General features: G+C 48.1%; 5 protein-coding genes across 5 annotated transcripts; 2 read left to right on the top strand and 3 right to left on the bottom strand.

The window, feature by feature from the left end:
- Positions 1-28,482: 28,482 nt before the first annotated feature.
- LOC120990679 lies at positions 28,483-73,238 on the top strand. The gene is made up of 3 exons (XM_040419589.1): positions 28,483-28,761; positions 30,426-30,809; positions 72,801-73,238. The coding sequence occupies exons 1-3, from the start codon at positions 28,483-28,485 to the stop codon at positions 73,113-73,115; spliced, it is 978 nt and encodes a 325-aa protein (XP_040275523.1). The 3' UTR covers positions 73,116-73,238.
- Positions 31,409-32,068, bottom strand: LOC120986741 (histone H2A type 1). The gene has a single exon (XM_040415454.1). The coding sequence runs from the start codon at positions 31,807-31,809 to the stop codon at positions 31,417-31,419; it is 393 nt and encodes a 130-aa protein (XP_040271388.1). The 5' UTR covers positions 31,810-32,068; the 3' UTR covers positions 31,409-31,416.
- Positions 73,239-76,186: 2,948 nt separating the features above from the next.
- Positions 76,187-76,579, bottom strand: LOC120990690 (histone H2A type 1-like). Its single transcript, XM_040419600.1, has one exon. The coding sequence runs from the start codon at positions 76,577-76,579 to the stop codon at positions 76,187-76,189; it is 393 nt and encodes a 130-aa protein (XP_040275534.1).
- A 3,925-nt stretch (positions 76,580-80,504) lies between these two features.
- LOC120987295 (histone H4) lies at positions 80,505-80,816 on the top strand. The gene has a single exon (XM_040415873.1). The coding sequence runs from the start codon at positions 80,505-80,507 to the stop codon at positions 80,814-80,816; it is 312 nt and encodes a 103-aa protein (XP_040271807.1).
- A 672-nt stretch (positions 80,817-81,488) lies between these two features.
- LOC120990701 (histone H2B 1.1) lies at positions 81,489-81,869 on the bottom strand. The gene has a single exon (XM_040419609.1). The coding sequence runs from the start codon at positions 81,867-81,869 to the stop codon at positions 81,489-81,491; it is 381 nt and encodes a 126-aa protein (XP_040275543.1).
- Positions 81,870-144,179: the final 62,310 nt, after the last annotated feature.

Here is a 144,179-nt window from a genome sequence, read left to right on the forward strand (position 1 = left end):
GGAGGATGTCAGCCGGGGGGTATACGTTTCCTCCATACGAACATCGCAATTTGTGTTGCCAGCGGTTGTTGTTTTTGGCGTTAAGACGGAGACTATTTCTTTCTTTCTAGACAGTGGAGCAGGAGTAAATTTGATAGATGCCCATTTTGCCCGCACTATGGGTTTGTCTCTCTGTACTTTACAGAGACCCATTCCCATATTCGCTATTGATTCTGCTCCTCTGTCTCAGAGAAACCTCACGCACATTGTCCATAATTTACACCTTCGGGTAGGGGACCATCATAACGAGATGCTTTCATGTTATGTTCTGGAGGGGCTTCACACTCCTGTGGTGTTGGGCCTTCCCTGGTTGGTAGCGCACAATCCAGTGGTGGATTGGCAGGCCAGGGAGATATTGGAGTGGAGTGAGCAGTGCAGAGAAACTTGCTTAAATAGCAATTGCTTAGTCGCCTCCATAGCTACCCTACCTACATTTGTTTCGGACTTTGAGGACATTTGTTCTGAAAAGGGTTGCCAGAAGTTACCACCTCACCGTCCTTATGATTGCCCGGTTAACCTGATTCCCGGTGCAAAATTACCCAAGACCAGGTTATATAATCTTTCGGGTCCGGAGAGACAAGCCATGAAAGATTATATCTCCGAGAGCTTGGCTAAGGGACACATCAGACCCTCTTCTTCACCCGTGGCTGCAGGGTTTTTCTTCGTTAAAAAGAAAGATGGGGGTCTGCGTCCTTGCCTAGATTTTCGCGAATTAAACCGGATAACCATCCGAGACCCTTACCCTCTTCCTCTCATTCCTGACCTGTTTAATCAGATTGTGGGTGCTAGGTGGTTCTCCAAACTTGATCTTAGGGGGGCCTACAATCTGCACAAGATAAAAAAAGGCTCCAGAACCAGAAGGACATAGTGAAAAAATCCCGGTCTTTATTTTCGTCACCAAGATACAGGTGCATACAGCAAACAGTGACACTGGATCCCACTTTATCCCCACGATCTACGCGTTTCAAACAATGTTGTTCTTAGTCATGATCTGAGGTGTCTGGCGTGTACCGGGCTGAAATAAGGCTCACCTCCAAAGTATCCACCCACAGGGAGGGATCTCAGAATCCAGGGCGAACAAAAAATCAGTCCGGTCAACGCAAGACACCTGTGCAAACAAATTCACCTGTGACATAAAAAAAGTTTGTATACCCCACAGTGCTACAAAGTATAATACAAGGTATATATAATACAAAATATAAAATTATGTAGTTATTCTCCTCTAGAAAAAGAGTATATTAGTTTATAAAGTATAATTTATGACTGAAGAACCTTACATGGTGTAGATACACTGATATTGCTCACTGAAAGTGAACAAGTAAATAATAAAACAGAACAAGAATAAACACAGAATAAATATGAGAACAAAGTTGACATACATCAAAACTGGCAGTTTTCTATGGTCCGGGCCTACAATCTGATTCGTATCATGAAGGGGATGAGTGGAAGACAGCTTTTAACACCCCTGAGGGGCATTATGAAAATCTAGTTATGCCTTTCGGTCTGACCAATGCTCCTGCCGTCTTCCAACATTTCGTTAATGACATTTTTTGTCATCTTATCGGCAGGTTTGTGGTAATATACCTAGATGATATTTTAATTTATTCGTCTGATCCGAAAACACATGAGGTGCATGTCAGGCAAGTACTGCAGGTCCTATGGACGAATAAATTATATGCTAAAATTGAAAAGTGTGTCTTCGCCGTTCAGGAAATACAGTTCCTAGGGTATTTATTATCTGCTTCAGGTTTCCGTATGGATCCTAGGAAGGTCCAGGCAATTTTAGATTGGGATCTTCCTGAGAACCTCAAAGCACTGCAACTAGGGATGAGCGAACCCGAACTGTATAGTTCGGGTTCGTACCGAATTTTGGGGTGTCCGTGACACGGACCCGAACATTTTCGTAAAAGTCCGGGTTCGGGTTCGGTGTTCGGCGCTTTCTTGGCGCTTTTTGAAAGGCTGCAAAGCAGCCAATCAACAAGCGTCATACTACTTGCCCCAAGAGGCCATCACAGCCATGCCTACTATTGGCATGGCTGTGATTGGCCAGTGCAGCATGTGACCCAGCCTCTATATAAGCTTGGGTCACGTAGCGCCGCACGTCACTCTGCTGATACAAGTGTAGGGAGAGGTTGCTGCTGCGACGTTAGGGCGAGATTAGGCAGATTAACTCCTCCAAAAGACTTCATTCAGTGATTGATCTCCAGCTGTGGATCATTGAAGTGCTAATATCGACTTGCTCACTTTTTTGAGGCTGCCCAGAGCGTTTTTATATCACTTTTTTCTGGGGTGATCGGCGGCCATTTTGTGGCTTGTGGTGCGCCAGCACGAGCTATCACCAAGTGTATTTAACCATCGATAGTGTGGTTATTTTTTGCTATATCCTACATCAGCTGCAGGCTGAGCCTGTGTCACCGAAGTGCATTTAACCATCAACAGTCTGCTTATTTTTTGGCCATATCCTACATCTGGTGCAGGCTGAGCCTGTGTCACCCAAGTGCATTTAACCATCAACAGTGTGGTTATTTTTTGGCCATATACTACATCAGCTGCAGGCTGAGCCTGTGTCACCCAAGTGCATTTAACCATCAACAGTCTGCTTATTTTTTGGCCATATCCTACATCTGGTGCAGGCTGAGCCTGTGTCACCCAAGTGCATATAACCATCAACAGTGTGGTTATTTTTTGGCCATATACTACATCAGGTGCAGGCTGAGCCTGTGTCATGGTCTTACCTTCTTGCTGTTCTCCTTCGTTTGACATGTGCTGGCGGCCATCTTGGTTTCTGGGTTTCTTGTAGCCTTCCACCCTGCGGCTCCTCCTTCCCACTGGGAGGAGCTGGATGCCTAGCTCATATATATAGGAGGTCTGTGGCTTCAGTTCCTTGCTTGGTCCTCTTGTGTTCACATGCTTCTAAGACTGCTGCTGCTTCTGGTTCCTGATCCTGGCTTCGTCTGACTACCCTGCTGGTTCCTGATCCTGGCTTCGTCTGACTACCCTTCTGGTTCCTGACCTCTGGCTTCGCAAAGACTCTGCTCGGTTTCACCATCCGTTTGGACTTTTGCTTTACAGCTTTATTTTCAATAAAGCCTTCTTATTTTCTCTTATCTCTTGTTGTACGTCTGGTTCATGGTTCCGTGACATTAGGACCAAGCCATGAATTCTGACGGTACAGGGCCATCCTCGCTACCCACGCTGGTTGCCAGACTTGATCAGCAGGATCACCTGTTGGGTCGGTTCGCTGTGGCGTTGCAAACCCTGCTTGAACGCACGGCTCATTTCGCTCCCGTTGCCGATGGGTCGGTTGTCGCTCCTGGGCTCGCTCCTACTGCCGCTCCGGTTGTTGCGCCAGAGTCTACCCCGACACCTGTTGTTGCGCCTGCGGTGTTTCGGGGTATGACCGGTTCTGCCCCTCTTCCACAGCGCTTTGGGGGAGAGCCAACTCAGTGCCGAGGTTTCCTTAACCAGGTGGGCATTTATTTCGAGTTGCTGCCACATGCCTTTCCTACTGAGAGATCAAAGGTGGGCTTCTTGATCTCGCTGCTCTCGGACAAGGCCTTGGCCTGGGCCAGTCCTTTATGGGAGAACAACAATCCGGTGGTTGCCGAGTTTTCCGGTTTTGTTGCTTCTCTTCGGAAGGTATTCGATGTGCCGGCTCGTGCTGCCTCTGCTGCGAAGCTCCTTATGTCCATCAGACAGGGTTCACGATCCGTAGCTGAATACGCCATTGAGTTTCGTACCCTGGCAGCAGAGGTGGGCTGGAATAATGAGGCTCTGGTCGCTGCTTTCTCTCATGGTCTCTCGGATGCCTTGAAGGATGAGGTTGCAGCTAAGGACCTACCAGTTGAGCTCGAGTCTCTGATTTCTTTCCTGATTTTGATTGACACCAGACTCAGGGAGAGACCTTCCTTTAAGGAGAACCTGCGGAGGTCTTCTAACAGATTGGTGCCTACGTTTGCTGTCCCACCCGTGCCTCCCTCTCCTCCCACGCCTCCTGGGGATGACTTGTCTGGGGGTGAACCCATGCAGCTGGGGTTTGCTCGCCTGTCCGAGGGGGAGAGGGCACTCCGGAGACGCGAGGGCCGATGCATGTACTGTGGTCTCGGTGGGCATTTTCGGTTGGCATGTCCGAACCGTCCGGGAAAACGCTCGTACCTGAGATCCTGTCGGGGGCAGATCTTGGGTGGAGTCTCCTCGTCCCCGGTTTCCCGTGTTGACAAACCACTGATCACTGTTGTCCTCTCCTGGGTCGGGGGCTCGGTGACGACCCAGGCGTTGGTGGACTCTGGTGCTGGTGGTTTGTTCATTGATAGTGTGTTCGCTGCCGCCAATTCCATTCCTCTGCAGGCTCGAGGTTCCCCACTGGCTCTTGAGGCGATAGACGGCAGACCCCTTCTGCCGCCACACGTGACTCATGAGACCCTTCCAGTGGGGATAGCCATTGGTGCCGTTCACAGAGAGTCGGTCTGCCTCCAGGTTATTTCGTCTCCACACTACTCGGTGGTCTTGGGGTACCCCTGGCTCCAGAAGCATAATCCGACTTTCGATTGGAGATCGGTCGAGATCCTCTCGTGGTCACCGCAGTGTGGGGCTAGTTGCATCCATGGGTCTGTCAAGTTGCTGTGTACTTCCTCGGACTCTCTGTTGCCTCCTGAATACGAGGAGTACCGGGATGTATTCGATAAGGTGCGCGCGGTTGCCCTACCTCCGCACCGCCCATACGATTGTGCCATAGAGTTACAATCTGGTGCCGTTCCTCCTCGTGGCAAAGTCTATCCACTGTCGGTAGCGGAGAATGAGGCCATGGAGGAGTACGTGAGGGAGGCGCTTTCACGCGGACACATTCGCAAATCTTCGTCCCCGGCAGGGGCTGGATTTTTCTTTGTGAAAAAGAAGGGCGGTGAGTTGAGGCCTTGCATCGATTACAGGGGTCTCAATCGCATCACGATCAAGAACGCTTACCCGATACCCTTGATTTCCGAGCTGTTCGATCGCCTTAAAGGGGCCACGGTCTTTACCAAACTCGACCTGAGGGCGGCATATAACCTGGTAAGGATCAAGGCGGGCGATGAGTGGAAGACCGCGTTTAACACCAGGACCGGTCATTATGAATCCTTGGTTATGCCCTTTGGGTTGTGCAATGCGCCCGCAGTCTTTCAGGAATTCATCAACGATGTTTTCCGTGACCTGTTGCAGCAGTGTGTGGTGGTCTATTTGGATGACATCTTGGTATATTCTGAATCCATGGAGGCCCACATTCTGGATGTCAGACGAGTGTTGCAACGGTTACGAGAGAACAAGCTGTTCGGTAAGCTTGAGAAATGCGAATTTCACCGATCCCAGGTAACCTTCTTAGGTTACATCATTTCCGCTGAGGGGTTCTCCATGGATCCTGAGAAGGTTTCGGCTGTCTTACAGTGGCCCCAGCCCAGTGGTCTTCGTTCCCTGCAGCGCTTTTTGGGCTTCGCCAATTATTATCGGAAGTTCATCAGGGACTTTTCCATGCTGGCCAAGCCTCTCACGGATCTGACCAGGAAGGGCAGTAATTCCCAGGTCTGGCCGCTCGAGGCCATCCGAGCTTTTGAGGCCCTAAAGTCCGCCTTTGTGTCGGCTCCGATTCTGTCGCATCCCAACCCTGGGTTGCCCTTTGTCCTCGAGGTGGACGCGTCTGAGACGGGAGTAGGCGCCGCTTCCTTGTGGGTTTTACTCCCGGAAACTGTCTTCCGCGGAGTGCAACTATCAGATTGGTGACAGGGAGTTATTGGCCATCGTGCAGGCCCTTAAAGAATGGAGGCACTTGCTCGAGGGTTCGGTGGTTCCGGTTCTCATCCTGACGGACCACAAGAATCTGACCTACCTTTCTGAGGCCAAGAGATTGACACCACGTCAGGCCAGATGGGCTCTGTTCTTGTCACGTTTTAATTACGTGGTCTCCTACCTACCCGGTTCCAAGAACATCAGGGCGGATGCCTTATCACGGCAGTACTCCGAGCTGTCCAGGGAGGAGTCGATTCCGACTTCGGTCATACCTCCGAATCAGATCCTGGCCGCCATTCGCACCAGCCTGACCTCTCCCCTGGGTGAGCAGATTTTGGCGGCTCAATCTGGTGCTCCCTCTGGGAGACCCAACGGCAGATGTTTTGTGCCTGAGGAGTTGCGCACTCGGTTGTTGCGAACCTACCATAACTCCAAGACCGCGGGGCATCCTGGAAAGAATCAGCTGTCCTGGGCTGTTTCACGTCTGTTCTGGTGGCCTTCCCTACGTTCCGACATCGCCGCATATGTAGCGGCATGCTCCGTTTGTGCCCAGAGTAAGTCCCCTCGGCACCTTCCGTTGGGCCTTCTGCAACCCATAGCCACCGGGGAGCGCCCATGGTCACACCTGGGGATGGATTTCATTGTGGACCTCCCTGCATCCCGAGGCCATACGGTCATTCTCATGATTGTGGATCGGTTTTCCAAAATGTGCCACTGTGTTCCTCTCAAGAAGTTACCCTCTGCACAAGAGTTGGCCACGATTTTTGCCAGGGAGGTCTTCCGGTTGCACGGTTTGCCCAAGGAGATTGTGTCGGATCGGGGGAGTCAGTTTGTGTCCAGGTTCTGGCGCGCCTTTTGCTCCCAGTTGGGGATTCATCTCTCCTTCTCCTCGGCCTACCACCCTCAGTCCAATGGGGCCGCAGAACGATCCAATCAGGCCTTGGAGCAATTCCTTCGTTGCTATGTCTCCGACCACCAAGACAATTGGGTTGACCTCCTGCCTTGGGCTGAGTTTGCCAGGAACACGGCGGTGAACTCTTCCTCTGGGACGTCTCCCTTCATGGCCAATTATGGGTTCCAACCTGCCGTGTTACCGGAGGTATTCTCTCCCCAGGATATTCCGGCTGTGGAGGATCACCTTTCCGTCCTACGTGCTTCTTGGGTACAGATCCAGAAGTCCCTTGAGGTCTCTGCGCAGCGCCAGAGACTCCAGGCTGATCGCAGACGAGCGCCTGCTCCTTCCTACCAGGTCGGAGACCGTGTATGGTTGTCCACCCGCAACCTCAACCTTCGAGTGCCCACTCCCAAGCTGGCGCCTCGCTTTGTTGGTCCCTTCCGAGTGCTTCGCAGGGTAAACCCGGTAGCCTATGCCCTTGCGCTTCCTCCCAGCATGCGGATCTCCAACGTGTTTCATGTCTCCCTGTTGAAGCCACTGGTGTGTAATCGTTTCACTTCCTCGGTTCCTCGGCCTCGTCCGGTCCAAGTGGGCAATCGTGAGGAATATGAGGTGAGCAATATCCTGGACTCACGCCTGGTCCGCGGTCGGTTGCAGTTTTTGGTCCATTGGCGTGGTTATGGTCCAGAGGAGCGTTCCTGGGTTCCATCCGCAGATGTCCATGCTCCTGCCTTGCTCCGAGCCTTCCACGCACGCTTCCCTCAGAAACCGTTTTGTGCTCCGCGGAGGAGGGGCCCTTGAGGGGGAGGTACTGTCATGGTCTTACCTTCTTGCTGTTCTCCTTCATTTGACATGTGCTGGCGGCCATCTTGGTTTCTGGGTTTCTTGTAGCCTTCCACCCTGCGGCTCCTCCTTCCCACTGGGAGGAGCTGGATGCCTAGCTCATATATATAGGAGGTCTGTGGCTTCAGTTCCTTGCTTGGTCCTCTTGTGTTCACATGCTTCTAAGACTGCTGCTGCTTCTGGTTCCTGATCCTGGCTTCGTCTGACTACCCTGCTGGTTCCTGATCCTGGCTTCGTCTGACTACCCTTCTGGTTCCTGACCTCTGGCTTCGCAAAGACTCTGCTCGGTTTCACCATCCGTTTGGACTTTTGCTTTACAGCTTTATTTTCAATAAAGCCTTCTTATTTTCTCTTATCTCTTGTTGTACGTCTGGTTCATGGTTCCGTGACAGCCTGTGTCACCCAAGTGCATTTAACCATCAATAGTGTGGTTATTTTTTGGCCATATACTACATCAGGTGCAGGCTGAGCCTGTGTCACCCAAGTGCATTTAACCATCAACAGTGAGGTTATTTTTTGGCCATATATTACATCAGGGGCAAGTTGAGCCTGTGTCACCCAAGTGCATTTAACCATCAACAGTGTGGTTATTTTTTGGCCATATATTACATCAGGGGCAAGTTGAGCCTGTCACCCAGCGCCTAAAAAATAGACCTGACATTTCTATTCAACCAAATCTGTACTGTTTTAGCTGGTCAAGTTATTTGTAGTGACCGTAAAAGCACAGTTTTTGTTCTGGGTTGAAAAACTATTCCCAAATTTGACATTCTCAAAATTGTGGTGAACGGGAACAATGAGGAAAACATCTAATAAGGGACGCGGACGTGGACATGGTCGTGGTGGTGTTAGTGGACCCTCTGGTGCTGGGAGAGGACGTGGCCGTTCTGCCACAGCCACACGTCCTAGTGTACCAACTACCTCAGGTCCCAGTAGCCAGCAGAATTTACAGCGATATTTGGTGGGGCCCAATGCCGTTCTAAGGATGGTAAGGCCTGAGCAGGTACAGGCATTAGTCAATTGGTTGGCCGACAGTGGATCCAGCACGTTCACATTATCTCCCACCCAGTCTTCTGCAGAAAGCGCACAGATGGCGCATGAAAACCAAGCCCATCGGTCTGTCACATCACCCCCATGCATATCAGGGAAACTGTCTGAGCCTCAAGTTATGCAGCAGTCTCTTATGCTGTTTGAAGACTCTGCTGCCAGGGTTTCCCAAGGGCATCCACCTAGCCCTTCCCCAGGGGTGAAAGAGATAGAATGCACTAACGCACAACCACTTATGTTTCCTGATGATGAGGACATGGGAATACCACCTCAGCATGTCTCTGATGATGACGAAACACAGGTGCCAACTGCTGCGTCTTTCTGCAGTGTGCAGACTGAACAGGAGGTCAGGGATCAAGACTGGGTGGAAGACGATGCAGGGGACGATGAGGTCCTAGACCCCACATGGAATGAAGGTCGTGCCACTGACTTTCACAGTTCTGAGGAAGAGGCAGTGGTGAGACCGAGCCAACAGCGTAGCAAAAGAGGGAGCAGTGGGCAAAATCAGAACACCCGCCGCCAAGAGACTCCGCCTGCTACTGACCGCCGCCATCTGGGACCGAGCACCCCAAAGGCAGCTTCAAGGAGTTCCCTGGCATGGCACTTCTTCAAACAATGTGCTGACGACAAAACCCGAGTGGTTTGCACGCTGTGCCATCAGAGCCTGAAGCGAGGCATTAACGTTCTGAACCTTAGCACAACCTGCATGACCAGGCACCTGCATGCAAAGCATGAACTGCAGTGGAGTAAACACCTTAAAAACAAGGAAGTCACTCAGGCTCCCCCTGCTACCTCTTCTGCTGCTGCCGTCTCGGCCTCTTCTGCTGCTGCCGCCTCGGCCTCTTCTGCTGCTGCCGCCTCGGCCTCTTCTGCTGCCGCCGCCTCGGCCTCTTCTGCTGCTGCCGCCTCGGCCTCTTCTGCTGCTGCCGCCGCCTCGGCCTCTTCCTCCGCCTCTGGAGGAACGTTGGCACCTGCCGCCCAGCAAACATGGGATGTACCACCAACACCACCACCTGCGTCACCAAGCATCTCAACCATGTCACACGGCAGCGTTCAGCTCTCCATCTCACAAACATTTGAGAGAAAGCGTAAATTCCCACCTAGCCACCCTCGATCCCTGGCCCTGAATGCCAGCATTTCTAAACTACTGGCCTATGAAATGCTGTCATTTAGGCTGGTGGACACACACAGCTTCAAACAGCTCATGTCACTTGCTGTCCCACAGTATGTTGTTCCCAGCCGCCACTACTTCTCCAAGAGAGCCGTGCCTTCCCTGCACAACCAAGTGTCCGATAAAATCAAGTGTGCACTGCGCAACGCCATCTGTGGCAAGGTCCACCTAACCACAGATACGTGGACCAGTAAGCGTGGCCAGGGACGCTATATCTCCCTAATTGCACACTGGGTAAATGTAGTGGCGGCTGGGCCCCAGGCGGAGAGCTGTTTGGCGCACGTCCTTCCGCCGCTAAGGATCGCAGGGCAACATTCTTTGCCTCCTGTCTCCTCCTCCTCCTACTCAGCTTCCTCCTCCTCTTCTTCCACCTGCTCATCCAGTCAGCCACACACCTTCACCACCAACTTCAGCACAGCCCGGGGTAAACGTCAGCAGGCCGTTCTGAAACTCATATGTTTGGGGTACAGGCCCCACACCGCACAGGAGTTGTGGGGGGGTATAGAACAACAGACCGACGAGTGGTTGCTGCCGGTGAGCCTCAAGCCCGGCCTGGTGGTGTGCGATAATGGGCGAAATCTCGTTGCAGCTCTGGGACTAGCCGGTTTGACGCACATCCCTTGCCTGGCGCATGTGCTGAATTTGGTGTTGCAGAAGTTCATTCGCAACTACCCCGACATGTCAGAGCTGCTGCATGAAGTGCGGGCCGTCTGTTCGCGCTTCCGGCGTTCACACCCTGCTGCTGCTCGCCTGTCTGCGCTACAGCGTAACTTCGGCCTTCCCGCTCACCGCCTCATATGCGACGTGCCCACCAGGTGGAACTCCACCTTGCACATGCTGGCCAGACTGTGCGAGCAGCAGCAGGCCATAGAGGAGTTTCAGCTGCAGCACGCACGGGTCAGTCGCACTGCGGATCAGCCCCACTTCACCACCAATGACTGGGCCTCCATGCGAGACCTGTGTGCCCTGTTGCGCTGTTTCGAGTACTCCACCAACATGGCCAGTGGCGATGACGCCGTTATCAGCGTTACAATACCACTTCTATGTCTCCTTGAGAAAACACTTAGGGCGATGATGGAAGAGGAGGTGGCCCAGGAGGAGGAAGAGGAGGAAGAGGGGTCATTTTTAGCACTTTCAGGCCAGTCTCTTCGAAGTGACTCAGAGGGAGGTTTTTTGCAACACCAGAGGCCAGGTACAAATGTGGCCACACAGGGCCCACTACAGGAGGACGAGGAGGACGAGGATGAGGAGGAGGTGGAGGAGGATGAGGATGAAGCATGTTCACAGCGGGGTGGCACCCAAAGCAGCTCGGGCCCATCACTGGTGCGTGGCTGGGGGGAAACGCAGGACGATGACGATACGCCTCCCACAGAGGACAGCTTGTCCTTACCTCTGGGCAGCCTGGCACACATGAGCGACTACATGCTGCAGTGCCTGCGCAACGACAGCAGAGTTGACCACATTTTAACGTGTGCGGACTACTGGGTTGCCACCCTGCTGGATCCCCGGTACAAAGACAATGTGCCCACCTTACTTCCTACACTGGAGCGTGATAGGAAGATGCGCGAGTACAAGCGCACGTTGGTAGACGCGCTACTGAGAGCATTCCCAAATGTCACAGGGGAACCAGTGGAAGGCCAAGGCGAAGGCAGAGGAGGAGCAAGAGGTCGCCAACGCAGCTGTGTCACGGCCAGCTCCTCTGAGGGCAGGGTTAGCATGGCAGAGATGTGGAAAAGTTTTGTCACCACGCCACAGCTAACTGCACCACCACCTGATACGGAACGTGTTAGCAGGAGGCAACATTTCACTAACATGGTGGAACAGTACCTGTGCACACCCCTCCACGTACTGACTGATGGTTCGGCCCCATTCAACTTCTGGGTCTCCAAATTGTCCACGTGGCCAGAGCTAGCCTTTTATGCCTTGGAGGTGCTGGCCTGCCCGGCGGCCAGCGTTTTGTCTGAACGTGTATTCAGCACGGCAGGGGGCGTCATTACAGACAAACGCAGCCGCCTGTTTACAGCCAATGTGGACAAGCTGACGTTCATAAAAATGAACCAGGCATGGATCCCACAGGACCTGTCCATCCCTTGTGCAGATTAGATATTAACTACCTCCCTTAACAATATATTATTCTACTCCAGGGCACTTCCTCATTCAATACTATTTTTATTTTCATTTTACCATTATATTGCGGGGCAACCCAAAGTTGAATGAAGCTCTCCTCTGTCTGGGTGCCGGGGCCTAAATGTGTGACAGTGGCCTGTTCCAGTGGTGGGTGACGTGAAGCCTGATTCTCTGCTATGACATGAAGCCTGATTCTCTGCTATGGGACCTCTCTCCTCTGTTGGGTGCCGGGGCCTAAAAATATCTGACAATGGCCTGTTCCAGTGGTGGGTGACGTGAAGCCTGATTCTCTGCTATGACATGAAGACTGATTCTCTGCTGACATGAAGCCTGAATCTCTGTTACGGGACCTCTCTCCTCTGCCTGGGTCCCGGGGCCTAAATATGTGACAGTGGCCTGTTTCAGTGGTGTGTGACGTGAAGCCTGATTCTCTGCTATGACATGAAGACTGATTCTGCGCTGACATAAGGCCAGATTCTCTGTTACGGGACCGCTCTCCTCTGCCTGGGTGCCTGGGCCTAAATAGGTGACAGTGGCATGTTCCAGTGGTGGGTGACATGAAGCCTGATTCTCTGCTATGACATGAAGACAGATTCTGCGCTGACATAAGGTTAGATTCTCTGTTACGGGACCTCTCTCCTCTGTCTGGGTGCCTGGGCCTAAATGTGTGACAGTGGCCTGTTCCAGTGGTGGGTGACGTGAAGCCTGATTCTCTGCTATGACATGAAGACTGATTCTGTGCTGACATAAGGCCAGATTCTCTGTTACGGGACCTCTCTCCTCTGCCTGGGTGCCTGGGCCTAAATGTGTGACAGTGGCCTGTTCCAGTGGTGGGTGACGTGAAGCCTGATTCTCTGCTATGACATGAAGACTGATTCTGTGCTGACATAAGGCCAGATTCTCTGTTACGGGACCTCTCTCCTCTGCCTGGGTGCCTGGGCCTAAATGTGTGACAGTGGCCTGTTCCAGTGGTGGGTGACGTGAAGCCTGATTCTCTGCTATGACATGAAGACTGATTCTGTGCTGACATAAGGCCAGATTCTCTGTTACGGGACCGCTCTCCTCTGCCTGGGTGCCTGGGCCTAAATAGGTGACAGTGGCATGTTCCAGTGGTGGGTGACATGAAGCCTGATTCTCTGCTATGACATGAAGACAGATTCTGCGCTGACATAAGGTTAGATTCTCTGTTACGGGACCTCTCTCCTCTGTCTGGGTGCCTGGGCCTAAATGTGTGACAGTGGCCTGTTCCAGTGGTGGGTGACGTGAAGCCTGATTCTCTGCTATGACATGAAGACTGATTCTGTGCTGACATAAGGCCAGATTCTCTGTTACGGGACCTCTCTCCTCTGCCTGGGTGCCTGGGCCTAAATGTGTGACAGTGGCCTGTTCCAGTGGTGGGTGACGTGAAGCCTGATTCTCTGCTATGACATGAAGACTGATTCTGTGCTGACATAAGGCCAGATTCTCTGTTACGGGACCTCTCTCCTCTGCCTGGGTGCCTGGGCCTAAATGTGTGACAGTGGCCTGTTCCAGTGGTGGGTGACGTGAAGCCTGATTCTCTGCTATGACATGAAGACAGATTCTGTGCTGACATGAAGACAGATTCTCTGCTATGGCATGAAGAGACTGATTCTCTGCTGACATGAAGCCAGATTCTCTGCTATGGCATGAAGAGACTGATTCTCTGCTGACATGAAGCCAGATTCTCTGCTATGAGACCTCTGTCCAATTGATATTGGTTAATTTTTATTTTTTTAATTTTTATTTTAATTCATTTCCCTATCCACATTTGTTTGCAGGGGATTTACCTACATGTTGCTGCTTTTTGCTGCCCTCTAGCTCTTTTCTGGGCTGTTTTACAGCCTTTTTAGTGCCGAAAAGTTTGGGTCCCCATTGACTTCAATGGGGTTCGGGACGAAGTTCGGGTCGGGTTCGGATTCCGAACCCGAACATTTCCGGGAAGTTCGGCCGAACTTCTCGAACCCGTACATCCAGGTGTTCACTCAACTCTATTCATGAGTAATCTGGCAGTTGGAAATGCGCACATTGTAAAGATGGCCTCTATGAAGGAATGAGGGAAATGAAGGTGACATAAAACGTGTCCCATATAGGTCCCGTCCACCCTGCCGAAGGCCTCCTCAGCGTCTGTCCCCAGCAGAACCAGTGGATGTTTCTTCTGAGACACTATCTGAAGTAGGGACAGCACTCTCCTCGTATTGTCCTTCCCCTCTCTACCCGCCACAAACCCGACCTGTTCTGGTGAAATTAAGGATGGCGCTCGGGATCCCATCCTGCTTGCTAACAGACATAACAAGGATATAAGTCTGTAGCTGCCGCAGTTTGCAGGATCTTTCCCTTCCTTATAGATCAGAGTAATATAAGCTTCCAGTGATTGCTTTGGGATTGGGACGCCGGACAGATAAGCGCTGAACGTGTCTGTCAGTCGTGGGAGAAAAACTGAGAGGAAGGATCTGTAATAGGAGCATGGGAAGCCATCTGGGCCTGGAGCTATACCCAACGGGCAGTTCAGCATGGTGGACCGGACCTCATCTATGGAGAAAGGTCCTAACAGCTCAGCGTGCGATGCCACCAGGATAGAGGGTAGAGTGATGCCTGAAAGACATTTGGTAATGGCTGGGATTCTGTCTTGTGTCTGGTTGTTCTGCTCCGTGGAGTGGATTTGGTTTAGTGAGGTATAAAACTCGATAAATTCTCGTTCAATCACAGCTGGGTCCGCCGAAAGATGGCCGGAGTATGTTTGTGGTCGAGGCTACGGAAAATAGGATATGCTAGCTGAGGGGGGAAGAAGCTTAGTAAGGGAAACTAACTGATGGCTGGTGGTGTGCCCTTAGCCATGAGCGCGGGTAGGCCTATAAGGGGGCAAAAAACCAAACGTGGGGAAAAAAAAAAATATATATTTTTTTTTTTTTATTGTAATTCAGAGAGCATGCAAGCTCAAAGGGCCAGATGACAAAATGCTTTTGATATCTCAGCATGAGGATTAGGAATGTACCGGGAAAAACAGGAGGACTTCCAACGACCCATTTTCTTAATGACTACAGTTGAGCAGACACCTGGATGTTCGGGTTCGGCCGAACTTGATAAAAAGAGTTCGGGTTCGGGTCCCGAACTTGACCCCGAACCTGAACCCCATTGAAGTCAATGGGGACCCGAACTTTTGGCCACTAAAATGGCTCTAAAATAGTCCTGGAAAGGGCTAGAGGGCTGCAAAAGGCATCAAAATGTGCTTAAGAGCATGGCAAGTGTTCTGCAAACAAATGTGGATAGGGAAATGACCTAAAATAACATAAAATACAGAAAAATTAAAAATAACTATATGGATCTAGGAGTAGGAGGTTGAGGAGGCGGTGGATGGGTGGATGTGGTGGTGTAGGTTGACGTGGCGGTGTAGGTGGAAGCGGCGGTGAAGGAGGAATAGCTAGCCAACACTGATTTGTGTTATTTTTTATTTTTAAATTGGGACATATAACAAAATAAAACAAAGAATAAGTGCACTTGAGGAGAAGAATGGATGGTTGAGGCCGGTATAAATGTCTATTCTGCACAAGGTACGGACAAGTCCTGTGGGATCCAGGCCTGGTTCGTTATAATAAACCTCAGCTTGTCCACATTGGCTGCGGCCTGTGATAACGCTCTCTGCTAAACACACGTTCACACTGTACACTGGCTGCAGGGCAGCACCTCCAAGGCTGACAAAGCTTCTCCACATGTCGGCCATGCTAACCCTGCCTTCTCAGGTGCTGGCGGTGCCCCAGCTGCGTGGGCGACCTCTTCCTCCTCCTCTGCCTTCGCCTTGTGCTTCCACTGTGCCCAGGGCCGTAGATAATTTTTTTTCCTGGGGGGGTTCAGCTTTCTCAAATTACACTAGTGCGGGGCTGGCAGGCGGCGGAGCACAGGGGTGTGGTTAGGGTCCGGCACACCCCGTGCGCACGCCTATGCTGCCCAGGGGCTGCGGTGCTTCATGGGCGCCACAGTCTCTTCATTAGGCCATATGACATCTTCAGACTAAAAAAAAATACCCCAAATTGGGTCCTAAACTGAGAAATTTGGTCGCCAAATTTAAAATACATATAATTGTAATAAAAAAGACATGGAGGAGAATACAGCACCACATACCTCTTACATCCAGGGACATCTCCTGTCATGTAGACCTTCTCTTTCCTCTTCTCCTTCATTTGACCCAGACCACCATGGCAAATTCTTTCAGCCGCATCTCGTCTCTACAGTTTGTAACACAGACACGTTAGATTTCTCAATTTTTCCATCAACCTCCTCATCCTGGTGTCCCCACAGTGTCATCCTGCTGCCACCCCCAATACTGTGCCCGTTGTGCCCCCCAATGCCCCAGGAACTATACTGCTGAAAAAATAGTGACCCTAATAGACATAATTGGGGTAATTTATCAAACTGGTGTAAAGTAGAACTGAATTTCCAAAAGAACTGTCAAATATGAATAGTGGAATCTGATTGGCTGCTATGGGCGACTGAGCCAGTTCTGCGTTACACCAGTCTGATAAATTACCCCAAATGTTCCTATAGTGTCTACAGCAGCTATAACGTCCCCTAGAGACCCCCAGTAATAATACCACCCTCTATTGTGCTCCAGGCAATAATCCCTGTATAGTGTCCCCAGAAATAATAGAATTGCCCCTACAGTGCCTCCCCAATAGCAACACCCCCATATAGTAATTTCCCCCACACTGCCCCCACATAGTAATCCCCCCATAGTAATTTGCCCCCACACAGTAATTTCCCCACACTGTCCCCACATAGCATTTACCCCCACACTGCCCCCACACAATAGTTTCCCCCACACTTCCCCATCTAGTAATTTGCCCCCACATAGTAATCCCCCCATAGTAATTTGCCCCCACACAGTAATTTGCCCCAAACTGCCCCCATATATTAGTTTGCCCCCACATAGTAATTTCCCAACACTGTCCCCACATAGCAATTACCCCCACACTGCCCCCACACAATAGTTTCCCCCACATGCCCCCATCTAGTAATTTTCCCCCACATAGCAATTACCCCCACACTGCCCCCACACAATAGTTTCCCCCACACTGCCCCCATCTAGTAATTTGCCCCCACATAGTAGTCCACTCTAATAGTGGAGCAGAAAAGAGCTCCTGGGAATATCCGAGTGTGGGGTCACTGGTTTGGCCGGCCTCTCCATGGTGGGAGGAAGGATGATCTGAGCGAGGAGTTGGCTGACCAGACTCTTGGCTACAGAGACTGGACTTGGTGGAAGAGAGGGTGATGCTTAACGACTGGAAGCATTATCTTCAGCAAGCCAACCGACCACCTGTTGGCACTGGTCTGACTTGGACAGTGTTGTCCTGCGCCGCCTAGCTTAGTTGGACATGAAGCTGGGTACGTTTTTTTTTTTTTAATTAACAATTTTTATTGTTTTATCAAGTAGTTAAAGATAGCCATACATTGAGTGATATCATGTGAAATCATACAAATAATAGTTACACATGAAGGCAATAGATATGTAACATGATCAGTGTAAACCGGAGTGCGTGGGAAAAATAGTGCATATAGACAGTAACACAACCATAACAAGAGTTAGACATGGGGATCTTCGGAGGGATTGCGTCAGTGAGAGTACGACCTATGTGAAAGCATGGTTCCTGCAGCACAGGTGAGACAGAATGGAGTAGAGAGGGGGGTCATGAGAAGTTTCTATATCTTCTCCAGGGTGACCATATCTGGAGGAAGGGAGACCTAGTCCCTAATTCCCAGTGAGAGATTTCCTCAAATCTGGAGATCTGGTCGACCTTATTTACCCAGTGATCTATCTTAGGGGTTTCAGAGGAGAGCCAGTGGGAGGGCAAAAGCAATCTGGCTGCTGCCAGTAGTAGAGAGAAGAGAGGAACCTTATGTGAGCTTATTCCTCCTACCCCCAGAGTAAGCAGGACCAGGTCCGGGGTGCAGGGAGAAGAGGTCAGGGCAAATCTGATTGCTAGCTTTTCCTATTTCAGACCACCAGGCCTTGATAGGTTCTTAAGACCACCAGATGTGGAAGTAGGTAGCCTTTTCTTTGAGGAATCTCCAACAAACATCTGGAGATCCTGGTCTATAAAGACAGGTCTTGTCTGGGGTCCTGTACCAGCGGAGTAGAATTGTGTGACGGTTTTCTTGGATGCGGATGCATCTAGAGATCTTATGTGCTGTTTTAGAAAACGAGAAGGTCCGCTTTAAATCCCTCTCCCATAGACCTATTGCAGCGGGTTTTGGACAAGAAGGAGACGTCTTAAGTGACTTGTATATTGTTGATATTGTTTTGGGAGGGGGTAGCAGATTGACGATCAGCCTCTCAGACCAGCTAGCTTCTCTCGGGGGAGGGGTATTTTTTATAAGAAGAAGTGCCTTTGACCTTAGAAAGTGCATAAGCATATGATTTTGAGTGGGTAGTCCCAACTTCATGTGAAGCTCAGCTTCAGGAAGCATACAGCCATCTGAATCCAAAATGTCGGATAGGGGGAGCTTGGAGTACCTTAAGGGGATAGGACAGCTTTCTCTTAACTCTTTAGGGGCTAGAGCTGAAACATCTTTAACGAGTAAGAGAGGAGCGGGTAGTGCCAAAGCCCCACCGCTGGCCGAGAACCACCCCCCAACCTTTAATGTGTTACCAATCATGGGGTTGGGTATTAGGCTAGGTGACGGAGGTGGTCTGTCAGCCGGCAGGAGGGCTCGGGCAGGGGTGTGAAGAAAGGCATTCTCCAGGGGAAGCCATGTTTTATGGGAGGGGCTTCTAACCCAGGCCACACCCCTGGAGAGTTGGATAGCTTTCATGTAAGTTTCAGGGTCAGGCAATACCTCCGTGAGCTCTAGATTTAGTAAGCGTGTCAAATGAGATAGGTGAGCTTCTCCCTGCCATATAGATCTGCGCATCATCTTACTCAGGGCGATAGAAGAGTTTTTGGGGATCTCAATAGGGAGTACTTGCATCAGATAGGTTAGTCTTGGAATTACCACCAGAGACATGAGGATGTTCTTCCTCCCAAACCAGGAAAGGTATGGAAAGTCCAAGGAGTCCAGCTGGGCGGCCATTGAGAGTAGAAGTGTAGTGTACGGGGACTGTAATGCCCGTCACTACAAAAGGGTACTTGCTGTGCTGTCGTGTCCCCTTATTTATGGGGAGGTTGGTTATAACATGTAATTAAATGTAATGCTATGTATTTCCCTGTTACTGTGAAACTTGCATGTACAGGCCTGCTAGGGGTGTCATTCCAGCTCTTAGTCATTAGAGGGAGCTAGGGAGCCCTAGTTTATATAAGGCCCAGTCAGGGAAGGGAAAGTCAGTCTAAGGAGTCTGAGGTTCATAGTCTAGTCTAAAGTCAGTCTACAGGAGTTGGAGTTTAGACTATGTCAGAGACAAGTCCAGGCCTGCAGCCTGCGGACCAGGAGAGGGTATTGTAGTCCCTGTAACCGGGTTCCAAATCCAAGGAGAAGGTTCCCCTCCTGAATCTATATATGCAGAAGCAGGAAGACCACTGTTAAACAGCCTGGGAAGTCAGAAGTTTCCAGAAGCTGAGAGGGAGACAGAGGCAAGCTCAGGAAAGCAAGAGGTACTCAAGACAACAGAGGAGGTACTTGTTAGAGATAAAGCCAAGGATATATGCCAGAGCTAGGGCATTGGACCTTGGAGAAGAGTTTCTATGTTCCAGGATCAGACAGGAATAGAGTGCAAGCTGCCTGTACTGCAAGTCCTGTGTTTAACACTCTGAAGTCACCTTTCTATATACATATATATATTGCCTGCATCAACCGTATTGACAAATCGACTGTATGCAAAGGAACTGCGCTTCCGTTAATGTCCCTATATGAAAACTACTAAAGTTGGAGTTCTGTTTTAACATCACATGGTTCCTCAGTTATTCCTGCTATCAGCAAACGGCGTGCCACCGTTTAATTGGCACTGGCGTCACGAACATTTCTCATCAACACCTGCCCTTGCAGAGAGTCAGCCGTACCAGGTTAGTGTCTATTGCACTACAACACCCAGGAACATTTCTAAACACAACTTGAGTACGCTGCACCTCTCTTTTGGCGTCACGAACAGGATACGCACGCTTTCTAGTACAAGAAGCGTGAACTTTGTGCCTTATACAGTTGCCCTGTGACCAAAGTGACAAATCGCCTGTTTTATTCAAGTGGACTTTGTGGACTGAAAAACATACCCAAAGTGTACCTAAAACCTCCAAAAAGCGCTGTGCAGTGTTGCGCTGTCAAGAGGAAGAAAATCGCCACATTGGAGTGTGGTTTTATGGACTTTTCATCATCCTGCTTGCTGTCAGTGAATAGACAGCGTTTCTACCCAAAGATGGCCGCTGAGGCTACTGAAATAGCTGCTGCGTCACCTTCATCCCGAAAAGGCGGGAAAAATTGGCGCCTTTTTGAGGAAATAGCGGGAAGGAGTTCAAGGTCAGGCGCCACTGCTTATCTGGACATTTGCATGTCGGCCAGCATGGACTCCGCCTTCCATATACTGGAATACCTGGGGGGCGGCCTCCCAGTGCAATGGGAGGAGCTGGCTGATTTAATTGACGCGACCCTATCGCTCTCCAGAGAAGGATCGAGCATGTTGGAGAGTGAACAGAGCTTTGCTGCGACGTCCGCGCCTGAGATCCCAAAAATGAATGATATTGGTGTAGAGCCAGAGGAGGCTCCACCGGCCTACTCTCCGGGACCGGAGAAACCCGCCTGCTCGCCACGGGAGAAAGAACCAGAGCCCTGCTATGGCTCTTGGAGAGACTTCTTTCAGCCCTCTTTCAAGTGGTCTTCGTTGATGGCAGAGATCCGGGAGGCCGCTATAAAGCGGAATACAAAGACTAAAATCTATTATGAGGAATTGACCAAGTCTATCCATGAACGACACACCAACACCCAACCCCGCCTGGAAAGGAGAAAGGGGTTGGTGGTGTCCTTTGATAAAACCCGTGGCTACGGGTTCATCCAAGATTATCTGACTGGCAGAGACTTATATGTTAACAGAAGATCTGTCAAAAGAGACTACCTCCCTTCCTATCAGCACAGCCTCCGCGAGGGAGAGGAAGTGGAGTTCACCCCTGCCGAGAGCCTGAGAAGCCCTTATGCAACTGCCGTGACCCGTCCCAAGCGAGAACCTGAGGACTGGGAGGCAGAAGAAGAAGACTACTCTGGCTGCGAGCGGGAACCGGAACGCTCTCCAGAGCCGGCCCATCACGCCTTCCAGGAGCGGAGCTCCTTCATTGGGCCTAACGTCTTCTGGCAGCCAACCGTGTTGGAAAAATGGGTGAGCCCCTATCCTTCCCCCGAGCTGCCCCGTCGGGAGAAGACTATACAAGATATGGAAAACTTAAAAGGACTTCGCAATACCTTTGAGAACATCCGGAGGGGTCGGAGACCCGATGCACCACCAGAACCTGCAGCGGCCGAGTCCGCGCCATCGTTGACTGTACCTGCGCCGGCGGCGTAAGCAGATGACAGCGACTCCGACGCGGAGAGCATCGGTGAACAGATTGTCCGGCTGGAGGAGAAGTTGCGGGAGCTGCGCAAGATCGCGACCGCCAGGATCCGGACGCCGCCGAAGAAGGACGAGGTAAGGGTGCCTGTCACCACCCGTAGACCACCTTCTGCTACCACCGCTCCGTCGGTACCCCAAAGAAGACCCACTGTTGCTGTGAATTGCTGCACAGAGCCCACCGGACCGCTTGCGGCGGCGGTACCAACTGCCTTACATCCCACGATCATCATGCCGGGACCAGTACGGTCCACCCAAGGGTTTACCCCTAGGCCTATGGGGCCAATACCTATTAGGGGCCCCTTTACCTTGCAGCTGCCCCCTAACACAGTTATGTGGGCACATCCTCCTGTAGAGGACTACTACAGGCCGTACTTGCCAGCAGAGCCGGGTAATTATGACATACCCCTGTGAATCAGCCTGCTAGGCCTTTGATTTATTCCACCCAGGAATTATGTTGTTAACCCTTTCAGGACAGGAGTCCTATGTTTACTGGTCGTTTGTTGCTGCTGCCAGTTTATCCACGGCTCAGTGGTGGGTGTTGACCACTGAAGTATTAAAGTCAACGGAGCCCAGTTTGTTTCCAGGACCTCCTGCCTGCTTTTGCTACCCCACGCCAAGTTGTGCCTGTTCCTTTGTTGCACCTTTTACCCTTCACCCCCTTTTCAGGTTGATCAGGGGTATCACAGCACTTGCCTTTGCTGTCGTTTTATTGTGCAACTTCATACTAAGGAACCGTGCCCGGAGACAGACTCAAAAGAACCTGAGCCTCTGAGATTTTTGCTCTTTTAAAAGGAAATGTGCCCAGAGATGGACTCCACCGCATGAGAGCCTCTGTGATTTAATAGGAAAGTAACCTGGGTACGGACTCATGTTTGTTCTTTGAGCCTCCAAGGACTTTTATACTGTTTTATCTATTTCGCTGTTCTAATATGGACTTATTCATTGTCATGGACTATCCTGGTTATAATGTTACGCTGTGCCAGGTCAGCGCCCCCGTTCCATTCACTATCCTGAGAGAAGAGAACGACGCCCCTTGTCATCACCCTTCACCTTTATCAATTGGACCTGATGTGAATGTAAATGCAGATGAATTACATATATGTATGCCTGCATGTGTCTTTTCTGTTTCAGGTAGAGATTCCAGTTGGGCGAGCCCTGATGGAGTATGAGGTCGTACTCAGCTTAAAGCAGTGGGGTATGTAGTGTACGGGGGCTGTAATGCCCGTCACTACAAAAGGGTACTTGCTGTGCTGTCATGTCCCCTTATTTATGGGGAGGTTGGTTATAACATGTAATTAAATGTAATGCTATGTATTTCCCTGTCACTGTGAAACTTGCATGTACAGGCCTGCTAGGGGTGTCATTCCAGCTCTTAGTCATTAGAGGGAGCTAGGGAGCCCTAGTTTATATAAGGCCCAGTCAGGGAAGGGAAAGTCAGTCTAAGGAGTCTGAGGTTCATAGTCTAGTCTAAAGTCAGTCTACAGGAGTTGGAGTTTAGACTATGTCAGAGACAAGTCCAGGCCTGAAGCCTGCGGACCAGGAGAGGGTATTGTAGTCCCTGTAACCGGGTTCCAAATCCAAGGAGAAGGTTCCCCTCCTGAATCTATATATGCAGAAGCAGGAAGACCACTGTTAAACAGCCTGGGAAGTCAGAAGTTTCCAGAAGCTGAGAGGGAGACAGAGGCAAGCTCAGGAAAGCAAGAGGTACTCAAGACAACAGAGGAGGTACTTGTTAGAGATAAAGCCAAGGATATATGCCAGAGCTAGGGCATTGGACCTTGGAGAAGAGTTTCTATGTTCCAGGATCAGACAGGAATAGAGTGCAAGCTGCCTGTACTGCAAGTCCTGTGTTTAACACTCTGAAGTCACCTTGCTATATACATATATATATTGCCTGCATCAACCGTATTGACAAATCGACTGTATGCAAAGGAACTGCGCTTCCGTTAATGTCCCTATATGAAAACTACTAAAGTTGGAGTTCTGTTTTAACATAACGTGGTTCCTCAGTTATTCCTGCTATCAGCAAACGGCGTGCCACCGTTTAATTGGCACTGGCGTCACGAACATTTCTCATCATCACCTGCCCTTGCAGAGAGTCAGCCGTACCAGGTTAGTGTCTATTGCACTACAACACCCAGGAACATTTCTAAACACAACTTGAGTACGCTGCAGAAGTGGTTTGTACTTCATTGTATATAAATCAGATAGACAGGGAGTGCGCTTCACCCCAAGACATGTCAGTTGTTGGGTGCGCCAGTTACAGGGGGAGTTCTTCTGGATGGACGAGAGAACAGGGGGTGAGAGGCCAATATGTAGGACCTGAGATGTGGAGGGGTTCACTGTAAAACTGGACAGGGAACCAAAGTGACTGAGTATGGAGAGGATGGTTTCCATAGATCTGCAGGGGTTAGTTGCTGGGTACGGTTTTATTACTTCTTTTTGGTGCCCGGCAGCGGGCACAGTGTCATTGCGCCCAGTGCCACGACCTCTGCCTGAACCATCAGCATAACGCCCACTCCCCCGTCCCTTAGTGCTGGCCTTCTTCATACTGACGGACTTTTTACTGCCCACAACAGACCGTCCTCAGGTGCAGGGCGGTATATGAGACAGAACAGATCCGGGACAGTATTGTAGCCACAGATTACTGTCATCTGCAGACACGGCTGTATGATGGCGGTTATATCTAGGACTATGTTACTCCCAATATACGGGGCAGAGATGCAATGCGCCGCCATTAACGGTTTCTAGCGCAGACAGGAAAACTGGGTGCAGATTCAGTGGAATTTGTGTCTATGCTGATTCTCACTTTCTCCCAATATATGGCCTGAAGCGCTCAGACGGTATTCTAATGCAGAGCACGGAGATGAATGGGTTAAACAGCTGGCAGCAACAATGTGGTCAGATTCTGGGGCACAAACGGCTGTTTTCAGGGCTCTTCTTCCGCTCTCTGCCGGATACACAGAAGGTGCTGCACAGACGGCAGAAGTCAGACGCCTTCTAGTAGGAGAGACAATGAAGAGGGGTTTGTGTCAATAAAAAATATATAAAAAGTGCAAATCTGCCCTTGAAATTGCTGCCAATTAAAAAGACTTTTGGGTCTTTGAAAGGTCTTGAGAAGAGTAATGTGCGACCCCGATCTCCCTCCCTGACCGGCAATGAGCCGAGCCCGTGACCGGGGGCCATATAGCAGGACGCGCTCCGGCCAGCCAATCACTGTGATGCCAGGAGAGAACATGGCCGATGGCGATACTGCATGGTTATTGGCTGCTAAGAAGGCGCCAGACGTGCGGGGAGGAGACTGGAGCATGGCGCTACTCGGCCGAGCGCTCGCTCATCACTGCGCGGCTCGCGGCTTCTGATGTCTCCATGAGCAGAGAAGGAAGGCTTCACAGACGTAGAGATGGCAGCAGAATGGCAGCGGGGCAGCTGCGAGCGGGGGAGGCTGCCGCCAGGGACGGTGGGTCTCCTGCTGGACTGCTGGGATCTGACAGTCTCTCTGCCTATGGAGATCAGCTATCCTCTGGCCGCGGCTTTGTCTGCTTCCCATACTACTGGTGCCGGGATATCAGGGGACCGTTCTGTTGGAGGAGGACTTCTAGAGGTCAGCGCTCTGGGCTAGCCTTACAGACACAGAAGGCAGAGACATCGTCCTCCAATAATGCCGTAAAGAGACATCTCAGCCTCCTCCTCAATAGGCAGCACGGGGTCCTCCACCGGCGGCGCACGCGCTAATCCACATCTGTCCACCACTGGTAGGAATGTGCGCCATGGAACGTCGCCCTGGCAGCCATCCTCCAGTAGATGAAGGCCACAAACGGTGACCCCCCATCTCAATGGGCAGGGGATTGGCAAAATATGCATTACATGTAGACAGTAATGTAGAGGCCGGTAATACGGAGGCTGTAACATGGAGGCTGGTAATATAGAGGCTGTAATATAATGTGGAGGCTATAATGTAATGTAGAAGCTGTAATATGTTGTTGAGGTTGATAGTATACTATGGAGGCTGTGATGTAATGTGGGGGCTGGTAATATGGAGGCTGTAATATAATGCATAGGCTGGAAATATGAAGGCTGTAATATAATGTAGAGGCTGTGATGTAATGTGGAGGCTGGTAGTATGGAGGCTGTAATGTAATGTTTAGGATGTGATGTAATGTAGAGGACGGTAATATGGAGTCTGTAATATAATGTGGAGGCCGGTAATGTAACATGGAGACTGTAATGTAGAGGCCGGTAATACGGAGGCTGTAATATAATATGGAGGCTGGTAATGTAACATGGAGGCTGTAATGTAATGTGGAGGCTGGACATTTTTAGGCTGTAATATAATGTGGAGGCTATAATGTAATGTAGAGGCTGTAATATGTTGTTGAGGTTGATAATATACTATAGAGGCTGTGATGTAATGTGGAGGCTGGTAATATGGAGGCTGTAATATAATGCATAGGCTGGGAATATGAAGGCTGTAATATAATGTAGAGGCTGTGATGTAATGTGGAGGCTGGTAGTATGGAGGCTGTAATGTAATGTTTAGGATGTGATGTAAATTAGAGGACGATAATATGGAGTCTGTAATATAATGTGGATGCTGGTAATACGGAGGCTGTAATATAATTTGGAGGCCGGTAATGTAACATGGAGGATGGCAATATTTAGGCTGTAATATAATGTGGAGGCTATAATGTAATGTAGAGGCTGTAATATGTTGTTGAGGTTGACAATATACTATGGAGGCTGTGATGTAATGTGGAGGCTGTAATATAATTTGGAGGCTATAATGTAATACATAGGCTGGTAATATGAAGGCTGTAATATAATGTGATGTAATGTGGAGGCTGGTAGTATGGAGGCTGTAATGTAATTTTTAGGATGTGATGTAATGTAGAGGACGGTAATACGGAGGCTGTAATATAATGTGGAGGCCGGTAATGTAACATGGAGGCTGTAATGTAATGTGGAGGCTGGTAATATTTAGGCTGTAATATAATGTGGAGGCTATAATGTAATGTAGAGGCTGTAATATGTTGTTGAGGTTGACAATATACTATGGAGGCTGTGATGTAATGTGGAGGCTGGTAAAATGGAGGCTGTAATATAATTTGGAGGCTATAATGTAATACATAGGCTGGTAATATGAAGGCTGTAATATAATGTGATGTAATGTGGAGGCTGGTAGTATGGAGGCTGTAATGTAATTTTTAGGATGTGATGTAATGTAGAGGACGGTAATACGGAGGCTGTAATATAATGTGGAGGCCGGTAATGTAACATGGAGGCTATAATGTAATGCGGAGGCTGGTAATATTTAGGCTGTAATATAATGTGGAGGCTATAATGTAATGTAGAGGCTGTAATATGTTGTTGAGGTTGATAATATAATATGGAGGCTGTGATGTAATGTGGAGGCTGTTATTATGGAGGCTGTAATATAATGAAGATGCTGTAAATATGGAGGCTGTAATATAATGTTGAAGTTGATAATATAGAGGCTGTGATGTAATGTGGAGGCTATAATGTAATATGGAGGCTTAAAATATGGAGGCTGTAATATAATGTTGAGGTTGATAATATAATATGGAGGCTGGTAATATGGAGGCTGTAATATAATTTGAGGGCTGTAATGTAATGCAGAAGCTGGTAATATGAAGGCTGTAATATAATGTAGAGGCTGTGATGTAATGTGGAGGCTGGTAGTATGGAGGCTGTAATGTAATGTTTAGGATGTGATGTAATGTAGAGGACGGTAATATGGAGTCTGTAATATAATGTGGAGGCCGGTAATGTAACATGGAGACTGTAATGTAGAGGCCGGTAATACGGAGGCTGTAATATAATATGGAGGCTGGTAATGTAACATGGAGGCTGTAATGTAATGTGGAGGCTGGAAATTTTTAGGCTGTAATATAATGTGGAGGCTATAATCTAATGTAGAGGCTGTAATATGTTGTTGAGGTTGATAATATAATATGGAGGCTGTAATATAATGTGAGAGCTGTAATGTAATGCAGAGGCTGGTAATATGAAGGCTGTAATATAATGTAGAGGCTGTGATGTAATGTGGAGGCTGTTAGTATGGAGGGTGTAATGTTTAGGATGTGATGTAATGTAGAGGACGGTAATATGGAGTCTGTAATATAATGTGGAGGCTGGTAATGTAGCATAGTGACTGTAATGTAGAGGATGGTAATACGGAGGCTGTAATATAATGTGGAGGCCGGTAATGTAACATGGAGGCTGGTAATTTTTAGGCTGTAATATAATGTGGAGGCTATAATGTAATGTAGAGGCTGTAATATGTTGTTGAGGTTGATAATATAATATGGAGGTTGTGATGTAATGTGGAGGCTGTTATTATGGAGGCTGTAATATAATGAAGATGCTGTAAATATGGAGGCTGTAATATAATGTTGAAGTTGATAATATAGAGGCTGTGATGTAATGTGGAGGCTATAATGTAATATGGAGGCTTAAAATATGGAGGCTGTAATATAATGTTGATGTTGATAATATAATGTGGAAGCTGTAATATAATATGGAGGCTGTACTATCATGTGAAGGCTGGAATATAATGTGTAGGCTGTAATGTAATGTGGAGGCTGTGATATTATGTGCAGCCTGATAATGTAATGTGGAGGCTGGTAGTATGGATGTTGTAATATAATGTAGAGGCTGGTAATATGAAGGCTGGTAATGTAATATGGAGGCTGTAATAGAAACATAGATGTAATGTGGAGGCTGTAATGTAAGGTGGAGGCTACAATGTAATGCAGAGGCTGGTAGTATGGAGGCTGTAATAGAATGTAAAGGCTATAATGTAATGTGGAGGCTGTACTATAATGTTGAGGTTGATAATATAATATAGAGCCTTTAATATAATGTAATTTACAGGCTGGAAAATGAAAACCACCAGCACTTCTGAGCTCAGCCAATCAGAGCTGGAGGGCGGGGCCTGGAGTTCAGGAACAGCCCCGCCCCCAGTTCTCTTTCAGGTCCGCCCATGCTCCATATAAAGGAGGGCTCTGGGCTGAGCAGTCACTGCTCTCTGCTCCTCACACCTAGAAGATGTCTGGTCGCGGTAAAGGAGGGAAAGGGCTCGGGAAAGGCGGCGCCAAGCGGCACAGGAAGGTGCTCCGTGATAACATCCAGGGCATCACCAAGCCTGCCATCCGCCGCCTAGCTCGCAGGGGAGGCGTCAAGCGCATCTCCGGCCTCATCTATGAGGAGACTCGCGGGGTGCTGAAAGTCTTCCTGGAGAACGTCATCCGGGACGCCGTCACCTACACCGAGCACGCCAAGAGGAAGACCGTCACCGCCATGGACGTGGTCTACGCGCTCAAGCGCCAGGGCCGCACTCTCTACGGCTTCGGGGGTTAATGCTGCCGCCTCCTCCGTCCTCACAGCACAAAGGCTCTTCTCAGAGCCGCCCACATCTTCCCGGGGAGGAGCTTCAATGCCACTGAGGGGTTAACACCGCCCGCACATCAGGAGATCAGCGGCGCCCTGGTGCTCAGTACAGCCGGAGGTCTACAATACAGAAACCCCCCAATAATCTGTGTAAATCCCGAGCCCCGGGTGTTCTCCACCGCAGCTACGAGACGAGCTGTGCCCGGAGACTGAGGGGTTAATCCGTCCCGCCAATGAGCGGCGCTGGTACAGGTTACATGACCGGCTCCTCCTGTAAATCAGCAGCTCAACTATAGGCGGGAAATTCAAATGAGGGACGAGATCCTGAGCTCTTCCAGCCAATAGCAGAGCTCTGGACCCCGCAGCCGTTATTTGCCCGTGAGCCCCGCCCCTCTTGCTGCTCCGCCCCCCGCTCTTCTCAGAGCCCCCACCTTCTCTAGGACGGAGCTGCCGCATTGTGTGAATACATGGAAGCCTCATGTCCTAGGCGGATTATTCCCTCATTATAGACCACTGATCGGGAGGATGAGGGGAGTAGTGATCGTATACTCGGGAGGATGAGGGGAGTAGTGATCAGTCAGTGAGGAGGATGAGGGGAGTAGTGATCAGACAGTGAGGAGACTGAGGGCAGTAGTGATCTGCTGATGGATGGATGTGAGCCCCGCCGTGCGCTCTATCCCCGGACACCAGCGCAGGGAGAAGGGGGCGGAGCGATAGAACAAGTGCTTTACAGTGATTGGCTGATCTCTGGCTTTTGAAATTCCCGCTCAATTACAGTCCGGTCAGAATTCAGCGGCCGTGGAGGAGCAGTCCATTACACACAGGGGCACTTGCCGCTCCTGACCTGCTGCGAGAACGGGCAGACATTGCTGCTGTAGCGGGTTCGTCCCCTGTGTGTAATGGACTGCTCCTCCACGGCCGCTGAGCGGGAATTTCAAAAGCCAGAGATCAGCCAATCACTGTAACGTACTTGTTCTGTAGCTCCGCCCCCATAGCCTGCTCAGTATTAACCAGTCAGTGGCCGCCTTCTCCCGCTCCCCACGACCGTCCCACCGGAGAAGGGGAGAACAGTCCCGTATTCACTGTGCGGAGAAGAGCGGCTCCATCGCTGCGCTGGTGTCCAGGGATAGAGCGCACGACCCCCCTGCACGCACAGTACACTCAGCGGCGGCATCACTACCAGCAGGGGGCGGGGCGCAGTGAGGGGCGGTTATCAGCAGAGCAGCGAGGCCCTGATAGACGGAAGAGAGCGGCGCTGACAGGTTTAACCCGCCCCCTATTCCTGCCCGCAGAGGAGCGGAGCCCCCGCCCTCTGTGAGCGGAGAACGAGGGCAGAAGGGCGGAGTGGAGCTCGTCTGAGGAGGAGGCGGTGGGAAGGGACTGACCTCCCGCTTCATGTAGGAGGGGCTTATTACCTGGAGACACGCCCATCAGCTGGGACTGGCGGATATGATGAGCTCCGCCTCTTGTGAACGATGATTGGTAACGGAAGTTTTGGCGGGCACATCATTGTACGAATAAACCAATAGGGATGTAGGGGTGTGGTTTACATGAGCCAATGAGGACGAGGCCGGGAGTATAAATGATCTGCACGGTCCGTTCCTCACCTCATTCTCTTGCTGTGTACAGATCTCTGCAGAGCCATGGCCAGAACCAAGCAGACAGCCCGTAAGTCCACCGGCGGGAAAGCTCCCCGCAAGCAGCTGGCCACTAAGGCCGCCAGGAAGAGCGCCCCCGCCACTGGCGGAGTCAAGAAGCCTCACCGCTACCGGCCCGGGACCGTCGCTCTCCGGGAGATCCGGCGCTACCAGAAGTCCACCGAGCTGCTCATCCGGAAGCTGCCCTTCCAGCGCTTGGTGAGAGAGATCGCCCAGGACTTCAAGACCGACCTTCGCTTCCAGAGCTCGGCCGTCATGGCCCTGCAGGAGGCCAGCGAGGCTTACCTGGTCGGGCTCTTCGAGGACACCAACCTCTGCGCCATCCACGCCAAGCGGGTCACCATCATGCCCAAGGATATCCAGCTGGCCCGCAGGATCCGAGGGGAGAGGGCTTAGATCTGCGCCCCGCACCCGACAAAGGCTCTTCTCAGAGCCACCACCTCCTCCAGAGACGAGCTCCACTCCGCCCTTCATTCTCCACCTCTGCTCACAGGAGGCGGGTTAACCCTTTCAGCGCTCTAATTAGTGAGAGCAGTTCCTTTATTCTAAACGCGCTCTCTGTATCTCCCCCGTCTATCAGGGACTCGCTGACCGTGACCGATAACCGCCTCCATCCTCCCTGCCCCCCGCCATCTCCACTCAGCGCTGCTGGGGGCGGAGCTATAGGACAAGTGCTTTACAGTGATTGGCTGATTTCCTGGATTTTGAAATTCCCGCTCAATTACAGTGCGGTTAGAATTCAGCGGCCAAACCCTCTACAGCAGCAATGTCTGCCCGTACTCGCAGCAGGTCAGGAGCGGTAAGTGCCCCTGTGTGACCCCCGGACGCCTCCACAGCTGAGATCAGCGGCATCGCCAGCTCAGTCGTACAGAGCAAGTGGGGGGCTCTTAGAAGAGCCTTTGGTTCCGGGGGGGGCACAGCAGCAGAGCCGGGCTCACTTGCTCTTGGCCGACTTGGTGCTCTCGGTCTTCTTGGGCAGCAGCACGGCCTGGATGTTGGGCAGGACGCCTCCCTGGGCGATGGTGACACCGCCCAGCAGCTTGTTGAGCTCCTCGTCGTTGCGCACGGCCAGCTGCAGGTGGCGGGGGATGATGCGAGTCTTCTTGTTGTCGCGGGCGGCATTGCCGGCCAGCTCCAGGATCTCGGCGGTGAGATACTCGAGCACAGCGGCCAAGTAGACGGGAGCGCCGGCGCCCACCCTCTCGGCGTAGTTGCCTTTGCGGAGGAGCCTGTGCACTCGGCCGACAGGGAACTGGAGCCCTGCCCGGGAGGAGCGAGTCTTGGCCTTAGCCCGGACTTTGCCTCCTTGTTTGCCGCGTCCAGACATCTTCCTCTTCTCTGTACAGATGAGACTGACAGCCCCGCTCCGCCCGTCACTTCTTATACCCGGATGGCGCAGGGAGAACTCCTCTGTGATTGGCTGAATACAAATCCGGTTTTCAGCGCCAAATCCTGCAGCCAATGAGGAAGCAGATGACCTGGAAAGGCTTGTGAGGACACGCCCCCTTTTCTCCACCAATTGCCGGCCGCCCCCATAGCACCGGTGTATCCCCGAGTGCCCGGCTCTGTGGATCCATCCAGCCGCTCGTCCTTCACTACCTCCTCCTCCTCAGTGTCCAATCACTACTCCCCTCATCCTCCTCAGTGTCCAATCACTACTCCCCCCATCCTCCTCAGTGTCCAATCCCTACTCCCCTCATCCTCCCGATCAGTGGTCTATAATGAGGGAATAATGAGGCTTCCATGTGTTCACACAATGCGGCAGCTCCGTCCTAGAGAAGGTGGGGGCTCTGAGAAGAGCGGGGGGAAGAGAGAGCAAGAGCGGGGGGCGGAGGAGGCGGGGCTCACATTCATCTAATCAGCCGAGCCGGGGGCGGAGCAGCAGGAGGGGCGTGGCTCACAGCCATTCATTCAGCTGAGCAGAAGGAGGGGCGGGGCTCACATCCATCCATTCAGATGAGCCGAGGGCGGAGCTAGTCCACTGCCGCTGAATTCTAACCTGACGGTAATTGAGCGGGAATTTCAAAAGCCAAGGTACTAGTTCTATAGCCCCGCCCCCATAGCCTGCTCACTATTAACCCGTCAGTGGCCGCCTTCTCCCGCTCCCCACGACCGTCCCACCGGAGAAGGGGAGAACAGTCCCGTATTCACTGTGCGGAGAAGAGCGGCTCCATCGCTGCGCTGGTGTCCAGGGATAGAGCGCACGACCCCCCTGCACGCACAGTACACTCAGCGGCGGCATCACTACCGGCAGAGGGCGGGGCGCAGTGAGGGGCGGTTATCAGCCGAGCAGCGAGGCCCTGATAGACGGAAGAGAGCGGCGCTGACAGGGTTAACCCGCCCCCTATTCCTGCCCGCAGAGGAGCCGGAGCCCCCACCCGCTGTGAGCGGAGAACGAGGGCAGAAGGGCGGAGTGGAGCTCGTCTGAGGAGGAGGTGGCGGCTCTGAGAAGAGCCTTTGGGGGAGAGGTGCGGGTGGCGCCGGTTACTTCTTGGCTTTCGCCGCTTTCTTAGCCGGACTCTTGGGTTTGGCCGCCTTCTTAGCCGGACTCTTGGCAGCCTTGGGTTTGGCCGCCTTCTTAGCCGGACTCTTGGCCAGCTTCTTGGGGCTCTTGGCTGCTTTCTTGGCCGCGGCTGGTTTCTTCGCCTTTTTCGGGCTCTTGGCCGGAGCCTTCATGGGCTTCTTCGGGGATTTAGCGGGTTTCTTGGCCGCAGTAGCTGCAGGTTTCTTGGCCGCCGCCGGCTTCTTCTTCTTGGCCGCCGCCTTGTCCTTGGTCTCCTGCTGCTTCTTGTTGATCTTGAAGGAGCCGGAGGCGCCGCTGCCCTTCACCTGGGTGAGGGTCCCCTTGGTGACCAGAGCCCTGATGGCCACCTTGATGCGGCTATTGTTCTTCTCTACATCGCATCCTCCGGCAGCCAGAGCCTTCTTCAGGGCGGCCAGAGACACCCCGCTGCGCTCCTTGGAGGCGGACACGGCTGTGACCAGGAGCTCGGACACGCTGGGACCGGACGGCTTCTTGCTTTTCTTGGCGCCCCCTGCCGCGGCGGATTTCCTCGGCTGCTTCTTGGACTTGGCGGCCGCTTCGGCGGGAGGAGGAGGAGGAGCGGCGGCTGCTGGCGCGGTCTCTGCCATCGTGTGAGACGTGGGGAGAAAACACAGAGACTTCTCCTGGAGAAAACACTGAGGCCGGAGCCGGGGCCGCCTCTTATATGTGGAGCGCTGCGCAGTGATTGGCTGCCGAGCTCCGCCCTCCTGCGCGTCTATTGGCTGACACTGGACACAGGCCCCGCCTTCACCCCTCTCAGCCCGGCTGCAGCTCCGCTCTCCCCTTGTGCTTCCCTGCCCGGGAGAAGAGCCCTTTAGCGGCTAGAACCGGACAGGAGAGGCCGCCTTCTCCGCGCCTTCCTCCTCCCGGACATCCCCCCTCACCGTGTGTCGCCGTCTGTGGCGGAGGAGGCCGGAGCAGGCCCCGGGATCTCCGCCACAGTCCTCCCGCTCTGCCTGACGTTCTGCACATCCGGCTGGATCCGGCCCGATGGCTCCGCTGCGGGGGCTCGTTCCCTCTCTTCCCGGCCCTCGTCCCCATCCCAGGGCTCTTTCCCACAAGGTGGGGCCGCAGGAAGCTGCTTGGACGCTGCGGGGAGGAGCTGGAGCCGCGGAGAGCCCGGGAGGGTAACACAGGCGGCGGCCTCCGCTCCCTGCCGGCTCCAGTGCTCCGTGTCCCCGCACATTCCCCGCCGCAGTGATGCCGCCTCATGTGTGTACAGGGCTCTCAGGGAGCAGAGATGCGTCTTGTGGTCAGGGCTCCGCAGATGACAGAGGACTTCTCTCCTGGGCTCCTGGCTGCAGCAGAGGGGGTGCCGGTACAATGGGGCAGAGTATGGCCCCGCCCCCCAGAAGTGTGGACCCCGCTTTACTGACCCCCGGAAACATTCTGGGGAGTAAGAAAAGTAGAGAAAACTGCCCCTATAATCCCCCTCATTGCACCTCCGTAATCTCAGTACAATACGGCAAAGTATAGTATATTATAGTACAGTATAGTATAGTACAGTATATTATAGTATAGTACAGCATATTATAGTATATTATGGTACAGTATATTATAGTATAGTACAGTATATTATAGTATACTACAGTATTATAGTATAGTATATTATAGTGTAGTAGAGCACAGTATAATATAGTACAGTATATTATAGTACTGTACAGTATAGGACAGTATATTATAGTATAGGACAGTATATTATAGTATAGGACAGTATATTATAGTACTGTACAGTATAGTACAGTATATTATAGTATAGTGCAGTATAGGACAGTATATTATAGTATAGGACAGTATATTATAGTATAGGACAGTATAGTATAGTACAGCACAGTATAGTATATAATAGTACAGTATATTATAGTATAGTACAGTATATAATAGTACAGTATATTATAGTACAGCACAGTATTGTACAGTACAGTATATTATAGTATAGCATAGTACAGTATATTATAGTACAGTATATTATAGTACGGCACAGTATAGTACAGCACAGTAGAGTACAGTATATTATAGTTTAGTACAGTATAGTATAGTACAGTATATTATAGTACAGTATATTATAGTTTAGTACAGTATAGTATAGTACAGTATATTATAGTACAGTATAATACAGTATAGTACAGCACATTATAGTATAGAATAGTATAGTACAGTATATTATAGTACAGTATAGTACAGTATAGTATAGTACAGCACAGTATAGTACAGTATATTATAGTACAGTATAGGACAGTACAGTATAGTATAGTTCAGCATAGTACAGCACAGTATGGTACAGCACAGTATAGTACAGTATAGTATAGTACAGAATAGTAAAGCACAGTATAGTACAGGACAGCATAGTACAGCACAGCATAGTACAGTATAGTACAGCACAGTATAGTACAGCACAGTATATTATAGTACAGCACAGTATAGTACAGAATAGTATAGTACAGTATATTACAGTACAGCACAGTATATTATAGTACAGTATATTATAGTACAGCACAGTATAGTTCAGCATAGTATAGTACAGTATAGTACAGCACAGTATAGTACAGTATATTATAGCACAGTATAGTACAGCACAGTATAGTACAGCATAGTATAGTACAGTATAGCACAGCACAGTATAGTACAGCATAGTATAGTATAGTACAGTATAGTATAGTACAGCACAGTATAGTACAGCACAGTATAGTACAGCACAGTATAGTACAGCATAGTATAGTACAGTATAGCACAGCACAGTATAGTACAGCATAGTATAGTATAGTACAGTATAGTATAGTACAGCACAGTATAGTACAGCACAGTATAGTACAGCACAGAATAGTACAGCATAGTATAGTACAGCATAGTATAGTACAGTATAGTATAGTACAGTATAGTATAGTACAGCACAGTATAGTACAGTATAGTATAGTACAGCACAGTATAGTACAGTACAGCACAGTATAGTACAGAATAGTATTGTAACGGATCTCCTAGCACCCCGACTGGGTACCTCCGTTGATGGATGCTCCTAGTGCTTCCCGAGGGCTCCACATAATAAATGGAATAGGACAGCACCACTTCCTGGAACACATAGTCCGTGGTATGGCGGCTCTGCTCGTGGCGTCAGCTCCCGGCCTCAGGGACCCCTCAAACGTAGAAAAAACTTCAGAAAAGTCGCGGCCCTCTTGTTCTTGAATCAAAGCTTAGCGTTTAATCACACTGAAAGGGTACAGCAACGTCTGGACACACAGGTCTTTCTCAGCTACATGTGTTTTACAAGTGAAGCTCAATACTTATATAGGTGTAACATTCAATCCGGATTGGTTGAGGGGTTGTCCCCCAGAAAGGTCACATCCTCCCCTTACATATTCACCCAATCGTGTTCTAAAGTGATAATAACATTCAGTAATAAAACAGCATAACAATCTCAGCTGTGTATATAAAATCGCTAATTTCTAACGATAATTTGTTTTCCCTTAGTCCTAACAGTGGCACAGATGGGGCATTCTGCCCCTGTGGACTGGTTAGGACAGGTGGAAGTTTTAATGAAATAATAAAAAACTGACATATACACGCCCTGCCCCCAATAAAGAGGGGAGTGACCCTCCGGACATCGTGTAATTACAAGTAGACAAAAATAACCACAATTACTAAAAAAGGGGGGGAAATTTGTGTGCCACTGTGAGAACTCCAAGAAGCTGACTTACAGATCACGTCCAATGGGATCGAGCTTCTCTCTGCAAAAGAAGTGGCCACTGCTCGAGTAGAGTGGGCCCTTACAAATTCAGGTGGCTCCAAGCCCTGAGACATATAAGACTCCCGAATTGCCTCTTTAATCCAGCGACTGATGGAGGGCTTAGAGGCTTTCCTCCCCTTATGGGTACCGGAAAAAAGGATAAGGAGGTTTTCATCCTTCCTAAATACCTTGGAGCGTTCCAGGTAAATGCTAAGACATCTCGAAATGTCGAGGGTATGGAGCCCTCTTTCCTCAGAGGAGGGGGGTGGAGCCAACGTTGGCAGGGAGATCACCTGGTTAATATTGTCAAAGGAAGGAACCTTTGGGATGAAAGTAGGCAAAAATTTGAGAAGTACCCGATCCTGCAGGAACTTTGTATAAGACTCAAAGGCAGAAAAAGCCTGGAGTTCCCCAACTCGCTTTGCAGAGGTAACAGCCAACAAGAAGGTGATCTTCCAGGTCAGGAACTTGAATCCCGTCTCCTCTAGGGGCTCAAAGGGGGGAGATGATAACCCCCTGAGCACGACCGATAAATCCCAAACAGGGATAGGTCTGATTACTGTAGGCTTTAATCTTGAGGCTCCCTTCAGGAATCTCTTGATAAGGAGGTCTTGTGAAATAGCTCTGTTGAGACAAGCAGAGATTGCACTTTAAGGGTAGCTGGTGATAGCCCCCTGTCCAGACCGTCTTGAAGAAATTGGAGAATTATCGGGATGGAAGCTTCAGCTGATGTTTGCTGATGCCTTGTACACCAGGATGAAAAGATCTTCCAGATTCTGGAGTAGGCCTTATTGGTAGCTTCTGATCTGGAGTGCTCTAAGGTTCTCAAGACAGACCCTGATAGCCCTTCTATCCTTGGAAGGGACTGGTCAACCTCCAGGCCGTCAGGTTGAACATTTGAAGATTTGAGGAGATCTGGGTGTCCCCCGACACCAGTACTCTCTCTAGGGGAAGCCTCAGAAATTGACCCCGACTCATCTGTAAGAGTTGGGTAAACCAAGCTCTTTTCGGCCAGTATGGGATAATGGCGATAACTGACACTTGGTCCTGCCTGATTTTCATCAAGACCCTTGGTATCAAGGAAATTGGAGGGAAGATGTAGGCCAGCCTGAACCTCCATGGGATTGACACAGCATGTATAGCCACCGGGTTGTCCTCCCTGTAAAGGGAGCAATACCTCTCCACCTTGGTGTTGAACCTCGTTGCCATGAGATCGATCTCTGGCATGCCCCACCTGAGCGTTATTGAAAACCTCTGGATGAAGTGACCATTCTCCGGTTGGAAGACCTCGGCTCAGGCGATCCGCAATCACATTGAGAACTCTGCGAATGTGAACGGCTGATAAGTGGGTGAGGTTCAGTTCTGCCCAATCCAATATCACCCCTATCTCTCTCAGGAGCCTTTGTGACCTCGTGCCTCCCTGCTTGTTGATATACAGCACAGCGGTCATGCTGTCTGATTGTACCTTCACTGCCTTCCCTCGAATGAAGGGAGCAAAATGAAAAAGAGCTAGTCTGATTGCTCTGATCTCCAGGAGATTTGATGACAATAACCTCTCCTGAGTTGTCCAAGTTCCCTAGACTGTCATGTCCTGAAGATGCGCACCCCAGCCTACTAGGGATGCGTCTGAAGTAAGTATGATCCAAGAAGGCTGGATCAGGGACTTGCCGTCCTTGAGGTGGGACCACCACCTCAGAGAGGATCGGACTTTGTAAGGCAGGGAGAGCACAGAATTGAGTCCCACTGGACTGTGATTCCACTTGGCTAGTACTTCCGACTGGAGCGACATAGATGCCATAATGCCCAAGGTACCGCCTGAGCGGTTGAAGACATTAGTCCCAACATTTTCATCCATGTTCGAATCGTTACCTGTTTTGGTACAGAAAGAGAACGGGCTGTGTGTTGCACGGATTGCCTTCTTTCGGGAGTGAGCTGAATTGTCATCCTGACTGAATCCACCATGAACCCCAGGAACCTTACCGAGGTGGCTGGTTGAAGTTGGGATTTGTCCCAATTGATTATCCATCCCAACAGATGCAGGAATGTGACAGCCTGTTGGATGTGTTGGGACAGGATCGCTTGGGAAAGAGCTCTGAGGAGCCAGTCGTCCAGGTATGGAACTATACTCAGGCCCTGAAGCCTTAGCGCGGCCACCACAGAGACCACCACTTTGGTGAAAGTGTGTGGGGCTGAAGAAATCCCAAACGGGAGGGCCAGAAACTGAAAATATTTTAGGACCCCCCTGATGTTTACCGCGATCCTTAAGAATCTTCTGAACCCAGGATGGATGGGAATATGGAGATAAGCATCCTTGAGGACTAAGGTTGCCAAGAAATCTCCCGGCATAAGAAGATTGGTCACTGTGGCGGAACCCGCCTCGCCACTGGGCATTGGAGAGGCCTGGTTACCCGCCTCCTACCTACTGACTATGGTCCCTGGTGAATTTGGACGTTGAATGCAATTTGGGCATGTGGTATTTTGTATTGCTGTGTGTTGTGGACTGTATATATCTTGCCCTGGCTGTAAAGTTTGCTATGTTACAGGCATTGTTGTTCTGTGCCTCTTCTCCTCCCCCTTTTTCCTGTCCCATTGTTTCCCCAGCAAGGTGTTGTCGCAGGGACACCAGTTTAAACCAGCTGCTCTGTCCCTCCTCAATCTTCCATCAGCACTTGCTATTGTCTGGCCCCACCCTTCCTTGTACCATAGTCCTAGGTACCCTATTGTATGTAAATGAGGCTGTTGTGGGGTTCAAAGTAGGTGTGCTGTGTCTAAATAAAGTCAGTTTCTGTTTTAACCATCAAGGTGAAGTGTCGTCTCATTCTTGGGGGAGGATTTATTGCATGCTGTCCCAGTTTGACTGCTAGGAGTGTAAACCTATTTCGTATGGTTTCCTATTCAACTACCTACAGCATTCATATGCTTGAAGAGGATTTATAGGCTTCTTCGGTTCGGTGATTGTGGTGTCTACCAGAGTGCTTGGAAACCTCAGGAAAACGCTAGGGGCATCCATAAACGGAGGTACTCAGTCTAGGGGTGCAAGGTGATCCGTTACAGTCTCCGACTGGATAGTTTCCAAACGGAACTTCTTTTGTTTTATGAAACGGTTGAAGAACCTCAAATCTATAATCATCCTCCAACCTCCGGTATTCTTGGGTACCAGGAAAACTGGGGAGTAAATACCTGTTCCCCTCTCTTGGAGAGGAACCTCTTCTAAGGCCCCCTTCTGGAAGTATTCTAGCACGTAATTTTCTAGAATCTTTTGCTCGTTGCTGGGAAGAAGCCTTGTTTGGACGAACTTGTCCGGAGGCGGACTGTTCAAGTCCACAAGGTAGCCCTGAGAAATTACACGCAGGACCCAACTGTCCTGGATATGATCCTGCCAACAAGGTAGAAAGTGCTGTAGGCGACCGCCTACGGGAATGTGGGGAGAAGGGAGCCTGGGATCACCAGTCAGACCGGCTAAATACCAAGAGCCTCGAGGAGGCCCGCAATCAGAGCGCCGAGGACTTCTTGGGGGGTCTAGAACCCCGAGAGGATTTTCCTCCTCTACGGGAGCCCCAATTCCTCTGGGCTCTGGGTTAAGGTTCCGCCCTGGAACCAAACCCCTTGCCCCGACCATGAAAGGACTGCTGGGGAAGGGACTTGCCCTTCTTGTGTAGTATACGGGAGTTGTAATACCCGTTACTACCAAAGGTCACTTGGTGTGCTGTCGTCCCTCCTTAATATTGGGGAGTTGTTGTATGTCAGTTTTATAAAATGCAATGTAATGTGTGTAATTCCCTGTCACTGAAACTTGCATGCACAGGCCTGCTAGGGGTGTAATTACAACTTCTAGTCCATAGAGGGAGCTAGGGAGCCCTAGTTTATATAAGGCCAGACAGGGAAGTGCAAGGCAGACGGAGTCTAGTGTCTGTAAGCTACAGATGGAGATTAGATAATGTCTGAGACCAGTCCAGGCCTGAAGCCTGCTGTTCAGGAGAAGATTCCCTCCTGAATTCCTACATGCAGAAGCAGGAATACCTTAGCCTGAGGAACCATTCAGAAGCTAGGAGAGACTGAGGCAAATATCAGAGGAGCCAGAGGTATTGAGGAAACAGAGGAGGTACTTATGAAAGCCATAATCAAGGATATAAAGCCAGACTTAGGTTAATGGGCCTTGGTGAAGAATTGCTATATTCCAGGATCAGACAGAATTAGAGTGCAAGCTCCTGTGCTGCGAATCCTGTGTTTTACACTCTGTAATTACCCTGCTGTACTGAATTGCCTGCATCGACCGAATTGCAAAATCGACTGTATGCTGAGGAACTGCGTTTCCAATATTGTCTCTGCCTGCAAACTACTAAAGTTCAAGTTCTGTTTTAACACCACGTTTCCTCAAATTATTCCTGCATCCGCAAACGGCGTGCCACCGTTTACTTGGCACTGGCGTCACAAACTATTCCTACCTATACCTGCCCTTGCAGAGAGTCAGCTGTACCAGGTTAGTGTATATTGCACTACTACACCCAGAAACACCTACTACGCACAACTTGAGTACACTGCACCTCTCTTTTGGCGTCACGAACAGGATACGCACGCTTTATAGTGCAAGAAGCGTGAACTTTGTGCCTTATACAAGTGCCCTGTGACCAAAGTGACAATTTTTCTGTTTAATGAAAGTGGACTTTGTGGACTGAAAATCGTACCCAAAGTGTTCCAAAAACCTCTAAAAAGCGCTGTGCAGGGTTGCGCTACCCAGAGGAAGAAAATCGCCGCATTGGAGTGTGGTTTTGTGGACTTTAAACATTCCTGCTTGCTGTCAGTGAACAGACAGCGTTTGTACCTAAAGATGGCCGCTGAGCTTGCTGAATTTACTGCTGCGTCACCTTCATCCCGAAAAGGCGGGAAAAGTTGGCGCCTTTCTGAGGAAAAAGCGGGAAGAAGGTCAGGGGCAGGCGCCACGGCTTATCTGGACATTTGCATGTCTGCCAGCATGGACACCGCCCTCCATATACTGGAATACCTGGGGGGCGGCTCCCCAGTGCAATGGGAGGAGCTGGCTACTCTAATTGACGCGACCCTATCGCTCTCCTCAGTAGGATCGAGCATGTTGGATTGTGAGCAGAGTGTTGCTGCAGCGTCCGCACCTATGATTGGAAAAATGACCGACACCGGTGTAGAGCCAGAGGAGGCTCCACCGGCCTACGCTCCGGGACCGGAGCAACCTGCCTGCCGCACCAGGGAGAAAGAACCCGAGCCCTACTATGGCTCATGGAGGGACTTTTTTCAGCCAACGTTCCAATGGTCTTCCCTGATGGCGGAGATTCGGGAGGCCGCTATCAAGCGGAACACAAAGACTAAAATCGTGTATGAGGAGCTAACCAAGACCATACATGAAAGACACACGCACACCCAACCCCGCCTGGAAAGGAGAAAGGGAGTGGTGCTGTCGTTTGACAAATCCCGTGGCTACGGGTTTATTCAGGACTATCTTACTGGCAGAGACCTCTATGTCAATCGAAGGTCTGTCAAGAGAGACTACCTCCCTTCGTACCAGCACAGCCTCCGCGAGGGAGAGGAAGTGGAGTACACCCCTGCCGAGGGCCTGCGAGGCCCCTATGCGACTGCTGTGACCCGTCCGAAGCGAGGACCTGAGGATTGGGAGGCAGAAGAAGAAGACCACTCTGGCTGCGAGCGAGAACCGGAACGCTCTCCAGAGCCGGCCCATCACGCCTTTCAGGAGCGGAGCTCCTTCATCGGGCCGAACGTCTTCTGGCAGCCAACCGTGTTGGAGAAATGGGTGAGCCCCTACCCTTCCCCCGAGCTGCCACGTCGGGAGAAGACACTATCTGAGCTGGAGCAGCAAAGAGGATTGAGTGCTACCTTCCAGATCATCCGGATGGGACGGAGACCAGAGGCAAGTCCAGAACCTGAAGAGGCCGAGTCTGCATCAGCGGTGACTGTACCTGCGCCGGCGGTGCCAGCAGAGAACAGCGACTCCGACACCGAGAGTATCGGTGAGCAGATCGTCCGGCTGGAGGAGAAGTTGCGGGAGTTGCGTAAGACCTACACCGCCAGGATCCAGACGCCGCCGAGGAAGGATGAGGTAAGGGTGCCTGTCACCACCCGCCGACCGCCTTCTGTTGTCACCGCTCCGTCAGTGCCCCAGACCGGACCCGCGATTGCTGTGAATTGCTGCACCCAGAGCACCGGACCGCTTGCTGCGGCGGTACCAAGTATGTCACACCCTGCAGTGATTATGCCAGGGCCGGCACGGCCCACCAGAGGGTTCACCCCTAGGCCTATGGGGCCAATACCTATTAGGGGCCCCTTTACCCTGCAGCTACCCCCTGATACAGTCATGTGGGCCCATCCTCCTGTAGAAGAATACTACAGAAGATACCTCCCTGCAGAGCCAAGTAGCTACAATATGCCACTGTGATCAGCCTGCTAGGCCCTTGATTTATTTCTTCAGAAGGTGATGTTAACCCTTCCAGGACAGGAGTCCTATGTTGCTGGCCCTTTGTTGCAGCTGCCAGTTTGTCCACGGCCCAGTGGTAGGTGTTGACCACTGAAATCATAAAGTCAGCAAGGCCACGTTTGTTTCCAGGATCTCCTGCCTGCTTTTGTTACCCCACACCAAGTTGTGCCTGTTCCTTTGTTGCACCTTTTACCCTTCACCCCCTTTTCAGGTTGATCAGGGGTATTACAGCACTTGTCTTTGCTGTCCATTTTATTGTGCAACCTGTTACTAAGGAACCGTGCCCGGAGACAGACTCAAAAGTACCTGAGCCTCTGAGATTCTTACTCTTTTAAAGTATTGTGCCCAGAGATGGACTCCACCGCATGAGAGCCTCTGTGATTTAATAAGAAATAACCTGGGTACGGACTCATGTTTGTTATTTGAGCCTCCAAGAACTTTTATACCGTTTTCTACTGTTTTATCATGGACTTATTCATTGTCATGGACTATCCTGGTTCTAATGTTACGCTGTGCCAGGTCAGCGCCCCCGTTCCATTCATTATCCTGAGAGAAGAGAACGACGCCCCTTGTCACTACCCTGCACCTTTGCCAATTGGACCTGATGTAAATGCAGATGAATTGCATATGTGTGTATGCCTGCATGTCTCTTTTTCTATTTCAGGTAGAGATTCCAGTTGGGCGACCCATGATGGAGTACGAGGGCGTACTCAGCTTAAAGCAGTGGGGTATGTAGTATACGGGAGTTGTAATACCCGTTACTACCAAAGGTCACTTGGTGTGCTGTCGTCCCTCCTTAATATTGGGGAGTTGTTGTATGTCAGTTTTATAAAATGTAATGTAATGTGTGTATTTCCCTGTCACTGAAACTTGCATGCACAGGCCTGCTAGGGGTGTAATTACAACTTCTAGTCCATAGAGGGAGCTAGGGAGCCCTAGTTTATATAAGGCCAGACAGGGAAGTGCAAGGCAGACGGAGTCTAGTGTCTGTAAGCTACAGATGGAGATTAGATAATGTCTGAGACAAGTCCAGGCCTGAAGCCTGCTGTTCAGGAGAAGATTCCCTCCTGAATTCCTACATGCAGAAGCAGGAATACCTTAGCCTGAGGAACCATTCAGAAGCTAGGAGAGACTGAGGCAAATATCAGAGGAGCCAGAGGTATTGAGGAAACAGAGGAGGTACTTATGAAAGCCATAATCAAGGATATAAAGCCAGACTTAGGTTAATGGGCCTTGGTGAAGAATTGCTATATTCCAGGATCAGACAGAATTAGAGTGCTAGCTCCTGTGCTGCGAATCCTGTGTTTTACACTCTGTAATTACCCTGCTGTACTGAATTGCCTGCATCGACCGAATTGCAAAATCGACTGTATGCTGAGGAACTGCGTTTCCAATATTGTCTCTGCCTGCAAACTACTAAAGTTCAAGTTCTGTTTTAACACCACGTTTCCTCAAATTATTCCTGCATCCGCAAACGGCGTGCCACCGTTTACTTGGCACTGGCGTCACAAACTATTCCTACCTATACCTGCCCTTGCAGAGAGTCAGCTGTACCAGGTTAGTGTATATTGCACTACTACACCCAGAAACACCTACTACGCACAACTTGAGTACACTGCACTTGTCTGACAGCCCTTCCATTATTTGGTCAAGCTCTGCACCAAAGAGTTTGCCGGGTTCATATGCCATGGCACAAAGATTGTGCTTTGAGGTCGTATCGGCCTTCCAAGGTTTTAACCAAAGCGGACGCCTGCCCGCGGTTGAGAGAGCCTATGGCAAGGCTGGCCGTCTTACATGAGGCCAGAATGTCGTCCCTAGAGACCCCCTGGTCTAGGTCAGACTGAATCTGGGTGAATCTTATTTTCAGAAAATTTGCCACTTCAGACGAAGAAATCGCAACCGAGGCGGAGGCCGAGGCTGAGGAATAAGCGCGCCTAAGGGCGCAATCCTCCTTCCGATCCATTGGGTCTTGCAAACTTGACCCGTCGTCTGATGGGATCAGGGTCCTTCTCGATAGTTTTGCAATCGCCATGTCCACCATGGGGACAGGCCCCCAGGAAGATACTTGATCTTCTTTGACCGGAAACACTGCCTTGAATCTTTTGGTCAACACTGGACCCTTCTCCGGCTTTCTCCATTCCGTCTTCATCAGAGACAGGAGAGAACCATCTGCTTTTAAGGCCCTAGGCCCCCTAGAGGCAGAGGATGAGGCTTCCCCCGGATCAACGTCCTGGTCCCCCGACCGGACGGATTTTAGTAGCCGCTGGGCTTTCTCCAGCGGAAAAAAATATGAAAACCCGTCCTCCTCATCCGAGGAGGAAGAGGCTGAACCGTCTCTCGCCTCCTGACACCCCGATACCTCCATCGCCCGATGGGGGGAGGAGGGACGATGGCGTTTAGAAACCAGGGTATTCTTCAGCTCTTGTATGGAGGCGTCCACCTGGTTCATATTGGTCTCCATATAGCCCTTTACCCAATCGACAACGTCGTGGACCGATGGCTCCAGCTGGGGGAGTGTCTTGGCCCTACAGGGTGGGCACCGGGAAAAATCGTAGGAGTCCTCCAGCACGATCTGGCAGTCATGGCACTGCAGGTGACGTCTCTTGCCAGCGGACTTCATGCTGGGCTCTCGCTCACCGTCCCCGGTAGAAGACATGGCTGAAAAACAGAAGAGATATGAATTTAAGCATAATTCAAGAAAAAAAGACCTTTAACTGCAAGCTTCAGGATCTTTACCCAGAAGATCCTAGCAAGCTCTATTATAAAGGAAAAGTTTTTTCAGCAATACAGAGTTTTGCACGCAAACAACTCTAGCACCAACCACACGACTCAAGGTTAACAGAAAACTGCGCTCCAGGAGACTGAACCTGGAGCCTGACCATGTTTAAATAGGGTGTTTGGGCGCCAAACGGAAGCCCCGCCCAAAAAGGGGCGGGGTAAACCTCTAAAGCCTAATCCTTAGATCTGAGTAAAAAAAAAAAAAAAACATCCTCTGGAACCCAGAGAGGGACCCCTGAATCATATAAAGGCACCCAACAGCCCTAAACAGAGAAATACTCCCCGGCCGACGCTACTGCGATCGGCCGGAGAAAAAACCGGAAGTGACGTCACCTGACGTCACTTCCGCAAGATGGCGGCGCCCAGCAGAACATGCGGGACGCCGCTACCGCCGCTTCAGACCCCGAATGAGGTAAGACTGAACTCCAGCTAAGGCGTAGGAGGAGCGGAACCCGCTCCCAGAGGGGGAAAAATAAAAAACACTCTCTCCACCGAAGGGATGGAGGAGTGAACCACCCGTCCTGTCTTGTCCGCAGGACAGAAAAAAACACGATGTCCGGAGGGTCACTCCCCTCTTTATTGGGGGCAGGGAGGGCGTGTATATGTCAGTTTTCAATTATTTCATTAAAACTTCCACCTGTCCTAACCAGTCCACAGGGGCAGAATACCCCATCTGTGCCACTGGTTAGGACGTAAGGGAACCTACCCTGCACCTGAGCCGAGTATCCATCCGGCAGTATGCGTGTGGTGAGTGGCGTCTCCCGTCTGTCTCTGCGCATGCGCGAGTTGTAGAACGAGATTCCCGGAAATCACGTATTCGACATATCGGTCACATGATCGGGAGTCCCGAAACCGCGCAAGCGCCCTTAATCACATGACGAGTCATGTGATAGAGCGTACCAACCGTATCCCGGCAACCCAAGGTCCTAAACCAAAGCTAATGTGTTGTAAAGGATACTATAGGGCTGAGGATAGGATCCATTATGGGAGCGAAATACGGTAAATATCAGTCGTGCCACTCATCTCACGCATCATGAAATCCAGAATATGAACTTAGACTAAATGCCAATAATCGCCCATGTGCCAGCAACACTGGAAGCAGCCAATAGTGGATGCCCCATAGACAGTGTAGCGCTGCAATGGCAATAGTTGTAACCTAGCAGGACTGTGTTCTGGGCGAAGTGTGGAATGGACCACAGTTAGTTACAGACCCCCTTCCATGCTGACGGAGCACCACTAAAGCCCTGGAAGGGCTTCAAGAACAAGAGGGCCGCGACTTTTCTGAAGTTTTTTCCCGAGGGCTCCAAGCACTCCGCTCGACATCGTAACCACCACAGGAACAAGGACCAGGAACAGCTCTTACAAGAGCTAGGGGTTATAGCCAGGGGAGTATACAGCGTATAGCAATCCCCCACACATGAGACGAGGCTCTATGGGGAATGTAAAACAGGAACTCTTTAATGTGTTATTTTTCAGCCTTTTATGCAGGTCTTCCAGCAAGGGACACTCCCTGGGGACCTTGTAGAAGACTGTGACAGTTTATAGATTAGCCAATCACATGCATTTACAGTATTGAAACCTTCCCAGCAATTGTACACAAAAGCCCCTTCCCTCTGTCTGTAACGCAATCAACAAAATACAATTACCAAACATAATGGGCTAACTTAGTCACTCACAGGGTTAAACACAGAAAACACCTCAAAACCCCACATATCCCCATAATTTATACATCTATGGATATCTCTGATCTGGGCGAACAACATATCCAAAAATCACCCAGATCCGAGCAGGGGTTCCCGAATTCCATGGAAGTCCCATTTGGCCGACCGCAAGCATGGCTTTCCTGCCCACAACAGTTCCATAGATTTAGGGTGTGCGGCCGGTCTGTCTTCTCTTTTAAAGTTAGTATATGGGCCATAATCCTGAGGCAAGAGGCCCCTCTAAAACCCAGTGGCGAGGTTATTTTTGCCACACATCTCCCCCTCCCAGGGAAGACTAACCAGACACCTGACCTCACGCCGGTCGGTACCTGAGTTAGTCTGGCAGCCCACCCACAACCAAATACTGGACCAGTTGAATTTGGTAGCCTGTCTCTGTCCAGTGAGTCCACCAAGGTTGTGTTAGTAACTGGTACTCCTGGTCTCTGTGTTTCTCCCTGGCTTGGAGTGGAGGTTGCTTTTTGGGCAGGGATCAGCGGTACTCTGCCCTGGTGCCAGCGCATCAGCTAGGCTAGCATGTGGGGAGTCAGCCTCTGAACAAGAGGATAGGGGAGGGAAGAGGCCGACTGCGCTCTGCCCAGATGCCAGATCTTCCGCTGGGGTAGCCTGTGGGGATTCAGCCTCTGGACAAGAGGATAGGGGAGGGCAGAGGCAGACTGCGCTCTGCCCAGATGCCAGCTCTTCCGCTGGGGTAGTCTGTGGGAAGTCAGCCTCTGGACAAGAGGATAGGGGAGGACAGAGGCAGACTGCGCTCTGCCCAGGTGACAGCTCTTTCGCTGGGGTAGCCTGTGGGGAGTCTGGCTCTGGACAAGAGGATAGGGGAGGGCAGAGGCAGACTGCGCTCTGCCCAGGTGCCAGCTCTTCCGCTGGGGTAGTCTGTGGGAAGTCAGGCTCTGGACAAGAGGATAGGGGAGGGCAGAGGCAGACTGCGCTCTGCCCAGATGCCAGCTCTTCCGCTAGGGTAGCCTGTGGGGAGTCTGGCTCTGGACAAGAGGATAGGGGAGGGCAGAGGCAGACTGCGCTCTGCCCAGATGCCAGCTCTTCCGCTGGGGTAGTCTGTGGGGAGTCTGGCTCTGGACAAGAGGATAGGGGAGGGCAGAGGCAGACTGCGCTCTGCCCAGATGCCAGCTCTTTCGCTGGGGTAGCCTGTGGGGAGTCAGGCTCTGGACAAGAGCATAGGGGAGGGCAGAGGCAGACTGCGCTCTGCCCAGGTGCCAGCTCTTTCGCTGGGGTAGCCTATGGGATGTCAGGCTCTGGACAAGAGGGTAGGGGAGGGCAGAGGCAGACTGCGCTCTGCCCAGATGCCAGCTCTTCCGCTGGGATGTGGTCAGGGAATCCTACCCCCAGGACCTTGTTGCAGATCGGCTGTGGAGAGGAGGAATCGCTTACATCCTCCTCCTCCTGACATTCCTGCGGGGTTGGTGGGGGATCTGTACCGGCCGTCCAGCAACTCGGTAGGTCTAGTGCAGAGACCGCGGTCCCATCTCCACCATCGGAGTTAGGGGTGCTGTCCCCCTGTGGTTGGGGAGAGAGACCGGTTGTCTCGTCTCCCTTTACAACCCACTGCTACTGGGGAGTCAGACCGACTGTCTCGACTCTCGGTAACGCTGCCTGGTGCTGGGTAGTGGGTGCGACCATCTCCACTCCTAGTAATGCTGGTTGCTGCAGGGACGGGGGACCGACAATCTCCTCTCCCTGTGATCCTGTCTGCCGCTGGGGAGAGAGACCGGCTGTCATCTCTCCCTGTAAGGTAAGTGTCACGGCCAATTTATGTTGACCGTGACGCTGTTGTGTGCAGACTGGTTGCCGGGGGCAACGTGTAGTTTTCTGTTTGCACGTACACTTTCCTTTATTTGGTGCATTCCCCGTTTTGGTGGTCACGGGGTTAATTTAGGTGTGTCTACTAGGTGTGGTGGGTGTAACCTCAGGCCTCTTTATATGATGGTGTGTTGGAGCCTGTGGTCAGTCTTATTTAGTTGTCTACCTGAGTAGGACCTCTGCTCCCTGGCGGTATGTCTTTGTGTCTGTGTGAGTCACCCTTATTTATTATATTGATTCCTTGCCATGGCTGTGTGTCCCCTCCGGTGTGTCTCTGTTTTCCTCCCCCACCTGGTGTATGTTGTATTGGTGTGGTTGGTGTATGGAGGTTTTCTGGTGGTGTCTGGGCTCCGCAAGGGGCGTGCTTTCCCGGAGGGGTTTAAGCGAAGACAAGACTGTGGGTTTCCCAGCCTGGAGCCTCATTCCATCTTGGCTACGGCAGGTAAGTGTGGATTGCATAGTTATGTTGCTGTGTAACTTAACTGCCGTACTGTTTATCCCATGGTCTTGCTTCCTGTCTGCCACTGGGTCTCTGGAGACACCTTTTCATCCGTGGTGTAGGATGAATGGGTGGTCTCTGCCCTGTCGTTTGGCCTAGGGCATTACAGGGATAGTAGGGTCCTAGGTTCGTGAGCATGAGCCCCCTTACCATCTGAGGCGGCTCATGCGCTAGGAGTCCAGGGAGAGCTCAGGGTTACTTTAGGTGGTGACCAGCTCCTTGTGCCCTGCTATCTTGCTTTGCAGCCACTTCCATTGCACGGTGGGGGGTTTTCCCCGCTCCCCGCCGTGACAGTAAGCTGCCGATGGGGAGTCAGACCGACTGTCTGAACTCCAGGTAACGCAGGCTGTAGTTGGGGATCTGGGCCGGCTGCCCAGCATCCCTGTAGGGCCGGTGAAGAGACTTCGGTCCCATCTCTACCTGCCGTCGGGAGGTCTTCCCAGAACCAGTCGATGAAGTTCCCTACTATGGGAGTTGGTAGGAAAGCAGGGGGTATCGCCGTCAAGTCTTTCCAGTTGTAGGGGGGCAGATCTGGCTCTGCTTGTTGGGTAGGTTGGGGATGAACGGAGCTGAGCAGGTGTTGGTAGGTCTGCTCCAGCTCCCACTCCCTTGTTACCAGGTGGGTCATGTCTTTGCTCACCTCCCATCCACCAGCATAAACATGCATGCCCATCCAGTAGTCATAGATGTCCCAAAACCTAGACTCCTCCATGCTGCCGAGATCAATGTCCTCCTCCAAGGCCTCTCATAGTAACCCAGGTCCATCATAATCCTTCCCTTCAGGTAAGTCGTGCTCGGCCGTCCAGGGGGGATGTTGAATGACATGCCACCTTAGGGCCCGGTAAGCGTCCTCTAGCCAAAGCTCCTTACATACCAGGCTCTGGAGCTCTGTTACCCAGTCATCCAGGGGCTGCTCTCCCAAGAGACCCATCCGCATCGCCACACGCTTCTGTAGCCGCTGATCATAACTGAGGAGACTCTCACCTCGCCGCCACTGGGCATTTTCCAGGACATCATACCAGACTTCCTTTCTGTCTGCATCCCTGTAGTCCGCGGCCGCCTCCTCGCCATGGAACACTGTCCGAAGACTAGCTGATTCCATCCTGCTGTATCCAGGGGCGCTGTACGGATACTAGCGTTGCCCTCCATATACTCCACGAACTGTGTCTCCGAGCTGCTCCTCCTCGCACTAGGACACCATCCCACTGCTGCCACCACTGTAACGGATCTCCTGGCACCCCGACTGGGTACCTCCGTTGATGGGTGCTCCTAGTGCTTCCCGAGGGCTCCAAGCACTCCGCTCGACACCGTAACCACCACAGGAACAAGGAACAGGATGGCTGTAAAAATGTCATGGAAAGGGCTAGAGGGCTGAAAATGGCATAAAAATGTGGTTAAGAGCATGGCAAGTGCGCTGCAAACAAATGTGGATAGGGAAATGACTTTAAATAACATAAAATACATAAAAATTAAAACTAATAATCTTGATCTAGGAGGACGAGGTCCATATGGAGTAGGAGGTTGAGGAGGCGGTGGATGTGGCGGTGTAGGTGGAAGCGGCGGTAGGGGAGGAGGAGGTAGCCTACACTGCTTTTTGGTTTTAAATTTATTTATATTTTTTTTTAATTAGGGTACACCCCAAAACATTGGGAAATATAACCTGTGATAACGCCCTCCAGCCGTGCTAAACACACGTTCAGACAATACACCGGCTGCAGGGCAGGCCAGCACCTCCAAGGGGTAAAGGGCAAGCTCAGGCCATGTGCCCAATCTGGAGACCCAGAAGTTGCAGGGGCTGACCCCTGTCAGTCAGTTCATGTAGGCGTGTGCACACTTACTGCTCCACCATGTCGCACGTCCCCGTGACGTCCACCATCCATTTGGATATCTGCTCTATCAAGTTTCCATGTTCTTTTCTGTGCCTACCATGGTGATCGCGGTTATCGGCGAATCAGGGTTCCACGCCAGAGAGTGAGCGTGAGAAAGAGAGACCACATCCAAGGGAGGTCAATGGCTGCAATGGGATGAAGCGGAAATGTGGGAGAAGCTATTAAAGCAGAAGGATCGAATGAAAGGGCCAATTAAAGACGAAGTTTAGAAATGTAAGTCCCTGTCACCTATGCAGAGCAGGGGTTTATTCATGTCAAAAATTGTAAAATGTTCACTGCAGAACACTCCAGTGATGCCCGTGATCTGATTTGGGTGCCACCCTGCTGTGAACGGGGATCCTTCTCCTCATCCTCCAGACCTAGACAGTACGCCTGCTACTGCCCACCGCAGCAAGGGACCGAGCACACCAAAGCCTGCTCCAAGGAGTTCCCTGACGTGGCAGTTCTTCAGACAATGTGCTGACGAGAAGACACCAGTGATTTGCACGCTGTGCAATCAGAGCCTGAAGCGAGACATAAACGTTCTGAACCTGATCACAACCTGCATGACCAGGCATCTAAGTGCAAAGCAGGAGCTGCAGTGGAGAAGACACCTCAAAAACCAAGAAAGGTCTCTGGCTCCTCCTGCTTCCTCTTCTGCTGCAGTCGTGGCCTCTTCATACACCTCTGGAGTGACAGTGCCACCTGCCACCCCGCAGAGGATCTGCAGGCAACACCACCACCTGGGTCACCAAGCATCTCCACAATGTCCCACGGAAGCGTTCAGCTCTCCCAAACGCTGAAGAGGAAGTACCCCCTACCCACCCGCCATCCCTGGCCCTGAATGCCAGCATTTCTAAATTACTGGCCTTTGAAATGCTGTCATTCCGTCTGGTGGAGACGGAGAGTTTTATAGGTCTTATGGCGGTGGCTGTCCCACAGTACGTGGTTCTTAGCCGCCACTACTTTTCCAGGAGAGCCATCCCTTCCCTGCACAACCAAGTGGGGGACAAAATCAGGTCTGCACTGCGCAACGCCATCTGTGGCAAGGTGCACCTGACTACGGATACGTGGACCAGTAAGCACGGTCAGGGCCGTTATATCTCCATAACAGCACACTGGGTAAATGCAGTGGCGGCTGGGCCTGAGGCGGATAGCAGTTTGGCGCATGTGCAGTGTACTCAAGTTGTGCGTAGTAGGTGTTTCTGAGTGTAGTAGTGCAATATACACTAACCTGGTACAGCTGACTCTCTGCAAGGGCAGGTATAGGTAGGAATAGTTCGTGACGCCAGTGCCAAGTAAACGGTGGCACGCCGTTTGCGGATGCAGGAATAATTTGAGGAAACGTGGTGTTAAAACAGAACTTCAACTTTAGTAGTTTGCAGGCAGAGACAATATTGGAAACGCAGTTCCTCAGCATACAGTCGATTTTGCAATTCGGTCGATGCAGGCAATTCAGTACAGCAGGGTAATTACAGAGTGTTGAACACAGGACTTGCAGCAAAGGAGCTTGCACTCTAACTCTGTCTGATCCTGGAATGTAGCAATTCTTCACCAAGGCCCATTAACCTAAGTCTGGCTTTATATCCTTGATTATGGCTTAAATAAGTACCTCCTCTGTTTCTCTCAATACCTCTGGCTCCTCTGTTCTTTGCCTCAGTCTCTCCCAGCTTCTGAATGGTTCCTCAGGCTCTTAGGCTAAGATGTTCCTGCTTCTGCATATGGGTATTCAGGAGGGAATCTTCTCCTGAACAGCAGGCTTCAGGCCTGGACTTGTCTCAGACATTGTCTAATCTCCAACTGTAGATTACAGACACTAGACTCCGTCTGCCTTCTACTTCCCTGACTGGCCTTATATAAACTAGGGCTCCCTAGCTCCCTCTATGGACTAGAAGTTGTAATTACACCCCTAGCAGGCCTGTACATGCAAGTTTCAGTGACAGGGAAATACACACATTACATTACATTTTATAAAACTGACATACAACAACTCCCCAATATTAAGGAGGGACGACAGCACACCAAGTGACCTTTGGTAGTAACGGGTATTACAACTCCCGTATACTACATACCCCACTGCTTTAAGCTGAGTACGCCCTCGTACTCCATCATGGGTCGCCCAACTGGAATCTCTACCTGAAACAGAAAAGACACATGCAGGCATACACACATATGCAATTCATCTGCATTTACATTTACATCAGGTCCAATTGATAAAGGTGCAGGGTAGTGACAAGGGGCGTCGTTCTCTTCTCTCAGGATAATGAATGGAACGGGAGCGCTGACCTGGCACAGCGTAACATTATAACCAGGATAGTCCATGACAATGAATAAGTCCATGATAAAACAGTAGAAAACGGTATAAAAGTTCTTGGAGGCTCAAATAACAAACATGAGTCCGTACCCAGGTTATTTCTTATTAAATCACAGAGGCTCTCATGCGGTGGAGTCCATCTCTGGGCACAATACTTTAAAAGAGTAAGAATCTCAGAGGCTCAGGTTCTTTTGAGTCTGTCTCCGGGCACGGTTCCTTAGTATCAGGTTGCACAATAAAATGACAGCAAGAAAAGTGCTGTAAAACCCCTGATCAACCTGAAAAGGGGGTGAAGGGTAAAAGGTGCAACAAAGGAACAGGCACAACTTGGTGTGGGGTAGCAACAGCAGGCAGGAGAGCCTGGAAACAAGCCTGGCCTTGCTGACTTTGTAATTTCAGTGGTCAACACCTACCACTGAGCCGTGGACAAACTGGCAGCCGCAACAAAGGACCAGGAAACGTAGGACTCCTGTCCTGGAAGGGTTAACATTAGTAACATAGTAACATAGTACATAAGGCCGAAAAAAGACATTTGTCCATCCAGTTCGGCCTGTTATCCTGCAAGTTGATCCAGAGGAAGGCAAAAAACCCTGTGAGGTAGAAGCCAATTTTCTCCACTTTAGGGGAATAAAAAATTTCTTCCCGACTCCAATCAGAATAACTCCCTGGATCAACGACCCCTCTCTAGTAGCTATAGCCTGTAATATTATTACGCTCTAGAAACACATCCAGGCCCCTCTTGAATTCCTTTATTGTACTCACCATCACCACCTCCTCAGGCAGAGAGTTCCATAGTCTCACTGCTCTTACAGTAAAGAGTCCATAGTCTCACTGCTCTTACAGTATAGAGTCCATAGTCTCACTGCTCTTACAGTAAAGAGTCCATAGTCTCACTGCTCTTACAGTAAAGAGTCCATAGTCTCACTGCTCTTACAGTATAGAGTCCATAGTCTCACTGCTCTTACAGTAAAGAGTCCATAGTCTCACTGCTCTTACAGTAAAGAGTCCATAGTCTCACTGCTCTTACAGTATAGAGTCCATAGTCTCACTGCTCTTACAGTAAAGAGTCCATAGTCTCACTGCTCTTACAGTAAAGAGTCCATAGTCTCACTGCTCTTACAGTATAGAGACCATAGTCTCACTGCTCTTACAGTATAGAGTCCATAGTCTCACTGCTCTTACAGTAAAGAGTCCATAGTCTCACTGCTCTTACTGTAAAGAATCCTCTTCTATGTTTGTGTAGAAACCTTCTTTCCTCCAGACGCAGAGGATGTCCCCTCGTCACAGTCACAGTCCTGGGGATAAATAGATGATGGGAGTGATCTCTGCACTGACCCCTGATATATTTATACATATTAATTAGATCTCCCCTCAGTCGTCTTTTTTCTAAAGTGAATAACCCTAATTTTGATAATCTTTCAGGGTACTGTAGTTGCCCCATTCCAGTTATTACTTTAGTTGCCCTCCTCTGAACCCTCTCTAGCTCTGCTATGTCTGCCTTGTTTACAGGAGCCCAGAACTGTACACAGTACTCCATGTGTGGTCTGACTAGCGATTTGTATAGTGGTAGGACTATGTTCATATCACGGGAATCTATGCCCCTTTTGATGCAACCCATTATCTTGTTTGCCTTGGCAGCAGCTGCCTGACACTGGTTTTTGCTGTTTAGTTTGCTGTTTATTAAAATTCCTAGATCCTTTTCCATGTCAGTGTTACCGAGTGTTTTACCATTTAGTATGTACGGGTGACTTGCATTTTTCCTTCCCATGTGCATAACCTTACATTTATCAGTGTTAAACCTCATCTGCCACTTATCTGCCCAAGCCTCCAATCTATCCAGATCCCTCTGTAGTAGTATACTGCCCTCTGTAGTATATATACAGTATACTGTCCTCTGTAGTATATATACAGTATACTGTCCTCTTCAGTGTAAATTACTTTACACAGTTTAGTGTCATCTGCGAAAATTGATACTTTACTATGCAAGCCTTCTACAAGATCATTAATAAATATATTGAAGAGAATAGGGCCCAATACTGACCCCTGAGGTACCCCACTAGTGACAGTGACCCAATCTGAGTGTGTACCGTTAATAACCACCCTCTGTTTTCTATCCCTCAGCCAGTTACTTACCCACATACAGACGTTTTCTCTCAGTCCGAGCATTCTCATTTTATATACTAACCTTTTATGCGGTACAGTGTCAAATGCTTTGGAGAAGTCCAGATATACGACATCCATTGATTCGCCGCTGTCAAGTCTAGAACTTACCTCCTCATAGAAACTGATTAAATTAGTTTGACATGACCGATCCCTCACGAAGCCATGCTGATATGGCGTTATTTGCTTATTTCCGTTGAGATGCTCTAATATAGCATCTCTCAGAAAACCTTCAAACAGTTTACCCACACCAGATGTTAAACTTACCGGCCTATAGTTTCCAGGCTCTGTTTTTGGCCCCTTTTTGAATATTGGCACCACATATGCCACGCGCCAATCCTGTGGGACATTCCCTGTCAGTATAGAGTCTGCAAATATCAGAAATAAGGGTCTGGCTATGACATTACTTAATTCCTTTAGGATACGGGGGTGTATGCCATCTGGTCCTGGCGATTTGTCTATTTTAATCTTTTTAAGCCGCTGATGTACTTCTTCCTGGGTCAGACAGGACACTTTTAATGGGGAATTTATTTTTGCATTCTGCATGTCATCTGACAATTTATTTTCCTCAGTGAATACATTGGAGAAAAAAATATTTAACAGCTTTGCTTTCTCCTCGTCGCTCTCTGCGACTCCCCCCTCATTACTCTTTAAAGGGCCAACACCTTCAGCTTTATACTTTTTAACATTTATATAATTGAAGAACATTTTAGGGTTGGTTTTACTCTCTTTGGCAATTAATCTCTCGGTCTCTAGTTTGGCCGCTTTTATTTGTTTTTTACATGTTCTATTTTTTTCCTTATAGTTTTTCAGTGCTTCCGTGCAACCCTCCTGTTTTAGTGTTTTATATGCTTTCTTTTTGTCATTTATTGCTTTCTTTACAGTTCTATTTATCCACATTGGTTTCTTTTTGTTCCTTAACCTTTTATTCCCATACGGTATGTACCTCTGACAATGAGTTTTTAGGATGTTTTTAAAGATATCCCATTTTGTGTCTGTATTTGTGAGGACTTTGTCCCAGTTAGTTTGGCCTATGGCCTCTCTTAGTTGGCTAAATTTAGCTTTTTTGAAGTTTGGTATTTTTGTTCCTCCCTGTAGAAACGCTCTTTTGAATGATAATTGGAAGGTTATTACTTTGTGGTCACTATTTCCCAGGTGTCCCCCGACCTGCACGTCTGTTGTTCTGTCAGGTCTATTGGTTAATACTAAGTCCAGTATGGCCGTCCCTCTAGTCGGGTCCTGAACCAGTTGGGAGAGGTAATTGTCTTTGGTTATAGCCATGAACCTGTTTCCTTTATGAGATATACAAGTTTCCGTTTCCCAGTCTATATCTGGGTAGTTGAAGTCCCCCATAATAACCACCTCATTATGATTTGCCGCCTTGTCTATCTCGTTTAGTAGTAGATTTTCTGTGGACTCCGGTATATTAGGTGGTTTATAGTAAACTCCTATTAGTAATTTATTGTTGTTTTTAGCTCCATGTATCTCTACCCACAGCGACTCCACATGTCCATGTCCCTCACTTATATCTTCTCGGACTGTGGGCTTTAGACAGGACTTTATATAAAGGCAGACCCCTCCCCCTCTCCGGTTTTGACGATCTTTTCTAAACAGACTGTAACCTTGTACATTAACTGCCCAGTCATAGCGATCATCCAGCCATGTCTCAGTTATTCCCACTGTCATAGCTATCATCCAGCCGTGTCTCAGTTATTCCCACTGTCATAGCTATCATCCAGCCGTGTCTCAGTTATTCCCACTGTCATAGCTATCATCCAGCCATGTCTCAGTTATTCCCACTATGTCATAGTTCTCCTCACACATCACTAATTCCAGTTCCCCGGTTTATTAGTCAGGCTTCTGGCATTAGTATACATACATTTGAGAGGTTTATGTATATTTTTTACCCTACACCTTTCCTTCTGAATTGTTCTAGTCCCTCCTTCCATTCCTCCCCCATTCTTATTACCTTGCCCCCGGTCTCTATCTGCACTATCTTCCCCTCCTATAACGTAATTACCCTCCCCCCCAGTCCCTAGTTTAAACACTCCTCCAACCTTCTAGCCATCTTTCTCCCCAGCACAGCTGCCCCTTCCCCATTGAGGTGCAGCCCGTCCCTACGATAGAGCATGTTGCCGATAGAAAAATCGGCCCAGTTCTCCAGGAACCCAAACCCCTCCATCCTACACCAGTTCTTGAGCCACTTGTTAATCTCCCTAATCTCCCATTGCCTTTCTTGTGTGGCTCGTGGTACAGGCAGTATTTCGGAAAATACTACCTTAGAGGTCCTTGCCCTCAGCTTTTGACCTAAATCCCTGAAATCATTTTTAAGGACTCTCCACCTACCTCTAACTTTGTCATTGGTTCCGATATGGACCATGACCGCTGGATCGTCTCCAGCCCCTCCCAGTAATCTGTCAACCCGATCCGCGATGTGTCGAACTCTAGCGCCAGGAAGACAGCACACTGTTCGGCGATCACGGTCTTTGTGACAGATTTCCCTATCTGTTCCCCTAATAATGGAGTCTCCCACTACCAGCACCTGTCTGGCCTGCCCTGCTCTCCTGGTTCCCTGCTTACTGGAGCTGACATCCCCCTGACTGGCAGAGGAAGTGTCTGGCTGCAGCAGTGCCGTCCCCGGACTGACATCCCCCTCATCTGCCAAACGTGCAAACTTGTTGGGGTGTGTCAGATCAGGGCTAGCCTCCCTGGCACTCTTCCCTCTACCCCGCTTTCTAACTTTTACCCAGCTAGCTACCTCACTTTCCTCAGCCTCCTCTCTGTCACCCTCCCCCTCATCTACCCCAAAGAGTGCTTGCTCGGTGAGAAGCAAACTCTTTTGCAAATTATCAATGCCTCTCAGTGTTGCAACTTGCCCATTTAGAGACTCGATCTGCGATTCCAAACGGGTAATTTGCTCACATCTAGAACAAAGATATACACCCTCGAACGGCTGTTCCAGGACTGCATACATCATGCAAGATGTGCACTGGACTGCGTTGTAAATTGTGCAACACATGCTAAATGGGGATTACAACAGTAAAAAAGTAAAACAGTATAAATTATTTAGATTTAGACCCTCTCTGCTGTAGTTGAAGGACCACGTAAAATTAAGCCAACAACACACAAGGAAATTATATCCAACCTTAGTTTCCAAACTCCTTTTCTTAAACTCCTTATTTTTTAACTCCACTTAATAAGAAGCCACTTAGTAGAGCAAGCCTCAGAAAGAGCAGGCTCTGAAGAGTATAAGTGGCTCAATTTATAGCACCTGGTTGCCCCAGGCACTCGCCTTAATTAAGCAGAGAGAAAAAAAAAAAAAAAAAAACGATTTTAAATGCAAGTACAAAAATACAAACACTTAACTTTCAATGATCTGTGCTGCAATCCACACTCAGCCACCTGCAATCACTCCCACAAAACCACACACAGCTCTAGAACGCCTTATTTTTTAACTCCACTTAATAAGAAGCCACTTAGTAGAGCAAGCCTCAGAAAGAGCAGGCTCTGAAGAGTATAAGTGGCTCAATTTATAGCACCTGGTTGCCCCAGGCACTCGCCTTAATTAAGCAGAGAAAAAAAAAAAAAAAAAAACGATTTTAAATGCAAGTACAAAAATACAAACACTTAACTTTCAATGATCTGTGCTGCAATCCACACTCAGCCACCTGCAATCACTCCCACAAAACCACACACAGCTCTAGAACGCCTTATTTTTTAACTCCACTTAATAAGAAGCCACTTAGTAGAGCAAGCCTCAGAAAGAGCAGGCTCTGAAGAGTATAAGTGGCTCAATTTATAGCACCTGGTTGCCCCAGGCACTCGCCTTAATTAAGCAGAGAGAAAAAAAAAAAAAAAAAACGATTTTAAATGCAAGTACAAAAATACAAACACTTAACTTTCAATGATCTCTGCTGCAATCCACACTCAGCCACCTGCAATCACTCCCACAAAACCACACACAGCTCTAGAACTCCTTATTTTTTAACTCCACTTAATAAGAAGCCACTTAGTAGAGCAAGCCTCAGAAAGAGCAGGCTCTGAAGAGTATAAGTGGCTCAATTTATAGCACCTGGTTGCCCCAGGCACTCGCCTTAATTAAGCAGAGAAAAAAAAAAAAAAAAACGATTTTAAATGCAAGTACAAAAATACAAACACTTAACTTTCAATGATCTCTGCTGCAATCCACACTCAGCCACCTGCAATCACTCCCACAAAACCACACACAGCTCTAGAACGCCTTATTTTTTAACTCCACTTAATAAGAAGCCACTTAGTAGAGCAAGCCTCAGAAAGAGCAGGCTCTGAAGAGTATAAGTGGCTCAATTTATAGCACCTGGTTGCCCCAGGCACTCGCCTTAATTAAGCAGAGAAAAAAAAAAAAAAAAAACGATTTTAAATGCAAGTACAAAAATACAAACACTTAACTTTCAATGATCTGTGCTGCAATCCACACTCAGCCACCTGCAATCACTCCCACAAAACCACACACAGCTCTAGAACGCCTTATTTTTTAACTCCACTTAATAAGAAGCCACTTAGTAGAGCAAGCCTCAGAAAGAGCAGGCTCTGAAGAGTATAAGTGGCTCAATTTATAGCACCTGGTTGCCCCAGGCACTCGCCTTAATTAAGCAGAGAAAAAAAAAAAAAAAAAACGATTTTAAATGCAAGTACAAAAATACAAACACTTAACTTTCAATGATCTGTGCTGCAATCCACACTCAGCCACCTGCAATCACTCCCACAAAACCACACACAGCTCTAGAACGCCTTATTTTTTAACTCCACTTAATAAGAAGCCACTTAGTAGAGCAAGCCTCAGAAAGAGCAGGCTCTGAAGAGTATAAGTGGCTCAATTTATAGCACCTGGTTGCCCCAGGCACTCGCCTTAATTAAGCAGAGAAAAAAAAAAAAAAAAAACGATTTTAAATGCAAGTACAAAAATACAAACACTTAACTTTCAATGATCTCTGCTGCAATCCACACTCAGCCACCTGCAATCACTCCCACAAAACCACACACAGCTCTAGAACGCCTTATTTTTTAACTCCACTTAATAAGAAGCCACTTAGTAGAGCAAGCCTCAGAAAGAGCAGGCTCTGAAGAGTATAAGTGGCTCAATTTATAGCACCTGGTTGCCCCAGGCACTCGCCTTAATTAAGCAGAGAAAAAAAAAAAAAAAAAAAAAACGATTTTAAATGCAAGTACAAAAATACAAACACTTAACTTTCAATGATCTCTGCTGCAATCCACACTCAGCCACCTGCAATCACTCCCACAAAACCACACACAGCTCTAGAACGCCTTATTTTTTAACTCCACTTAATAAGAAGCCACTTAGTAGAGCAAGCCTCAGAAAGAGCAGGCTCTGAAGAGTATAAGTGGCTCAATTTATAGCACCTGGTTGCCCCAGGCACTCGCCTTAATTAAGCAGAGAAAAAAAAAAAAAAAAAACGATTTTAAATGCAAGTACAAAAATACAAACACTTAACTTTCAATGATCTGTGCTGCAATCCACACTCAGCCACCTGCAATCACTCCCACAAAACCACACACAGCTCTAGAACGCCTTATTTTTTAACTCCACTTAATAAGAAGCCACTTAGTAGAGCAAGCCTCAGAAAGAGCAGGCTCTGAAGAGTATAAGTGGCTCAATTTATAGCACCTGGTTGCCCCAGGCACTCGCCTTAATTAAGCAGAGAAAAAAAAAAAAAAAAAAACGATTTTAAATGCAAGTACAAAAATACAAACACTTAACTTTCAATGATTAACTTCTTAGGAAATAAATCAAAGGCCTAGCAGGCTGATTACAGTGGCACATCATATCCACTTGGCTCCGCTGGCAAGTACCGTCTGTAGTATTCTTCTACAGGAGGATGTGCCCACATAACAGTGTCAGGGGGCAGCTGTAGGGTAAAGGGGCCCCTAATAGGTATTGGCCCCATAGGCCTAGGGGTGAACCCTCTGGTGGACCGTGCCGGCCCTGGCATGATCACTGCAGGGTGTGACGTGCTTGGCACCGCCGCCGCAAGCGGTCCGGTGCTCTGGGTGCAGCAATTTACGGCAATCGCGGGTCCGGTCTGGGGCACTGACGGAGCGGTGGCAACAGAAGGCGGTCGGCGGGTGGTGACAGGCACCCTTACCTCATCCTTCCTCGGCGGCGTCTGGATCCTGGCGGTGTATGTCTTGCGTAGCTCCCGCAACTTCTCCTCCAGCCGGACGATCTGCTCACCGATGCTCTCTGTGTCGGAGTCGCTGTCCTCTGCTGGCGCCGCCGGCGCAGGTACAGTCACAGATGACGCGGACTCGGCCTCTTCAGGTACTGGCGACGCGTCTGGTCTCCGTCCCATCCGGATATTTTGAAAGGTAGCACTAAGTCCTTTTAACTGCTCCAGCTCCGATATTGTCTTCTCCCGACGAGGCAGCTCGGGGGAAGGGTAGGGACTCACCCATTTTTCCAACACGGTTGGCTGCCAGAAGACATTCGGCCCAATGAAGGAGCTCCGCTCCTGAAAGGCGTGATGGGCCGGCTCTGGAGAGCGTTCCGGTTCTCGCTCGCAGCCAGAGTAGTCTTCTCCTTCTTCTGCCTCCCAATCCTCAGGTCCTCGCTTGGGACGGGTCACAGCAGTCGCATAGGGGCCTCGCAGGCTCTCGGCAGGGGTGTACTCCACTTCCTCTCCCTCGCGGAGGCTGTGCTGGTACGAAGGGAGGTAGTCTCTCTTGACAGACCTTCGATTCACATAGAGGTCTCTGCCAGTCAGATAGTCTTGAATAAACCCGTAGCCACGGGATTTGTCAAACGACAGCACCACTCCCTTTCTCCTTTCCAGGCGGGGTTGGGTGTGTGTATGCTTCTCATGTATGGTCTTGGTCAATTCTTCATACACGATCTTAGTCTTGGTATTCCGCTTGATAGCGGCCTCTCGAATCTCCGCCATCAGGGAAGACCATTTGAACGATGGCTGGAAAAAGTCCCTCCACGAGCCATAGTAGGGCTCGGGTTCTTTCTCCCTGGTGCGGCAGGCGGGTTGCTCCGGTCCCGGAGCGTAGGCCGGTGGAGCCTCTTCTGGCTCTACACCGGTGTCAGTCATCTTTTCAATTACAGGTGCGGACGCTGCAGCAACACTCTGCTCACAATCCAACATGCTCGATCCTACTGAGGAGAGCGATAGGGTCGCGTCAATTAGAGTAGCCAGCTCCTCCCACTGCACTGGGGAGCCGCCCCCCAGGTATTCCAGTATATGGAGGGCGGTGTCCAGGCTGGCAGACATGCAAATGTCCAGATAAGCCGTGGCGCCTGCCCTTGACCTTCTTCCCGCTTTTTCCTCAGAAAGGCGCCAACTTTTCCCGCCTTTTCGGGATGAAGGTGACGCAGCAGTAAATTCAGCAAGCTCAGCGGCCATCTTTAGGTACAAACGCTGTCTGTTCACTGACAGCAAGCAGGAATGTTTAAAGTCCACAAAACCACACTCCAATGCGGCGATTTTCTTCCTCTGGGTAGCGCAACCCTGCACAGCGCTTTTTAGAGGTTTTTGGAACACTTTGGGTACGATTTTAAGTCCACAAAGTCCACTTGAATAAAACAGGAAAATTGTCACTTTGGTCACAGGGCAACGGTATAAGGCACAAAGTTCACGCTTCTTGCACTAGAAAGCGTGCGTATCCTGTTCGTGACGCCAAAAGAGAAGTGCAGTGTACTCAAGTTGTGCGTAGTAGGTGTTTCTGAGTGTAGTAGTGCAATATACACTAACCTGGTACAGCTGACTCTCTGCAAGGGCAGGTATAGGTAGGAATAGTTCGTGACGCCAGTGCCAAGTAAACGGTGGCACGCCGTTTGCGGATGCAGGAATAATTTGAGGAAACGTGGTGTTAAAACAGAACTTCAACTTTAGTAGTTTGCAGGCAGAGACAATATTGGAAACACAGTTCCTCAGCATACAGTCGATTTTGCAATTCGGTCGATGCAGGCAATTCAGTACAGCAGGGTAATTACAGAGTGTTGAACACAGGACTTGCAGCAAAGGAGCTTGCACTCTAACTCTGTCTGATCCTGGAATGTAGCAATTCTTCACCAAGGCCCATTAACCTAAGTCTGGCTTTATATCCTTGATTATGGCTTAAATAAGTACCTCCTCTGTTTCTCTCAGTACCTCTGGCTCCTCTGATCTTTGCCTCAGTCTCTCCCAGCTTCTGAATGGTTCCTCAGGCTCTTAGGCTAAGATGTTCCTGCTTCTGCATATGGGTATTCAGGAGGGAATCTTCTCCTGAACAGCAGGCTTCAGGCCTGGACTTGTCTCAGACATTGTCTAATCTCCAACTGTAGCTTACAGACACTAGACTCCGTCTGCCTTGCACTTCCCTGACTGGCCTTATATAAACTAGGGCTCCCTAGCTCCCTCTATGGACTAGAAGTTGTAATTACACCCCTAGCAGGCCTGTGCATGCAAGTTTCAGTGACAGGGAAATACACACATTACATTACATTTTATAAAACTGACATACAACAACTCCCCAATATTAAGGAGGGACGACAGCACACCAAGTGACCTTTGGTAGTAACGGGTATTACAACTCCCGTATACTACACATGTCCTTCCAACACCGAGGATTGCAGGGCGCTTCAGTTTCCTCCTGTTGCTTCCTCCTCCTACTCCGCTTCCTCATCCTCTACCGGCTCCTCATCCGGTCAGCATAACCCCTTCACCACCAACTTCAGCACAGCCAGGGGGAAACGACAGCAGGCAGTGTTATAACGTATCTGTTTGGGGGACAGGCCCCACACCGCGCAGGAGCTGTGGACGGGCTTTGAACAACAGACCGACGAGTGGTTTGTGCCGGTCAGCCTCAAGCCCAGCCTGGTGGTGTGCGATAATGGGCGAAATCTCGTATCAACTCTGGGACTAGCCGGTTTGACGCACATCCCTTGCCTGGCGCATGCGCTGAATTTGGTGGTGCAGAGATTACTTAAACATTACCCTGATATGTCAGATCTGCTGCATAAAGTGCGGGGCGTCTGTTCGCGCTTCCGGCGTTCACACCCTTCTGCTGCTCGCCTGTCAGCGCTGCAGCGTAACTTCGGCCTTCCCGCTCACCGCCTCATATGCGACGTGCCCACCAGGTGGAACTCCACCTTGCACATGCTGGACAGACTGTGCGAGCAGCAGCAGGCCATAGTGGAGTTTCAGCTGCAGCACGCACGGGTGAGTCGCTCTGCGGAACAGCACCACTTCACCACCAATGACTGAGCCTCCATGCGAGACCTGTGTTCCTCATTGCGCTGTTTCGAGTACTCCACCAACATGGCCAGTGCCAATAACGCCGTTCTCAGCGTTACTATCCCACTTCTATGTCTCGTATGAAAAAACGCTGCAGGCGATGATGGAAGAGGATGTGGCACAGGAGGAGGAGGAAGAGGGATCATTTCATAGGGCTTCCTGCTAGTCATTCCCAAGTGGCTCCGAGGGTGGGTTCCTGCACCCACAAACCCAAGGTACACAATTGTCCAGCCAGGGCACAGTTCTGGAGGATGAGGAGGTGGAGGATGAGGAGATGGAGGAGGAGGAACCATGTTCACAGCAGGGTGGCACCCAGACCAGCTCATGGCCATCACTGGTGCGTGGCTGGGGGGATACAGAGGACACAGACGATACACCTCCCACAGAGGACAGCTTGTCGTTGCCTCTGGGCAGCCTGGCACACATGAGCGATTACATGCTGCAGTGTCTCCGCAACGACCGCCGAGTTGCCCACATTCTAACTTGTGCTGATTCCTGGGTGGCCACGCTGCTGGATCCCCGTTACAAGGACAACGTACCGTCCTTAATTCCCTCACTGGAGCGTGATCGTAAGATGCGCGAGTACAAGCGCACGCTGGCCGGCCGAACTCGAACATCCAGGTGTCCGCTCAACTCTATTTGTCACTAAACATTTTGGAAGGAAAGGCGAGTTCTCTCAGGGGTATCTGTGCCCCCCGCCGCACCGAGCACCCGCTCTGGCCGGGCAGGAAAGCATGTCCATGGAAAACTCGCCCAGTTGGGGCCACACATCAAGTTTGCATGCCCAGAAGTCCAGGAGATCTTGGATCATGGGTTACAGGGTGCAGTCCAAGTATGTCACCGCCTGCTGGTTCAGGTTCTGCTGGATGTCCTGCTGCTGGAGCTGGGTGGTTTCTTCAGAGGGCGGCTGAAGAAAGCTGCTCATTATAGACGGAAGTTGATGCATATGATGCTGGTGATGCTTCTATCCCCACCATCCCCCCCACACACACAACAGCCCCCCCAGTAAGACCTTAATGAGGACCGCCTGGTAATATGGAGGCTGTACTATAGTGTGAAGGCTGAAATCTGTAGGCTGTTATATAATGTGGAGGCTGTAATATCATGTGGAGATTGGTAATATGGAGGCTGTAATGTAATGTGGAGGCTGTAATATAATATGGAGGCTTTAATATAATATGGAGGCTATAATGTAATGTGAAGGTTATAATATAATATGGAGGCTGTAATATAATGTGGAGGCTGTAATATAATGTGAAGGCTGTAATATAATGTGGAGGCTGTAATATAATATGAAGGCTGTAATATAATATGGAGGCTGTAATTTAATGTGGAGGCTGTAATATCATGTGGAGACTGGTAATATGGAGGCTGTAATTTAATGTGGAGGCTGTAATTTAATGTGGAGCCTGGTAATATGAAGGCTGTAATATAATGTGGAGCCTGGTAATATGGAGGCTGTAATGTAATGTGGAGCCTAGTAATATGGAGGCTGTAATATAATGTGGAAGCTGTAATATAATATGGAGGTTGTAATTTAATGTGGAGGCTGTAATATAATGTGGAGCCTGGTAGTATGGAGGCTGTAATAAAATGTGGAGCCTGGTAATATGGAGGCTGTAATATAAGGTGGAGCCTGGTAATATGGAGGCTGTAATATAATGTGGAAGCTGTAATATAATATGAAGGCTATAATGTAAAGTGGAGGCTGTAATATAATGTGGAGGCTATAAAATAATATGAAGGATATAATGTAATGTAGAGGCTGTAATATAATATGGAGGCTATAATGTAATGTGGAGGCTGTAATATAATGTGGAGCCTGGTAATAAGGAGGCTGTAATATAATGTGGAGCCTGGCAATATGGAGGCTGTAATATAATGTGGAGCCTGGTAATATGGAGGCTGTAATATAATGTGGAGCCTGGTAATATGGAGGCTGTAATATAATGTGGAAGCTGTAATATAATATGGAGGCTATAATGTAAAGTGGAGGCTGTAATATAATGTGGAGGCTATAAAATAATATGAAGGCTATAATGTAATATGGAGGCTGTAATATAATAAGGAGGCTATAATGTAATGTGGAGGCTGTAATATAATATGGAGGCTATAATGTATTGTGGAGGCTTTAATATAATATGGAGGCCGTAATGTAATGTGGAGGGTGTAATATAACGTGTAGGCTGTAATATAATATGGTGGGTATAATGTAATGTGGAGGATATAATGTAATTTGGAGGCTGTAATATAATGTGGAAGCAGTAATATAATATGCAGGCTGTAATGTGGAGGCTGTAATATAACGTGTAGGCTGTAATATAATATGGAGGCTATAATGTAACATGGAGGCTATAATGTAATGTGGAGGCTGTAATATAATTTGGAGGCTGTAATGTAATGTGAAGGCTGTAATATAATATGGAGGCTATAATGTAATGTGGAGCCTGGTAATAGGGAGGCTGTAATATCTTGTGAAGCCTGGTAATATGGAGGCTGTAATATCATGTGGAGGCTGTAATATCATGTGGAGCCTGATAATATGGAGGCTGTAATATGTTGTGGAGGCTGTAATAATGTGGAGGCTGGTAATGCGAAGGCTTTAATATATTGTGGGGCCTGGTAATATGGAGTCTGTAATAATATGTGGAGGCTGTAATATATTATGAAGGCTGTAATATAATATTGAGGCTGTAATTATAATGTGGAGGCTGTAATGTGAAGGCTGTTATATAATGTGGACGCTTGTAATGTAATGTGGAGGTTGTAATATAATGTGGAGGCCGGTAATATGGAGGCTGTTATATCATTTGGAGTCTGTAAGATGAATGCTGTAATATCATGTGGAGGCTGGTAATATGGACGCTGTAATATTATGTGGAGGCTGTAATATAGTATGAAGTCTGTAATATCATGTGGAGGCTATAATGTAATGTGGAGGCTGTAAATAAGGAGGCTGTAATATAATGTTGAGGTTAATAATATAATATAGAGGCGTTAATATAATGCAGAGGATATAATGTAATTTACAGGCTGGTAATATGGAGGCTGTCAATTAATGTGGAGGCTGTGATGTAAGGGTTAGGGTTGGTTTCTTCAGAGGGCGGCTGAAGAAAGCTGCTCATTATAGACGGAAGTTGATGCATATGATGCTGGTGATGCTTCTATCCCCCCCATCCCCCCCACACACACAACAGCCCCCCCAGTAAGACCTTAATGAGGACCGCCTGGTAATATGGAGGCTGTACTATAGTGTGAAGGCTGAAATCTGTAGGCTGTAATATAATGTGGAGGCTGTAATATCATGTGGAGATTGGTAATATGGAGGCTGTAATGTAATGTGGAGGCTGTAATATAATATGGAGGCTGTAATATAATATGGAGGCTATAATGTAATGTGAAGGCTATAATATAATATGGAGGCTGTAATATAATGTGGAGGCTGTAATATAATGTGAAGGCTGTAATATAATGTGGAGGCTGTAATATAATATGAAGGCTGTAATATAATATGGAGGCTGTAATTTAATGTGGAGGCTGTAATATCATGTGGAGACTGGTAATATGGAGGCTGTAATTTAATGTGGAGGCTGTAATTTAATGTGGAGCCTGGTAATATGAAGGCTGTAATATAATGTGGAGCCTGGTAATATGGAGGCTGTAATGTAATGTGGAGCCTAGTAATATGGAGGCTGTAATATAATGTGGAAGCTGTAATATAATATGGAGGTTGTAATTTAATGTGGAGGCTGTAATATAATGTGGAGCCTGGTAGTATGGAGGCTGTAATAAAATGTGGAGCCTGGTAATATGGAGGCTGTAATATAAGGTGGAGCCTGGTAATATGGAGGCTGTAATATAATGTGGAAGCTGTAATATAATATGAAGGCTATAATGTAAAGTGGAGGCTGTAATATAATGTGGAGGCTATAAAATAATATGAAGGATATAATGTAATGTAGAGGCTGTAATATAATATGGAGGCTATAATGTAATGTGGAGGCTGTAATATAATGTGGAGCCTGGTAATAAGGAGGCTGTAATATAATGTGGAGCCTGGCAATATGGAGGCTGTAATATAATGTGGAGCCTGGTAATATGGAGGCTGTAATATAATGTGGAGCCTGGTAATATGGAGGCTGTAATATAATGTGGAAGCTGTAATATAATATGGAGGCTATAATGTAAAGTGGAGGCTGTAATATAATGTGGAGGCTATAAAATAATATGAAGGCTATAATGTAATATGGAGGCTGTAATATAATAAGGAGGCTATAATGTAATGTGGAGGCTGTAATATAATATGGAGGCTATAATGTAATGTGGAGGCTTTAATATAATATGGAGGCCGTAATGTAATGTGGAGGGTGTAATATAACGTGTAGGCTGTAATATAATATGGTGGGTATAATATAATGTGGAAGCAGTAATATAATATGCAGGCTGTAATGTGGAGGCTGTAATATAACGTGTAGGCTGTAATATAATATGGAGGCTATAATGTAACATGGAGGCTATAATGTAATGTGGAGGCTGTAATATAATTTGGAGGCTGTAATGTAATGTGAAGGCTGTAATATAATATAGAGGCTATAATGTAATGTGGAGCCCGGTAATAGGGAGGCTGTAATATCTTGTGAAGCCTGGTAATATGGAGGCTGTAATATCATGTGGAGGCTGTAATATCATGTGGAGCCTGATAATATGGAGGCTGTAATATGTTGTGGAGGCTGTAATAATGTGGAGGCTGGAAATGTGAAGGCTTTAATATATTGTGGGGCCTGGTAATATGGAGTCTGTAATAATATGTGGAGGCTGTAATATATTATGAAGGCTGTAATATAATATTGAGGCTGTAATTATAATGTGGAGGCTGTAATGTGAAGGCTGTTATATAATGTGGACGCTTGTAATGTAATGTGGAGGTTGTAATATAATGTGGAGGCCGGTAATATGGAGGCTGTTATATCATTTGGAGTCTGTAAGATGAATGCTGTAATATCATGTGGAGGCTGGTAATATGGACGCTGTAATATTATGTGGAGGCTGTAATATAGTATGAAGTCTGTAATATGTGGAGGCTATAATGTAATGTGGAGGCTGTAAATAAGGAGGCTGTAATATAATGTTGAGGTTAATAATATAATATAGAGGCGTTAATATAATGCAGAGGATATAATGTAATTTACAGGCTGGTAATATGGAGGCTGTCAATTAATGTGGAGGCTGTGATGTAATGTGGAGGCTGAAAATATGGAGGCTGTAACATAATTTTTAAGCTGTGAAGTAGATGTGATGTAGAAGTCGGTAATACAGAGGCTGTAATATAATGTGGAGGCCAGTAATGTAATATAATATGGAGACTGTAATGTGGAGGCCGGTAATATGGAAGCTGTAATATAATGTGTAGGCCAGTAATGAAATATAGAGGCTGTAATGTAATGTGGAAGCTGGTAGTATGGAGGCTTTAATGTAATGTAGAGGCTAGTTATAGCCTCTACTAGAGGCTAGTTATAGTTATGTTTAGGCTGTGATGTAATGTAGAGGACGGTAATATGGAGTCTGCAATATAATGTGGAGGCTGTGATGTAATGTGGAGGCTGTAATATAATTTGGAGTCTGTAATGTAATGCAGAGGCTGGTAATATTAAGGGTGTGATGTAATGTGGAGGCTGGTAGTATGGAGGCGGTAATATAATGTAATGTGGAGGATGGTAGTATGGAGGCTGTCATATAATGTGGAGGCTGTGATGTAATGTTTAGGCCGTGATGTAATGTAGAGGCCGGTAATATGGAGTCTGTAATATAATGTGTAGGCCGGTAATTTAACATGGAGACTGTAATGTAGAGGCCATTAATACGGAGGCTGTAATATAACATGGAGGCTGGTAATATTTAGGCTGTAAAATAATGTGAAGGGTATAATCTAATGTAGAGGCTGTAATATGTTGTTGAGGTTGATAATATAATATGGAGGCTGGTAATATGGAGGCTGTAATATAATTTGAGGGCTGTAATGTAATGCAGAAGCTGGAAATATGAAGGCTGTAATATAATGTAGAGGTTGTGATGTAATGTGGAGGCTGTTAGTATGGAGGCTGTAATGTAATGTTTAGGATGTGATGTAATGTAGAGGACGGTAATATGGAGTCTGTAATATAATGTGGAGGCTGGTAATGTAACACGGAGACTGTAATGTAGAGGATGGTAATACGGAGGCTGTAATATAATGTGGAGGCTATAATGTAACATGGAGGCTGTAATGTAATGTGGAGGCTGGTAATTTTTATGCTGTAATATAATGTGGAGGCTATAATGTAATGTAGAGGCTGTAATATGTTGTTGAGGTTGATAATATAATATGGAGGCTGTGATGTAATGTGGAGGCCATTAATATGGAGGCTGTAATATAATGTAGATGCTGTAAATATGGAGACTGTAATATAATGTTGAGGATGATAATATAGAGGCTGTGATGTAATGTGGAGACTATAATGTAATGTGGAGGATTTAAATGTGGAGGCTGTAATATAATGTTGAGGTTGATAATATAATATGGAGGCTGTAATATATTGTGGAAGCTGTAATATAATATAGAGGCTGTAATGTAATATGGAGGCTGGAATATCATGTGGAGGCTGGAATATAATGTGGAACCTGTAATATTATATGTAGGCTGTAATGTAATGTGGAGGCTGTGATATTATGTGGAGCCTGGTAATGTAATGTGGAGGCTGTAATGTAATGTAGAGGCTGGTAGTATGGAGGCTGTAATGTTATGTAGAGGCTGGTAATATGGAGGCTGTATTAGAAACATAGATGTAATATGGAGGCTGTAATATAAGGTGGAGGCTATAATGCAGAGGCTGTAATAGAATGTGGAGGCTGGTAGTATGGAGGCTGTAATATAATGTTGAGGTTGATAATATAATATAGAGACTTTATTTTAATGTGAAGGATATGATGTAATTTACAGGCTGGTAATATGGAGGCTGGAAAATGAAAACCACCAGCACTTCTGAGCTCAGCCAATCAGAGCTGGAGGGCGGGGCCTGGAGTTCAGGAACAGCCCCGCCCCCAGTTCTCTTTCAGGTCCGCCCATGCTCCATATAAAGGAGGGCTCTGGGCTGAGCAGTCACTGCTCTCTGCTCCTCACACCTAGAAGATGTCTGGTCGCGGTAAAGGAGGGAAAGGGCTCGGGAAAGGCGGTGCCAAGCGGCACAGGAAGGTGCTCCGTGATAACATCCAGGGCATCACCAAGCCTGCCATCCGCCGCCTAGCTCGCAGGGGAGGCGTCAAGCGCATCTCCGGCCTCATCTATGAGGAGACTCGCGGGGTGCTGAAAGTCTTCCTGGAGAACGTCATCCGGGACGCCGTCACCTACACCGAGCACGCCAAGAGGAAGACCGTCACCGCCATGGACGTGGTCTACGCGCTCAAGCGCCAGGGCCGCACTCTCTACGGCTTTGGGGGTTAATGCTGCCGCCTCCGTCCTCACAGCACAAAGGCTCTTCTCAGAGCCGCCCACATCTTCCCGGGGAGGAGCTACGATTCCTTCTGCGCTCCGCCACTGAGGGGTTAACACCGCCCGCACATCAGGGGACGGAGATCAGCGGCGCCCTGGTGCTCAGTACAGCCGGAGGTCTACATTACAGAAACCCCCCAATAATCTGTGTAAATCCTGAGCCCCGGGTGTTCTCCACCGCAGGAGGGGCAGGGCTCGCATCCAATCATTCAGCTGAGCCGGGGGGCGGGGCTAACATCTCTCTTCAGTCTATCAGGGCCTCGCTGCTCGGCTGATAACCGCCCCTCACTGCGCCCCGCCCCCTGCTGGTAGTGATGTCGCCGCTGAGTGTACTGTGCGTGCAGGGGGGTCGTGCGCTCTATCCCTGGACACCAGCGCAGCGATGGAGCCGCTCTTCTCCGCACAGTGAATACGGGACTGTTCTCACGAGGCTGAAGTTGGTTTCTTATTCGTCCAGTTTCTTATTCACTGAAGCTGGTTTCTTATTCGTCCAGTTTCTTATTCACTGAAGCTGGTTTCTTATTCGGCAGTTTCTTATACATTACTATGACAAATAAACTTTTTTTTTCTCTTATTCCTCTGCAGTAAATCTGTTTTTTTCTACATAAATGTTAAATATTATTTGTGAACAATCAGATTAATAAAAAAAATCTAGATTATTTGTGTTTTTACTAAAAAAAAACGATAGTGAAAAATGGATGAAAAAAATATGCATTTTGAATAAGTAACTGAGGAATTTAAGGGGTTAAACGCCGTTGGGCCACTGATCTAAGGGTGGAAATATAAAGAGTAAGGGCCCCTCCATAATACCCAACTGTACCCAGCCTGGCCCAAACTGTGGATTGGCAAGAAAACAGGTGCCAACCTTGCCAACTATATACATTTTCAGCATTTTGAATAAGTAACTGGTAATTTTAAGGGGTTAAACGCTGTTGGGCCACTGATCTAAGGGTGGAAATACAAAGAGTAAGGACCCCTCCATAATACCCAACTGTATCCAGCCTGGCCCAAACTGTGGATTGGCAAGAAAACAGGTGCCAACCTTGCCAACTATATACATTTTCAGCATTTTGAATAAGTAACTGAGGAATATAAGGGGTTAAACGCTGTTGGGCCACTAATCTAAGGGTATAAATATATAGAGTAAGGAAACCTCCATAACACCCAACTGTACTATCCTGGCCCAACAGCGTTTAACCCCTTATATTCCTCAGTTACTTATTCAAAATGCTGAAAATGTATATAGTTGGCAAGGTTGGCACCTGTTTTCTTGCCAATCCACAGTTTGGGCCAGGCTGGATACAGTTGGGTATTATGGAGGGGTCCTTACTCTTTATATTTACACCCTTAGATCAGTGGCCCAACAGCGTTTAACCCCTTAAATTCCTCAGGTACTTATTCAAAATGCATATTTTTTCATCCATTTTTCACTATCGTTTTTTTTTAGTAAAAACACAAATAATCTAGATTTTTTTTATTAATCTGATTGTTCACAAATAATATTTAACATTTATGTAGAAAAAAACAGATTTACTGCAGAGGAATAAGAGAAAAAAAAGTTTATTTGTCATAGTAATGTATAAGAAACTGGACGAATAAGAAACCAACTTCAGCCTCGTACTGTTCTCCCCTTCTCCGGTAGGACGGTCGTGGGGGGCGGGAGAAGGCGGCCACTGACGGGTTAATACTGAGCAGGCTATGGGGGCGGGGCTATAGAACTAGAACCATGGCTTTTGAAATTCCCGCTCAATTACCGTCCGGTAAGAATTCAGCGGCCGTGGAGAAGCTCTGCTGAATGAATGTAAATGAGCCCCGCCCCTCCTGCTGCTCCGCCCCCCGCTCCTGCTGTTCCGCCCCCTCTCTTCTCAGAGCCCCCACCTTCTCTAGGACGGAGCTGCCGCATTGTGTGAATACATGGAAGCCTCATTATTCCCTCATTATAGACCACTGATCGGGAGGATGAGGGGAGTAGTGATCGTATACTCGGGAGGATGAGGGGAGTAGTGATCGGCCAGAGAGAAGGATGGGGGAGTAGGGATTGGACAGTGAGGAGGATGGGGGGAGTAGTGATCGTATACTCGGGAGAATGAGGGGAGTAGTGATCGGCAAAAGAGAAGGATGGGGGAGTAGTGATCAGACAGTGAGGAGAATGAGGGGAGTAGTGATCAGACAGTGAGGAGGATGGGGGAGTAGTGATCAGACAGTGAGGAGGATGGGGGAGTAGTGATCACAGTGAGGAGGATGGGGGTGTAGTGATCAGACAGTGAGGAGGATGGGGGAGTAGTGATCAGACAGTGAGGAGGATGGGGGAGTAGTGATCAGACAGTGAGGAGGATGGGGGAGTAGTGATCAGACAGTGAGGAGGATGAGGGGAGTAGTGATCAGACAGTGAGGAGGATGGGGGAGTAGTGATCAGACAGTGAGGAGGATGGGGGAGTAGTGATCAGTGAGGAGGATGGGGGAGTAGTGATCAGACAGTGAGGAGGATGGGGGGGGGAGGAGAAGTAGTGATCAGATACTGAGGAGGCTGGGGGGAGGAATGATCGGCCAGAGAGCAGTTGGGCAATGAGGAGAATGAGTGAAGTAGTTATATGGTACTGAGGATGATGGGGGGAGTAGTGGTCAGCCAGTGAGGAGAATGAGGGCAGTAGTGATCTGCTGATGGATGGATGTGAGCCCCGCCGTGCGCTCTATCCCCGGACACCAGCGCAGAGAAGGGGGCGGAGCTATAGGACAAGTGCTTTGCAGTGATTGGCTGATCTCTGGCTTTTGAAATTCCCGCTCAATTACAGTCCGGTCAGAATCCAGCGGCCGTGGAGGAGCAGTCCATTACACACAGGAGACGAACCCTCCACAGCAGCAATGTCTGCCCGTACTCGCAGCAGGTCAGGAGCGGTAAGTGCCCCTGTGTGACGCCCCCTCCAGAGCGGAGATCAGCGGCATCGCCAGCTCAGTCGTACAGACCATGTGGGGGGCTCTTAGAAGAGCCTTTGGTTCCGGGGGGCACAGCAGCAGAGCCGGGCTCACTTGCTCTTGGCCGACTTGGTGCTCTCGGTCTTCTTGGGCAGCAACACGGCCTGGATGTTGGGCAGGACGCCTCCCTGGGCGATGGTGACGCCGCCCAGCAGCTTGTTGAGCTCCTCGTCGTTGCGCACGGCCAGCTGCAGGTGGCGGGGGATGATGCGGGTCTTCTTGTTGTCGCGGGCGGCATTGCCGGCCAGCTCCAGGATCTCGGCGGTGAGATACTCGAGCACAGCGGCCAAGTAGACGGGAGCGCCGGCGCCCACCCTCTGGGCGTAGTTGCCCTTGCGGAGGAGCCTGTGCACTCGGCCGACCGGGAACTGGAGCCCTGCCCGGGAGGAGCGGGTCTTGGCCTTAGCCCGGACTTTGCCTCCTTGTTTGCCGCGTCCAGACATCGTTCTTTACAGCAGAGCAAAAAAACAGCAAGGAAGACTCTGATGTGTGTGATCCGGAGGAGCCGCCTCCTGCCGCCTTTATAGGCTTCTGCTCCGCCCCCAGCGCCGCTCATTAGGTGGATTAGAAGCCCAAGACTCGTGGAGAAGCCAATGAGCGGCGCTGGGCGTGGCTTATGACGCGGGTTCAGGTCACATGACCGGCTCCTCCTGTAGATCAGCAGCTCATTTGCAGTTGGGGACTATAGGCGGGAAATTCAAATGAGCGACGAGATCCTGAGCTCTCCCAGCCAATAGGAGCAGAGCTCTGGACCCCCTCAGCCGTTATGTGCCCGTAGGAGCGGAGCCTCGTCCTCCCGCCCTGCACTGAGCAGCCGCACAGCTCGCTGATCCGCAGCCATTCATAGCGGGAGCAGAGCTCAGCTGAAGTGTATAAGGGGAGCAGTGATCTGCCAGAGAGGAGGATGAGGGGAGTAGTGATCTGCCAGAGAGGAGGATGAGGGGAGTAGTGATCGGGCACTAAGTATGAGGGAAGTAGTTATATGCTATTGAGGATGATGAGGGGAGTAGTGATTGGGCAATAAGGAGAATGAGGGAAGTAGTTATATGGTATTGAGGATGATTAGGGGAGTAGTGGTCAGCCAGTGAGGAGAATGAGGGAAGTAGTGATCTGCTATTAATGAGGGGAGTGGTGATTGGGCACTGGGGAGGATAAGGGGAGTAGTGGTAATATAATGTGTAGGCTGTAATATAATATTGAGGCTATAATGTAATGTGCAAGCTGTAAATATGAAGGCTGTGATATAATGTTGAGGGTGATAATATAGAGGCTTTAATATAATGCAGAGGATATAATGTAATTTACAGGCTGGTAATGTGGAGGCTGAAAATATGGAGGCTGTAACATAATGTTTAAGCTGTGATGTAATGTAGAGGCTGGTAATACGGAGGCTGTAATATAATGTGCAGGCCGGTAATGTAATATAGAGGCTGTAATGTAATGCAGAGGCTGGTAATATGAAGGCTGTAATATAATGTGGAGGCTGGTAGTATGGAGGCTGTCATATAATGTGGAGGCTGTGATGTAATCTTGATGCTAAAAATATGGAGGCTGTAACATAATGTTTAGGCTGTGATGTAATGTAGAGGACGGTAATATGGAGTCTGTAATATAATGTGGAGGCTGTAATGTAATGCAGAGGCTGGTAATATGAAGGCTGCAATATAATGTAGAGGCTGTAATGTAGAGTCTGTAATATGTAGAGGCTGTGATGTAATGTGGAGGCTGAAAATATGGAGGTTGTAACATAATGTTTATGCTGTGATGTAATGTAGATGACGGTAATATGGAGTCTTCAATATAATATGGAGGCTATAATGTAATGTAGAGGCTGAAAATATGAAGGCTGTAATATAATGTTGATTGATAATACAAAATGGAGGCTGTAATGTAATACGGAGGCTGTCAATTAATATGGAGGCTGTAACATAATGATTAAACTGTGATGTAATGTATAGGCCGCTAATATGGAGGCTGTAATATAATGTGGAGGCCGTAAATGTAATATGGAGACTGTAATGTAGAGGCCGGTACTACGGAGGCTGTAATATAATGTGGATGCCGGAAATGTAATATGGAGACTGTAATGTAGAGGCCGGTAATACAGAGGCTGTAATATAATGTCCAGGCCAATAATGTAATATAGAGGCTGTAATATAATTTTGAGCCTGTAATGTAATGTAATGCAGAGGCTGGTAATATGAAGGCTGTTATATAATGTGGAGGCTGGTAGTATGGAGGCTGTAATGTAGAGGCTAGTAATATGGAGGCTGTAATATAATGTGGAAGCTGTAATATTATATGTAGGCTGTAATATAATGTGGAGGCTGGTAATGTGGAGGCTGTAATGTAGAGGCTGGTAGAATGGAGGCTGTAATGTAGAGGCTGGTAGAATGGAGGCTGTAATGTAGAGGCTGGTAGAATGGAGGCTGTAATGTAGAGGCTGGTAATATGGAGGCTGTAATATAATATGGAGGAAGATAATGTAATATGGAGGCTGTGATGTAATATGGAGGCTGTAACATAATGTTTAAGCTGAGATGTGATGTAGAGGTCAGTAATACAGAGGCTGTAATATAATGTGGAGGCCAGTAATGTAATATAATATGGAGACTGTAATGTAATGTGTAGGCCAGTAATGAAATATAGAGGCTGTAATGTAATGTGGAAGCTGGTAGTATGGAGGCTGTAATGTACTGTAGAGGCTAGTTATATGGAGGCTGTGATGTAATCTGGAGGCTGAATATATGGAGGCTGTAACATAATGTTTAGGCTGTGATGTAATGTAGAGGACGGTTATATGGAGGCTGTAATGTAATGTGGAGGCTGTAATGTAATGTGGAGGCTGTAATGTAATGTGGAGGCTGTAATATAATTTGGAGTCTGTAATGTAATGCAGAGGCTGGTAATATTAAGGCTGTGATGTAATGTGGAGGCTGGTAGTATGGAGGCTATAATGTAATGTGGAGGCTGGTAGTATGGAGGCTGTCATATAATGTGGAGGCTGTGATGTAATGTAGAGGCCGGTAATATGGAGTCAGTAATATAATGTTGAGGCCGGTAATTTAACATGGAGACTTTAATGTAGAGGCCGTTAATACGGAGGCTGTAATATAACATGGAGGCTGGTAATATTTAGGCTGTAAAATAATGTGGAGGCTATAATCTAATGTAGAGGCTGTAATATGTTGTTGAGGTTGATAATATAATATGGAGGCTGTAATATAATGTGAGGGCTGTAATGTAATGCAGAGGCTGGTAATATGAAGGCTGTAATATAATGTAGAGGCTGTTAGTATGGAGGCTGTAATGTTTAGGATGTGATGTAATGTAGAGGACGGTAATATGGAGTCTGTAATATAATGTGGAGGCTGGTAATGTAGCATAGTGACTGTAATGTAGAGGATGGTAATACGGAGGCTGTAATATAATGTGGAGGCCGGTAATGTAACATGGAGGCTGGTAATTTTTAGGCTGTAATATAATGTGGAGGCTATAATGTAATGTAGAGGCTGTAATATGTTGTTGAGGTTGATAATATAATATGGAGGCTGTGATGTAATGTGGAGGCCATTAATATGGAGGCTGTAATATAATGTAGATGCTGTAAATATGGAGGCTCTAATATAATGTTGAGGATGATAATATAGAGGCTGTGATGTAATGTGGAGACTATAATGTAATGTGGAGGCTTTAAATATGGAGGCTGTAATATAATGTTGAGGTTGATAATATAATATGGAGGCTGTAATATATTGTGGAAGCTGTAATATAATATGGAGGCTGTAATATCATGTGGAGGCTGGAATATAATGTGGAAGCTGTAATATTATATGTAGGCTGTGATATTATGTGGAGCCTGGTAATGTGGAGGCTGTAATGTAATGTAGAGGCTGGTAATATGGAGGCTGTAATATAATGTGGAGGAAGATAATGTAATATGGAGGCTGTAATATAAGGTGGAGGCTATAATGTAATGCAGAGGCTGTAATAGAATGTGGAGGAAGATAATGTAATATGGAGGCTGTAATAGAAACATAGATGTAAGGTGGAGGCTATAATGCAGAGGCTGTAATAGAATGTGGAGGCTGGTAGTATGGAGGCTGTAATAGAATGTGGAGGTTGATAATATAATATAGAGACTTTATTTTAATGCGAAGGATATGATGTAATTTACAGGCTGGTAATATGGAGGCTGGAAAATGAAAACCACCAGCACTTCTGAGCTCAGCCAATCAGAGCTGGAGGGCGGCGCCTGGAGTTCAGGAACAGCCCCGCCCCCAGTTCTCTTTCAGGTCCGCCCATGCTCCATATAAAGGAGGGCTCTGGGCTGAGCAGTCACTGCTCTCTGCTCCTCACACCTAGAAGATGTCTGGTCGCGGTAAAGGAGGGAAAGGGCTCGGGAAAGGCGGCGCCAAGCGGCACAGGAAGGTGCTCCGTGATAACATCCAGGGCATCACCAAGCCTGCCATCCGCCGCCTAGCTCGCAGGGGAGGCGTCAAGCGCATCTCCGGCCTCATCTATGAGGAGACTCGCGGGGTGCTGAAAGTCTTCCTGGAGAACGTCATCCGGGACGCCGTCACCTACACCGAGCACGCCAAGAGGAAGACCGTCACCGCCATGGACGTGGTCTACGCGCTCAAGCGCCAGGGCCGCACTCTCTACGGCTTCGGGGGTTAATGCTGCCGCCTCCGTCCTCACAGCACAAAGGCTCTTCTCAGAGCCGCCCACATCTTCCCGGGGAGGAGCTACTATTCCACTGAGGGGTTAACACCGCCCGCACGTCAGGAGATCAGCGGCGCCCTGTGCTCAGTACAGCCGGAGGTCTACATTACAGAAACCCCCCAATAATCTGTAAATCCTGAGCCCCGGGTGTTCTCCACCGCAGCTACGAGACGAGCTGTGCTCGGAGACTGAGGGGTTAATCCGTCCCGCCAATGAGCGGCGCTGGTACAGGTCACATGACCGGCTCCGCCTGTAAATCAGCAGCTCAACTATAGGCGAGAAATTCAAATGAGCGACGAGATGCTGAGCTCTCCCAGCCAATAGCAGAGCTCTGGACCCCGCAGCCGTTATGTGCCCGTAGGAGCCTCGTCCTCCTGCACTGAGCGGCCGCACAGCCTCTCTCCAGGGAGCGCCACACTGAGGAGGATGATGGGAGTAGTGATCGGGCATGGAGGAGGAGGAGGAGGGGAGCTTGTAGTGTAACTTCCGCTAGCGTTACCGCATCTCATCTAGCTGACAGGGAGGAAAACCGCAGCCACTGTGAGAACGGGGAGACCCGGGAGCAGCTCCGCTGGAGACAGGGTGGGGGCTCTGAGAAGAGCCTTTGGGTCCGGAGATCAGCGGCGCTCACTTGGCGCTGGTGTACTTGGTGACGGCCTTGGTGCCCTCGGAGACGGCGTGCTTGGCCAGCTCTCCGGGCAGCAGCAGGCGCACGGCGGTCTGGATCTCCCGGGAGGTGATGGTGGAGCGCTTGTTGTAGTGAGCCAGGCGGGAGGCTTCCCCTGCGATGCGCTCGAAGATGTCGTTGACGAAGGAGTTCATGATGCCCATGGCCTTGGAGGAGATGCCGGTGTCGGGGTGGACCTGCTTCAGCACCTTGTAGACGTAGATGGCATAGCTCTCCTTCCTGCTCTTCCTCCGCTTCTTGCCGTCCTTCTTCTGAACCTTGGTGACGGCTTTCTTGGAGCCCTTCTTGGGCGCTGGGGCGGACTTGGCTGGCTCGGGCATTCTGACGGAAGACAAAATCTCGTCTGTTCTCCTCCTGCCACCGCGGCGGTATTTATACACGGGCCATGCAAATGAGCTGCTGCTGACTGCGCGCCGATCTACTGGAGGAGAGGGTCACGTGGTGTCTCCACTTCTCCCAATTGGCAGCCTCACATCCATCCAGCTGAGCCGGGGGCGGAGCAAATAGAGGGGCGGGGCTCACATACATCCATTCAGCAGAGCCGGGGGCGGAGCAACAGGAGAGGCGTGGCTCACATCCATCCATTCAGCAGAGCCGGGGGACGGAGCAGCAAGAAGGGAGGGGCTCACATCCATTCAAAGAGCTGAGTCGGAGGGCGGAGCAGCAGGAGGGGCTGGGCTCATAGCCATCCATTCTGCTAAACCGGGGGGCGGAGCAGAACTCACATCCATCCATTCAGATGAGCCGGGGGGGGAGCAGCAGGAGGGGCAGGGCTCGCATCCAATCATTCAGCTGAGCCGGGGGGCGGGGCTAACATCTCTCTTCAGTCTATCAGGGCCTCGCTGCTCGGCTGATAACCGCCCCTCACTGCGCGCCGCCCCCTGCTGGTAGTGATGCCGCCGCTGAGTGTACTGTGCGTGCAGGGGGGTCGTGCGCTCTATCCCTGGACACCAGCGCTGCAATGGAGCCGCTCTTCTCCCCTTCTCCGGTAGGACGGTCGTGGGGAGCGGGAGAAGGCGGCCACTGACGGGTTAATACTGAGCAGGCTATGGGGGCGGAGCTACAGAACAAGTACGTTACAGTGATTGGCTGATCTCTGGCTTTTGAAATTCCCGCTCAATTCCCGTTCAGCGGCCGTGGAGGAGCAGTCCATTACACACAGGGGACGAACCCTCTACAGCAGCAATGTCTGCCCGTTCTCGCAGCATGTCAGGAGCGGTAAGTGCCCCTGTGTGTAATGGACTGCTCCTCCACGGCCGCTGAATTCTGACCGGACTGTAATTGAGCGGGAATTTCAAAAGCCAGAGATCAGCCAATCACTGTAAAGCACTTGTTCTATAGCTCCGCCCCCTTCTCCCTGCGCTGGTGTCCGGGGATAGAGCGCACGGCGGGGCTCACATCCATCCATCAGCAGATCACTACTGCCCTCATTCTCCTCACTGGCTGACCACTACTCCCCTAATCATCCTCAGTACCATATAACTACTTCACTCATTCTCCTCAGTGTCTGATCACTACTCCCCTCATCCTCCTCACTGTCTGATCACTACTCCCCTCATTCTCCTCACTGTCTGATCACTACTCCCCCCCATCCTTCTCTTTGGCCGATCACTACTCCCCTCATCCTCCCGAGTATACGATCACTACTCCCCTCATCCTCCCGATCAGTGGTCTATAATGAGGGAATAATCCGCCTCGGACATGAGGCTTCCATGTATTCACACAATGCGGCAGCTCCGTCCTAGAGAAGGTGGGGGCTCTGAGAAGAGCAGGAGATGGGGGGGGGGGGGAGAGAGAGCAGGAGGGGAGGGGCTCACGAGCAAATAACGGCTGCGGGGTCCAGAGCTCTGCTATTGGCTGGGAGAGCTCAGGATCTCGTCGCTCATTTGAATTTCCCGCCTATAGTTGAGCTGCTGATTTACTGGAGGAGCCGGTCATGTGACCTGTACCAGCGCCGCTCATTGGCGGGACGGATTAACCCCTCAGTCTCCGAGCACAGCTCGTCTCGTAGCTGCGGTGGAGAACACCCGGGCCTCGGGATTTATACAGATTATTGGGGGGTTTCTGTAATGTAGACCTCCGGCTGTACTGAGCACAGGGCGCCGCTGATCTCCTGATGTGCGGGCGGTGTTAACCCCTCAGTGGAATTGTAGCTCCTCCCCAGGAAGATGTGGGCGGCTCTGAGAAGAGCCTTTGTGCTGTGAGGACGGAGGCGGCAGCATTAACCCCCGAAGCCGTAGAGAGTGCGGCCCTGGCGCTTGAGCGCGTAGACCACGTCCATGGCGGTGACGGTCTTCCTCTTGGCGTGCTCGGTGTAGGTGACGGCGTCCCGGATGACGTTCTCCAGGAAGACTTTCAGCACCCCGCGAGTCTCCTCATAGATGAGGCCGGAGATGCGCTTGACGCCTCCCCTGCGAGCTAGGCGGCGGATGGCAGGCTTGGTGATGCCCTGGATGTTATCACGGAGCACCTTCCTGTGCCGCTTGGCGCCGCCTTTCCCGAGCCCTTTCCCTCCTTTACCGCGACCAGACATCTTCTAGGTGTGAGGAGCAGAGAGCAGTGACTGCTCAGCCCAGAGCCCTCCTTTATATGGAGCATGGGCGGACCTGAAAGAGAACTGGGGGCGGGGCTGTTCCTGAACTCCAGGCCCCGCCCTCCAGCTCTGATTGGCTGAGCTCAGAATTGCTGGTGGTTTTCATTTTCCAGCCTCCATATTACCAGCCTGTAAATTACATCATATCCTTCACATTAAAATAAAGTCTCTATATTATATTATCAACCTCAACATTATATTACAGCCTCCTTACTACCAGCCTCCACATTCTATTACAGCCTCTGCATTACATTATAGCCTCCACCTTATATTACTGCCTCCACATTACATCTATGTTTCTATTACAGCCTCCATATTGCATTATCTTCCTCCACATTATATTACAGCCTCCATATTACCAGCCTCTACATTACAGCCTCCACATTCCATTACCAGGCTCCACATAATATCACAGCCTCTACATAATAACACAGCCTCCACATTACATTACAGCCTACATATATTACAGCTTCCACATTATATTCAAGCCTCCACATTACATTACAGCCTCCATATTATATTACAGCTTCCACAATATATTACAGCCTCCATATTATATTATCAACCTCAACATTATATTACAGCCTCCATATTTAAAGCCTCCACATTACATTATAGTCTCCACATTACATCACAGCCTCTATATTATCATCCTCAACATTATATTACAGTCTCCATATTTACAGCATCTACATTATATTACAGCCTCCATATTAATGGCCTCCATATTATATTATCAACCTCAACAACATATTACAGCCTCTACATTACATTATAGCCTCCACATTATATTACAGCCTAAAAATTACCAGCCTCCACATTACATTACAGCCTCCATGTTATATTACAGCCTCTGTGTTACCATCCTCTACATTACAATCTCCATGTTACATTACCAGCCTCCACATTATATTACAGACTCCATATTACCGTCCTCTACATTACATCACATCCTAAACATTACATTACAGCCTCCATACTAACAGCCACCACATTACATCACAGCCTCTACATTATATTACAGCCTTCATATTACCAGCCTCTGCATTACATTACAGCCCTCAAATTATATTACAGCCTCCATATTACCAGCCTCCATATTATATTATCAACCTCAACAACATATTACAGCCTCTACATTAGATTATAGCCTCCACATTATTTTACAGCCTAAATATTACCAGCCTCCATGTTAACGGCCTCTACATTACAGTCTCCATGTTAAATTACCGGCCTCCACATTATATTACAGACTCCATATTACCGGCCTCTACATTACATCATGGCCTAAACATTACATCACAGCCTCCACATTATATGACAGCCTCCATACTACCAGCCTCCACATTACATTATATTACAGCTTCCATACTACCAGCCTCCACATTACATCACAGCCTTAATATTACCAGCCTCTGCATTACATTACAGACTCCAAATTATATTACAGCCTCCACATTACATTACAGCCTCCACATTATATTGCAGACTCCATATTACCGTCCTCTACATTACATCACAGTCTAAACATTATGTTACAGCCTCCATATATTCAGCCTCCAGATTACATCACAGCCTCCATATAACTAGCCTCTACATTACATTACAGCCTCCATACTACCAGCTTCCACATTACATTACAGCCTCTATATTTCATTACTGGCCTACACATTATATTACAGCTTCCATATTACCAGCCTCTACATTACAGTCTCCATATTATATTACATTACTGGCCTCCACATTATATTACAGCCTCTGTATTACCGGCCTCTACATCACATCCACATCACATCACAGCTTAAACATTATGTTACAGCCTCCATATTTTCAGCCTCCACATTACATCACAGCCTCCACATTAATTGACAACCTCCATATTACCAGCCTGTAAATTACATTATATCCTCTGCATTATATTAACGCCTCTATATTATATTAACCTCAACATTATTTTACAGCTTCCTTATTTACAGCCTCCACATTACATTATAGCCTCCACATGATATTACAGACTTCATACTATATTACAGCCTCCACATAATATTACAGCGTCCATATTACCAGCCTCCACATGATATTACAGCATTCATCTTACAGACTCCACATTATATAACAGCCTCCATATTACCGGCCTCCACATTATATTACAACCTCCACATTATATTACAACCTCCACATTACATTACAAGCGTCCACATTATATAACAGCCTTCACATTACATTACAGCCTCCACATTATAATTACAGCCTCAATATTATATTACAGCCTTCATATTACATTACAGCCTCTATATTATATTACAGCCTCCACATAATATTACAGACTCCATATTACCAGGCCCCACAATATATTAAAGCCTTCACATTACCAGCCTCCACATTATTACAGCCTCCACAACATATTACAGACTCCATATTATCAGGCTCCACATGATATTACAGCCTCCATATTACCAGGCTTCTCAAGATATTACAGCCTCCCTATTACCAGGCTCCACATTACATTATAGCCTCCATATTATATTACAGCCTTCACATTACAGCCTCCAAATTATATTACAGCCTCCATGTTATATTATAGTCTCCACATTACATTATAGCCTCCATATTATATTACAGCCTACACGTTATATTACAGCCTCCATATTATATTACTGCTTCCACATTATATTACAGCCTCCAAATTACATTACAGCCTCCACATTACATTATAGCCTCCATATTATATTACAGCCTACACGTTATATTACGGCCTCCATATTATATTACAGCTTCCACATTATATTACAGCCTCCATATTACCAGGCTCCACATTATATTACAGCCTCCACATTACATTACAGCCTCCATATTATATTAAAGCCTCCACATTACATTATAGCCTCCATATTATATTACAGCCTCCACATTAAATTATAGCCTCCATATAATTTTACAGCCTCCATATTACCAGGCTCCGCATTATATTACAGCCTCCACAATAAATTACAGCCTCCATATTACCAGTCTCCACATGATATTACAGTCTCCACTTGATATTACAGCCTCCATATTATATTACAGCCTCCACATTATATTACAGCCTTCACATTATATTACAGCCTCCATATTATATTATAGCCTTCACATTACATTATAGCCTTCACACTATAGTACAGCCTCCATATTACCAGGCGGTCCTCATTAAGGTCTTACTGGGGGGGCTGTTGTGTGTGTGGGGGGGATGGGGGGGGGTAGAAGCATCACCAGCATCACATGCATCAACTTCCGTCTATAATGAGCAGCTTTCTTCAGCCGCCCTCTGAAGAAACCACCCAGCTCCAGCAGCAGGACATCCAGCAGAACCTGAACCAGCAGGCGGTGACATACTTGGACTGCACCCTGTAACCCATGATCCAAGATCTCCTGGACTTCTGGGCATGCAAACTTGATGTGTGGCCCCAACTGGGCGAGTTTTCCATGGACATGCTTTCCTGCCCGGCCAGAGCGGGTGCTCGGTGCGGCGGGGGGCACAGATACCCCTGAGAGAACTCGCCTTTCCTTCCAAAATGTTTAGTGACAAATAGAGTTGAGCGGACACCTGGATGTTCGAGTTCGGCCGAACTTCACAAAAAAGTTCGAGTTCGGGACCCGAACTTGACCCCGAACCCAATCCCCATTGAAGTCAATGGGGACAATGAATGCCACCAGCAGCGCGTCTACCAGCGTGCGCTTGTACTCGCGCATCTTACGATCACGCTCCAGTGAGGGAATTAAGGACGGTACGTTGTCCTTGTAACGGGGATCCAGCAGCGTGGCCACCCAGGAATCAGCACAAGTTAGAATGTGGGCACCTCGGCGGTCGTTGTGGAGACACTGCAGCATGTAATCGCTCATGTGTGCCAGGCTGCCCAGAGGCAACGACAAGCTGTCCTCTGTGGGAGGTGTATCGTCTGTGTCCTCTGTATCCCCCCAGCCATGCACCAGTGATGGCCATGAGCTGGTCTGGGTGCCACCCTGCTGTGAACATGGTTCCTCCTCCTCCATCTTCTCCTCCTCATCCTCCACCTCCTCATCCTCCAGAACTGTGCCCTGGCTGGACAATTGTGTACCTTGGGGTTGTGGGTGCAGGAACCCACCCTCGGAGCCACTTGGGAATGACTGGCCTGAAACCCTATGAAATGATCCCTCTTCCTCCTCCTCCTCTTCCTTCTCCTCCTGTGCCACATCCTCTTCCATCATCGCCTGCAGCGTTTTTTCAAGGAGGCATAGAAGTGGGATAGTAACGCTGAGAACGGCGTCATCGGCACTGGCCATGTTGGTGGAGTACTCGAAACAGCGCAACGAGGAACGCAGGTCTCGCATGGAGGCCCAGTCATTGGTGGTGAAGTGGTGCTGTTCCGCAGAGCGACTGACCCGTGCGTGCTGCAGCTGAAACTCCTCTATGGCCTGCTGCTGCTCGCACCGTCTGTCCAGCATGTGCAAGGTGGAGTTCCACCTGGTGGGTACGTCGCATATGAGGCGGTGAGCGGGAAGGCCGAAGTTACGCTGCAGCGCTGACAGGCGAGCAGCAGAAGGGTGTGAACGCCGGAAGCGCGCACAGACGGCCCGCACTTTATGCAGCAGCTCTGACATATCAGGGTAATGTTTAAGGAATCTCTGCACCACTAAATTCAGCGCATGCGCCAGGCAAGGGATGTGCGTCAAACCGGCTAGTCCCAAAGCTGCTACGAGATTTCGCCCATTATCGCACACCACCAGGCTGGGCTTGAGGCTGACTGGCACCAACCACTCGTCGGTCTGTTGTTCAAGGCCCGTCCACAGCTCCTGCGCGGTGTGGGGTTTGTCCCCCAAACAGATACGTTATAACACTGCCTGCTGTCGTTTACCCCTGGCTGTGCTGAAGTTGGTGGTGAAGGGGTTACGCTGACCGGATGAGGAGCCGGTAGAGGATGAGGAAGCGGAGTAGGAGGAGGAAGCAACAGGAGGCAAACTGAAGCGCCCTGCAATCCTCGGTGGTGGAAGGACATGCGCCAAACTGCTATCCGCCTCAGGCCCAGCCGCCACTGCATTTACCCAGTGTGCTGTTATGGAGATATAGCGGCCCTGACCGTGCTTACTGGTCCACGTATCCGTAGTCAGGTGCACCTTGCCACAGATGGCGTTGCGCAGTGCACACCTGATTTTGTCCCCCACTTGGTTGCGCAGGGAAGGGATGGCTCTCCTGGAAAAGTAGTGGCGGCTGGGCACGACGTACTGTGGGACAGCCACCGCCATAAGGCTTTTAAAACTCTCCGTCTCCACCAGACGGAATGACAGCATTTCAAAGGCCAGTAATTTAGAAATGCTGGCATTCAGGGCCAGGGATGGCGGGTGGGTAGGGGGATACTTCCTCTTCCTCTCCAGCTGAACGCTTCCGTGGGACATTGTGGAGATGCTTGGTGACCCAGGTGGTGGTGTTGCCTGCAGATCCTCTGTGGGGTGGCAGGTGGCACTGTCACTCCAGAGGTGGATGAAGAGGCCACGACTGCAGCAGAAGAGGAAGCAGGAGGAGTCAGAGACCTTTCTTGGTTTTTGAGGTGTCTTCTCCACTGCAGCTCGTGCTTTGCACTTAGATGCCTGGTCATGCAGGTTGTGATCAGGTTGAGAACGTTTATGCCTCGCTTCAGGCTCTGATTGCACAGCGTGCAAACCACTCGTGTCTTCTCGTCAGCACATTGTCTGAAGAACTGCCACGTCAGGGAACTCCTTGGAGCTGGCTTTGGTGTGCTCGGTCCCTTGCTGCGGTGGGCAGTAGCAGGCGTACTGTCTAGAGGACGGCCGCTCCGCTTTTGCACCCTGCTCCCTCTTCTGCTGTGCTGGTGGCTCTGTGCGACCACCGCCTCTTCCTCCGAACTACATAGGTCACTCGCATGACCTTGATTCCATGTGGGGTCGAGGACCTCATCGTCCTCCACATCATCTTCCACCCAGTCTTCACCCCTGCCTTCCTTGTCGGTCTGCACACTTTCGAAAGCCCCAGCAGTTGGCACCTGTGTTTCGTCATCATCCGAGACGTGCTGCGATGGTCCTCCCATGTACTCATCTTGAAAGATAAGTGGTTGGCCACTCAATCTCTTCCACTTCTGGGGCAGGGCTAGGTGGACGGCCCTGGGAAACCCTGCTCACAGAGTCATCAAAAAGCAGAAGAGACTGCTGCATGACTTGGGGCTCAGACTGCTTGGCTGATTTGCAAGGGGGCGAGGTGAAAGACTGATGGACATCGGCTGCAGGTGCCAACTGTGGTCTTTCAGCAGGAGACTGGGTGGGAGACAATGTGAAGGAACTGGATCCACTGTCAGCCACCCAATCTACTATCGCCTGTACTTGTTCAGGCCTCACCATTCGTAGAGCTGCATTAGGCCCGACCAAATACCGCTGCAGGTTCTGTCGCCTACTCGCACCTGAGGAAGGGGTTTTACTTGTGCGTGTAGCTGGTACAGATCGACCACGTCCTCTCCCTGCAACAGGAGCTCCACCAGCAGCACCACGACCTGGGCTACGTCCCTTATTTGACGCTCTCCTCATATTTTTCGAATTTAGGATCTTTTCCTAAATGGGTGTTTAATTAATAGTAGAATAGAACGACAGTATGTACAGGGTGTATCTCACACGCCCTGACCAAAACTAGGCCTCAATTAAAGGGTTTCTATCACTTTGTTTCACCTATTTAGCTTTCAGACACTAGCGATCCGCTAGTGTCTGCTCTAACAAACCATCCTAATATAAGAGCTTATTGTCCTGCCGTTTAGCTAAAAAAAGAACTTATATAGATATGCAAATGAGCCTCTAGGTGCTATGGGGGCGTGATTAGCACCTAGAGGCTCCGTCTACCTTAACAAACTGCCGCTGCCCAGCGCGTCCCTCCAGCCCGCCCATCTCCTCCGGAATGCGATGCTCCTCGTATTCGGCGCATGCGCAGTGAATGTCTGACCGCTTCCCTGCTCAGACATCTCCACTGCGCCTGTTCCTCGGAGCACTATGACGTCATCGGCGCAGGCGCAGTGGAGATGTCTGAGCAGGGAAGAGATCAGACATTCACTGCGCATGCGCCGAATACGAGGAGCATCGCATTCCGGAGGAGATGGGCGGGCTGGAGGGACGCGCTGGGCGGCGGCAGTTTGTTAAGGTAGACGGAGCCTCTAGGTGCTAATCACGCCCCCATAGCACCTAGAGGCTCATTTGCATATCTATATAAGTTCTTTTTTTAGCTAAACGGCAGGACAATAAGCTCTTATATTAGGATGGTTAAATAGAGCAGACACTAGCGGATCGCTAGTGTCTGAAAGCTAAATAGGTGAAACGAAGTGATAGAAACCCTTTAAAGAATTGTGCCCAAAATGGCTGTATTTCAAATACCTGAATAGAACCCCTGTATCTAAATGGTGTATCTCACAGGGCCTGACCCACACTAGGCCTCAATTAAAGGTTTGTGCACAAAATGGCTGTATTTCAAATACCTGAATAGAACCCCTGTATTTAAAGGGTTTACCTCACACGCCCTGACCCACACTAGGCCTCAATTAAAGGTTTGTGCACAAAATGGCTGTATTTCAAGTAACTGAATATAACCCAAATATAGAAAGGGTGTATCTCACAATGACATATGCAGCAAAGGCTGCCAAATAAACTTTTTTTGCCAAAACTGGTGTTTTTTTTAATAACTGAATATGACAGCAGTATATAACCCTGGAATTTCAAACGTCTTGATGCTGCAAGGGCGGAAAAATTGTGTATTTTGCCCAAAAAAGGGTGTTTTATTAATAGAAGAATATAACCCCTGTATATACAGGGTGTATCTCACACGCCCTGACCCACACTAGGCCTCAATTAAATATATAACATAGTACATAAGGCCGAAAAAAGACATTTGTCCATCCAGTTCGGCCTGTTATCCTGCAAGTTGATCCAGAGGAAGGCAAAAAATAAAAAACCCTGTGAGGTAGAAGCCAATTTTACTAACTTAAGGAGAAAAAAATTCCTCCCCGACTCCAATCAGGCATCAGAATAACTCCCTGGATCAACGACCCCTCTCTAGTAGCCATAGCCTGTAATATTATTACACTCCAGAAATACATCCAGGCCCCTCCTGAATTCCTTTATTGTACTCACCATCACCACCTCCTCAGGCAGAGAGCTCCATAGTCTCACTGCACTTACAGTAAAGAGTCCATAGTCTCACTGCTCTTACAGTACAGAGTCCATAGTCTCACTGCTCTTACAGTATAGAGTCCATAGTCTCACTGCTCTTACAGTAAAGAGTCCATAGTCTCACTGCTCTTACAGTACAGAGTCCATAGTCTCACTGCTCTTACAGTATAGAGTCCATAGTCTCACTGCTCTTACAGTAAAGAGTCCATAGTCTCACTGCTCTTACAGTAAAGAGTCCATAGTCTCACTGCTCTTACAGTAAAGAGTCCATAGTCTCACTGCTCTTACAGTAAATAGTCCATAGTCTCACTGCTCTTACAGTAAAGAGTCCATAGTCTCACTGCTCTTACAGTAAAGAGTCCATAGTCTCACTGCTCTTACAGTAAAGAGTCCATAGTCTCACTGCTCTTACCGTAAAGAGTCCATAGTCTCACTGCTCTTACAGTAAAGAGTCCATAGTCTCACTGCTTTTACAGTATAGAGTCCACAGTCTCACTGCTCTTACAGTAAAGAGTCCATAGTCTCACTGCTCTTACAGTATAGAGTCCATAGTCTCACTGCTCTTACAGTATAGAGTCCATAGTCTGACTGCTCTTACAGTAAATAGTCCATAGTCTCACTGCTCATACAGTAAAGAGTCCATAGTCTCACTGCTCTTACAGTAAAGAGTCCATAGTCTCACTGCTCTTAAAGTAAAGAGTCCATAGTCTCACTGCTCTTACAGTAAAGAGTCCATAGTCTCACTGCTCTTACAGTAAAGAGTCCATAGTCTCACTGCTCTTACAGTAAAGAATCCATAGTCTCACTGCTCTTACAGTAAAGAATCCATAGTCTCACTGCTCTTACAGTAACGAATCCATAGTCTCACTGCTCTTACAGTAAAGAGTCCATAGTCTCACTGCTCTTACAGTAAAGAGTCCATAGTCTCACTGCTCTTACAGTAAAGAGTCCATAGTCTCACTGCTCTTACAGTACAGAGTCCATAGTCTCACTGCTCTTACAGCAAAGAGTCCACAGTCTCACTGCTCTTACAGTAAAGAGTCCATAGTCTCACTGCTCTTACAGTATAGAGTCCATAGTCTCACTGCTCTTACAGTAAAGAGTCCATAGTCTCACTGCTCTTACAGTAAAGAGCCCATAGTCTCACTGCTCTTACAGTAAAGAGTCCATAGTCTCACTGCTCTTACCGTAAAGAGTCCATAGTCTCACTGCTCTTACAGTAAAGAGTCCATAGTCTCACTGCTCTTACAGTAAACAGTCCATAGTCTCACTGCTCTTACAGTAAAGAGTCCATAGTCTCACTGCTCTTACAGTAAAGAGTCCATAGTCTCACTGCTCTTACAGTATAGAGTCCACAGTCTCACTGCTCTTACAGTAAAGAGTCCATAGTCTCACTGCTCTTACAGTAAACAGTCCATAGTCTCACTGCTCTTACAGTAAAGAGTCCATAGTCTCACTGCTCTTACAGTAAACAGTCCATAGTCTCACTGCTCTTACAGTAAAGAGTCCATAGTCTCACTGCTCTTACAGTAAAGAGTCCATAGTCTCACTGCTCTTACAGTAAAGAGTCCATAGTCTCACTGCTCTTACAGTATAGAGTCCATAGTCTCACTGCTCTTACAGTAAAGAGTCCATAGTCTCACTGCTCTTACCGTAAAGAGTCCATAGTCTCACTACTCTTACAGTATAGAGTCCATAGTCTCACTGCTCTTACAGTAAAGAGTCCACAGTCTCCCTGCTCTTACAGTAAAGAGCCCATAGTCTCACTGCTCTTACAGTAAAGAGTCCATAGTCTCACTGCTCTTACAGTAAAGAGTCCATAGTCTCACTGCTCTTACAGTGTAGAGTCCATAGTCTCACTGCTCTTACAGTAAAGAGTCCATAGTCTCACTGCTCTTACAGTAAAGAGTCCATAGTCTCACTGCTCTTACAGTAAAGAGTCCACAGTCTCACTGCTCTTACAGTACAGAGTCCATAGTCTCACTGCTCTTACTGTATAGAGTCCATAGTCTCACTGCTCTTACAGTAAAGAGTCCATAGTCTCACTGCTCTTACAGTAAAGAGTCCATAGTCTCACTGCTCTTACAGTGTAGAGTCCATAGTCTCACTGCTCTTACAGTAAAGAGTCCATAGTCTCACTGCTCTTACAGTAAAGAGTCCATAGTCTCACTGCTCTTACAGTAAAGAGTCCACAGTCTCACTGCTCTTACAGTACAGAGTCCATAGTCTCACTGCTCTTACAGTATAGAGTCCACAGTCTCACTGCTCTTACAGTAAAGAGTCCATAGTCTCACTGCTCTTACAGTACAGAGTCCATAGTCTCACTGCTCTTACAGTAAAGAATCCTCTTCTATGTTTGTGTACAAACCTTCTTTCCTCCAGACGCAGAGGATGTCCCCTCGTCACAGTCACAGTCCTGGGGATAAATAGATGATGGGAGTGATCTCTGTACTGACCCTTGATATATTTATACATATTAATTAGATCTCCCCTCAGTCGTCTTTTTTCTAAAGTGAATAACCCTAATGTTGATAATCTTTCAGGGTTCTGTAGTTGCCCCATTCCAGTTATTACTTTAGTTGCCCTCCTCTGGACCTTCTCCAGCTCTGCTATGTCTGCCTTGTTTACAGGAGCCCAGAACTGTACACAGTCCTCCATGTGTGGTCTGACTAGCGATTTGTAAAGTGGTAGTACTATGTTCTTATCACGGGCATCTATCCTCCTGATGCAACCCATTATCTTATTGGCCTTGGCAGCAGCTGCCTGACACTGGTTTTTGCAGCTTAGTTTGCTGTTTATAAAAATTCCTAGATCCTTTTCCATGTCAGTGTTACCGAGTGTTTTATCATTTAGTATGTGCACCAAATGGCGGAATTTCAAATATCTGAATATAACCCAAATATATAAAGGGTGTATCTCACAATGACATATGCAGCAAAGGCTGCCAAATAAACTTTTGCCCTAACGGGTGTTTGTTTAATGACTGAATATGACAGCAGTATTGTCATGCCCTGCTCAGGCTATGTGCGGAGGTCTGCCAGGTTAGCAGCACTTGTGTAGCCTTTTGTTTTGGAGTTGAGCTATATCCGCCTCCCTTCAGGTGCACTGGGTGGGGTCGTTGGTTTGAGTTTAAATTACACCCACTCCCAGTGTCCTGTGCGGGTTATAGCTTCTGTCTGGCTCTGTGAAAGAAAGGAAGGAAGGATTTGCTGTTCCTGCTCAGAAAAGATAAGTTGGTTTTTGTTTTCTTGTGGTTGGCTGTCTAGGCTGTTAGAGAGACGCCTGCCCCCTCCAGGTTCTGAGGGAGCAGGCTGCCTCTATCCCCCTTTCACCATCTTAGGGATTTTAGGGAATTTTTAGCCCAGGCACGAGGACACGTTATTTCCACCTTCAGGGTCTGAACGTGGGCATAGAAGTATAGGGACAGCTGGTAGGGATTTGTCAGGAGGTGACCTTGATCCCCAGCTTCTCGCCTAGACACTTGTTTGTTTATTTTCTGTTTATCTGGTATCCTGTCCCCCGTGACATTATAACCCGCTAATACTTTGACTGCCATTTCTCAGCTGTTTTGAGATGGAGTCAATTGATGCGCTAGTTGATTGCATGCAGGGATTATCCCTAGAGGTTGCAGATCTGCGTAATTCGTTCACACGGTGTCAGAATGCTCTGGCATCAGGTGCAATAGGAGGAAGTCAAATTTATGGGGAGCCTAAGGTCGCGCTCCCTGATAGATTTGCAGGGGGTGTGGATGACTTTATCCGCTTTAAAGAGTCATGCAAGTTGTATTTTCGGCTGCGTCCATCTTCGTCTGGTGATGAGAGTCAGAGGGTAGGGATAATCATTTATCTGCTTAAAGGGGACGCGCAATCCTGGGCCTTTTCTTTGCCATCCGGTTCTCTGGCCCTCCGGTCGGTGGAAGAATTTTTTAAAGCCTTGGGATTAATTTATGATGACCCAGATCCAAGCTTGAAAAACTGCACTAATAATCTGCACTACAATATTTGATGGGCTTTGCTCACCATAAGGCCCTCACTACTAGTGATGAGCGGCAGGTGCCATATTCGATTTCGACGAAATTCGCGAATATTCGATAGAATATTCGTTTTGTATTCGTCGAAATCGAATATTCGTCATTATTCTTGTTATCGCGATTAATATGCGATTTAAATAATCGCGGATTGCGATTTTAACTTAAAGGCTACTCTCCTATTTAAATAGCAATGCGATTAATTCAAGTTATAATAATCGAATTTCGATTTTAACTTAGCACTGCTATATTTAATTCTAGCCTAATATGGAATATAGCAGTGCTAAGTTAAAATCGAAATTCGATTATTATAACTTGAATTAATCAAATTGTGATTTCAACTTGGACCTGGTTTACTATGGTTGGCTTGGTAGAATTAGCGAATATGACGAATGTATTCGTCTTATTCCACAAAACGAATATAACGAATGTATTCGTCATATTCCACAAAAAGAAGATAACGAAGTATTCTGCATCTTCGTTTTAGCTACCTATTCATCAACTTCGCTAATTCTAGCAATCATATAGGAAAGTTTACTATAGAGACAGCTAAGTTTAATTCGCTATGCGATTATATTACTTTGCTTTTTTTTTTATAAATAGAATAATTATAATAATTATCAGGTATTATAATTATTCTATTTTTTTTTTTTTTAAAAGCAGTCATATAATCGCATAGCGAATTAAACTTAGCTGTCTCTATAGTAAACTTTCCTATATGATTGCTAGAATTAGCGAAGTTGATGAATAGGTAGCTAAAACGAAGATGCAGAATACTTCGTTATCTTCATTTTATGGAATATGACGAATACATTCGTTATATTCGTTTTGTGGAATATGACGAATACATTCGTCATATTCGCTAATTCTACCAAGCCAACCATAGTAAACCAGGTCCAAGTTGAAATCGCAATTCGATTAATTCAAGTTATAATAATCGAATTTCGATTTTAACTTAGCACTGCTATATTCCATATTAGGCTAGAATTAAATATAGCAGTGCTAAGTTAAAATCGAAATTCGATTATTATAACTTGAAATAATCGAATTGCGATTTTTCACGTAATTCTCAAATCCGACAGTACATTCTAGCATATGGAGACATTCCCATGGTGATGGGGACGCTCCATGAGCACGGAAGTCGGCAGAAGCGGCAACGGGCACTGACTGGAGCAGCCAGAAAGCCAGGAATCCAAAGGACAGGTAAGAACAACTTTAGGGAAGTGGGAAAGAAAAAAATATAACAATAAAAAAAAAAAATGAATATTCGAAATATCGAATTTATATCACTATATTCGAAATATTCGTGAATTAGCGAAGTGCCGATATTCGCGAAAAAAATTCGATATTCGAATATTCGCGCTCAACACTACTCACTACAATGTTTTATGGGGTTTGATCACCTGTAGGCCATCACTACAATGTTTCATACGGTCTGCTCAGCTGTAGGCCCTCACTACCGCTCACCATAAGACCCTCACTACAATGTTTTATGGGGTTTGCTCACCTTTAGGCCCTCACTCCAAAGTTTTATACGGTCTGCTCAGCTGTAGGCCCTCACCTCCAATGTTTCATATGGTCTTCTCAGCTATAGGCCCTCACTACAATGTTTCATACGGTCTTCTCAGCTATAGGCCCTCACTACAATGTTTTATGGGGTTCGCTCACCTGTAGGCCCTCACCGCCAATGTTTCATACAGTCTGATCAGCTGTAGGCCCTCACTACAATTTTTTATGGGATTCGCTCACCTGTAGACCTTCACCTCCAATGTTTCATACGGTCTGCTCAGCTGTAGGCCCTCACTACAATTTTTCATACGGTCTGCTCAGCTATAGGCCCTCACTACAATGTTTTATGGGGTTTGCTCACATGTAGGCCCTCACTACAATGTTTTATGGGGTTTGCTCAGCTATAGGCCCTCACTACAATGTTTCATACGGTCTGCTCAGCTGTAGGCCCTCACTACAATGTTTCATACGGTCAGCTCAGCTATAGGCCCTCACTACAATGTTTTATGGGGTTTGCTCACATGTAGGCCCTCACTACAATGTTTCATACGGTCTGCTCAGCTGTAGGCCCTCACCTCCAATGTTTCATATGGTCTTCTCAGCTATAGGCCCTCACTACAATGTTTTATGGGGTTCGCTCACCTGTAGGCCCTCACCGCCATATTTCAAATGGTCTGCTCAGCTGTAGGCCATCACTACAATGTTTTATGGGGTTCGCTCAACTGTAGGCCTTTACCTCCAATGTTTCATACAGTCTGCTCAGCTGTAGACCCTCGCTACAATGTTTTATGGGGTTTGCTCACCATAAGGCCCTCACTACAATGATTTATTGGGTTCGCTCACCTATAGGCCCTCACTCCAATGTTTCATACGGTCTGCTCAGCTGTAGGCCCTACAATGTTTTATGGGGTTCGCTGAACTGTAGGCCCTCACCGCCAATGTTTCATATGGTCTGTTCACCTGTAGGACCTCACTACATTGTTTTATGGGGTTCGCTCACCATAAGGCTCTCACTACAATGTTTTATGGGGTTCGCTGAAATGTAGGCCCTCACCTCCAATGTTTCATACAGTCTGCTCAGCTGTAGGCCCTACAATGTTTTATGGGGTTCGCTGAACTGTAGGCCCTCACCGCCAATGTTTCATATGGTCTGTTCACCTGTAGGACCTCACTACATTGTTTTATGGGGTTCGCTCACCATAAGGCCCTCACTACAATGTTTTATGGGGTTCGCTGAAATGTAGGCCCTCACCTCCAATGTTTCATACAGTCTGCTCAGCGTAGTAGAAAAGTTACAGCCAGCTCACCTTCTTATCCTGTATGACGGTGCACGGGGCGGACTCAAGCCAGTCCACAGAAGTAATGCACAAGATAGAAAAAAGCTCCAGCACCAGAATGGACGTAGTGAAAAATCCCGGTTTTTATTCGTCACCAAAATACAGGTGGATACAGCAAACAGTGACACTGGCTCCCACTTTATCCCCAAGATCTACGCGTTTCGAACGATGGTGTTCTTAGTCATGATCTAAGGTGTCTGACATGTTCCGGGCTGAAATAAGGCTCACCTCCGATGTTCCCACCCACAGGGAGGGATCACAAAAGGCAGGGTGAACCAAAAATTCAGTCCGGTCGACGCGAGACACCTGTGCAACCATGTTCACCTGTGACATATAAAAACATACCTCACAGTGCTACAGAATATAATACAAAATATATAAGGTATAGAATATAAAATATTAAACTGTGTAGTTATTCTCCTCCAAAATAGAAATATATAATTTATAAGGTTTAACATGGAATTGAAAACCTTACATGATATGGATTACATTGATATTGCCCATAAAAAATATTGTATTGCTTTCTGCATATAATTCTCTGATACATATAGAAATTATATTCAGATAGATACCTAATTATAAAACCACAAATTAGAGATAAAAATAAATAAATAAAAAATAATAAAAAACAAAAAACATACACATAGAAAAAGAATCAATGTGATTCTCAGTAAATAAGATCATAGTGGAAGGTGAAACATAAGAACATAATCATGTTGAGATAATTGCTATAGGGAATAGTGATAGAATATATAATACCTACCTGTCTCTAAATTGTCTGTAAATGCCCGATACCCGCAGATTTTAGTCTTAGCCCATACTATGTGATTCTTCCATCAATACTGACCTGTATAAGATCGATATTACAATGAACTAATATGCTGCTTTTCCAATAGATCGGCTTATATTCCAGGGTTCACACCATAGTTCACATGGAACGATTTTTCAAGAGACTGATGTGAATGGGAATAAGTGGCTGATACATTCCAGCTGGAGAAAACAGCATGGTCGGTGATCCTTGAATGCATCCTAGTCATCATAATCTTCCTGATCACTTTCTATGTAGGAGTCCTGGCGTTTGTCCACACCTTGCGTTAATTCGCAAATATGGTGCTGACAGAATAACCAGTCTACCTTGGATTCATATATAAATTACATCAAATATCCAATAATAAATAATAATAGAAATGAAAACAAATAAAATGAAAAATCAGAAAAATAGGATGCAGCCAAGTATTACTGAAATAGAACTGTAGGAAATTGTTAATTTTGTTTTACCTTATTTCATTTCATTTTATTTTATTTTTCTAATTTTCCCAGCTTAGTTTATTTATTTATTTATTATGGGCAATATCAATGTAATCCATATCATGTAAGGTTTTCAATTCCATGTTAAACCTTATAAATTATATATTTCTATTTTGGAGGAGAATAACTACACAGTTTTATATTTTATATTCTATACCTTATATATTTTGTATTATATTCTGTAGCACTGTGAGGTATGTTTTTATATGTCACAGGTGAACATGTTTGCACAGGTGTCTTGCGTCGACCGGACTGAATTTTCGGTTCACCCTGCCTTTTGTGATCCCTCCCTGTGGGTGGGAACATTGGAGGTGAGCCTTATTTCAGCCCGGAACATGTCAGACACCTTAGATCATGACTAGGGATGAGCGAACCCGAACTGTATAGTTCGGGTTCATACCGAATTTTGGGGTGTCCGTGACACGGACCCGAACCCGAACATTTTCGTAAAAGTCCGGGTTCGGGTTCGGTGTTCGGCGCTTTCTTGGCGCTTTTTGAAAGGCTGCAAAGCAGCCAATCAACAAGCGTCATACTACTTGCCCCAAGAGGCCATCACAGCCTTGCCTACTATTGGCATGGCTGTGATTGGCCAGTGCAGCATGTGACCCAGCCTCTATATAAGCTTGGGTCACGTAGCGCCGCACGTCACTCTGCTGATACAAGTGTAGGGAGAGGTTGCAGCTGCGACGTTAGGGCGAGATTAGGCAGATTAACTCCTCCAAAAGACTTCATTCAGTGATCGATCTACAGCTGTGGATCATTGAACCTCTGTGTCATGGTCTTACCTTCTTGCTGTTCTCCTTCGTTTGACATGTGCTGGCGGCCATCTTGGTTTCTGGGTTTCTTGTAGCCTTCCACCCTGCGGCTCCTCCTTCCCACTGGGAGGAGCTGGATGCCTAGCTCATATATATATAGGAGGTCTGTGGCTTCAGTTCCTTGCTTGGTCCTCTTGTGTACACATGCTTCTAAGACTGCTGCTGCTTCTGGTTCCTGATCCTGGCTTCGTCTGACTACCCTGCTGGTTCCTGATCCTGGCTTCGTCTGACTACCCTGCTGGTTCCTGATCCTGGCTTCGTCTGACTACCCTGCTGGTTCCTGATCCTGGCTTCGTCTGACTACCCTGCTGGTTCCTGATCCTGGCTTCGTCTGACTACCCTGCTGGTTCCTGATCCTGGCTTCGTCTGACTACCCTTCTGGTTCTTGACCTCTGGCTTCGCAAAGACTCTGCTCGGTTTCACCATCCGTTTGGACTTTTGCTTTACAGCTTTATTTTCAATAAAGCCTTCTTATTTTCTCTTATCTCTTGTTGTACGTCTGGTTCATGGTTCCGTGACATTAGGACCAAGCCATGAATTCTGACGGTACAGGGCCATCCTCGCTACCCACGCTGGTTGCCAGACTTGATCAGCAGGATCACCTGTTGGGTCGGTTCGCTGTGGCGTTGCAAACCCTGCTTGAACGCACGGCTCATTTCGCTCCCGTTGCCGATGGGTCGGTTGTCGCTCCTGGGCTCGCTCCTACTGCCGCTCCGGTTGTTGCGCCAGAGTCTACCCCGACACCTGTTGTTGCGCCTGCGGTGTTTCGGGGTATGACCGGTTCTGCCCCTCTTCCACAGCGCTTTGGGGGAGAGCCAACTCAGTGCCGAGGTTTCCTTAACCAGGTGGGCATTTATTTTGAGTTGCTGCCACATGCCTTTCCTACTGAGAGATCAAAGGTGGGCTTCTTGATCTCGCTGCTCTCGGACAAGGCCTTGGCCTGGGCCAGCCCTTTATGGGAGAACAACAATCCGGTGGTTGCCGAGTTTTCCGGTTTTGTTGCTTCTCTTCGGAAGGTATTCGATGTGCCGGCTCGTGCTGCCTCTGCTGCGAAGCTCCTTATGTCCATCAGACAGGGTTCACGATCCGTAGCTGAATACGCCATTGAGTTTCGTACCCTGGCAGCAGAGGTGGGCTGGAATAATGAGGCTCTGGTCGCTGCTTTCTCTTATGGTCTCTCGGATGCCTTGAAGGATGAGGTTGCAGCTAAGGACCTACCAGTTGAGCTCGAGTCTCTTATTTCATTCCTGATTTTGATTGACACCAGACTCAGGGAGAGACCTTCCTTTAAGGAGAACCTGCGGAGGTCTTCTAACAGATTGGTGACAGGGAGTTATTGGCCATCGTGCAGGCCCTTAAAGAATGGAGGCACTTGCTCGAGGGTTCGGTGGTTCCGGTTCTCATCCTGACGGACCACAAGAATCTGACCTACCTTTCTGAGGCCAAGAGATTGACACCACGTCAGGCCAGATGGGCTCTGTTCTTGTCACGTTTTAATTACGTGGTCTCCTACCTACCCGGTTCCAAGAACATCAGGGCGGATGCCTTATCACGGCAGTACTCCGAGCTGTCCAGGGAGGAGTCGATTCCGACTTCGGTCATACCTCCGAATCAGATCCTGGCCGCCATTCGCACCAGCCTGACCTCTCCCCTGGGTGAGCAGATTTTGGCGGCTCAATCTGGTGCTCCCTCTGGGAGACCCAACGGCAGATGTTTTGTGCCTGAGGAGTTGCGCACTCGGTTGTTGCGTACCTACCATAACTCCAAGACCGCGGGGCATCCTGGAAAGAATCAGCTGTCCTGGGCTGTTTCACGTCTGTTCTGGTGGCCTTCCCTACGTTCCGACATCGCCGCATATGTAGCGGCATGCTCCGTTTGTGCCCAGAGTAAGTCCCCTCGGCACCTTCCGTTGGGCCTTCTGCAACCCATAGCCACCGGGGAGCGCCCATGGTCACACCTGGGGATGGATTTCATTGTGGACCTCCCTGCATCCCGAGGCCATACGGTCATTCTCATGATTGTGGATCGGTTTTCCAAAATGTGCCACTGTGTTCCTCTCAAGAAGTTACCCTCTGCACAAGAGTTGGCCACGATTTTTGCCAGGGAGGTCTTCCGGTTGCACGGTTTGCCCAAGGAGATTGTGTCGGATCGGGGGAGTCAGTTTGTGTCCAGGTTCTGGCGCGCCTTTTGCTCCCAGTTGGGGATTCATCTCTCCTTCTCCTCGGCCTACCACCCTCAGTCCAATGGGGCCGCAGAACGATCCAATCAGGCCTTGGAGCAATTCCTTCGTTGCTATGTCTCCGACCACCAAGACAATTGGGTTGACCTCCTGCCTTGGGCTGAGTTTGCCAGGAACACGGCGGTGAACTCTTCCTCTGGGACGTCTCCCTTCATGGCCAATTATGGGTTCCAACCTGCCGTGTTACCGGAGGTATTCTCTCCCCAGGATATTCCGGCTGTGGAGGATCACATTTCCGTCCTACGTGCTTCTTGGGTACAGATCCAGAAGTCCCTTGAGGTCTCTGCGCAGCGCCAGAGACTCCAGGCTGATCGCAGACGAGCGCCTGCTCCTTCCTACCAGGTCGGAGACCGTGTATGGTTGTCCACCCGCAACCTCAACCTTCGAGTGCCCACTCCCAAGCTGGCGCCTCGCTTTGTTGGTCCCTTCCGAGTGCTTCGCAGGGTAAACCCGGTAGCCTATGCACTTGCGCTTCCTCCTGGCATGCGGATCTCCAACGTGTTTCATGTCTCCCTGTTGAAGCCACTGGTGTGTAATCGTTTCACTTCCTCGGTTCCTCGGCCTCGTCCGGTCCAAGTGGGCAATCGTGAGGAATATGAGGTGAGCAATATCCTGGACTCACGCCTGGTCCGCGGTCGGTTGCAGTTTTTGGTCCATTGGCGTGGTTATGGTCCAGAGGAGCGTTCCTGGGTTCCCTCCGCAGATGTCCATGCTCCTGCCTTGCTCCGAGCCTTCCACGCACGCTTCCCTCAGAAACCGTTTTGTGCTCCGCGGAGGAGGGGCCCTTGAGGGGGAGGTACTGTCATGGTCTTACCTTCTTGCTGTTCTCCTTCGTTTGACATGTGCTGGCGGCCATCTTGGTTTCTGGGTTTCTTGTAGCCTTCCACCCTGCGGCTCCTCCTTCCCACTGGGAGGAGCTGGATGCCTAGCTCATATATATATAGGAGGTCTGTGGCTTCAGTTCCTTGCTTGGTCCTCTTGTGTACACATGCTTCTAAGACTGCTGCTGCTTCTGGTTCCTGATCCTGGCTTCGTCTGACTACCCTGCTGGTTCCTGATCCTGGCTTCGTCTGACTACCCTGCTGGTTCCTGATCCTGGCTTCGTCTGACTACCCTGCTGGTTCCTGATCCTGGCTTCGTCTGACTACCCTGCTGGTTCCTGATCCTGGCTTCGTCTGACTACCCTGCTGGTTCCTGATCCTGGCTTCGTCTGACTACCCTTCTGGTTCTTGACCTCTGGCTTCGCAAAGACTCTGCTCGGTTTCACCATCCGTTTGGACTTTTGCTTTACAGCTTTATTTTCAATAAAGCCTTCTTATTTTCTCTTATCTCTTGTTGTACGTCTGGTTCATGGTTCCGTGACACTCTGCTATTCAATTGCTCAGTGTTTTTAGGCTGCCCAGAGCGTTTTTCAGTCACTTTTTTCTGGGGTGATCGGCGGCCATTTTGTGTCTTGTGGTGCGCCAGCACAAGCTGCCACCAAGTCCATTTAACCATCAATAGTGTGGTTATTTTTTGCTATATCGTACATCAGGGTCAAGCTTTCATCAAGTGCATTTAACCATCAATAGTGTGGTTATTTTTTGGCCATATACTACATCTGGTGCAGGCTGAGCCTGTGTCACCCAAGTGCATTTAACCAAAATTAGTGGTTTCTGCTATATCAGGCCTACTTTAAATCTATCCCTAAAAGGGTATATTAGATTCAAGGTGCTGATAGGGTCATTCTGAAAAACTTAACACACACGCTACAGTGCAGATCCAAGTCTAATTCTGTGATTAAAGGTATATCTGTCACACAGCGCCTAAAAAATAGGCCTCACATTTATATTCAGCTAAATCTGTCATTACTGGTGTGCCTGTATTAGTGTAATACGGTACCTAAATAGATAGCCAGACAGTGTTAGGTTAGGGTTAGAATTTCTTGATTTATTCATCCAAGTAGAGGATACAAAATTAATATGCAGTACTTACAATAAAGGAATTCAAGAGGGGCCTGGATGTATTTCTGGAGTGTAATAATATTACAGGCTATAGCTACTAGAGAGGGGTCGTTGATCCAGGGAGTTATTCTGATTGCCTGATTGGAGTCGGGAAGGAATTTTTTATTCCCCTAAAGTGAGAAAAATTGGCTTCTACCTCACAGGGTTTTTTTGCCTTCCTCTGGATCAACTTGCAGGATGACAGGCCGAACTGGATGGACAAATGTCTTTTTTCGGCCTTATGTACTATGTTACTATGTTACTATGTTACTTATCAAAAACCGATAATGAAAAATAACCATATCCTATTCTCCAGCTGCCATCTCCCACAATGGCTAACCAATATTCCAACCAATCAATTCAGAAGATTAAAAAGAAATTGCACCATCAACACTAAATTCGAAGAAGAAGCCACCCAAATGAAAGAGAAATTTGTAAGCAAAAAATACCCAGATAAACTATTAGACATTAAACAAAGTTAAAAAAATGGACAGACAGGAATTTTTTAAAGAAAAAGAAGAAACAAACACACAACAAAAAGAAGAAGCAAGATTAATTCTACCCTACAATGCCCAACATAAAATCATCGCCAAAATCATTAACAGACACTGGCACCACCTACTTAAAGATAAAACCATAGGTCCATTACTCAATACCACACCATCCATAGTCTACACCAAGGCCCCCAATCTAGGTTTAAAAATAGCTCCGACAGTAAAACAAAAAATAAAAAACATACAAAACACCTGGCTATCCATGAAGGGTTTCTTTAGATGTGGGCGATGCAGCAACTGTAAAGTGACAAATTTCCCCCAAAAAACTTTGCAAGTTTGTTCCACACAGAATTCATTCAAATTACAAATAGAAGAATGTATAACATGCAACACAACTGATGTCATATACTTACTGGAATGCCCATGCCGTAAACAATACATTGGAAGAACAAAAAGACAGTTGAAAAAAAGAATATCGGAGCATATAGCAAATATCAAAAAAGGATATGAACAACATACACTATCCAAACACTACAAAACACACCATAACAGTGACCCATCATCCCTCAAATTTACAGCATTCGAAAAAATGAATAAACCATGGAGAGGAGGAAACCACATAAACAATATGTCACGAAACGAATCCAAGAGAATTTACGAATTTGACACCTTAATACCTGCAGGTTTAAACGCTGAGCTAGAAATTTTTGGATTCTTATGATCTGGGGAGGTGCCTTTTTGGGAAAGAGAGATAGAGGTCAGGCTGTCTACCAGCACACCTATCTCCTTTCCTATTTAGGCCCCTCTCCCTTATACGTATCTCAATCCCCTAATTCCAATCAACAAAGGACGACAAACTACACAGAAACCGCAGAAGAAACCGCAAACAAATACTCAATGCGTTATAATGTAATAGAAAAGGTTTTCTAGAACTTACTGATGAGATACACAACTTAGGAATATATCCCATTAACAACTATTAAAACGAAAAGAAGAAAAGAAAAAAAAATCTCCACTTTAAAACAAATTTGGATATCACAAAAAAATCTATATTTTTAAAAAAAAAACACACAAAAATCGCACCATAAACGCAGGGACTGTGCGAATACCAACAATGGAGTAACACTCTCCCAAGACACATACACACACAGTTGATATAACCAGACCAACCCAAAACAAAAATAAGCAACAAAAATAAGGAAGAAAAAATAATAACACTAAATATCTACCAGGTTAAAAGTGAAGTGAGACACTACAAAAAGAGAGACCACCATAAACATTATTCATATGAGGTCTAAATAACAAACCAACATTAAAATGTGAAAAACATAATCTGTATTATAATTGTACCCCCAAAAAAGCACAAAAAAAACAACTCCCAAAAAAAACGCACCAAAACCGCACAACAAACTGCAAGCAATATGTAGCACTTCTCAGTAAAATAGAAAGACGTTTATGAGACTCAGAACACAGGAATATATTTTATTTACATCTACAATACAAAATATTCTCAATAGGACATATTACAAAATAGATCATAAAACAGAAAATGCGGACATACACTCATTTGGCTGTTTATTTAACCGCCGATAAAATCCAGTTCAGGATTTACAAATAACCCAACAAATTGAAGGCAACACCCCTTAAAGAAAACTGCACATAAAACCTCACTTGCTCCGGACATACCACAACTTGACCACTGAGGAAGGGACCATAAGTGTCCCGAAACGCGTCTGGTCTGAGGAACTAGTGAGGACTACAAGGAAAATAACTATTTGGAACTAAAAATCATTGGATGAAAAATACTCGCTACCGCGATATTCTTTTAAAATTCCCGCAGCTAAAAGGATTGGCCAATCAGAATCTAGACACCGTGTGACGTCAAGCCGCATCATCATCACGTGCAGCATCACATGGTAAGGCGAGAGATCACGTGGGACGCCACGCAGGTCCTTGCACAAAGGAAGAGACCGTAACAGATGAAGAGGGGTAAAGTAAAACATATTCTTTACTGTTCCTCCGCATTATAATATGCATTGCCACCAATAACGGCCATACGAAAGAACAATATTGGGAAAGTTTATAATAGACCTCAAGTATATTGAAAACCTGCTAAGAGAGTCGCTCTCTCTTTAAAAGGCGGGTGTTCCTACACTGAGAAACCCGGTGAACATAAGAAATACTAACAGCCAGAAGAAGCGCATGTAGCGCGAAACGGCCGCCGCTGTTCAATGCTTGCTCTGGATCTGTCCGCCCCCTGCCTCATGTGAATTTTGTATAATAAAGCTGTTCTATACACACGGGTGAGTGCCGCTATTTATCTTCATTTCTATATTGATTACGCATTGTATCTTATCTGCTTCGCCCAGCTGAGCACCCCCATACGTGTGTGTCCTCTTTTAGCCACGCCAGCGTTGTGCTTTGTGTGCGCCCAGCCGGTGCAGTGGTGCCGCTCCCCACCTTGCTTTATTCATAAGAAATACTACTGCTGCATTCACACCAGCAAGTATTTTTCAGTGTTTTAATATAGGAAGACCACTTATATGATATATGGTTCACGGTTTTAAACCTGCATGCTAACTAAATAATTTTTTGTTGTGCACAACATATTTTATCCAACTGAGCACTATCTCATGATTTCAATTCTTTTGCACAGCTTTTTTTGATTTATAATTTAATGGACTTTTTTTGCAACTATATTGCACACTTTTAAAAGAACATCACTACCTCACAAAAGAGAATCAACATACTTTGTTCGGTCTAAATCACCTATATTTCAGGATCCATTGAACAGACTCTTTGAACAATTTTTTGGACACCAGGGACAACTATATATTTTGTCCAACATCATCCATTGGAATATATACTTTTCCCAATAAGATTATACACTCAAGAACCCCTTGAGTTATCACTCCACTTTACCTTTTTATATACATTTTTATATATATTTTTATCTCATAATATCGCAAATTAAATATTTTAACTAGAAACAATAAATACTTCCAATTTAAACCAAATGAGAGTGTGCCATCGCAATTATTTTTTCCAATACAATATACCCTCACGGTTCTAGGTGTGCCGGTGATTGAGCACTTCTATCCATATTGACCGACTGGTGAGCCTCAGTGATACCTCTATTCAGATAGTGTTAGGTGTCTGTAAAAAAAGGCCTGAATTTTAATTCAATACATTGGCCCGAATAATATTTTTCTTATTGTGGTGAACAGTAACAATGAGGAAAACATCTAGTAAGGGACGCGGACGTGGACATGGTCGTGGTGGTGTTAGTGGACCCTCTGGTGCTGGGAGAGGACGTGGCCGTTCTGCCACAGCCACACGTCCTAGTGTACCAACTACCTCAGGTCCCGGTAGCCGCCAGAATTTACAGCCATATTTGGTGGGGCCCAATGCCGTTCTAAGGAGGGTAAGGCCTGAGCAGGTACAGGCATTAGTCAATTGGGTGGCCGACAGTGGATCCAGCACGTTCACATTATCTCCCACCCAGTCTTCTGCAGAAAGCGCACAGATGGCGCATGAAAACCAAGCCCATCAGTCTGTCACATCACCCCCATGCATATCAGGGAAACTGTCTGAGCCTCAAGTTATGCAGCAGTCTCTTATGCTGTTTGAAGACTATCCTGGCAGGGTTCCCCAAGGGCATCCACCTAGCCCTTCAACAGGGGTGGAAGAGATAGAATGCACTAACGCACAACCACTTATGTTTCCTGATGATGAGGACATGGGAATACCACCTCAGCACGTCTCTGATGATGACGAAACACAGGTGCCAACTGCTGCGTCTTTCTGCAGTGTGCAGACTGAACAGGAGGTCAGGGATCAAGACTGGGTGGAAGACGATGCAGGGGACGATGAGGTCCTAGACCCCACATGGAATGAAGGTCGTGCCACTGACTTTCACAGTTCGGAGGTAGAGGCAGTGGTGAGACCGAGCCAACAGCGTAGCAAAAGAGGGAGCAGTGGGCAAAAGCAGAACACCCGCTGCCAAGAGACTCCGCCTGCTACTGACCGCCGCCATCTGGGACCGAGCACCCCAAAGGCAGCTTCAAGGAGTTCCCTGGCATGGCACTTCTTCAAACAATGTGCTGACGACAAGACCCGAGTGGTTTGCACGCTGTGCCATCAGAGCCTGAAGCGAGGCATTAACGTTCTGAACCTTAGCACAACCTGCATGACCAGGCACCTGCATGCAAAGCATGAACTGCAGTGGAGTAAACACCTTAAAAACAAGGAAGTCACTCAGGCTCCCCCTGCTACCTCTTCTGCTGCCGCCGCCTCGGCCTCTTCTGCTGCTGCCGCCACCTCGGCCTCTTCTGCTGCTGCTGCCGCCGCCTCGGCCTCTTCCTCCGCCTCTGGAGGAACGTTGGCATCTGCCGCCCAGCAAACATGGGATGTACCACCAACACCACCACCTGCGGCACCAAGCATCTCAACCATGTCACACGGCAGCGTTCAGCTCTCCATCTCACAAACATTTGAGAGAAAGTGTAAATTCCCACCTAGCCACCCTCGATCCCTGGCCCTGAATGCCAGCATTTCTAAACTACTGGCCTTCTCCAAGAGAGCCGTGCCTTCCCTGCACAACCAAGTATCCGATAAAAACAAGTGTGCACTGCGCAACGCCATCTGTGGCAAGGTCCACCTAACCACAGATACGTGGACCAGTAAGCACGGCCAGGGACGCTATATCTCCCTAACTGCACACTGGGTAAATGTAGTGGCGGCTGGGCCCCAGGCGGAGAGCTGTTTGGCGCACGTCCTTCCGCCGCCAAGGAACGCAGGGCAACATTCTTTGCCTCCTGTCTCCTCCTCCTCCTACTCAGCTTCCTCCTCCTCTTCTTCCACCTGCTCATCCAGTCAGCCACACACCTTCACCACCAACTTCAGCACAGCCCGGGGTAAACGTCAGCAGACCGTTCTGAAACTCATATGTTTGGGGCACAGGCCCCACACCGCACAGGAGTTGTGGCGGGGTATAGAACAACAGACCGACGAGTGGTTGCTGCCGGTGAGCCTCAAGCCCGGCCTGGTTGTGTGCGATAATGGGCGAAATCTCGTTGCAGCTCTGGGACTAGCCGGTTTGACGCACATCCCTTGCCTGGCGCATGTGCTGAATTTGGTGGTGCAGAAGTTCATTCACAACTACCCCGACATGTCAGAGCTGCTGCATAAAGTGCGGGCCGTCTGTTCGCGCTTCCGGCGTTCACACCCTGCCGCTGCTCGCCTGTCTGCGCTACAGCGTAACTTCGGCCTTCCCGCTCACCGCCTCATATGCGACGTGCCCACCAGGTGGAACTCCACCTTGCACATGCTGGACAGACTGTCCGAGCAGCAGCAGGCCATAGTGGAGTTTCAGCTGCAGCACGCACGGGTCAGTCGCACTGCGGATCAGACACACTTCACCACCAATGACTGGGCCTCCATGCGAGACCTGTGTGCCCTGTTGCGCTGTTTCGAGTACTCCACCAACATGGCCAGTGGCGATGATGCCGTTATCAGCGTTACAATACCACTTCTATGTCTCCTTGAGAAAACACTTAGGGCGATGATGGAAGAGGAGGTGGCCCAGGAGGAAGAGGAGGAAGAGGGGTCATTTTTAGCACTTTCAGGCCAGTCTCTTCGAAGTGACTCAGAGGGAGGTTTTTTGCAACAGCAGAGGCCAGGTACAAATGTGGCCAGACAGGGCCCACTACTGGAGGACGAGGAGGACGAGGATGAGGAGAAGGTGGAGGTGGAGGAGGATGAGGATGAAGCAGGTTCACAGCGGGCTGGCACCCAACGCAGCTCGGGCCCATCACTGGTGCGTGGCTGGGGGGAAACACAGGACGATGACGATACGCCTCCCACAGAGGACAGCTTGTCCTTACCTCTGGGCAGCCTGGCACACATGAGCGACTACATGCTGCAGTGCCTGCGCAACGACAGCAGAGTTGCCCACATTTTAACGTGTGCGGACTACTGGGTTGCCACCCTGCTGGATCCACGGTACAAAGACAATGTGCCCACCTTACTTCCTGCACTGGAGCGTGATAGGAAGATGCGCGAGTACAAGCGCACGTTGGTAGACGCGCTACTGAGAGCATTCCCAAATTTCACAGGGGAACCAGTGGAAGCCCAAGGCGAAGGCAGAGGAGGAGCAAGAGGTCGCCAGCGCAGCTGTGTCACGGCCAGCTCCTCTGAGGGCAGGGTTAGCATGGCAGAGATGTGGAAAAGTTTTGTCACCACGCCACAGCTAACTGCACCACCTCCTGATACGGAACGTGTTAGCAGGAGGCAACATTTCACTAACATGGTGGAACAGTACCTGTGCACACCCCTCCACGTACTGACTGATGGTTCGGCCCCATTCAACTTCTGGGTCTCCAAATTGTCCACGTGGCCAGAGCTAGCCTTTTATGCCTTGGAGGTGCTGGCCTGCCCGGCGGCCAGCGTTTTGTCTGAACGTGTATTCAGCACGGCAGGGGGCGTCATTACAGACAAACGCAGCCGCCTGTCTACAGCCAATGTGGACAAGCTGACGTTCATAAAAATGTACCAGGCATGGATCCCACAGGACCTGTCCATCCCTTGTGCAGAATAGATATTAACTACCTCCCCTTAACAATATATTATTCTACTCTAGGGCACTTCCTCATTCAATACTATTTTTATTTTCATTTTACCATTATATTGCGGGGCAACCCAAAGTTGAATGAACCTCTCCTCTGTCTGGGTGCCGGGGCCTAAATATGTGACAGTGGCCTGTTCCAGTGGTGGGTGACGTGAAGCCTGATTCTCTGCTGACATGAAGCCTGAATCTCTGTTACGGGACCTCTCTCCTCTGCCTGGGTGCCGGGGCCTAAATATGTGACAGTGGCCTGTTCCAGTGGTGGGTGACGTGAAGCCTGATTCTCTGCTATGACATGAAGACTGATTCTGCGCTGACATAAGGCCAGATTCTCTGTTACGGGACCTCTCTCCTCTGCCTGGGCCTAAATATGTGACAGTGGCCTGTTCCAGTGGTGGGTGACGTGAAGCCTGATTCTCTGCTATGACATGAAGACTGATTCTGTGCTGACATGAAGCCAGATTCTCTGTTACGCGACCTCTCTCCTCTGCCTGGGTGCCTGGGCCTAAATATGTGACAGTGGCCTGTTCCAGTGGTGGGTGACATGAAGACTGATTCTCTGCTATGACATGAAGACTGATTCTCTGCTGACATGAAGCCAGATTCTCTGCTATGGCATGAAGAGACTGATTCTCTGCTGATGTGAAGCCAGATTCTCTGCTATGGGACCTCTGTCCAATTGATATTGGTTAATTTTTTTTATTTTTTTTTATTTTATTTTAATTAATTTCCCTATCCACATTTGTTTGCAGGGGATTTACCTACATGTTGCTGCCTTTTGCAGCCCTCTAGCTCTTTCCTGGGCTGTTTTACAGCCTTTTTAGTGCCGAAAAGTTTGGGTCCCCATTGACTTCAATGGGGTTCGGGTTCGGGACGAAGTTCGGGTCGGGTTCGGATCCCGAACCCGAACATTTCCGGGAAGTTCGGCCGAACTTCTCGAACCCGAACATCCAGGTGTTCGCTCAACTCTAACCATGACTAAGAACACCATCGTTCGAAACGCGTAGATCTTGCGGATAAAGTGGGAGCCAGTGTCACTGTTTGCTGTATCCACCTGTATTTTGGTGACGAATAAAGACCGGGATTTTTCACTACGTCTATTCTGGTGCTGGAGCTTTTTTCTATCTTGTGCATTACTTCTGAGGACTGGCTTGAGTCCGCCCCGTGCACCGTCATACAGGATAAGAAGGTGAGCTGGCTGTAACTTTTCTACTACGTATTGCAACAAGCGCTCGTGCTCACCTGATCCTGAATTATAACAGCATATATCTTACTTGGATTGATATTATATCCCGCAATTAAACAGCACAGTGTGAACGCTGACCCACGATATCCCAAGCCAAACATGGCTTTTGCTGCATGTACTGACCGCAAATCCAAAGCGGATAAAGTCTTCTCAACACATGAGCTAATACTAAGTGACGAGAGTGGCATGAAACTCCAGCTGCAGGAATTGGAGAGACTTTTAACACACGAGATTAAAATCTGGTGGGACCATACCACCTTGATAAAATTCGTGGAAAAAGAAATGATACCACGAGGTCTGAGATTAAAAAAGGTCCCAACCACGATATTCTCGCATTCATTTGTTTCCAGCTGGAATAAAGTATTAAGTGACTGCTCATTACAACTGATGTCCTTGATTATAGAACATGAGGGTGAGAGACTCACTAATATACATACAGAAATGGATATATGCAAAACTGCTCTGGAGAAATATAAAACATGTGAAAATTTCTCCAAAAAAGAAGAAGAAATCATGATATCCATCAAGGAAATGGAGGTTAATATAATGGAGATGAAACAACGTAAATTCCAAAGGGACCTCTACGATTATAACAACAACCAAGTATACGAATGGGGGAGGAGAGAAAACCCACACAGCACGCCTAAATCCATTCTAAAAAAGAAATATACCAACAAAAAGTATACAAAAAATAAAAAATCCATTAAACAGGACTTACCGCGCAGAGTCAGTTTCAGCAATTCGGAACTTGAAACCTCTGAATCTTGTGAATCACTAGGAGAGGAAATTGTGAAGGACCCACGAGCTCGGGACTCCCATCAGTCTAAACCATCCTATTATCACAAAAATAGAAACAACAGGGACAAACCTGAGCAGCCAAAAAACGACACAGAAGGGGGGGCTGCAAACATAAAAAGACCCCACCAGATGTCGACTCGTTTGCAGAACAAATGAGTGCTGGACACTTTGAGAATACTATGATTTTAGATGTTATCAATCTGTCTAGTCAGGAACTAACCACTGATGAAAAAAATGTACTTTCTTTGGGTTTGAACTTTGTGCCTAATACTAATTTTGATCCTTTTTCCACTATTATGCAAGTGAATAGATTCATCAGGAATCTTACATTGAGAAGATGTTTTTCTGAGTCTCCTCTTCCACATGGAGATCCAATGACAGATGAGGACAAACAAATAGATGACAACCTTTATACCAACTTGTCTTTTAAGGAACAACAATCCTTACTCTGTCTCATGGATCTTCATGTGGAAAATGAGGAATTATATAATCAGGACACACATCATAATTTTGCGACTCCTAACAAAAATTACTACCCCATCAAATTCCGCACTACCAGTATGGATATATTTCAGGAGGTAGTGGAAAAGGAATTACTTAAGGTACAAGATTCAATCCCCAATGCCAGAAAATATAATTTAAATACAGCACAGAAAATTGCATTAAAACAACTGGAAGATAATAAAGATCTCATAATCAAGATGGCGGACAAGGGAGGGTCTGTGGTGGTGTCGGACAGGACATGTTACCACTCACAGATGTTGGGGGTCCTGTCTGACACCACCACTTACCATATTTTGAAACAAAATCCCCTTACAATATACAAAAAAGAACTAGTCCTCATCTTGAGTAAGGGTCTAGAGAAAGGACACATAACTCAGAAACAATTAGATTTCTTAAATGTGGAATATCCTGTTACTCCCACAATTCATGCTCTTCCCAAAATGCATAAAGGGGTTAACCCCCCCACCATTACACCCTATAGTGTCTGGCATCAGATCCTTGACGGAGAGGCTTAGTGAATGGCTAGATTCAGTGCTACAGCCTCTAGCTAAAAGAGCACCAGGGTATATCAGAGATACCACGAATGTACTGAAATATATGTACAACTGTACATGGTCAAAGGAATACACCGTGATTACACTGGATGTTGTAGCACTGTATCCTTCTATTCCCCATTCATATGCTCTCCTAGCATTGGAATACAATCTACATAAATACAGTGGTTACTCCGACATATTTATTGATTATGTGCTGGAGGTTACTTCTTATCTTTTAACACATAACTATTTTGTATTTGATGAGGTCTTTTATGTTCAGGTTTCGGGAGTTTCTATGGGAGCCAAATTCTCCCCGTCTTTGGCCAATATAGCCATGGCTTTCTGGGAAGAAAAATACATTTTCTCAGTTGACAACTAGAGTTGAGCAAACACCTGGATGTTCGGGTTCGAGAAGTTCGGCCGAACTTCCCGGAAATGTTCGGGTTCGGGATCCGAACCCGACCCGAACTTCGTCCCGAACCCGAACCCCATTGAAGTCAATGGGGACCCGAACTTTTCGGCACTAAAAAGGCTGTAAAACAGCCCAGGAAAGAGCTAGAGGGCTGCAAAAGGCAGCAAAATGTAGGTAAATCCCCTACAAACAAATGTGGATAGGGAAATGGATTAAAATAAAAATAAAAAAAATAAAAATTAACCAATATCAATTGGAGAGAGGTCCCATAGCAGAGAATCTGGCTTCACATCACCCACCACTGGAACAGGCCACTGTCACACATTTAGGCCCCGGCACCCAGGCAGAGGAGAGAGGTCCTGTAACAGAGAATCTGGCTTATGTCAGCGCAGAATCAGGCTTCATGTCATAGCAGAGAATCAGGCTTCATGTCACCCACCACTGGAACAGGCCACTGTCAGATATTTTTAGGCCCCGGCACCCAGACAGAGGAGAGGTTCATTCAACTTTGGGTTGCCCCGCAATATAATGGTAAAATGAAAATAAAAAAAGGATTGAATGAGGAAGTGCCCTGGAGTACAATAATATATGGTTAAGGGGAGGTAGTTAATGTCTAATCTGCACAAGGGATGGACAGGTCCTGTGGGATCCATGCCTGGTTCATTTTTATGAACGTCAGCTTGTCCACATTGGCTGTAGACAGGCGGCTGCGTTTGTCTGTAATGACGCCCCCTGCCGTGCTGAATACACGTTCAGACAAAACGCTGGCCGCCGGGCAGGCCAGCACCTCCAAGGCATAAAAGGCTAGCTCTGGCCACGTGGACAATTTGGAGACCCAGAAGTTGAATGGGGCCGAACCATCAGTCAGTACGTGGAGGGGTGTGCACAGGTACTGTTCCACCATGTTATTGAAATGTTGCCTCCTGCTAACACGTTCCGTATCAGGTGGTGGTGCAGTTAGCTGTGGCGTGGTGACAAAACTTTTCCACATCTCTGCCATGCTAACCTTGCCCTCAGAGGAGCTGGCCGTGACACAGCTGCGTTGGCGACCTCTTGCTCCTCCTCTGTCTTCGCCATGGGCTTCCACTTGTTCCCCTGTGACATTTGGGAATGCTCTCAGTAGCGCGTCTACCAACGTGCGCTTGTACTCGCGCATCTTCTTATCACGCTCCAGTGCAGGAAGTAAGGTGGGCACATTGTCTTTGTACCGTGGATCCAGCAGGGTGGCAACCCAATAGTCCGCACACGTTAAAATGTGGGCAACTCTGCAGTCGTTGCGCAGGCACTGCAGCATGTAGTCGCTCATGTGTGCCAGGCTGCCCAGAGGTAAGGACAAGCTGTCCTCTGTGGGAGGCGTATTGTCATCGTCCTGCGTTTCCCCCAGCCACGCACCAGTGATGGGCCCGAGCTGCGTTGGGTGCCAGCCCGCTGTGAACCTGATTCATCCTCATCCTCCTCCACCTCATCCTCGTCCTCCTCGTCGACCAGTAGTGGGCCCTGTCTGGCCACATTTGTACCTGGCCTCTGCTGTTGCAAAAAACCTCCCTCTGAGTCACTTTGAAGAGACTGGCCTGAAAGTGCTAAAAATGACCCCTCTTCCTCCTCCTCCTCCTCCTCCTGGGCCACCTCCTCTTCCATCATCGCCCTAAGTGTTTTCTCAAGGAGACATAGAAGTGGTATAGTAACGCTGAGAACGGCGTCATCGCCACTGGCCATGTTGGTGGAGTACTCGAAACAGCGCAACAGGGCACACAGGTCTCGCATGGAGGCCCAGTCATTGGTGGTGAAGTGTTGCTGTTCCGCAGAGCGACTCACCCGTGCGTGCTGCAGCTGAAACTCCACTATGGCCTGCTGCTGCTCGCACAGTCTGTCCAGCATGTGCAAGGTGGAGTTCCACCTGGTGGGCACGTCGCATATGAGGCGGTGAGCGAGAAGGCCGAAGTTACGCTGTAGCGCAGACAGGCGAGCAGCGGCAGGGTGTGAACGCCGGAAGCGCGAACAGACGGCCCGCACTTTATGCAGCAGCTCTGACATGTCGGGGTAGTTGTGAATGAACTTCTGCACCACCAAATTCGGCACATGCGCCAGGCAAGGGATGTGCGTCAAACCGGCTAGTCCCAGAGCTGCAACGAGATTTCGCCCATTATCGCACACCACCAGGCCGGGCTTGAGGCTCACCGGCAGCAACCACTCGTCGGTCTGTTGTTCTATACCCCGCCACAACTCCTGTGCGGTGTGGGGCCTGTCCCCCAAACATATGAGTTTCAGAATGGCCTGCTGACGTTTACCCCGGGCTGTGCTGAAGTTGGTGGTGAAGGTGTGTGGCTGACTGGATGAGCAGGTGGAAGAAGAGGAGGAGGAAGCTGAGTAGGAGGAGGAGGAGGAGACAGGAGGCAAAGAATGTTGCCCTGCGATCCTTGGCGGCGGAAGGAATTGCGCCAAACAGCTCTCCGCCTGGGGCCCAGCCGCCACTACATTTACCCAGTGTGCAGTTAGGGAGATATAGCGTCCCTGGCCGTGCTTACTGGTCCACGTATCTGTGGTTAGGTGGACCTTGCCACAGATGGCGTTGCGCAGTGCACACTTGATTTTATCCGATACTTGGTTGTGCAGGGAAGGCACGGCTCTCTTGGAGAAGTAGTGGCGGCTGGGAACAACATACTGTGGGACAGCAAGTGACATGAGCTGTTTGAAGCTGTCTGTGTCCACCAGCCTGAATGACAGCATTTCATAGGCCAGTAGTTTAGAAATGCTGGCATTCAGGGCCAGGGATCGAGGGTGGCTAGGTGGGAATTTACACTTTCTCTCAAATGTTTGTGAGATGGAGAGCTGAACGCTGCCGTGTGACATGGTTGAGATGCTTGGTGACGCAGGTGGTGGTGTTGGTGGTACATCCCATGTTTGCTGGGCGGCAGGTGCCAACGTTCCTCCAGAGGCGGAGGAAGAGGCCGAGGCGGCGGCAGCAGCAGAAGAGGCCGAGACGGCAGCAGCAGAAGAGGTAGCAGGGGGAGCCTGAGTGACTTCCTTGTTTTTAAGGTGTTTACTCCACTGCAGTTCATGCTTTGCATGCAGGTGCCTGGTCATGCAGGTTGTGCTAAGGTTCAGAACGTTAATGCCTCGCTTCAGGCTCTGATGGCACAGCGTGCAAACCACTCAGGTTTTGTCGTCAGCACATTGTTTGAAGAAGTGCCATACCAGGGAACTCCTTGAAGCTGCCTTTGGGGTGCTCGGTCCCAGATGGCGGCGGTCAGTAGCAGGCGGAGTCTCTTGGCAGCGGGTGTTCTGCTTTTGCCCACTGCTCCCTCTTTTGCTACGCTGTTGGCTCGGTCTCACCACTGCCTCTTCCTCCGAACTGTGAAAGTCAGTGGCACGACCTTTATTCCATGTGGGGTCTAGGACCTCATCGTCCCCTGCATCGTCTTCCACCCAGTCTTGATCTCTGACCTCCTGTTCAGTCTGCACACTGCAGAAAGACGCAGCAGTTGGCACCTGTGTTTCGTCATCATCAGAGACGTGCTGAGGTGGTATTCCCATGTCCTCATCATCAGGAAACATAAGTGGTTGTGCGTTAGTGCATTCTATCTCTTCCACCCCTGGGGAAGGGCTAGGTGGATGCCCTTGGGAAACCCTGCCAGCAGAGTCTTCAAACAGCATAAGAGACTGCTGCAGAACTTGAGGCTCAGACAGTTTCCCTGATATGCATGCGGGTGATGTGATAGACTGATGGGCTTGGTTTTCATGCGCCATCTGTGCGCTTTCTGCAGAAGACTGGGTGGGAGATAATGTGAACGTGCTGGATGCACTGTCGGCCACCCAATTGACTAATGCCTGTACCTGCTCAGGCCTTACCATCCTTAGAACGGCATTGGGCCCCACCAAATATCCCTGTAAATTCTGGCGGCTACTGGGACCTGAGGTAGTTGGTACACTAGGACGTGTGGCTGTGGCAGAACGGCCACGTCCTCTCCCAGCACCAGAGGGTCCACTAACACCACCACGACCATGTCCGCGTCTGCGTCCCTTACTAGATGTTTTCCTCATTGTTACCGTTCACCACAATAAGAAAAATATTATTCGGGCCAATGTATTGAATTCAAAATCAGGCCTTTTTTTACAGACACCTAACACTATCTGGCTATCTATTTAGGTACCGTATTACACTAATACAGGCACAGCAGTAATGACAGATTTAGCTGAATACAAATTTGAGGCCTATTATTTAGGCGCTGGGTTACAGGTATACGTTTACGGACAGAATTAGACTTGGATCTGCACTGTAGCATGTGTGTGAAGTTCTTGAGAATGACCCTATCAGCACCTTGAATCTAATATACCCTTTTAGGGATAGATTTAAAGTAGGCCTGATACAGCAGAAACCACTAATTTAGAGAATTGCAAAATTGGGAATTGTTTTTCAACCCAGAACAAAAACTGTGCTTTGACGGACACTAAATAACTTGACCAGCTAAAACAGTAATGACAGATTTGGATGAATATAAATGTGAGGCCTATTTTTTAGGCGCTGGGTGACAGGCTCAGCTTGCCCCTGATGTAGTATTTGGCCAAAAAATAACCACACTGTTGATGGTTAAATGTACTTGGGGGACAGGCTCAGCTTGCCCCTGATGTAGTATATGGCCAAAAAATAACCACACTATTGATGGTTAAATGCACTTGATGAAAGCTTGACCCTGATGTAGGATATAGCAAAAAATAACCACACTATTGATGGTTAAATGTACTTGGGGGACAGGCTCAGCTTTCCCCTGATGTAGTATATGGCCAAAAAATAACCACACTATTGATGGTTAAATGTACTTGGTGGCAGCTTGTGCTGGCGCACCACAAGACACAAAATGGCCGCCGATCACCCCAGAAAAAAGTGACTGAAAAACGCTCGGGGCAGCCGAAAAACACTGAGCAATTGTTTAGCAGCAGTTCAATGATCCACAGCTGTAGATCGATCACTGAATGAAGTCTTTTGGAGGAGTTAATCTGCCTAATCTCGCCCTAACGTCGCAGCAGCAACCTCTCCCTACACTTGTATCAGCAGAGTGACGTGCAGCGCTACGTGACCCAAGCTTATATAGAGGCCGGGTCACATGGTGCACTGGCCAATCACAGCCATGCCAATAGTAGGCATGGCTGTGATGGCCTCTTGGGGCAAGTAGTATGACGCTTGTCAAAAAGCGCCAAGAAAGCGCCGAACACCGAACTCGAACCCAGACTTTTATGAAAATGTTCGGTTTCGGGTCCGTGTCACGGTCACCCCAAAATTCGGTACGAACCCGAACTATACAGTTCGGGTTCGCTCATCCCTATTGACAACCCTTTTTCTGAGTATTTTGTCTGGTATGGCAGATACATCGACGATTTGCTCCTTATTTGGAGGGGTGATGTATCTGCCATACCGGACTTTACTCATTATTTAAATCTGAATACATATAATTTAAGATTCACTTGTGTACAACATCCCAAAACTATCCATTTTCTGGATTTGACACTGACTGGAATTGCGGACCAGATAGTGCTGACAGAGACCTATCGCAAAGAGGTTTCTGGAAACACTATTCTGAAGGCGAATAGCCATCATCCATTACACACAATAAAAAGCATCCCAGTCGGTGAATTTATAAGAGCTAGAAGAAATTGTAGTACAGATGGAGCTTTTAACAAAGAATGTATAAACATCTGGAAACGTCTCAAAATGCGAGGGTACCCCCAATGGATGCTTCACAGGGGCTTTAAAATTGCCAAAAATAAATCTAGAGCTAATCTATTAAACCTCAAACCAAATAAGAAAACGGAATCATCAATTGAGGATACTGACCCCCTCACCAATGGGAAAATAGATGAATATAATAAAAGCTTTATTAAACCTGATACCACTCGAAAAAATAATAATACTATACCAACAATAGTACTCACGTACAGTAGACAATTTTCGGAAATCAAGAAAATTATCCATAAGTGTCTTCCCATTTTGTATGAAGATGACATCTTGAGGGAAATTCTGAGAGATGGTTGCCGGGTAGTATCTAGGAGACCTAACACTCTGGGTAGAACACTCTCCCCCTCTATGTACACTTCAACATATTCTAAAAATCCACCCACGTGGTTAAAATATACTGGTTTCTCAAAGTGCGGAAGTATAAGATGCAAAACATGTAAAGTCACCAAAAATACTAAAGAATTTTCTAACTCAACGCACACCGAGACCTTCCCTATTAAGAGTTATATAAACTGCAACACAACGGGAGTTATCTATATCATCACCTGCACGTTATGTGATTTGATATACGTTGGTTGCACTAGCAGGAAATTTAAAGACAGATTGCGTGAACACCTCAATTATATTTAGAATCCATTAACTATAGGAATCTCGAATGCGGCACACCATTTTATAGATGTTCATAATCGCAATATAGATACCTTTAGTACCTTTGCCTTTGAACGTGTCACACGTCACAAAGAGGTGGCAATATTAAACAAAAAATTCTTCTCAGAGAAGCATTTTGGATTTGGAGACTAAACACAAGATTTCCACTTGGTCTCAATCTTAAAAAAGAACTAATGTATCTATATTAATACTAACATGCAGCTCAACCATTCTTTGATTTGTTTTTACACATACCCATATATAAATTTCACATATACATGGTTATTTTTAATTCTCCGTCGTGTTTTTTCCTACTAATTCATGATTGGATTACTAATTCCACCAGGACATCTGCATAGGTATTATATACATGTATTCGGGGGATTAATTCTATAATATATATATATGACCTAGTCAGGGACCAGGGTTTGAATACTATGACAATGTATGTATGCTGCTCCGCATCCCTATGCGGCTTATGCGCTCCAGCATACCTGCGATCCCCGGACAACATAGTAATGGGTTAATATGAGAACAGGTACATATTGTATTGCTTTCTGCATATAATTCTCTGATACATATAGAAATTATATTCAGATAGATACCTAATCATAAAACCACAAATTAGAAATAAAAATAAATAAATAAATAAAAAATAATAAAAAACAAAAAACATACACATAGAAAAAGAATCAATGTGATTCTCAGTAAATAAGATCATAGTGGAAGGTGAAACATAACAACATAATCATGTTGAGATAATTGCTATAGGGAATAGTGATAGAATATATAATACCTACCTGTCTCTAAATTGTCTGTAAATGCCCGATACCCGCAGATTTTAGTCTTAGCCCATACTATGTGATTCTTCCATCAATACTGAGCTGTATAAGATCGATATTACAATGAACTAATATGCTGCTTTTCCAATAGATCGGCTTATATTCCCGGGTTCACACCATAGTTCACATGGAACGATTTTTCAAGAGACTGATGTGAATGGGAATAAGTGGCTGATACATTCCAGCTGGAGAAAACAGCATGGTCGGTGATCCTTGAATGCATCCTAGTCATCATAATCTTCCTGATCACTTTCATTGTAGGAGTCCTGGCGTTTGTCCACACCTTGCGTTAATTCGCAAATATGGTGCTGACAGAATAACCAGTCTACCTTGGATTCATATATAAATTACATCAAATATCCAACAATAAATAATAATAGAAATGAAAACAAATAAAATGAAAAATCAGAAAAATAGGATGCAGCCAAGTATTACTGAAATAGAACTGTAGGAAATTGTTAGTTTTGTTTTACCTTATTTCATTTTATTTTATTTTATTTTTCTAATTTTCCCAGCTTAGTTTATTTATTTATTTTTTATGGGCAATATCAATGTAATCCATATCATGTAAGGTTTTCAATTCCATGTTAATCCTTATAAATTATATATTTCTATTTTGGAGGAGAATAACTACACAGTTTTATATTTTATATTCTATACCTTATATATTTTGTATTATATTCTGTAGCACTGTGAGGTATGTTTTTATATGTCACAGGTGAACATGTTTGCACAGGTGTCTCGCGTCGACCGGACTGAATTTTTGGTTCACCCTGCCTTTTGTGATCCCTCCCTGTGGGTGGGAACATCGGAGGTGAGCCTTATTTCAGCCCGGAACATGTCAGACACCTTAGATCATGACTAAGAACACCATCGTTCGAAACGTGTAGATCTTGGGGATAAAGTGGGAGCCAGTGTCACTGTTTGCTGTATCCACCTGTATTTTGGTGACGAATAAAGACCGGGATTTTTCACTACGTCCATTCTGGTGCTGGAGCTTTTTTCTATCTTGTGCAGTCTGCTCAGCTGTAGGCCCGCACTACAATGTTTTATTGGGTTTACTCACCATAAGGCCCTCACTACAATGTTTTATTGGGTTTGCTCACCTGTAGGCCCTCACTCCAATCTTTCATACGGTCTGCTCAGATGTAGGCCCTCACTACAATGTTTTATGGGGTTCGCTCACTTGTAGGCCCTCACCTCCAATGTTTCATACAGTCTGCTCAGCTGTAGGCCCTCACTACAAAGTTTCATATGGTCTGCTCAGCTGTAGGCCTTCACCTCCAATGTTTCATACAGTCTGCTCAGCTGTAGGCCCTCACTACAATGTTTTATGGGGTTCACTCACCTGTAGGCACTCACATCCAATGTTTCTTACGGTCTGCTAACCTGTAGGCCCTCACTACAATGTTTTTTGGGGTTCGCTCACCATAAGGCACTCACTTCAATGTTTTACTGGGTTCGCTCAGCTGTAGGCCCTCATTCCAATGTTTCATACGGTCTGCTCAGCTGTAGGCCCTCACTACAATGTTTTATGGGGTTCGCTCATCTGTAGGCCCTCACCTCCAATGTTCCATATGGTCTGCTCAGCTGTAGGCTCTCACTACAATGTTTTATGGGGTTCGCTCACCTGTAGGCCCTCACTACAATGTTTCATATGGTCTGCTCACCTGTTGGCCCTCACTACAATGTTTTATGGGGTTCGCTTACCATAAGACCCTCACTACAAGGTTTTATGGGGTTCGCTTACCTGTAGGCCCTCACTACAATGTTTCATATGGTCTGCTCACCTGTAGGCCCTCACTACAATGTTTTATGGGGTTCGCTTACCATAAGACCCTCACTACAATGTTTTAAGGGGTTCGCTCACCTGTAGTCCCTCACTCCAATGTTTCATACGGTCTGCTCATTTGTAGGCCCTCACTACAATGTTTTATGGAGTTCGCTCACCTGTAGGCCTTTTCTTACAATGTTTCATACGGTCTGCTCAGCTGTAGGCCCGCACTACAATGTTTTATTGGGTTTATTCACCATAAGGCCCTCACTACAATGTTTTATTGGGTTTGCTCACCTGTAGGCCCTCACTCCAATCTTTCATACAGTCTGCTCAGCTGTAGGCCCTCACTACAAAGTTTCATACGGTCTGCTCAGCTGTAGGCCTTCACCTCCAATGTTTCATACAGTCTGCTCAGCTGTAGGCCATTACTACAATGTTTTATGGGGTTTGCTCACCTGTAGGCACTCACATCCAATGTTTCTTACGGTCTGCTAACCTGTAGGCCCTCACTACAATGTTTTTTGGGGTTCGCTCACCATAAAGCCCTCACTACAATGTTTTATGGGGTTTGCTCACCTGTAGGCCCTCACTCCAATCTTTCATACGGTCTTCTCATCTGTAGGCCCTCACTACAATGTTTTATGGGGTTCGCTCATCTGTAGGCCCTCACCTCCAATGTTCCATACGGTCTGCTCAGCTGTAGGCCCTCACTACAATGATTTATGGGGTTCGCTCACCTGTAGGCCCTCACTCCAATCTTTCATACGGTCTGCTCAGCTGTAGGCCCTCACTACAATGTTTTATGGGGTTCGCTCATCTGTAGGCCTTTACCTCCAATGTTCCATACAGTCTGCTCAGCTGTAGGCCCTCACTACAATGTTTTATGGGGTTCGCTCACCTGTAGGCCCTCACCGCCAATGTTTCATATGGTCTGCTCAGATGTAGGCCCTCACTACAATGTTTTATCAGGTTCGCTGACCTGTAGGCCTTCACCTCCAATGTTCCATATGGTCTGCTCAGCTGTAGGCCCTCACTACAATGTTTTATGCGGTTCGCTCACCTGTAGGTAGAGATGTCCCGAACAGTTCCCGGCGAACATCGCTTGTTCACGTTTGCCGCGGTGGGCGAACATATGCAATGTTCGGTCCGCCCCCTATTCGTCATCACTGAGTAAACTTTGACCCTGCACCTCACAGTCAGCAGACACATTCCAGCCAATTAGCAGCAGACCCTCCTTCCCAGACCCTCCCACCTCCTGGACAGCATCCATTTCAGAATCATTCGGAAGCTGCAGTCTCAGTGAGAGGAGGGACAGTGCAGCTGCTGCTGATTTAATAGGGAAATCGATAGCTAGGCCAGTGTATTCAGTGTCCACTACAGTCCTGAAAGACTTATCTGATCTCTGCTGTAAGGACAGCGTCCTGAAAGCACCCCAAAAAGCCCTTTTTAGGGCTAGAACATCAGTCTGCTTTCTTCTTTTTTTTCTGTGTAATCTAATTGCAGTTTCCTGCCAGCGTGTGTGTCAGGCTCACAGCATATACTGTGCCCACTTGCCCAGTGCCACCACTCATATCTGGTGTCACAGTAGCTTGCATTTAAAAAAAAAAAAAAAACTTTTTTAAATGTAAAATAATAGCAGTCAGTTGCCTGCACGCGTGTGTGTTTCAGGCCCTGCAAGTGCATAGTGTCACCAGCGCAACTCCTATCTGGTGTCACAGTAGATTACATTTAAAAAAAAAACAACAATTTTGACTGTAATAGATTGAATAGCAGTTAGTTGTCTGCAAGCGTGTGTGTCAGGCCTACAGCATCTACTCTGCCAACTTCTGCCAGTGCACAGTGCCACTCATATCGGGTGGCACAGTAGCTTGCACGCATAGTACAACTAAACTAATCTAAAAAAAATGACAGGCAGAGGCAGGCCACCCCGCAGGGGCCGTCGTGGTCGTGGTTCTGTGATTCCCTTTGGCCCTAGAATAATGCCCAGTGTTGAGAGGCCACGTACCCTGAACTCGAAAAGTTCTGAGGACATAGTTGACTGGCTTACACAGGACACCCAATCTTCTACAGCTTCCGCTCGGAACCTTGACGCACCATCCTCCTCCAGCTCAGCTTCGGGCACCTCTCAAGTTACCACTCGCCCGTCTGCCGCCACCACCAACACTAGCACCACAGCAGCTTCACTTGATATGTCAGAGGAGTTATTTACACATCAGTTGGAAGAAATGAGTGATGCGCAACCATTATTGCCAGAGGATGTAGATAACAGGGATATGTCTCAGTCCGGCAGCATTACTCACATGGACGTACAGTGTGATGATGATGATGATGATGTTGTACCCGCTGCTGCTTCCTTTGCTGAGTTGTCAGATACAAGTGAAGCGGTTGATGATGACGATGTGTCCGTGGATGTCACGTGGGTGCCTGCTCGAAGATAAGAAGAACAGAGGGAAAGTTCAGATGGAGAGCCAGAGAGAAGGAGGAGACGAGTTGGAAGCAGGGGGAGGTCGTCGCAAGGAGCTAGTGGCACAGTCAGACAGCATGCATCGGCACCCGGGGTCAGCCAAACAGCACGGCAATCAACGCATGCTGCTGCCACCACCAGAATGCCGTCATTGCAGAGCTCAGCAGTGTGGCATTTTTTTGTGTGTCTGCCTCTGATAACAGCGATGCCATTTGCAACCTGTGCCAAAAGAAACTGAGTCGTGGGAAGTCCAACACCCACCTAGGTACAACTGCTTTGCGAAGGCATATGATCACACATCACAAACGCCTATGGGATCAACACATGAGTACAAGCAGCACACAAACTCAAAGCAGCCATCCTCCTCCTGGTCCAGCATCTTCAGCCACGTCAACCACGGCTGTCCTCCTTGCACCTTCTCAACCACCCGCCACTCCGCCTCTCACCTTCAGCAGTTCCTGCTCATCTGCCCACAGTCAGGTGTCTGTCAAGGACATGTTTGAGCGTAAGAAACCAATGTCGCAAAGTCACCCTCTTGCCCGGCGTCTGACAGCTGGCTTGTCGGAACTCTTAGCCCGCCAGCTTTTACCATACAAGCTGGTGGAGTCTGAGGCCTTCAAAAAATTTGTAGCTATTGGGACACCGCAGTGGAAGGTACCCGGCCGAAATTTCTTTGCACAAAAGGCAATCCCCACCTACACTGCGCATTGGGTAAACCTGCTGACGGCTGCCAAGCATGGAATGCGTGGCTCTGCAGAGGAGTTGGTGACACCGCCACGACTTGCAGGCAGGCCTGCTGCCACCTCCTCTACTCCTCCTACTCCATCCTCTTCGATAACCTCCTCGGCTGAGTCCTCTTCTGCTGCGGCGTCTTGCTCCACATCAACTGCACCCCCCAGCTCCCCACGGGCTATTCTACATCCCGGATACAGCAGTGTCACGCCGTCTTGGGGTTGACTTGCCTGAAAGCAGAGAGTCACACCGGACCAGCACTCCGCCCTGAACGCACAGGTGGATCAGTGGCTGACTCCGCACCAACTGGAGATCGGCAAAGTGGTGTGTGACAACAGAAGCAATTTGTTGGCGGCATTGAATTTGGGGAAGTTGACACATGTGCCGTGCATGGCACATGTGTTGAATCTGATTGTACAACACTTTGTGCATAAGTACCCAGGCTTACAGGCTGTCCTCAAGCAGGCCAGGAAGGTGTGTGGCCATTTCAGGCGTTCCTACGCGGCCATGGCGCACTTTTCAGATATCCAGCGGCGAAACAACATGCCAGTGAGACGCTTGATTTGCGACAGCCCGACACGTTGGAATTCAACACTCCTAATGTTCGACCGCCTGCTCCAACAAGAAAAAGTCGGCAACGAGTATTTATATGACCGGGGTGCTCGGACAGCCTCTGCGGAGCTGGGAATTTTTTTGCCACGTTACTGGACGCTCATGCGCAATGCCTGTAGGCTCATGCGTCCTTTTGAGGAGGTGACAAACCTAGTCAGTCGCACCGAAGGCACCATCAGCGACCTCATCCCATTTGTTTTCTTCCTGGAGCGTGCCCTGCGAAGAGTGCTGGATCAGGCTGTAGATGAGCGTGAAGAGGAAGAGGAAGAGTTGTGGTCACCATCACCACCAGAAACAGCCTTGTCATCATCGCTTGCCGGACCTGCGGCAACGCGGGAAGAGGAGTATGAGGAAGAGGAGTCAGAGGAGGAATGTGGCTTTGAGGAGGAGGAAGACCAACCACAGCAGGCATCCCAGGGTGCTCGTTGTTGTCACCTATCTGGGACTGGTGTTGTACGTGGCTGGGGGGAAGAACAGACCGTCAATGACATCAGTGAGGACGAGGAACGGGAAATGAGTAGCTCGGCATCCAACCTTGTGCAAATGGGGTCTTTCATGCTGTCATGTCTGTTGAGGGACCCTCATATAAAAAGGATGAAGGAGAACGACCTGTACTGGGTGGCCACGCTACTAGACCCCCAGTATAAGCAGAAAGTGGCGGAAATGTTATCAACTTACCGAAAGTCAGAAAGGATGCAGCAGTTCAAAACAAAACTAAAAAATATGCTTTACACAGCGTATAAGGGGGATGTCACAGCACAACGGGAATCTAACAGGGGAAGAGGTGAAAGTAATCCTCCTCCTACCACGACCACGCCGGCAAGGACAGGACGCTTTACAGACGTGTTGTTGATGGAGGACATGTGGAGCTTTTTAAGTCCTACGCATCGCCACAGCCCTTCGGGGTCCACCCTCAGAGAACGACTCGACCGACAGGTAGCAGACTACCTCGCCTTAACTGCAGATATCGACACTCTGAGGAGCAATGAACCCCTTCACTACTGGGTGTGCAGGCTTGACCTGTGGCCTGAGCTATCCCAGTTTGCGATAGAACTTCTGGCCTGCCCCGCTTCAAGTGTCCTGTCAGAAAGGACCTTCAGCACAGCAGGAGGTATTGTCACTGACAAGAGAAGTCGCCTAGGTCAAAAAAGTGTTGATTACCTCACCTTTATTAAGATGAATGAGGCATGGATCCCGAAGGGACTGACAGTGGGGATACGTTTGACTAACAAAAGGCCTGATGACATGCCTTGGCCTCAAAATGGTCCCCACGCTGCTGTATTTAATGTCTGCATGCCGGATGACTTTTGTGAATTCTCCGCCACCAACTAGGGTTCAAGCTGCAATGTTTTAGTCACCTTTCTGCCTTGAAAACATCAATTTTTCTGGCCGCTGCTACAACAGCGGCTGCAACAATAGCATTATTTTTCAGGCATGTGTAAATGCCTAATTTTTCTGGCCTCTGGTGCTGCACTGTGGCTGCAAAAACAAAACAAAAGAAAAAGGCACATACAAGTGTCAATTACCCTTCGTGATCGTTACCTTGTTGTGGTGAAGGGGCTTGCGTATCACAATGAAGCGATCATCACCTCTATGAGTGTGTTGGCAATGTTGCCACACCCCAGATGATAAGGCCGTTGCTTCATTATGATCAGACCAAAAGCGATCGGCTGGATAATTTTTCATAGAAAAAACTTTAATATATATATTTTTTTTTTAAAGTTGTATGGGTGGGTTTTTAATACATAAAATAAAAAAATCATAATAAAGTCTCTTAATAGTTTATTAGAAATAATGCAGGCAATTAAAAAAATCCCCATCAATTCCAATACAAAGCAAGTACAAAGCTCAGAACTAAATTATTCCAGGATGTCGTAATGGTTCGTTAATTCGACAATGGTTAATCAATTCGACACACGTCCCCGGATAGGGGACGTAACAGGGATTAAACTGATAGGAATAGTACTAGTTAAGACACCACTCATATAGGGTGTCACAGCACATTGCATGGCGCACGCGCAGTGCCCCAACTTGGGAGTAAGAGGACCGACCAAGCTGCTTTTTCTATCTCCCGGTTCCTAAAATCAATTCAGTTTGGTGTATCAGAGTTTGATCTGTCACTGGGAAGGCAGTCGAAGGTACCCGGCCTAAATTTTTTTTTACAAAAGGCAATCCCACCCTGATATGGGACGTAACAGGGATTAAACTGATGACAATAGAGAACTACAGAAAATAGCACTCATATCGGGTGTGACAGTAAATTGCACGGCGCAGACGCAGTGACCGTGGCGTGGATTCAAACAAAGGGGAGGAAGCCAGCGTTTTTTTTAACCATCTCCACGTTCGAAATATCAATTTAATAAATGGACCCCAGATTGGGGACGTAACAGGGATTAAACTGATGAGAAGAGAGAACTACAGAAAATAGCACTCATATCGAGTGTGACAATAAATTGCACGGCGCAGACGCAGTGACCGTGGTGTGGATTCAAACAAAGGGGAGGGAGCCAGCGTTTTTTTAACCATCTCCTCGTTCGAAAAATCCATTTAATAAATGGACCCCAGATTGGGGACGTAACAGGGATTAAACTGATGAGAAGAGAGAACTACAGAAAATACCACTCATATCGGGTGTGACAGTAAATTGCACGGCGCAGACGCAGTGACCGTGGATTCAAACAAATTGGAGGGAGCCAGCGTTTTTTTAACCATCTCCCCGTTCGAAAAATCCATTTAATAAATGGACCCCAGATTGTGGACGTAACAGGGATTAAACTGATGAGAAGAGAGAACTACAGAAAATACCACTCATATCGGGTGTGACATTAAATTGCACGGCACAGACGCAGTGACCGTGGATTCAAACAAAGGGGAGGGAGCCAGCATTTTTTTAACCATCTCCCCGTTCGAAAAATCAATTCAATTCACCTTTCCGGGACCCTTGGTGTTGTACGTGGCTGGGTGGAGGAAGAAACCTTCAATGAGATCAACGGGACATGGCTAGCTTGGTATCCAACCTTGTACAAATGGGGAGTTTGCGGTTGGGCAAATGGACTGTTTGCGGTGCATTAAAAGGGGAGTTTGGTCTGTCAATGTCTGTGAAGCGGGCGAAACCCTTACACTAACTGATCGATACAACATCATACCTGATCGTATACACACACTGGATGTTTTAAACCACGTTGTTCAAAAAAAAATTGGATTGTTAGGTGATTTATGCCCTTTATGGATTAAAATCCAACTCTGCGTCAACTATGTAATTTTCCATGAGAGTTTTGCCATGGATCCCCCTCCGACATGCCACAGTCCAGGTGTTAGTCCCCTTGAAACAATTTTTCCATCACTACTGTGGCTAGAAAGAGTCCCTGTGGGTCTTAAAATTCGCCTGCCTATTGAAGTCTATGGCGGCTTGCCCGTTCGCGAACATTTTCAGAAATTCGCGTTCGCCGTTCGCGAACAGAAAATTTTATGTTTGCGACATCTCTACTTTACAATAGATTAAGACTTCCTGATGCTCTCTTTATCCCTGCGTTCATTAGACTCTGGGAGAAAGACTTAAACAGGTCGTTTTTCTTACAGGAAATAGACCAAATCTTGATTTCCCCACACAGGACATCAAGATGCGTCAGAATGCAGGAGAACTGCTACAAAGTGGTGGCCAGATGGTAGAAGACCCCAGATAAAACCTGCCTATATTCAACGTCTGCTTCAGACACATGCTGGAGATGCTCAAAATCTAGAGGCTCCTTCCTACATATTTGGTGGGATTGTCCTCCCTTAAGAGACTGGTGGAAGCAGATTTTCGATCTGTGTAATCAAATCTGCGGGACCTCTCTTTCACCTCAGCCAGAGATTGCTCTGCTAAATCTATACCCTACATCCTGCAGGATTCCAAACATTGGCCTCTTCAGACAGCTAGTCAACGCGGCTAGATTTTTAATCCCGCACCACTGGCTCTCGTCTGATGCCCCTTCTATTGGACACTGGTTCGCTAGAGTCGATCAGATATACAGACTAGAGGAAATTTCCCACTGGGAATCGAGATCTATCCATAAGTTCAATGTCACATGGCTCGCTTGGAAGATTCACAGAGGTTTTGGGAGATGATACGAATCTCTAGAGCTTCTACCCCACATTATGACATCTTTACACAACTTCCATTTAAATAATCCATCATTTCGGTGCTTGACTGGCCTTCTGAAGTGTGGACCGGAGGCTGACTCTCTCTCGAAAAAATTCCAGTAATATCCGCAATAAGAAGCAATTACTTAGTATTGACTTGTGATCTAATATGTATCATACTAGTGATGAGCGGGAGGTGCCATATTCGATTTCGCGATATTTCGCGAATATTCGAATGAATATTCGTATTATTTTAGTCGAAATCGAATATTCGTAATTATTTTATTTTTCGCGAATAAAATGCGATTAAATTAATAGTACGATTTTATTTTTATTTTTTCCTGTATAAGGCAACGTTCCTATGACTATGGCTAGGCTAATATGTGTATTTTACGAAATTTCTTAATATTGCTCTAACTTCGTCTTTTAGAATATTCGTAATATTCTAAAAGACGGAGTTAGAGCAATATTACGAATATTCTAAAAGACAAAGTTAGAGCAATATTAAGAAATTTCGTAAAATACACATATAGATTGTAATTCAGCTAATATAGTGCTATAATTATTATTTTTTTGCCTAATTTTTTTTTGCCTCTTCTGCACTTTAGTTTTGGAAAATATGTACACTATTAAAAAAAAAAATATAGCACTGTATTAGCTAAATTGCAGTCTATATGTGTATTTTACGAATATTCTTAATATTGCTCTAACTTAGTCTTCGTATGATTAAATTAATCGTACGATTTTATTTTATTTTTTTCCTGTATAAGGCAACGTTCCTATGACTATGGCTAGGCTAATAGGTGTATTTTACGAAATTTCTTAATATTGCTCTAACTTCGTCTTTTAGAATATTCGGAATATTCTAAAAGACGCAGTTAGAGCAATATTACGAATATTCTAAAAGACGAAGTTAGAGCAATATTAAGAAATTCCGTAAAATACGAAGTTAGAGCAATAATATTCCACTTTGGCATACTGCTCCCCGACAAGCGTCCCCGTCACTATGGGAATGCCTGTGGGTTAGAATATACCATCGGATCTGAGGTTTTACGATCTCAGGGAAAACTCAAATCCGATGGTATTTTCTAACCCACAGGCGTTCCCATGGTGACGGGGACGCTTGTCGGGTGTTTGTTGTATGCTGAAGTTGATTAAATAACGATTTTGTCATGCGCTCGGGCATACATATTAACCATTACGATTTTTCTGTTGTAATATTCGTGAACTCGAATATTATAACCGAGATTATTGGTTTCGATTAGAATAGGACGGATATTCTAAAATTGAATATACAGCAATATATTCTTTATTTCGAATATTCCGGTCCATCTGAAAACGTGATTCCTTCCAGCTTCAATTCAGTTGCTTGTGGGCCAATGGCTCATTGACCCACAAGCAAGAAGCAAGGAGGAATCATATATTTTCAGATGAAAAAAATAAATAAAAAATATACGAATATTCGATTTCGCGAATATATGGAACTATATTCTAAATATTCGCGAAATCTCGAAATTGCGATATTCGAGAAAAAAATTTGAAATTCGAATATTCGCGCTCAACACTATACCATACTATTGTTGACTTTTTAGTTAATATATTATTTTGCATGAGGTCTGTTCTTACCCTCCTTTATCCTTATTTTATGATGTACTCCTGCTTTTACAAATAAAGCTTTTGAAACAAAAAAAAAAAAAAGAAGGCTATTCCTGTGGAAAGTATACACACAGCGTGGCGGCATACATGTAATGCTAATGTAATAACAAAGCAAAACTGACTTGTGTGCCATGTCACGCTGCTTCGAGAACTCCACCAACATGGCCAGCGGTGATGACGGCGTTCTCAGCGTTACTATCCCACTTCTATGTCTCCTTGAAAAATGCTTCAGGCGCTGATGGATGAGGCACAGGAGGAAGAGAAGGAGGAACAGGGATCATCCCCACGGTTATCAGGCCAGTCATCCACAGGTGGCTCCGAGGGTGGGTTCCTGCACCAACAGCGGCCAGGTACCCAACTGTCTGGCCAGGGCACAGGTCTGGAGGATGAGGAGAAGGATCCCCGTTCACAGCAGGGTGGCACCCAAATCAGATCACGGGCATCACTGGAGTGTTCTGCAGTAAACATTTTACAATTTTTGACATGAATAAACCCCTGCTCTGCATAGGTGACAGGGACTTAAATTTATAAAATTTGTCTTTAATTGGCCCTTTCATTCAATCCTTCTGCTTTAATAGCTTCTCCCACATTTCCGCTTCATCCCATCGCAGCCATTGACCTCCCTTGGATGTGGTCTCTCTTTCTCACGCTCCCTCTCTGGCGTGGAACCCTGATTCGCCGCTAACCGCGATCACCATGGTAGGCGCATAAAAGAACATGGAAACTTGATAGAGCAGATATCCAAATGGATGGTGAACGTCACGGGGACGTGCAACATGGTGGAGCAGTAAGTGTGCACACGCCTACATGAACTGACTGACAGGGGTCAGCCCCTGCAACTTCTGGGTCTCCAAATTGGGCATATGGCCTGAGCTTGCCCTTTACCCCTTGGAGGTGCTGCCCTGCAGCCGGTGTATTGTCTGAACGTGTGTTTAGCACGGCTGGAGGGCGTTATCACAGGTTATATTTCCCAATGTTTTGGGGTGTACCCTAATTTAAAAAAAATAAAATAAAATTTAAAACCAAAAAGCAGTGTAGGCTACCTCCTCCTCCTCCTCCACCGCCGCTTCCACCTACACCGCCACATCCACCGCCTCCTCAACCTCCTACTCCATATGGACCTCGTCCTCCTAGATCAAGATTATTAGTTTTAATTTTTATGTATTTTGTTATTTAAAGTCATTTCCCTATCCACATTTGTTTGCAGCGCACTTGCCATGCTTTTAACCACATTTTGATGCCATTTTCAGCCCTCTAGCCCTTTCCATAACATTTTTACAGCCATCCTGTTCCTTCTTCCTGTGGTGGATACGGTGTCGAGCGGAGTGCTTGGAGCCCTCGGGAAGCACTAGGAGCACCCATCAACGGAGGTACCCAGTCGGGGTGCCAGGAGATCCGTTACAGTGGTGGCAGCAGTGGGATGGTGTCCTAGTGCGAGGAGGAGCAGCTCGGAGACACAGTTCGTGGAGTATATGGAGGGCAACGCTAGTATCCGTACAGCGCCCCTGGATACAGCAGGATGGAATCAGCTAGTCTTCGGACAGTGTTCCATGGCGAGGAGGCGGCGGCGGACTACAGGGATGCAGACAGAAAGGGAGTCTGGTATGATGTCCTGGAAAATGCCCAGTGGCGGCGAGGTGAGAGTCTCCTCAGTTATGATCAGCGGCTACAGAAGCGTGTGGCGATGCGGATGGGTCTCTTGGGAGAGCAGCCCCTGGACGAGTGGGTAACAGAACTCCAGAGCCTGGTATGTAAGGAGCTTTGGCTAGAGGACGCTTACCGGGCCCTAAAGTGGCATGTCATTCAACATCCCCCCTGGACAGCCGAGCACGACTTACCTGAAGGGAAGGATTATGATGGACCTGGGTTACTATGAGAGGCCTTGGAGGAGGACATTGATCTCGGCAGCATGGAGGAGTCTAGGTTTTGGGACATGTACGGCTACCGGATGGGCATGCATGTTTATGCTGGCGGATGGGAGGTGAGCAAAGACATGACCCACCTGGTAACAAGGGAGTGGGAGCTGGAGCAGACCTACCAACACCTGCTCAGCTCCGTTCATCCCCAACCTACCCGACAAGCAGAGCCAGATCTGCCCCCCTACAACTGGAAAGACTTGACGGCGATACCCCCTGCTTTCCTACCAACTCCCATAGTAGGGAACTTCATTGACAGGTTCTGGGAAGACCTCCCGACGGCAGGTAGAGATGGGACTGAACTCTCTCCACCGGCCCTACAGGGATGCTGGGCAGCCGGCCCAGATCCCCAACTATAGCCAGCATTACCCGGAGTCCAGACAGTCGGTCTGACTCCCCATTGGCAGCTTACCTTACAGGGAAAGATGACAACCAGTCTCTCACCCCAGCGGCAGACAGGATCACAGGGAGAGGAGATTGTTGGTCCCCCGTCCCTGCAGCAATCAGCATTTCTAGGAGTGGAGATGGTCGCACCCACTACCCAGCACCAGGCAGCGTTAGCGAGAGTCGAGACAGTCGGTCTGACTCCCCAGTAGCAGTGTGTTGTAAAGGGAGAAGAGACAACCGGTCTCTCTCCCCAACCACAGGGGGACAGCACCCCTAACTCCGATGGTGGAGATGGGACCGCGGTCTCTGCACTAGACCTACCGAGTTGCTGGACGGCCGGTACAGATCCCCCACCAACCCCGCAGGAATGTCAGGAGGAGGAGGATGTAAGCGATTCCTCCTCTCCACAGCCGATCTGCAACAAGGTCCTGGGGGTAGGATTCCCTGACCACATCCCAGCGGAAGAGCTGGCATCTGGGCAGAGCGCAGTCTGCCTCTGCCCTCCCCTACCCTCTTGTCCAGAGCCTGACATCCCATAGGCTACCCCAGCGAAAGAGCTGGCACCTGGGCAGAGCGCAGTCTGCCTCTGTCCTCCCCTATGCTCTTGTCCAGAGCCTGACTCCCCACAGGCTACCCCAGCAAAAGAGCTGGCATCTGGGCAGAGCACAGTCTGCCTCTGCCCTCCCCTATCCTCTTGTCCAGAGGCTGACTCCCCACAGGCTACCCCAGCGGAAGAGCTGGCATCTGGGCAGAGCGCAGTCTGCCTCTGCCCTCCACTATCCTCTTGTCCAGAGCCTGACTCCCCACAGGCTACCCCAGCGGAAGAGCTGGCATCTAGGCAGAGTGCAGTCGGCCTCTGCCCTCCCCTATCCTCTTGTCCAGAGGCTGAATCCCCACAGGCTACCCCAGCGGAAGATCTGGCATCTGGGCAGAGCGCAGTCGGCCTCTTCCCTCCCCTATCCTCTTGTTCAGAGGCTGACTCCCCACAGGCTAGCCTAGCTGATGCGCTGGCACCAGGGCAGAGTACCGCTGATCCCTGCCCACAAAGCAACCTCCACTCCAAGCCAGGGAGCAACACAGAGACCAGGAGTACCAGTTACTAACACAACCTTGGTGGACTCACTGGACAGAGACTGGCTACCGAATTCAACTGGTCCAGTATTTGGTTGTGGGTGGGCTGCCAGACTAACTCAGGTACCAACCGGCGTGAGGTCAGGTGTCTGGTTAGTCTTCCCTGGGAGCAGGGCCGTCTTTGCCGCAGGGCAAAAGGGGCAGCTGCCCCGGGCCCAGTTGCTCCTGGGGGCCCAGGGGAGCTCCGTTTCCCGAGTACCGACTCGTGACTCCCATCCATTCACTAATTTTATGCAGCAGGCAGCAGCGCAGCAGTCTTCAGAACAACTTACAACTGCGCTGCTTAGTTAGCAAGCACGTCAGCGCCCCGCCGTCACGTGGTAAAAGGGGGTGTGTGACTCACCGCAGCCTGGTGAGTGGCGCCACGGCGGAGCAGCCAGCAGCAGGGACTAAGTCTCCGCCTCCGGTCCGGAGCTAAAGGGATTGGGTGGTGAGTCACGGCCTCACGTGACCAGACCACCAGTGACTCACTTACCTTACACAGCCAGACCAGACCTGCCACTGCCGCGCCAGGAGGGGAGGACTCGGTAGGTAAAGCAAAAAGCTTTATTTTATATTAGAAATTTAGACCGCTCAGGTCTCTCTGTCTGCTGCTGAACTGTGGCCTGGGGGCTGGGGCCACCACCGGCCACATTTACTAATCTTTGCTCAGGGGGGCCCTCATGGTGTGGACTGGACTGGTCATTTTCACTAAGGAATATAGTTTAACCATTTATGTGCAAAAGAGAAAATAAGAAGTCAGCTCCAATCAGATATCTGCACATAGACCAAGACTCTTGGTCTATGTGCAGATATCTGATTGGAGCTGACTTAGTGACCTCTTTTTTTCTCTTTTGCACATAAATGGTTAAACTATATTCCTTAGTAAAAAATGACCAGTCCACACCATGAGGGCCCCCCTGAGGAAAGATTAGTAAATGTGGCCGGTGGTGGCCCCAGCCCCCAGGCCACAGTTCAGCAGACAGACCGAGAGAAGCCCTTATGTCTCTCGTCTCTCTAATAATCCACCAGTAATTTAAATAACCCCATTAGTGGGGGATTATTATAGAGACGGGAGACATAAGTGGTTGGGTTCTCTCTGTCTGCTGAACTGGGGCTACCCAGCCGGCCACATTTACTAACCTTTGCTCAGGGGGGCCCTCATGGTGTGGTGTGGACTGGTCATTTTTACTAAGGAATATAGTTTAACCATTTATGTGCAAAAGAGAAAATAAGAAGTCAGCTCCAATCAGATATCTGCACATAGACCAAGAGTCTTGGTCTATGTGCAGATATCTGATTGGAGCTGACTTAGTGACTTCTTATTTTCTCTTTTGCACATAAATGGTTAAACTATATTCCTTAGTAAAAATGACCACTCCACACCACACCATGAGGGCCCCCCTGAGAAAAGGGTGACACCAGCCATAGCAACGCCACTGCCTCTATCTGTAAGTCGCTGGAGTGCACGGTAGGCTCGCTTTTCTGAAGGAAGTGGAACTGTGAACTGTCTGAACTCTGAACGGCTGTACAGTCAGTAGTGGCAGGTGACACATGTGGCAATAATAATGTGTCTGCTGGCCTGCAGCCTGGTAAAGACCTGTGTCATGTCATGTGTAATGTGCATCCCAATTATGCCATACATACGTGTGCAGATACTGGTCCTGTACTCCTGTGAGGCTGTGAGGCTGCAAGGCAGGGGTGTGGTGTGGACCACTCCTGAGACTGCATGTGCTTAGGCCTCATGCACACGGCCATTGTTTGGGTCCGCATCCGAGCCGCCATTTTGGCGGCTCGGATGCAGACCCATTCAATGTGTGTTGTGGTGGAGGGCGTGATTGCATGCTATGGTGTGTGAAGGCGGGATCCAGGGGGCCCAAGTAAATTCTTGCCCGGGGTCCAATCAATATTAAAGACGGCCCTGCCTGGGAGGGGGAGATGTGTGGCAAAAATAACCTCGCACTGGGTTTTGGAGGGGCCTCTTGCCTCAGGATTATGGCCCATATACTAACTTTGAAGGAGAAGACAGATCGGCCGCACACCCTAAATCTATGGAACTGTTGTGTGCAGGAAAGCCATGCTTGCAGTCGGCCAAATGTGACTTCCATGGAATTCGGGAACCCCTGCTCGGATCTGGGTGATTTTTGGATATGTTGTTCGCCCAGATCAGAGATATCCATAGATGTATAAATTATGGGGATATGTGGGGTTTTGAGGTGTTTTCTGTGTTTAACCCTGTGAGTGACTAAGTTAGCCCATTATGTTTGGTAATTGTATTTTGTTGATTACGTTACAGACAGAGGGAAGGGGGTTTTGTGTTCAATTGCTGGGAAGGTTTCAATACTGTAAATGCATGTGATTGGCTAATCTATAAACTGTCACAGTCTTCTACAAGGTCCCCAGGGAGTGTCCCTTGCTGGAAGACCTGCATAAAAGGCTGAAAAATAACCCATTAAAGAGTTCCTGTTTTACATTCCCCATAGAGCCTCGTCTCATGTGTGGGGGATTGCTATACGCTGTATACTCCCCTGGCTATAACCCCTAGCTCTTGTAAGAGCTGTTCCTGGTCCTTGTTCCTGTGGTGGTTACGGTGTCGAGCGGAGTGCTTGGAGCCCTCGGGAAAAAACTTCAGAAAAGTCGCGGCCCTCTTGTTCTTGAATCAAAGCTTAGCGTTTAATCACACTGAAAGGATACAGCAACGTCTGGACACACAGGTCTTTCTCAGCTACATGTGGTTTACAAGTGAAGTTCAATACTTATATAGGTGTAACATTCAATCCGGATTGGTTGAGGGGTTGTCCCCCAGAAAGGTCAAATCCCCCCCTTACATATTCACCCAATCGTGTTCTAAAGTGATAATAACATTCAGTAATAAAACAGCATAACCATCTCAGCTGTGTATATAAAACCTACCCTGCACCTGAGCCGAGTATCCATCCAGCAGTATGCGTGCGGTGAGTGGCGTCTAACGTCTGTCTCTGCGCATGCGCCAGATGTAGAACGAGATTCCTGGAAATCACGTATTCGACATAGCGGTCACATGATCGGGAGTCCTGAAACCGTGCAAGCGCCCTCAATCACATGACGGGTCATGTGATAGAGCGTCCCAACAGTATCCTGGCAACCCAAGGTCCTAAACCAAAGCTAATGTGTTGTAAAGGATACTATAGGGATGAGGATTAGAGATGTCGCGAACATAACATTTTCCGTTCGCGAACGGCAAACGCGAATTTTCGCATATGTTCGCGAACGGGCGAACCGTGCGAACCGCCATAGACTTCAATAGGCAGGCGAATTTTAAAACCCACAGTGACTCTTTCTGGCCACAATAGTGATGGAAAAGTTGTTTCAAGGGGACTAACACCTGGACTGTGGCATGCCGGAGGGGGATCCATGGCAAAACTCCCATGGAAAATTACCTAGTTGACGCAGAGTCTGGTTTGAATCCATAAAGGGCATAAATCACCTAACATTCCTAAATTGTTTGGAATAACGTGCTTTAAAACATCAGGTATGATGTTGTATCGATCAGGTAGTGTAAGGGTTACGCCCGCTTCACAGTGACAGACCAAACTCCCAGTTTAACGCACCGCAAACAACCGCAAACAGTCCATTTGCACAACCGCAAACTCCCCATTTGCACAAGGTTGGATACCAAGCTAGCCATGCCCAGTTCCTTGTCCTCACTGATGTCATGGAAGGTCTCTTCCTCCACCCAGCCACGTACAACACCAAGGGTCCCTGAAAGGTGACAACAAGCCCCCTGGGACGCCTGCTGTGGTTGGTCTTCCACCTCCTCAAAGCCACCTTCCTCCTCTGACTCCTCTTCTTCAGACTCCTCTCTCTGCATTATTATAAGGTGTGTTAAGTAGTACTATTCCTATTAGTTTAATCCCTGTTACGTCCCCTATCAGGGGACGTGTATATGGCATTGATTTTAGGAACAGGGAGATGGAAAAAGTAACTTGGTCGGTCCTCCTACACCGCCACGACTTCCAGGCAGGCCTGCTGCCACCTCCTCTACTTCTCCTACTCCATCCTCTTCCATAACCTCCTCGGCTGAGTCCTCTTCTGCTGCTGCATCTTGCTCCACATCAACGGCACCCCCCCAGCTCCCCAGGGGCTATTCCACATCCCGGATACGGCAGTGTCACGCCGTCTTGGGGTTGACTTGCCTAAAAGCAGAGAGTCACAGCGGACCAGCACTCCTGGAGATCGGCAAAGTGGTGTGTGACAACAGAAGCAATTTGTTGGCGGCATTGAATTTGGGCAAGTTGACACATGTGCCGTGCATGGCACATGTGTGTAATCTGATCGTACAACGCTTTGTGCATGAGTACCGAGGCTTACAGGACGTCCTGAAGCAGGCCAGGAAGGTGTGTGGCCATTTCAGGCGTTCCTACACGGCCATGGCGCAATTTTCAGATATCCAGCGGCGAAACAACATGCCAGTGAGACGCTTGATTTGCGACAGCACGACACGTTGGAATTCAACACTCCTAATTAGAGTTGAGCGAACACCTGGATGTTCGGGTTCGAGAAGTTCGGCCGAACTTCCCGGAAATGTTCGGGTTAGGGATCCGAACCCGACCCGAACTTCGTCCCGAACCCGAACCCCATTGAAGTCAATCGGGACCCGAACTTTTGAGCACTAAAAAGGCTGTAAAACAGCCCAGGAAAGAGCTAGAGGGCTGCAAAAGGCAGCAACATGTAGGTAAATCCCCTGCAAGCAAATGTGGATAGGGAAATGAATTAAAATAAAAATTAAAAAAATAAAAATTAACCAATATCAATTGGACAGAGGTCCCATAGCAGAGAATCTGGCTTCACGTCAGCAGAGAATCAGTCTCTTCATGCCATAGCAGAGAATCTGGCTTCATGTCAGCAGAGAATCAGTCTCTTCATGCCATAGCAGAGAATCTGGCTTCATGTCAGCACAGAATCAGTCTTCATGTCATAGCAGAGAATCAGGCTTCACGTCACCCACCAATGGAAGAGGCCACTGTCACATATTTAGGCACTGGCACCCAGACAGAGGAGAGAGGTCCCGTAACAGAGAATCTGGCTTCATGTCAGCAGAGAATCAGTCTTCATGTCATAGCAGAGAATCAAGCTTCACGTCACCCACCACTGGAAGAGGCCACTGTCACATATTTAGGCCCAGGCACCCAGGCAGAGGAGAGAGGTCCCGTAACAGAGAATCTGGCTTCATGTCAGCACAGAATAAGTCTTCATGTCATAGCAGAGAATCAGGCTTCACGTCACCCACCACTGGAACAGGCCACTGTCACATATTTATGCCCAGGCACCCAGACAGAGGAGAGAGGTCCCGTAACAGAGAATCTGGCCTTATGTCAGCACAGAATCAGTCTTCATGTCATAGCAGAGAATCAGGCTTCACGTCACCCACCACTAAAAGAGGCCACTGTCACATATTAAGGCCTTGGCACCCAGACAGAGGAGAGAGGTCCCGTAACAGAGAATATGGCTTCATGTCAGCACATAATCAGTCTTCATGTCATAGCAGAGAATCATGCTTCACGTCACCCACCACTGGAACAGGCCACTGTCACATATTTAGGCCCAGGCACCCAGGCAGAGGAGAGAGGTCCCGTAACAGAGAATCTGGCCTTATGTCAGCAGAGAATCAGTTTTCATGTCATAGCAGAGAATCAGGTTTCACATCACCCACCACTGGAACAGGCCACTGTCACATATTTAGGCCCAGGCACCCAGGCAGAGGAGAGAGGTCGCGTAACAGAGAATCTGGCTTCATGTCAGCACAGAATCAGTCTTCATGTCATAGCAGAGAATCAGGCTTCACGTCACCCACCACTGGAACAGGCCACTGTCACACATTTAGGCCCCGGCACCCAGACAGAGGAGAGGTTCATTCAACTTTGGGTTGCCCCGCAATATAATGGTAAAATGAAAATTAAAATAGTTTATGAATGAGGAAGTGCCCTGGAGTAGAATAATATATGGATAAGGGGATGTAGTTAATATCTAATCTGCACAAGGGATGGACAGGTCCTG

This window comes from Bufo bufo, chromosome 1 (assembly GCF_905171765.1).
Source record: "Bufo bufo chromosome 1, aBufBuf1.1, whole genome shotgun sequence".
Lineage (NCBI taxonomy): Eukaryota > Metazoa > Chordata > Amphibia > Anura > Bufonidae > Bufo > Bufo bufo.

Coding starts and splice junctions, on each gene's coding strand:
- LOC120990701 (XM_040419609.1), bottom strand. CDS start 81,869: ATGCCCGAGCCAGCCAAGTCCGCCCCAGCGCCCAAGAAGGGCTCCAAG.
- LOC120990690 (XM_040419600.1), bottom strand. CDS start 76,579: ATGTCTGGACGCGGCAAACAAGGAGGCAAAGTCCGGGCTAAGGCCAAG.
- LOC120990679 (XM_040419589.1), top strand. CDS start 28,483: ATGTCTGGTCGCGGTAAAGGAGGGAAAGGGCTCGGGAAAGGCGGCGCC. Junction 28,762..30,425: donor TGGTCTACGCGCTCAAGCGC/CAGGGCCGCACT, acceptor GCACGGTCCGTT/CCTCACCTCATTCTCTTGCT. Junction 30,810..72,800: donor CCAACCTCTGCGCCATCCAC/GCCAAGCGGGTC, acceptor CCTCACACCTAG/AAGATGTCTGGTCGCGGTAA.
- LOC120986741 (XM_040415454.1), bottom strand. CDS start 31,809: ATGTCTGGACGCGGCAAACAAGGAGGCAAAGTCCGGGCTAAGGCCAAG.
- LOC120987295 (XM_040415873.1), top strand. CDS start 80,505: ATGTCTGGTCGCGGTAAAGGAGGGAAAGGGCTCGGGAAAGGCGGCGCC.